Source organism: Myodes glareolus, chromosome X (genome assembly GCF_982192425.1).
Source record: "Myodes glareolus chromosome X, mMyoGla1.1, whole genome shotgun sequence".
NCBI classification, from domain to species: Eukaryota; Metazoa; Chordata; class Mammalia; order Rodentia; family Cricetidae; genus Myodes; species Myodes glareolus.
In genome coordinates this window covers 12,761,762-12,905,940 of record NC_142053.1, presented here as the reverse complement: position 1 = coordinate 12,905,940, position 144,179 = coordinate 12,761,762, and positions in this window count along the sequence as shown.

Below are 144,179 nucleotides of genomic sequence, written 5' to 3'. Positions count from 1 at the left end.
AAGGCCAAGTTATTCACTAAGAATATTTGGATGTCATATATTAAACTTAATACTAGAAATGAAAGCTAACAAAACCAATTTTTATAGCATTTGACATTTTAGAAATTGTTTTACATGTATTATTGGTAACCACAAGCTAATTTTCTTTCTGCTCTTACATTAGCTCTATCAAGACCACCATCATGGATTTGGAGCCACAGTAAGAATCCTTAAGGCTACTCATGATAATGTGGATGAGGATCCTTTCTATAAAACTCATGTGCTTAAAGCAAAGCAATTGTTTGAATGGTGGATAATCATGGTACCTCTTTCTAGATGAGGCCAAACATTAGATCAAACATTTAGCTGTTTCCCTACGTGTACATTTTCCCTTTTTGTCACAAGCTCTGACCTGGCTAGACCTATAGCTCTCTGTGACTTTTATGAATACATTTTCCTATATTATTTTCTATATTCAATAAGAATTCCTGAACAAAAAAGTTGTATCTGTACTGACTTATTGACTGATTATCACTTCAGTGATGTCAAGAGGTTAGAATGTTGCACATCCAAAGACAAATTATCTTTGGCCATTTTTAGTCCACGTCGTGTTTGTTGAATGTGTTTTTCTGTATGTGACCTAACATCTCTGGTGACCATTAAGTAAATTATTTGGAATGTAGAACTAGACCCCTAGTTATTCTTATCCAAAAACAAAGCATACTGTCATGTATAACCTAAGAGGTATAGTATAGTTTTCCTTGCTTTGTTGCTACCGCTCTACCTAATATACCCACCACTGTATAGGGAAAATGTGTTATTTTGTGACCTTTTATTGTTGTTATAAAACGTTTGTGGTGGGGCTGGGGACTTGGGATATTGTTTAAGAGTTAATAGAGGATCCAAGTTCAATTCCTAAAACCCACATTGAACAACTCATAAGCACCTATAACTCTAACTCCAGTAAAATCCTATATTTCCTGGGCAACAGCACTCATGTGTACATACCTATACAGAGGCACACATTTACCCTAACACATACATAATCAAAAACAGTAAATCATTCAAAAGAACTTTATGAAATGGCTACTTTCTTGGAACACAGTATTTAGGTAAAACTAAATTTGTGCTGTTGGGCCATGGTCACTCACATATGGCTCCAGAATAAAGTATCTCTTTTATTACTTTGAAATGAGAGCTGTTTCTTTCATAAACTACTGAAAATGCTATGTACTGTTGCCTTGGGATCTTATTTCACAATGACCTCTGCATAGAATTCTCCTTTCCCAGAATACTAATTTATTATTCCTTCATGTCTTTTCTGTCATTGATCAAGTTTGTAATGCTTAAAATGGTCCTAAAAATCATACATAAAATTATAGTTCATGTCTTACTGATCATACCTCCAACTTTTGAATTCCATTATCTTTTCTATAATTGATATTATAAATCCCCAAACTTTATCCATTATATTTAGTATTTGTCATTTTACATTGCATAGTGTAAGATTTTGATAATAATGTTTATTGCTGCATATATAGTATATTGAGCCATTCATACTCAACACACAGTAAGCAATCAATTATGTGTTAAACTAAGATAAATAACAGTGATATTTTTCAAGAAATAATACAATGAACAGATAATAATTAAAGACTTTTATATGGCACAAAATAATTTGTTTACAAATCCATCTCAAAAACAATTTAAGTACTTTTAAATTAATGACATTCTGTTGTCCTCTCTGAGGTCAAGAATAATTGTTCATGGTTACACTAAGAGCTGGCCAGTTTTCTTTTGAACATGAAAATATCTCCTTATGTATTATACACATTTCTTCTATTTTCAGTTTCCATAAATGTGTACTGTTACTTTAAGTGTCTTTCTTGTGATTATTATTATGGCAAAAAGTTCTAAGATGCAGCAATAAATTTACCAAAAAAATACTTGAAAGCTATTCTCTTCATATGACTACTAGTCAAACAGATTTAATCAAAAAGTTTTTACAGTCACTTTTTTTGTTCCACAAGTACACTTCTTTTGGTTTTTTGAGGCAGCTATTTCTTATAACAAGTTGTCATTTATTACGATTGACTTCAGTAGAAAACACACTGTGAAAGAGAAGAGCCTTGCAACTGTGGAGTTAATGGCATGAATACTCTTACTTTGTTTTCTCTATCTTGTAGAGAAAACTGATTATATTTGAAAAAAGGTAGTAAACAACTGCTGGAAGGAAAAAGGGAAAATCAATTCTGACTCTCTCTAAAGAGGAAAGTAAATCTGAAAAACAAATGTTCACTCTGGGTTCCTAACCCAAAGAGGACACATGAGAGGAGTCCCAGTCAGTTACTTCCAGAGATATCAAGCCCACATAGTGAGAAATTCAAGCAAACAAGATTGAAAAGTATCTATCGAGGTAAATTTTCACAGTGAACAATGAAAAGAACATTTGCTTTGAACTGCTCATTTGAAAGGAGACTTGTAAGTACTAATGCTTTAAATCCAAGAATCATCAACCGAAAGGTTAAAGGCTAAAAGGACAAGAAATTGTTTGCAACTCTGCAGTCTTATAGAGACTATAATGTATTTCCCCTTCCTACTTTCCAAAGCCTTAATCTGAAAATTATCAGATAATATTATGATGAGTATAGAATCATTCAATGTGATAAGCAAGAAATGAGACTTGGTTAGAAGAAGTCAAGCTACACAGAAAAATAGTTGTAATTTCACAATGGATATTAGCACTTTGCATGATTGTGAAAAGAATGTGGAGAACTATCTTTGGATTTTTTTTTGTTTGTTTGTTTTGCTTTGTTTTGCATTTTTTAAGGAGAAAATGATGTAAAGGGGACATAGAGGAGGTGAGAAGATAAGCAGTCTGTCTTTTATGTGTCAGTTTGCTCTCAAATATTCTGATTTAATGATTGTGTGTGTGATCTCTCTTCCTTAAAAGCAACTTGAGCCTTTTGAGGGGGAAATTGTAACAAAAATGAATGTGCCTCAGTCATTATAAGCACTCCTAGTGCATGATAAACAGTTGAAAGTTTTATTTTGGAATCTACTGTATGACTAAAAATATTTGACAGGGACAGATATTTTACCAATTGCTTTTAAAAGCAATTGTTTTTAAAAGCAACCTGTTTAACTGGATTATATTATTTATTTTATTTGACTAATATATTTAAAATATCTTTGAAGACAGAGCCACTGGTTTTAAATTTGGCTTAAAAATATCACATGTATTTTTTGTATTCATAATCATAAATAGTATTTAGATTGGATAAATTCAACTACCATCAACAGCTGACATTGGCAGTCTCCTTTAGTGGAAAAGATATCAGTCTTTCTAAATCGTGGTACGTATATTCAGTGTATTTGAAATTACTTTGTTTAACATGACATATTATGACTTATTGAACTATGTGCTTCATATGAGCTAAAGTGAGAAATAATTTTGTCTTACCCTTACCTGTCTTACAGATTCCATAATATATGACAAATACATTTAAAACCTCTACCTTAGACTTTAAATAAATATTAGTTTTGAATTGTTAAACTTAAAAAACAATAACAAAGAAATATATAAGCTAAAGATGATTTTATAACCCTTATTTAATAGTCAATAACTGCAATCCCATAACTTGGGGCTTGGTAGGAAGAAGCATGAGGATCAGAAATTCAAGGTCATCCTACCTTTCTATGAGAGAAAGGCCAGTATGGACTATATGAGACTCGGATTAAAAAGGAAAGACAATCTTTTAAGTAGATGTATTCTGTAATATATCTATTGAACATTGACTAATACAGACACTATTGAAATCAATGTGGAAATACCCCCCATTACCTCAAAGACATCTACATAATCCAACTACACCATTCTTTGCCATATACCCAAAGGACTCAATAATCTTCTATAAATATTTTTTCTCACATATTTTTAATGCCAAGAAAAGAAAATAGTCTAGTTATTCATCAGCTGATCAAGGGGCAATAAAAATATGGTGTGTTAATGCTGGATAATATTAAAGAGCTTTTAAGAAGTTTTAAAGTATGAAATGCACAATAATATAGGTGGAATTGTAAACAATTATTATGAGATAACCCGTACCCAGAAAGACATAGGTTGCATGTTTTTTCTCATTTGATATGCTATTTTTGAATATTTAGCTATATATGTTTCATTTGGAATGCCCATAGGTATTGGCAAATTAGTAAGAGACCATGGCCACGGCATGGGCTATTCAAGGGAAGGGAACTAGAAAGCAGTGGTATCAAAGCATAAAGGACATTATGGAACAGGAAGAATTAAATGTGCTCAGAAATGGAGGGTAAGGTAGAATAGAAGGAATATGAGGAGGAATAACTAACACTAAAAATATTAAAAGATATTATAAAGAAAACTGCTATTATAGGAACTTACTAAATAAAACTTTTATATATATATATATATATATATATATATATATATATATAGAGAGAGAGAGAGAGAGAGAGAGAGAGAGAGAGTTTAAATGGAGTCACCCTAAAATTGGTCAACAATGTCCCTGCTAGATACCACAGATTCATAAATAAAATGCTCAGTACAAGGATGAATTTATTATTTTGGAATTATTTTCCATTGAAGTCTCATTGACCCCCAAACATGACATGTTATTGGCAACACTACCGGTTGTCTTCCAAAACTTGATGATATGATCCTATTGATGAAGATAACACAGGTTTTAATCTTCAAACAAAGATATATTAAGTTTTTATGAACCAAAGACCATCTATTCTGGCTAGCATTTGTAGTTCTGGAAGTTACTATGCATGCTACTGGCTGCGGAAAGGATTAAGAAATTTTATCCAATTGGGAGTCAAGAAAATTATAATAATGTTTTGACTGGAAAGATATATCCATTGGGGTGATAGAGACACATACATTACAGGAACAACTAAGTACTTTCTTATTGGAGTTTTGCCCAGCTCCACAATATAAAATTCATATTTGACACCATTATGATACCAGGAACCTGTAAAGAAATAGGCCATCATTCCTAGGTGGGAACCTGTTAACTATTGTTCTGCTAAATATTCAAAGTATTAAACCAGATCTTAATAATTTACTGCTACACAAATATGTTAAGGCATCTCCCAGTTGTCATCAAATAAACTTTATTTTTTTAAATAATGAATAGAACATCACCTGGTGAAGGTGTAAAGAATAGGAGAATAGGGCATACTCATTCTTAAAATGGATATCTTTATCATACTCCTCCTAACAAGGAATCATTCTGTAAGGGAGAAAAAAAATGGTGTAAGAGCGGGAGGTGGTAGGTATTTACTACAATTAAACAGTTTTTTTTCCAGGCATATAAAGGCAATTTGCTCATACAATGAAACAATAATTGTGACACCATGCATATGACCTGTATAACAGAAAAAATCTCCACATGGATAAGGGAGGTAAGCATGGAGTCTAACCTCTGGCTGAAGAACTATTCACATCTGACAGTTGCTAGGAGAGGTTGAATGAGGTTTTTTTGAGTATGATCACTGATAATTTAATCATCCTTTAGTGGATGGTCATAAAACCAAAAGCATATATGAAGAACAATTTGGACAAAATAGATTACTTAAAAAGAGTTTAAAAAAACTGTATGTAAAAAAGGTGGAATAGAGCTGTCAGAAATGTGGGAGTGAATAAAAATATCAAAATTCACTATGAAATTCTCAAAGAACTAATAAAAAATGCAGATTTTTTAAAAATATCGAAAATACTATTCTCTCTGAAGATACAAAACTAATTATAAGTTTATTAAAAATAATTAAATTTCTGATGTTTGATCCAAAGGACTCAAAAATTAATAATAAAAAACAAGTAAAGGAAAATCAAAAAAAGACATGGGAATAGTTTTACTAAGTAAATGAATTCTTTTACAGTGACATTGTTGTTAGTGATGTTATTTTGTCTAGATTTTCCTTCTTTGGGATTTGTTGCTGTGAGATCATCAATTGCTTGTGTCAATATTAGTTTAGTCAATTTTGGGGGGATAGACCTTTTTTCTAGTACTTTGTGTACAACTGGGTTTATGACTATGTATTGGTTAAATCTGGTTTGTCATGGAATATCTTGTTTTGTCCTTCTATGGTAATTGAAAGATTTGCTGGGTATAGTAGTCTGGACTGGCATCTGTGGTCTATTAATGTCTGCTTAACGCTTGACCAGGACCTTAGTCTTTCATTGTCTCCACTGAGAAGTCAGGTGTAATTCTGATAGGTCTGCTTTTATATGTTACTTGGCATTTTTCCTTTGCATATCTTAATATTCTTTCTTTATTCTGTATGTTTAGTGTTTTGAATATTATGTTGGGAGGGGGAATTTTCTTTGATTACAGGTGTTCTGTAAGCTTCTTGTATCTTCATTGGCATACCTTTCTTTAAGTTGGGAAAGTTTTCTTTTATGATTGTATTAAATATATTTTCTGTGATTTTGAGTTAAACTTTTTTTCTTCTGTACTTATTATTCTTAGGTTTGGTCTTTTCATAGAATCTCACATTTCCTGGATATTTTGTGTTAAGCTTTTGTTAGATTTATTGTTTTCTTTTACTGATGAGTCTATTTCCTCTATTGTATCTTCAGCACGTGAGGTTCTCTCTTACATTTCTTATGTGTGCAATTCATTACTATTCAAATAAATAAAAATTTCAAAAATGGAGTAGATCTGTGACTGTGAAACTATAAATACATAATTGAATTTATTATACAATGTTCAACAGTTATCCAAAAGAATAAAAGTTCTATCACATATTGATGGTGAGTCATTGTTCAATTCAAGTAGGTTTCACTTTTTTATGAGAAATTGGATACTATATATCAAAAATATAAAAATATTTTATATAAATATAAAAATAAAATGTATAAATAAAAAACTTAATATATGAATAAAAATTAATGCTTTTACACTACAAATTATTAAACAAATATGCTTTACTTTAGAAAACATTCTGGAAGTTCCTCGGAAATGTTAAATATAGTCCTATCATATTATCAATCAATCCTATATATCGGCATAAACCCAATATGAAAGTACATAGGAAAGACACACAATCCTTTGTATGAAACTATTCGCAAAAACATTCTGCATGGTACTTGTAATTATTCAAATGTTCACCAAATGGTGCTCTGATGTGTAAAACACAGTGCATCTACATAAATATATTTTATTTGACAATGGATCATGTGAAATAGGAATATGAATGAATCTTGAAAACATTATGCTAAGAAAGAAGCCACTGTAGAACAACACACATTGTTGTTATGTTCATTTTATCTTTGACTGACTTGTCCATCAGCATTGTTTGTCATAGCCAGAACCTGGAAACAACCTAAATGCTCTTTGGCCAAAGAATGGATAAGGAAAATATGGTATATTTACACAATGGAGTACTACGCAGCAGAAAAAAATGACATCTTGAATTTTGCAGTAAAATTGATAGAGCTAGAAAATATTATTTTGAGTGAGGTAGCCCAGACCCAGAAAGACAATTATCACACGTACTCCCTCATAAGTGGTTTCTTAACATAAAGTAAAGAAAACCAACCCACATATCACTATCCCGGAGAACCTAGACAACAATGAGAACCCTTAGAGAGATATGCATAGATCAAATCTACATGGGTAGTAGAAAAAAGACAAGATCTCCTGAATAAATTGGGAGCATGGTGACCTTGGGAGAGGGAGGAAGAGGATGGGAGAGGCATGGAGGTGATCAGAGAAAAATGTAGAGCTCAACAAAAATTAATTTTAAAAATACAAAAATAACACTCAGTGTGTCATCTCACTCTTCATAAATGTCAAAAATATTTATCATATTATTGACGGGTTAAGGAACTTCAGTTTAAAACATTGTGAGATTTCTTTGGAAACTAATGAAATCAGGATAGTGATGGTGGTTTGTTAGTATTATAGCAACTTAGATGGAGGACAGACAAACTATCATTTATATCTTCAAGGAGTAAGATAAAGGACCTTCTGCAGTTATAAGACTCTGGAGATTCTCAAATTTGGGGACAAAAGGATGATATTTTATTAGCATTTAACACATATTTTGTCATAAACTCTAAATTATCTTGATTACTTTCAATATCTAACACAGTGTAAATGTTATATAGATAGTAATTATACCTTCTTTTATACATTGTGGCCAGAGAAAATCTGAATGTTCAGGAATAAAGCCATGTTTTCATTATTTTCCATTTCAAACCTATAAATATTGGTGAACAATAATAGAATAATTTTTTCTAGGCAGTGGTGGTGTACAACTTTAATAACAAGATTAAGGATCAGTGGAAGAATGATATTTGTGAGTTCAAGGTCTGCCTGGTCTACAGAGCAAGTTCCAGAACAGTTTTCAAATCTAATCTTTTAAATCTTGTATAAACCCATCCCCTCCAAAAGGATCTGAAATTTAAAAGTATATATATATATATATATGTGTGTGTGTGTGTGTGTGTGTGTGTGTGTGTGTGTGTGTGTGTGTGTGTAATAAGGTAAAAACTTAGGTGCAGGCATACTAATTTTTAACACATTATCAAAATTTATTCTTCTCTCATTTATTATGTCCTGAACATGGTTTCCCATTCCTTCTCTTTCCAAGTTCCCTACCATCGCCACCAGATAGACTTCTCCTTTTCTTTTGGAAAAGAGTAGAGATCCCAGGGATATAAACCAAATATGGTATATCAATTTATTTTAAAACTAGGCACATTCCTCACATTCCCTCATATTAAAACTGAAGGGAGATGAGGGTAAAAATGATTGAAATGAGCTTGAGAGAAAGATGTTAATGTGCTTAGGCTTCAAAGTATGAATTCATAAGACCTGAGCAGATGTATAATCACAATGTGATTTAGAATTTTACTTGGATCTGAAGTGCTAGGTACTGTCCAATATTTGTAAAGGGATATAAGGTTAAATTCTCAGTTAAAGTCAGATTATTAAGACTAAAAATGCCAAGATGAAGAAGCTTTCATTGTTTACCAAGGGCTCAAGAAACACTCAAGATCCTTTCGGAGCTATTTAGGCTATAGTGCCTGAAGTTCAAAAAGAAGAAAGTTGATGATAAAACTGCCCACAGTGATTATAGCAATTCAAGGAAAAAATGCAAGCACTCATAAAGAAAATATTCTGCCTTTTGGAGAAATGTGTCAATTATTCTCTATAATTATTCACATTTATCTTTTATTTTTAATATTTTAAGGCTGCAAAGAAAATATGGAAATGTCTTCTTTCCTTTTGTTACTTGTTCTAACATATATTTTGCTTTTTTATTATCACACACTTGACTGTTGACTGGGCAATACTCATCAGAATCTATAAAACTTATAAATATTGAATAGAGTATTAAGTTTTAAATTGTTCATACATATGGTTGTTCATATCTGTGCAGTTGGAATAGGTATATACCTCAAACTATAATATAATAGGTAAGTAAGATTGAAATAGAATTAATGATACTAATTAATGGTGTCTGTTGCATTGGATTATTATATTGTGTTAAGTGCACTCATGAACCTCAATAAAGGCAGAAGCAATAATAAAGGAGAATATTGAGAAAAATATGAATAAAAATATTTTATTTTTTTATTTTTTTATTATTAAATTATAAAAGTTTCCATTTCAGCCCCTCCTCCCACCACCCTCCCACTCCCCCCACTCCCTCTCCCCCTCCCTCTCCATCCCCCAGAGCAGTCAGGGTTTCCTGCCCTGTGGGAAGCCCGAGCTCCTCCCCCCTCCCTCCAGGTCCAGGGAAGGTGAGAGTCCAAACAGACTGGAGCGCCAAAATCCAGTACATGCAGAGGAAGCAAGTCCCAGTGCCATTGTCAACGGCTTTTCAAAAAGGCTCCGGGCCAGCCACATTCAGAGAATCTGGCTGGATCATGTCCTCGTTCAGTCCTAGTCCAACAGGCCTTGGTGAACTCCCATTATATCAGTCCCCTTGTGTCAGTGGGTGCTCGCATCCCTCGCAGTCCTGATTACTTATTTTATTTTCTTCATCATTCTGTTCCTCATTTGGACTGTGGAGTGCTCAGTTCGGTGTTCCAATATGGGTCTCCATCTGTATCGCCATCCAACGTCGGATGAAGGTTTCCTGTGCCCTTGCCTTCATTGCTCACGATCTCTTTCCTTCAGGTCATGCTCAACCTCCTTAGCGATGAGGGAAATGCAAATCAAAACCACTTTGAGATACCATCTTACACCTGTCAGAATAGCTAAAGTCAAAAACACCAATGATAGCCTATGCTGGAGAGGATTTGGTGTGAGGGGAACACTCATCCATTGTTGGTGGAAATGCAAACTTGTGCAGCCACTGTGGAAATCAGTGTGGCGGTTTCTCAGGAAACTGGGAGTCAACCTCCCTCAGGACCCAGCAATTCCAGTCTTGGGAATTTACCCTAGAGATTCCCTAGCATACAACAAAAGCATTTGTTCAACTATGTTCATAGCAGCACTATTTGTAATAGCCAGAACCTGGAAACAGCCGAGGTGCCCCTCAATAGAAGAATGGTTAAAAAAGGTGTGGAACATATACACGTTAGAGTTTTACTCAGCAGTAAAAAATAATGACATCTTGAATTTTGCATGCAAATGGATGGATATAGAAAACGCTTTACTGAGTGAGGTAAGCCAGACCCAAAAAGAGGAACACGGTATGTATTCACTCATAAGTGGATTCTAACCATAATTTTAAGGTATTTGAGCCTATTTTTCGTGATCCTAGAGAAGCTAAATAAGAAGACGAACCTGATGAAGATTATTTAGCTATCCGCCAGGAGGTAGGAAATAGTCAAGAGTCCCAGGTAACCTTGGGTGCATGGGGGGGGGTGGGAGGGTTGTTGGAAGGGGAGAGGGTTAGAGAGAAGGGAGTAGGGGAGGAATGGAGAAAGCTCGGTTGACCGGGATGGGGGGAAGGGAGGAAGGATGAATAAGGGATCAGGGAAGAATATATTTCAACTAAGGGAGTCATTTTAGGGTTTATAGGAAACTTGATTATATATGGGATCCCAGGTCCAAGGAGAGATCCCCAGATTGTTCTCTGGACAGAGGAGAGGGTGCCTGAACCGGCCTTGGCCCACAACCATACTGATGAATATTTTGCATGTCACCATAGAACCCTCATCTGGCGATGGATGAAGATGGAGGCGGAGAACCACGTTGGAACACTGGACCTAGCTCCCTAGGAATAAAAATATTTTCAAAGGGGAAATGTAATGTGGCTCTAAAACATGAGCATAAGAACTTTATTCATTGTGGCATTATTCATAATATGCAGAAAGTGGAAACAACTTAGAGGTCCCTCAACCAAAAGTGGATAAATCATGTGGAACAATTATGGAATGGAGTATTACTTAGCTGTTAAAAATGACATAATGAAATGTGCAGGCAAATAGATGGAATTAGAAAAAAAATCATCCTGAGTGAGGTAACCCAGTCTCAGAAAGATAAACATGGTATTTACTCAATTAAAAGTGTTCATTAGCTGTTAGGTAAAGAATAATCATGCTATAATCCACATATCCAGGGAGACTAAGTAACAAGGAGGGCTCAAGGAGAGGAAACATGATTCTCCATGAGAAGAAGCAATAGAATAGATTTTGTGAGTGGACTAGGAATGAGTTGGAATAGGAATTGGAGGGATCAGATAGAGGTAGAAAGAGAGAGTACTGTGACAGACAACTGGAATTAGGGGCATTTGAGGAGCAATGAGATAACCTAGTAGAAAGGAAACTCCCTGGAATATTCAAGAGTGACACTAGCAAAGAGTCCTACTAATGGGGATATGGAATCTGAATCAACCACTTTCTATAGCCAGGAAAATCTTTCCACAGGGGGACTGGGACATTAACCTAACCACAATATCTTTGACCAACAATCTCTCTTGTGGTGTGGGAGGTCCTTTTGTCTATGTGTTACTTTTATTGGTTGATGAATAAATAAACTGGCTTGGCCTGATAGGGTAGAAAAGAGTTAGGCAGGGATAACTAAATTGAATGCAGGGTAGAAGAAGGCAGAGTCAGAGAGAAGCCATGTAACCCTGCAAGAAACAGATACCAGAACTTTAGCTGGTAAGCCACAGCCACGTGTCAATACACAGATTAATAGAAATGGATTAAATTAATATGTACTAGTTAGCCAATGAGGAGCTAGAGCTAATGGAACAAGTGATGATTTAATTAATACAGTTTCTGTGTGATTATTTTGGGGTCTGGGTGGCCGGAAAACAAGCAAGCAGTCAAGAGACCTCCTTCAGTACTCGGGTCTCTAAGGTGTACTAGGGTCATGTGCTGTAGGAAGTCCTACAGCCAGTAGTTACCCACCTACAGGGGCATGGCCTCTTAAACTATTCATGCCAATGTAGAGCTTGTGTCAAGCTGTGGGATTTGGTTTCTGATCTTCGTTCCAGCCGAAGATTCTAATTTGTGAGTTTACCCCTAAATGAATAACCATATATTTATCAATTCTGAGCTAGTGTGGAATTTCTTTTAAGAATCCTTCTTTAGTCATGGGTATTCAGAACTTATGGGAGTGGACAGTCAATGATTGGCCAAACTTGAGGCCAATGTCATGAGAAACAGCCCATGCCTGACACTGTCTGAATGTGAGGAACCAGAAACTGGCTAGCCCAGAGACCTAGGGTAAAGCCAAATACAACTAGGAAAAAAGATCAATGGTAGCTAATGGTATTCTGCTATACTTATAGATTGGTAGCTATCCGAATTATCATTTGGGGCATCATCCAGCAGCTGATGGGAGAAGATGCGGAGAACATCTAAGTATTAGGTTGAGCTCAGGAAATTCTGCAAAAAAAAAGGGCAAGGAAAGATTGTAGGAGTCAGAAGGGTCAAGACCCCACATGAAAATGTCCCACATAATCAACTAATTTTATTTTGTTACTAAACTTCTAAAAAATATATCAGGATTTTGTGAGGTGCATAATTCATAAGCATAGTGGAAGCCCAAGCCCAAACAATTTATACAAATGAATGTATCTCAGTGTATGTGTAAATAATTTTAGAGTTTATGCAATACAACGAGTTAAATAAAAAATAAAAAAATGTTGATGGCTTTGGTTAGTGAAAATAATAAGTAAAGGGTACTAAGTTAAATGAGGAAAAGTTCAAAGGCACTTTCAGTTACTTTGAATGTTAGTCTGAGAGTTTATAAAATCTCTTATTTAGTAAAATGCGTATTAAAAACTTCTCAAAATATTTTAAGTCTCACAAAATGAGAGATACCATAAAAACAAGTTAAACATAGGAATGTAGCTCACTAGAAGTGCACTTGCCTAGGATGCTTATGCCCCTAAGTAAAACTTCCAAGACCAGAAATAAAACTATTGACTTCCTCATTTGTGAGATGAGGAAGTATTCAGGTGACAACCACACAGCAGAGTTTGACATCTTTATTCCTTATACATTGACATTTCCCTGCAGAGAAAATAAAATTTATGTATTTTCCCATATCACATAAGTTGTATGAATATAAGATTATGCAGTGGTATACAAATGGTACACAAATTTCTTCAGATATAAAAATATTTCAGTTTCCTATACATATCATTTAAACTATGATTTAAAGAGATACATGAGGTCACATTCCTACTTATCCACATCAGAGAAGATACGTTATCTGACAAACATAGAATAGGTTATGAAATGAAAACTTCCAAAAGTCTTTGCTGATATTATAGTCCAAATCACATTCCTTATTATCCAGAAAAGTATCATAGAATCAATCTAGAGATAAACACATAGCATTTAAATTTAGTTTGTTCCAGTTCCATGAGTTATACATAAAATGTCTCTAGGTATTTTTTTTTATCAATTTTTACTTTAAATGTCCTCAATGGGAATAGCAAGGAACTTCATTTGAAGTACCTTTTGAAGTAAGCATATGACAATAACTTGTATGAAACTTTAGCAAAGAACACATTCAGTGTGCCAGCAGACAAACATATATACAAATATAGAACTGGTAGAATAGTTATTCATTTGAAAAAAGGAAACTAATATGTATATTAAAATAAAACAGAAATATGTGTTTTGCCCAATTTGTGTACCTTTAATGGAATTATTTCTTTTTTCAAACAAGACTTTCAGATTCTCCTTTTATTTCTACAACATGAAATCCATAATCTTGGTCATTGTGAGCACAATATGAAGCAAGTGTTGCATAAATGTGCTAATTACATCTGCAGAATATCATTGATCTCTAAATACTTTGGATTGAGGCTAATTATTTAATTCAATGATGCTGCAGGATTATGTCATTTACTTGACTTCACTTGTAGCCTGTAATACATTACATTAAATAAGAACAAGTGGTCTTAATGATATTAGGTCAGCAAAGTTTAAGTATTACTCAAATAAATGGGGGAAGACAAATATTCGTGGTATATCTGAATGGGAAAATTTAAAAAGGAAGTAGGATGATTTGTATAAGAAAACATTGATAACTGTCACTCTAGGCTACTTAAAAAACTGGCACATATCCCAGGACAATCACAAGCTATTATGCATTGGAGACCACAGAAGCCCAGAGCATTACTAATAGTGGTCTTAGAGTCAATATATCTCAAAAGAAGAAAATTAATCCAAAGTAGTAGAAAACCGATCAGTTTCATGCACTTGGAAAGATGTGATCCATGTTGATTTCAGTTGTGCTTGGGATTTTTTGACACAACAGACTCATAATTAGAAATTATTTTAAGATAGGTTGAATTTAAAAATGAGAATATTAAAGGGACATGGTATCCATTTAAGAATTATGCAGTATAATGGCCCGTGGAATATACCTCAGATAGCATTAAATATTTTTCTTGTCCATAGTTATGATGAATTTTATATTGTGGCAAACATATTGTAAGACATATAAATCCTCAGTATTCTGAAGGTCATAACATCAATTTTAAATATTAAGAGTTATCTGAAAAAAATGTACTGAAGGAGGTTGAAGTTGTGTCAGCACATGTACAAAATTTTCTAAAATTAAGGCAGAAAATGTTTACTGAACACCCATTAACATTTCTACTCTGAATCATAAGTCAGGATGACCTTGAATTAAATGAGAAGCATATATAACAACTGAAGAAAAAGTCCTAGTTTACTCTGAGAAACACAAACACACTGGAATGATTATAGTCTTAACAGATGTATAGAACGTGGAAATTTTAGAACAGGTTCAGAAAACATCTTAAAATTTGCATGCCAATGGATGGAACTAGGAAAAATACATCTTGAGTGAGATAAACCATACCCATAAAGACAAAGACAGTATGTACTCACTCATAAGTGAATATTATATGTAAAACAAAGAATTAAGAGTCAATAGTCCAAGATCCCAGAGACTCTAGGTAACGAGAACCCTAAGAAAAACAAGCATGAATACCCCTGGGAAGGGGAAATAGACAAGATCTCCTGAAAACATTAGGAGCTTAGGGGTGGGAGCAGAAGGGGAGGAGAAGGGAAAAGGGTAGGGAGAAAGAGAACTTGAAGGAACTTGATCGTAGAGGTGGGGGAAGGACAGAGAGGGAGAGAATGGAAAGAGATATCTTGATTGAGGAAGAGCCATTATTAGACTAGGAATGCTGTAAAGGCAGATCAGGAAGGGGAATCCTCAGAGTCAGAGGATGTGTCTTAGGGAGACGGGCTTCAGCTCAAACTGTGTGCTTCGGAGTTTGCTTTTTAAGTCAAGTTATAGTGGTAAACTTGCTGCCACTTATTGCCACCTGCAACATTTGATGTGGGTGTAAAGGGTACAACAGAACACTGCCACCTTCCCAGCAGGTAGAACTACTTTTGTATCTGGATCATTTCTGAAAAATTACATTTTGTCTTAATGACCAAATGCTTGAAGGTGTTGCCTCTTACTTTGTATTTTTGCCTCTTACGTTGTATTTATTTTTGAAGTTGCACTTGTTCACCTAGAAATGTTTATGGAATCCTGAATATAAGATACTTTTTCTATAATAAAATATTTTCATTTGTGAAAATAAAAAGTCTGGCACTAGAAAAATTCCCAGGAATGCACAAGGATGACCCACTCTAAGATTCTAAGCATTTGTGGAAATTGTGCCTAAACTCAGTTGCCTTGTTGTCAGATGGATGACTATCTTAAATGTCATCATAGAAGCTTCATCCAGCAACTGATGGAAGCAGATGCAGATATCCACAGTAAATCACTTGGCTGAGCTCTCAAAATCCAGGTAAATGATGGGGAAGCTCAACCAATCACATCTGCTTAGGGTGTAGCTGTCTGGAGCCCAGGTAGAAAAACGGGGTAGTTAGGTGTAGGCTCTCTCTAAGCTGCGCTTACCTGACCATTTAGGATTTTGGACCTCCCACTGCGGTAGCGTGAGTTCCCCCCGTTTTCAATTATTAAAAATATAACTGTTGTTCTTGAGCTGGACTGGTTATTTATCGTACAGAATGAATACATCAACAGGTGAAATGTAGGAGCATTGGTAATAAGAGCAAAAGGGTCAAGACCATGTTAAGGATACCCACTGAAACAGTTTACTTGAGCTAATGGAAGCCTACCAACCTGACAGCAGGGAAAACCACATAAGACCAAACTAGGCCCTCTAAATATGGGTGACTGTTGAATGGCTGGGGCAGACTTTGGGGCCACTGGCAGTGAGCCCAGGATTTATCCCTACAGTTTGTACTGGCCTTTTGGAACCTACTCTCATTGGAGGGATACTTTTATCAGCCTAGATTTAGTGGGGGGTTAGTTCTGCCTCAAAGCAATGGATTAGACTTTGCTGACTTCCGATGGGGTGGTCGGGAAGATTGAGGGAGCAGGAGTAGGGGAGGGTGTGGGAAATTCTATTGGTATGTAAATTGAGAAAAGATGTCTTTTAACAAATAAATTTTAAAAAAGAATAATATTAATTTTAAATAATATTAATTTTAAAAGAAGAGAAAGATCTAATGATGAGAGGTAAATGATGTATGATTTTTTAAGATTGTTATAAAAGGATGAAGTTCATGCTTTTCAAAAAGACTCAAAACTTTTTCATAGAATTAATATGATTGCTTATATCTATGTTCTCTAATATAGCCAAAGCTTTTATGTACCACAGATTGACAATTAATGTTTAATAGTGATAAATATTCTACAGTTTCATTGTAAATAAGTCAGAAAAATATATCTTTTTATACAAAATAAGTTCCCCCAAGTTCTTCACTTTTCTATTTTGACCCCTTACCATATTTTGTCAATGCTATCTTAAAAATATCATTTTAAGACTTTATTTATGTATTTATTTGTGTGTATGTGTGTGTGTGTGTGTGTGTGTGTGTGTGAGAGAGAGAGAGAGAGAGAGAGAGAGAGAGAGAGAGAGAGAGAGAGAGAGAGAAGGGGGTGTCTGGACAAGTATGTGTAGATGGTGTCAGATGCACTGAAACTGAAGTTGAACTTAGAGGTGGGTGTCTTAGGAACTGAACTCAGTTTCTGTGCAACAGAAGTCAGAATGAGAGAGTGACCCCTTTCCTGTGTATCCTACCCCTCCCTGGATTTTGTCTCTTGTGAGCCTTCCTTAGGTCAATGGCATCCCAAATCTGCCATGCCCCTGCTGCTGCTGAGCTCAGCCCTCAACCCCAGCAGATTTCTGCCCCTGAGGTACAGACCACACCAGTTACAACCATGAGTGAACCTCATGTCCTGTGGCCTGTGACACCCTATCTCAGCACCAGCACACCCAGAGAGTTCTATATCCATTTCCAGGGGAATCCCATTGTTCTGCTTCAGCCCTCACCAATAGACATGCTGGTGAGCTTTAACCAGTTAGATAGACTATAGCCAACCCTGAATTCTGCTACCACAAGATCCACATAATTAAATACCCTCCACTTCACTATTCTCCCTTTGGCTAACCCATCCCCAAAACTCCAGGAGACTCTGTAAACCCAGAAACAGTTCATACTAATTGAAAGAACAGACAATATATGCCCATGTACAATCAATTCCATATGTCCACTTACAGTCCTCACCATTTGGAAGAACAGCCCCAGCAATTCTACTGGTACCCATGCTGGTCTTAAATACCCCAAAAGAAGACTCAGACTTTACTGGAGACCAGGTTGAATCTTATAACAAAAGAAAAACTTTGGCTTTACCAGAAACCATACTAGATGAAGGAATTCAAGGACCCTAAACTCCAGACTAGACACCCTACTGGATCTTAAGATTCACTATTCACCAGAACCCTTTGCCACGTAGTCCAGAAGACCATAGAGGAAGCAGAAATCATGGAACAAAACACCAATCCAACAAAGACAAACAAAGGAAAAAAAATCACCTGAACTATAATCGTATCAAATCCAGATGTTTAATTATTAATGTAAGAAATCAATCAAGCCTCCTTCGGACAGGGGCAGGGTCCCGGTGAGGAGGAGCTTGGGCGTTCCCCGACCCCATAGACGCCCAGGTCGCCCTACAGTGCTGGCTACCCCCTCCCGCCTGCCATCCCAGCTCCCATCCAGGTACGAATTCCTATATTTCTCCCTTCCCCCTGGGGCCATAAAATTTCCCCAGCTCAGCTGCCTTGCGCGCTGGGCCTGCATTGAAAGCACATCCCGGAAAGAGGGAGTGCCTGTGCTTCAATAGCCTGCCTGAGGAAAGGTGGGCATTCTGTCAGTGAAGTCCCTGCCCAAGAAGGGAACCTGATCCAGTAACAGAAGTTCCAATAGAGAACATTTGAAGTAAGAGATGGGCAGACGCCAAGGCAGGACCTCATCCAACAATCTGAAAAACAACATGAAAACACCAGATCCCAAGGACCCTACAATAGAAGGACTTGAACACCTTAACCCAGAAGAAGTGGAAAAAAGTGCCATTATGAAAGCAATAGAGTCCCTTAAACAGGATATGAAAAACTCCCTTAAAGAATTGGATGAGAAATATAATAAAAAGTTTGAAGAAATGAGTATAGAATTAGATGAGAAATATAACAAAAAGTTTGAAGAAATAAGTAAATCCATGAATGAGACCCTGAGAAACCAAGAAAAAACAATCAAACAAGTAAAGGAAACAGTCCAAGAATTGAAAACTGAAATGGAGGCAATGAAGAAAACACAAACAGAGAACCGGCTGGATATGGAAAACCTAGGTAAACGAACGGAGACTACAGAATCAAGCATAACCAATAGAATACAAGAGATAGAAGAACGAATCTCAGATTCTGAAGATACCATAGAGAAAATAAATGCTCTGGTCAAAGAAAACGGCAAATCCAACAAATTCTCTTCACAAAACATTCAGGAAATCTGGGACACAATAAAAAAAAACCAAATCTAAGAATAATAGGGATTGAAGAAGGAGAAGAACTGCAGATCAAAGGCCCAGAAAACATATTCAACAAAATTATAGAAGAAAACTTTCCCAACCTAAAGAACGATATTCCTATGAAGGTTCAAGAAGCATACAGAACACCGAATAGACTGGATCAGAAAAAAACATCCCCTCGCCATATAATAATCAAAACACAAAACATACATATTAAAGAAAAAATTTTAAGAGCTGCAAAGGAAAAAGGTCAAGTAACTTATAAAGGTAAACCTATCAGGCTTACACCGGATTTCTCTATGGAAACCATGAAAGCCAGAAGATCCTGGATAGAGGTACTGCAGAAACTAAGAGACCATGGATACAAATCCAGACTACTATACCCAGCCAAGCTATTGTTCACTATCAATGGAGAAAACAAAATATTCCAGGATAAAAACAAATTTAAACAATACGTAGCTACTAATCCAGCCTTACAGAGAATATTAGAAGGAAAATCACTACCGAAGGAATCCAACATTCCCAACACAGCCTACAATAACTCGAACATCTAGCGACCATTCACAAGCACAAATCAAAGAAGAAAAACACATACACTCTACTACCTAAAAAAAAAAAAATGACCGGAGTCAACAACCACTGGTCATTAATATCACTTAATATCAATGGACTCAATTCACCTATAAAGAGGCACAGACTTAGAGATTGGATACGAAAACAGGATCCAACATTCTGCTGTTTACAAGAAACACACCTCAACCACAAAGACAGACACCTACTCAGAGTAAAGGGGTGGGAAAAGGTTTTTGAAGCAAATGAACCTAAGAAACAAGCGGGTGTGGCCATTCTAATATCTAACAAAATCGATCTCAAACTAAAATCAATCAGAAGAAATGGAGATGGACATTTCATACTCATAACTGGAACAATTCATCAAGAGGAAGTCTCAATCCTGAATATCTATGCTCCTAATATAAAGGCACCCACATATGTAAAAGAAACTCTTCTAGAACTCAAGGCAGTCATCAAACCACACAAACTAATAGTAGGAGACTTCAACACTCCTCTCTCATCAATGGACAGGTCAATCAGACAGAAACCAAACAGAGAATTGAGAGATTTTTTGGAGGTATTGAATCAAATGGACTTAACAGACATCTATAGAACACTCCACCCAAATAGGAAACAATATACCTTTTCCTCTGCAGCTCATGGAACCTTCTCGAAAATTGACCACATACTTGGTAACAAAGCAAACTTCCATAGATACAAAAAAATATTAGTAACTACCTGTGTCTTGTCAGATCACCATGGACTAAAATTAGAATTCAACAACAATGCTTCGCCCAGGAAGCCAACAAACTCATGGAAGCTGAACAGTCAACTACTAAATCACCCCTGGGTCAAGGAAGAAATAAAGAAAGAAATTAAACTCTTCCTTGAATTTAATGAAAACAAAGACACAACATACTCAAACCTATGGGACACTATGAAAGCAGTGCTAAGAGGAAAGTTCATAGCACTAAGTGCTCAATTAAAGAAAGTGGAGAAAGCACACATTGGAGACTTAACAGCACACTTGAAAGATCTAGAAAAAAAAGAAGCTGATTCACCAAGGAGGTCTAGAAGACTGGAAATAATCAAACTGAGGGCTGAAATCAACAAAATAGAAACAGAGAAAACAATCCAAAGAATCAATGAATCAAAAAGCTGGTTCTTGGAGAAAATCAACAAGATTGACAAACCCCTATCCAAATTAATCAAACGGCAGAGAGAGAACATGCAAATTAATGAGATCAGAAATGAAAAGGGGGACATAACCACAGACACAGAGGAAATTCAGAGAATCATTAGATCTTACTATGAAAGTTTATATGCCACAAAGTTGGAAAATGTAAAAGAAATGGACATTTTTTTAGATAAGTACCATATACCAAAGTTGAACCAAGAACAGGTGAACAATCTAAATAGACCTATTAATCACAAAGAATTAGAAGTTGTTATCAAAAATCTCCCTACCAAAAAAAGCCCAGGACCAGATGGTTTCAATGCAGAATTCTACCAGAACTTCCAGGAAGAGCTAATACCTATACTCCTTAACGTATTCCACAATATAGAAACAGAAGAGTCATTGCCTAACTCCTTTTATGAAGCTACAGTTACCCTAATACCAAAACCACACAAAGACACGACCAAGAAAGAGAATTACAGGCCAATCTCACTCATGAACATCGACGCGAAAATTCTCAATAAAATACTGGCAAACAGAATCCAAGAACACAGAAAAATTATCCATTATGATCAAATCGGCTTCATTCCAGAGATGCAGGGCTGGTTCAACATACGCAAATCTATCAATGTAATCCATCATATAAATAAACTGAAAGAAAAAAGCCACATGATCATCTCACTAGATGCTGAAAAAGCATTTGACAAAATTCAACACCCATTTATGATAAAGGTGTTGGAGAGACTGGGAATACAAGGATCATACCTAAATATAATAAAAGCAATATACAGCAAGCCGACAAGTAACTTCAAACTGAATGGAGAGAAACTCAAAGCCATTCCACTAAAATCAGGAACACGACAAGGCTGTCCACTCTCTCCATACCTCTTCAATATAGTGCTTGAAGTTCTAGCAATAGCAATAAGACAACATAAGGAGATCAAGGGGATTTGTATTGGAAAGGATGAAGTTAAACTTTCGTTATTTGCTGACGATATGATAGTTTACATAAGTGACCCCAAAAACTCTACCAAAGAACTCCTACAGCTGATAAACACCTTTAGTAACGTGGCAGGATACAAGATCAACTAAAAAAAATCAGTGGCCCTCCTAAACACAAAGGATAAAGAAGCAGAGAGGGAAATCACAGAAACATCACCTTTCATGATAGCCACAAATAGCATAAAATGTCTTGGGGTTACTCTAACCAAGGAAGTGAAAGACCTATTTGACAAAAACTTTAAGTCTTTGAAGAAAGAAATTGAGGAGGATACCAGAAAATGGAAAGACCTCCCCTGCTCTTGGATTGGGAGAATCAACATAGTTAAAATGGCAATTCTACCAAAAGCAATCTATAGATTCAATGCAATCCCCATCAAAATCACATCAAACTTCTTCACAGACCTTGAGAGAACAATAACCAAGTTTATATAGCAAAACAAAAAACCCAGGATAGCCAAAACAATCTTATACAATAAAAGAACTTCTGGAGGCATTACCATCCCTGACTTCAAACTCTATTATAGAGCTACAGTATTGAAAACAGCTTGGTATTGGCATAAGAACAGAGAAGTCGACCTATGGAATCGAAAAGAAGATCCAGATATTAACCCACAAACTTATGAACACCTAATTTTCGACAAGGGAGCTAAAGGTCTACAATGGAAGAAGGAAAGCATCTTTAACAAATGGTGCTGGCATAACTGGATGCCAACCTGTAAAAAAGTGAAAGTAGATCCATATCTATCACCATTCACAAAAATCAAGTCCAAATGGATTAAAGACATCAACATTAATCTGTCCACTTTGAACCTGATAGAAGAGAAAGTGGGAAATAGTCTACAAGATATAGGCACAGGAGGCCTCTTCGTAAGTAGGACCCCAGTAGCACAGACAATAAGAGAAACAATGAAAAAATGGGATCTGCTGAAACTGAGAAGCTTCTGTAAAGCAAAGGACACTGTCAGTAGGACAAAATGGCTGCCTTCTGACTGGGAGAAGATCTTCACCAACTCCTCATCAGACAAAGGTCTGATCTCCAAAATATACAAAGAACTCAAGAAACTAGGCACTAAAACTCTAATTAACCCAATTAAAAAATGGGGTACTGAACTGAACAGAGAATTCACAACAGATGAACTTCGAATGGTCAGAAGACACTTAAGGTCATGCTCAACCTCTTTAGCGATCAGGGAAATGCAAATCAAAACCACTTTGAGATACCATCTTACACCTGTCAGAATAGCTAAAGTCAAAAACACCAATGATAGCCTATGCTAGAGAGGATGTGGGGTGAGGGGAACACTCATCCATTGTTGTTGGAAATGCAAACTTGTGCAGCCACTGTGGAAATCAGTGTGGCGGTTTCTCAGGAAACTGGGAGTCAACCTCCCTCAGGACCCAGCAATTCCACTCTTGGGAATTTACCCTAGAGATTCCCTAGCATACAACAAAAGCATTTGTTCAACTATCTTCATAGCAGCACTATTTGTAATAGCCAGAACCTGGAAACAGCCTAGGTGCCCCTCAATAGAAGAATGGTTAAAAAAGGTGTGGAACATATACACGTTAGAGTTTTACTCAGCAGTGAAAAATAATGACATCTTGAATTTTGCATGCAAATGGATGGACATAGAAAACGCTTTACTGAGTGAGGTAAGCCAGACCCAAAAATAGGAACACGGTATGTATTCACTCATAAGTGGATTCTAACCATAATTCAATGTCTTTGAGCCTATTATTCATGATCCTAGAGAAGCTAAATAAGAAGATGAACCTGATGAAGATTATTTAGCTATCCGCCAGGAGGTAGGAAATAGACAAGAGTCCCAGGTAACCTCGGGTGCATGGGGGGGGTGGGAGGGTTGATGGAAGGGGAGAGGGTTAGAGAGAAGGGAGTAGGGGAGGGATGGGGAAAGCTCGGTGGCCTGGGATGGGGGGGAAGGATGAATATGGGATCAGGGAAGAATATATTTCAACTAAGGGAGTCATTTTAGGGTTTACCGGAGACTTGATTATATATGGGATCCCAGGTCCAAGGAGAGATTCCCCCAGATTATTCTCTGGACAGAGGAGAGGGTGCCTGAACTGGCCATGGCCCATAACCATACTGATGTATATTTTGCTTATCACCATAGATCCTTTATCTTGCGAAGGATGGCAATACAGATGGAGACCCACATTGGAGCACCGGACTGAGCCCCCCAAGGTCCAAATGAGGAGCAGAAGGAGGAAGAACATGAAAAAGGAAATCAGGACCGCGAGGGATGCTATCACCCACTGATACAAGGGGATGGATTTAATGAGAGTTTACCAAGGCCAGTTGGACTGGCACTGAACGAGGACGTTATCTAACCAGATTCTCGGAATTTAGCCGAGTTCTCTGAATGTGCCTGGCCTGAAGTCTTTCTGAAAAGCTATTGACTATGATACTGGGACTTGTTTCCTCTGCATATACTGGATTTTGGGGATCCAGTCTGTTTGGATACTCACCTGCCTGGACCTGGAGGGAGGGGGGAGAAACTTGAACTTCCCACAGGGCAGGAAACCCTGACTGCCCTAAGGGAGGAAGAAGGAGGAGGAGAGGGAGTGAGGGGAGTGGGAGGGTGTTAGGAAGAGGGGCGGAAATGGAAACTTTTATAATTTAATAAAATTTACTTTAAAAAAAATAAAAATAAATAAAAAAGAAATCAATCAAGAAAATAAAGGTCAATATGTCACTACCAGAAACCAGCTATTCTACAGCAGCAAAAAATGAAAAAAATCAAACACAGCTGAGTCAAAAGAAAATGTCCTTTAAAATGCTTTATGAAGATTATTGTGATCCTTGAAGAGGAAATAAAGAACCCTAAAAGAAAAAAAGAAACAATAACCAAAATATGAGAAAATTAATAAATCTCATAAAGAATATCAAGAAAACCAGTTTACATAAACAAATAAAAATGTTCAAATTTGAAAATGGAATTACAAACTATAAAGAAAACACAAACTGAGGGAATTCTGTAAGGGGAAAACCTGGGTAAGCAAACAGGAACTAAGATGCAAGCATCTTCAACAGAATTCAAGAGATGGAAGAAAAAATAGCAGGTATTAAAGATATAATAGAGAAAATTGATTTACCAGTTAAACAAAAAGTTAAATTTAAAAAAATCCTTAATAAAAATCCAGAAAATTTGGGACACTTTGAAAATATCAAATCTAAGAATAATAGTAATAGAAGAAGAATACCTGCTCAAAGGTCCATGAATATATTTAACAAATCATAAAAGAAATTTTCCAAACTTAAAGAAGGGTGTAAAAGTACATTTGTACATTACAGAACACCAAATAGACTATACCATGTAAATAATAAACAACAAACACACCGAATAAATAAAAAATATTGAAAGCTGCAAAGGTAAAATATCAAGTAACATATAAGGGCAAATCTATCAGAATTACACCTGAATTATCAATGGATTCTCTCAAAATCAGAAGAGCCTGAGCAGACCTCTTTTAGACTCTAAGATACAATGGATGACAGCATACACTACTATATCCAGCAAAACTTTCAATCACTATGGATATAAAATGACAAGATATTTCATTACAAAATCAAATTTAATCAATATCTATCCACAAACCCTATATTGCAGAAGGTAGAAGAACAAAACTCTATCCTAAGGAAACCCACAAAAACACAGAAAATAATGAATCTCACATCAGAATAAAACAAAAAAAGGAATCACATGTGTGCACACGTGCAGACACAGCATCGTGACCATCACCACCAACAAATAATAAGAATTAATAATCACCAGTAATGAATAGCCATTAATATCAATGGAATCAATTTGCCAATAAAAAGACACATGCAAACATAATGGCTAAAAAAACAGAGCCATCATTCTGCTTCATACAAGAAGTATACCTCAACATCAAAGACAGACATTACCTCAAAGTAAAAGAGTGAGAAAGATTTTCCAATCAAATAGACCTAAGAAGAATGTTGGTTTGGCTGTCCTAATATCTAACAAAATGACTTCAAAGCAAAATTAATCAAAAGAGATAGAGAAATACAGTTCATATTCATCAAAGAACAAATGCACCAAGGTGAAATCTCAATGCTGAACATTTATACCCCTGAGGTACCTACATTTGTAAAAGAAACATTACTAAAGATTGAATCACATTTAGAACACAGAGGAGAGGGTGCCTGAATCGGCCGTGGCCCATGACCATACTGATGTATATTTTGCTTATCACCATAGATCCTTCGTCTGGCGAAGGACGGCTATGCAGTCGGAGGCCCACATTGTGTAAATAAACTGAAAGGGAAGAATATATCTCAACTATATATTGAAGTCAGTTTAGGGTTTACAAGAGACTTGATTATAAATGGGATCCCAGGTCCATGGAGACATCCCCAGATTGTTCTCTGGACAGAGGAGAGGGTGCCTGAACTGGCCTTGGCCTATAACCATACTGATGAATATTTTGCTTATCACCATAGATCCTTCATCTGGCGATGGATGACGATACAGACAGAGACCCACATTGGAGCACCGCACTGAGCCCCCCATGGTCCAAATGAGGAGCAGAAGGAGGAAGAACATGAAAAAAAAACTCAGGACTGCGAGGGTTGCGATCACCCACTGATACAAGGGGACTGATCTAATGAGAATTCACCAAGGCCAGTTGGACTGGGACTGAACGAGCATGTGATCCAAGCAGATTTTTTGAATGTGGCCCGATTCTCTGAATGTGGCTGGCCCAGAGCCTTTCTGAAAAGTCATTGACAATGACACTGGGACTTGTTTCCTCTGCATATACTGGATTTTTTGGATCCAGTCTGTTTGGATACTCACCTTCCTGGACCTGGAGGGAGGGGGGAGGAACTTGAACTTCCCACAGGGCTGGAAGCCCTGACCTGACTGCTCTTAGGGATGGAGAGGGAGGAGGAGGGGGAGGGGGGAGTGGGAGGGTGTTTGGAGGAGGGGCGGAAATGGAAACTTTCATAATTTAATAAACTTTGAAAAAAAAAAGATACCAGCCCACTTGGGCATGGTAAAAAGCCATGGGAACCATGTACCCACTCTCTTGCTTTCAGCTCCCATTCAGGCTGCTAGATTCTGTTCCTGTTTGCATTCAATGGACTGTTGTTTAGTACAGTGATCTGTAAATTTTCCCCTTAAATAAATAGCCTTTTTATTATCCTAATTCTGAACTGTTGTGGGATTGTTTTATGGCAATCTTGAAGAACTTGGAGAATTTCTTCAAGTGTCAAAATGCACATTTATTTCTATAAAATACCTTTTTGTACCCTACTCATTCCAACAATAATTTGTTGTAAATGCTGGAAACTTGTTACAGTAGATTTTAGTACAATGTTCTGATATTCTATGAGAAGTTGTTATTTTTCCAAACTAATTAAAATAAAATAAGTTTGTGTTTATCAATTATTATTACAACTAAAACAACTTCAATAGCTTTATGCAATTTATTTAGTGAAAATATATATTTATATTTTCTTCATATTTTAATTAGAGCAGAATAAATCCCCACTCACATTTACAACTGGAGAAAAAATGGTAGAAATTAATTCCAAGACACATATAACATTAAAAATAGATATAGTCTAATTAGAAGATTATCTATTCCAAGCTAAAATTCTCTGAAAAAAATGCATATTTTAAACATTTACATAGGAAGGACACTTCTAAGGTCACTTGTTGGAAAACAGATGTCACCCATACTCCTTTTTGTTCTTTAAGAATTTTGCCTCTGTCTTTAGATTTGATTCAGAGATGAGATTCAGAGATGAGTTGATATTTCTTTGAAGAAGAAATGAAAATTGGGGAAATCCTATAATTAAGCAAAGATAATTCCTAAAGAGAAGAAAATTTATTTCAAAATGAACACATAAAAATGATGTAAATCAAGTCAGAATGTAAATCTCAGAATATTTACAGAGAACCTGTATATTAAACCTGAATGTACAGCAGTTATATATTGTACAAATCTATAATTTTTTCCTTTCCCCTTTTAATCTTTTTTTTATTTTACATATCAATCCCAGTTCCCACTTCCTTCACTCCTCCTGTTCCCATACCCCCCCAATCTATAATTAAAACTGTTGGCAAATGTCTTGATTTATCGTTGTCTTATGCCATATTCCCTAAAATTACATGACATATACCTTGATATTCTTACATAGAGTAAATTATATTCCAAAAAACATTCATTTGTATACATGGAACTATACTGTATAAATATAGGTAATCTAAATTGCATTTAAAGTGTCAACAAAGCAGCTATAGAGTAAGTAGAGTTCTAACTTTTTCCGTAATATTAACCTTTCTGAGTTATTCAGTGATCATTTTTTTCTATACATGTGAACTTACAGCATAAACATCAGATGGTAAGGAAGTTTAGACACCCTGCATGTGCAGCATCCAAGAAATATGTAATACAAATATGCTGAATTGTCTTCAATTCCCACGTAATGTGTTACCTACCCCAAATAATATGAATAATCTTGGATGTGGTTTAGTCTGCTGAATATTAAACTAACAGTCTATTGTGGGCCACAAGTACAGTGCAATATGTAAAACAGATGGTCCAATAAATTCCTCTTGTAATAATGACAAACAGATTTAAAACATAATTTACTAGGATTGTTTTAAATCAACCCATTAGTAATATTTATCTTGTAAAATAAATTTAACTTGCTTTGTAAATTATTTTAAGATAATATTTCTGAATGAAACTGTGACATGTTATTATGCTTTCAAGAATTTCAAAGATTGTTGATGGGACTGTATCTGTAGTTGCTTCTGATGTTGGCATAGTTGTAAGAATGAGACACCTTACAAAATGATAAAATCAACATTTATCTTAATGTTGTTTTGATCTGTTTGGTATTATAAAGAATACCACATTCTATGTGGAGACCAGGAGTAGAGGTTTGCAGAGCTCCATTCTGTTATGGCATATTAAAGAAACTTAACTACTATCCCAGAAACCTTTTATTGTCTCTGATACTCCTATTTCTCCTCTCTTAGGGAATCTGTCACTCGCTTGCTCATGACTATGACTTTAAGTCAGACCATAGCAATGACTGGAGTTTAGTATTGATAGGTATCAATATAGCTGTTAATAACCAGCATAAAGTTTTACACAAAAGATAGTAGTATAGAATATATGCAAAAATATTGGCATCTATTTCAAATAATATATAAGCTTCTAAATAGCAGTTAGCTCATTTACTAATAAGCATACTTTTGATAGATTTATTCAAAACTCTTTTATGCTGTCTTGAAAAGGTTTCACAGTCATTTTTCTTGTATCCTGCTCTTCCAGTCACGTCACTATGCATTTTGCCAATGTTTGAGGCAAGGACAGTTCCTTGCCCAAAGACTGGTTTTGCCAAGAAGAAAAGAAGTTCCAAATGGAGTGTCCTTGGTGCTCAAAATTCTCTTTGCAATAGATTGGTTCTGCCAGGAGCAATAGTGTCTCATTTCAACAGAAACATAAGTTATTTAAATGTCATGATACAGTTCTTTGAAGTGGTGGAATATTACCTATCTATGCAAAATACAATCAGTATATAGCTAAAGAATCTAATTAGTCTAACTATAAGTATGACAAACATGAATGACTATTGACCTATAATACTTAATATCTGCATAAATTAAAGACTAAGACATCTTATTAGAATATTAAGCAAACTTTAAAAATCTGTGCAACAAATGAGGAAAATGACCTCAAACTATAAACAATGTACAAGTATCTTGATCAGAGGTAGAAGTGTATAATGCAATATGATAAATATATCCTAAAATTGTATCAATATACAAAATATCTTAGACAGAGGTAGAAACATGCATGTATACAATGTGACAAAATAATTTTACATAGGTGTACAAATATTAGAAACAGAAATAGGAACATATTTAATATAACAAATATAGTTTGAATTTATATCTATATAGAAGAATTCATATCAATGTAAATTGTCTATAAGTAATAGGTCACAAGATATATTTTATTACACACTATTATTATTATTAGTGTGAGTAAACTCACACTAATCTACCTATTATTTGATTCAATTTCTCCTTTTAATAAGAGATCTCTGAGCCTACATAATTTTTACCCTAACCCCCAACCCTATAACAGTAACAAGCAACCATTAAATGATGTCCTTAACCCGGAGGACAAACTTTATTGGTAGAGGGGTCATCGACTTCTAGAATTATTTCCATATATGATGGGGGTGAAGTTCTTTCTCTGGGATCCAGTAGAACTAAAATGATAGTTAAGTTTCAAGATTACTGTTTGTTAAAATTGAAAATAGTCTCTGCATAATGATAGGATTTTTCTGAGGTTCTTATTTGGAATTCTGACCAGAACATTGAAAGAAGATGCCCATTTCAGCTAACCAATTTGGAACCATCTTGAAAAACTGGTACCCAAAACTGATCTTAAAGTAGCAATATCCACATCATGACATCATATAAAAAGGGTGGAATTATTGTTCTGGGGCCCTAACTTTTTTCTGCAACCTTCAAATATTACTGGAGAAAAATCTACTGTTCATTGTGGAACACTTAAACATTATTCATCTAGACATATATTCAACAAAAGATACTATATAGATGAAATAGTTATGGAGAAATGAAAAGTTTTTTCTAAAGTGTTTATTTCTGTCCCATAGCAGATGGCTACTAACATGAGACAGAGAATTTGAATTTTTCTTTTAATAAAATGCTGGGATTTAGAGAAGAATACCCACTGTTCAACTACAAAGTCAGTTACACACACACACACACACACGTACATATATGCAAATATGTAATATGAATTTTAACCCTCAGATAACCTGCCATCACAAGTCATATTCCATTTTGCTTGGTGATTCTGCCTGGATAGTCATTTTTTCTCTTTAGTTATTCAAATGTCGAGGGTCTCTTGACTTTTTGAAGATGTGTTTTTTCCTGCAGAGACAACAACACACCCTTGCTCCAACCCTTATGAGGTTTCCTTACCACCTGTATCATTTTCACCTCTGTGGATGAGATGTCATTGCTCTGTCTCAAGAGGTTTTTCCTTTTCAAACCAATTATTTGTTAATTTTGATGTTATCCATAGATTGCCTTCTCCTGTGGAAACAAGAGCAAACCACCTTCTCCTGGTTTCAATTCGGTGGACAACATATCCTTGAAATACACTGACTGATTTAATTCAGAAGTCTTTTCTATTATTAAATGTCTCTCTTTTGCCATTCTTTTTTCTCATTAGCATTAAGACAATTCAAGGTTAATAAAGCATTAAGAAACCTATTTCTGGGGGTATTTTTCATCCCTTTTTTCTTGTTTAACATGTCCATCTTAGTTCAATTTGATTTTTCTATAACTGCCTAACCTGTAGGATTGTTTGGTATATCTGTAATATGTTTTTTATTGTAATTAGCAAAAGCTGTTATATTTTCTTAGACACATATACTGGACCATTGTCTGTCTCGATTTGTGCAGTTATACCCAAGATGAACATAATGTCTAATAAATGCATGATCTCTAAATAAGCCTTTTTTTTCCTCTGCACAGAAGAGAGGGTGCCTGAAACGGCCTAGGCCCATAACCATACTGATCAATATTTTGCTTATCACCATAGAACCTTCATCTGGCGATGGATGGAGATAGAGACAGAGACCCACATCGTAACACTGGACTTAACTCCCTAGGTCCAAACGAGAAGCAGAAGGAAAGAGAACGTGAGCAAAGACGGCAAGATCAGAGAGAACCTTCATCCCACGATGGATGGCGATACAGATGGAGACCCACATTGGAGCACCAGACTGAGCCCCCCAAGGTCCAAATGAGGAGCAGAAGGAGGAAGAACATGAAAAAGGAAATAAGGACTGTGAGGGATGTGAATAAGCCTTTTCTGAACTCAAGGCAGTTTTCCATTGAAAACATGCATAAGTGTCAGTGGTGTGGTATATTTATTATAATTTTCCAAATTCTGTAAAGTGAAACAATCCTCTGCCAGATTTTATTCCTTTGAATACCCTTTGGGTTACTTGCCACAGGTAATGGTATTTGGTTATACAAAAAGCCTGTAGGGCATCTCTTTATAATTGCCTTATCTTGTTGCCATGTAATAGAAAACTCTTTCTTTAAGCCTTTGTCTATAAAATTCAGAGGCATTCAGCAAATTTCCAATCAATAATGGGTCAATTTCTGCATCACCTTGTGCTAGAAGGCCTTGAAGAACTGTATGGGATGTATGCTATGTATGTGGTAAAAAAAAAGGCTATTACCAATTATATCTTGAACAGGAGTTAATAATAAAGTCAATTCTTCATGATCTGGTATAAATAAAGTGGTTTCAATATGCAAGATATCTCTTTCTGCATATTGTGGATCAGTAACTATATTGAGTCATTCTTTAAAATCTCTTGGTACCATGATAATAGCATATAGTTTGGCTATTTGAACAGAGTTATAAGGGCTTTGTTTCACATTACTTAAATTGTTTCACTTGCAATCTGCCTTTCCTGATTTAGTTGTATTACTATAAAGTGTACAAGCTCCACTTATTGGTGTGTCATGTATAATTTGAGGAAGAATCCAAGTTGTTCTCTTTATAAGATTAATTCTACTACTTTTGGGATATTTGCTATTAATCTCTCCTAAAGATAACTTAAGCTTCTTGCCATGGTTCATTGTTTACCCATATTTTTTTTAAATTTCATCAGTAGTAAATGACACTATGATCTCTGGAAGGTCTATTCCTGCTAATTGACAAAGTCTCAATTCTCCTTTTATAATTAATTCAGAGAACTTTTTCACAACGTTTTTAATTTTTCACTTGGTTTAGGTGGTGAAAAGTTCTGTTTTAAGATAATATCTTCCCTCTGCATGAAATTCCTATAGGGGAAATTATGAAAGGCATAATGACTATAATACAATTAAGATTTGAATATATCTTACCAATATGAACCTCCTGTAATTTCTCTTCAACAGCCATTAATTCTTGCTCAGATTCAGATGTTATTCCCCTGGAATTATTTAATTCTTTGTCACCATCTATGGTTTTGTTTAAGTGTTATCACAAGAGCTGGTTTTAGACTAGAAATGTCTCCTAATTAACAATCTTTGAAAGTCATCAAAAGTCCACAGTCTTTCTCTCTTAATTTGCTCTTTTTTGTGTCTTAATTTTCTGTAAGCCTATTTTATAACCTAAGTAATGAACTGAATCTCCTCTCTGTACTTTTTAGGAGCAATTTATAATCCTCATTTAGGCAAAACTTTCTTTACTTCTTCAAATATTCTTTCTAAAATATCTGCATTGAATCATATACCAAAATGTCATCCATGTAATGGCAAATAATAGACTTAGAAAATTGCTTATGTATTATTTCCAATTGCTGACATAAAATTTATTGGCACAGGGTAGTGCTTTTGACCTTTCCCTGTAGAAAGAAGGTCCGCTGGTATCTCCCAGTAGGCTGAGAATTGTTATAAATAGACACTGTGGCAGCAAAGTTTTCTCTGTCCTTTTCTTGTAAAGGTATAGTGAAGAAACAATCTTTCAAATCAATAACTATGAGAGGTCATTCTTTGGTAATAGAAAAGGCAGAGGAATTTCAGATTGTTGAGGGCCTTTAGTTTGAATTACCTTGTTGACAGCTCTTAGGTCTGTCACCATTCTGCATTTTCCATATTTCTTTTTAACAACAAAGACAGGAAAATTCCAAGTGCTGGTTGATTCTTCAATTTGGTGAGCATCTAGCTGCTCCTGTACCACCTGTTCGAAAGCCTAAAGTTGTCTTTTGTTAAAGGCCATGGTTTAATCCGTATTGTTTTCTCAATTAGCCACTTTAAAGGCAAAGTCATTAGTACCTCTGAAGGTTTGCTAGTTGCTTTGTCATCTTGTACAGCCTGAGTGGGTGGTGACCTTTGTTTATTATACCTTATAACATCCTTCCCAGAAATATGAGTTTCTTGAACAGCAGGAATTTTTATCTGGGTATGCCATTGCTGTAACAGGTCATGACCCTATAAGTTCACTACAGTATTAACTACGGATTGCCTCAGCCTTCCTTTATGTCCTTCTGGCTGTATGTATCCAACCTATTTTTTGTGTCCTTTTTATCACTTGAGATACGGTTCCAATTCCTAGGAATTGAACCTCTGCCTCTTGAAGAGGCCAATTGGAATGCCAAGATTCTGGAGTAATGTACTCACACCCACACCTTTGTCTAGTAATCTCTCAATTATAGTGCTATTTAATGATACCCTTACCTTTGGTCTTCGATCATTTATAGAAGTCTGCCAAATTATATGTTTGATATTTTCTACTGGAGTTTTTGATTCATCCTCTATGTATATTCCATTATCCAGAACAGTATTTTTTTTCATGAAGCACTGGATTTTTTAACTTTCCTGGTGCAACATGTTCTCCACAGTGACTGGGAATGACTGAACTACCTGTGACTTGTTGGCCTGGGAGAGGTATTCCAAGTTATTTTCCAATGTTATTGGGTTAAATTGTCTGTCTTTTGTCGATCTACATTCATTGGTTCAATGTCAGCCTTTGCCACACTGTTTACATATTCCAGAAGGCTGAGACTGCCAATTCTTGCCATTCCCAGAGGAGAAATTATTCATAGGAATTTTGTGTGTACAATCCCTTTTCATATGTCCTATTCTACCACAATTTAAGCATTTGGCATTTTAGTGTCTCCTCATACCATTGGAAATCATGTCTCCTACTTATGACTCAGTACTATAAATCAAATATCTCAACATTCATTGTATGCATGATTTATTCGTTCATTGGTGCTCATTTGACCTATAAAGGTCCAAGAATCTTTTTGTGTTATATTCTGGCATTTTCAAAAGCCAGAGATTCAATAAGTATACGTCTTATTCTGGGTCTGTTATTCCTATTTGTACAGCCTTTGTTAATCTTTATAGAGTCACTAAAGGGTTATATCTGGCCCTGTTTAACCATGATATATGATTCAATTCTATTTCTTAGTTCTTGAATCTTTTCCGAAACATTTATTGTCACAGTGCTACATTTGCACAAGGTGTATTTGTTGTAAAGAGCCTGGTACTGAGGATCTGAGTAATGGCCCCCGCCAATAATTTGATCTTGGCAAGCTTCAAATCATTTTGCTTTTCCCTGTTGTTCTAAATTTTTTGTCTTTTCTTGCCAATAGCATTTTCATAGCAGTTGGAATCAATTTTATAAGAGAGAAGAGATTTATTGAAGCCAATCGTGTAGGGTAGCATTATTTTTTGAAGCCCAAATTTTCACCATTTCCCTAAAAACTGGTGAATGCATGCCATAAGATATTATTGCTTACTTAGTTTCTTTTAGATTGCTCATACCTAGATGTTGCCATGTATATGCTTTGACTACCTTAGGGTATTTTGCACCAGATACCTTCTCACAGGATAGTACCAGTTAGGCAGTTAAACTCTGGGTAAGTCATCCCATACTCTGGCACATACTAGCAAGGCTAAATAATGTTTTTGTACCTTCTCTCCCTGATCATAAGTTTTGATAATTTCATCAATCTTTCCAATGTTTTTACTAGTGCCTTTTGTGAACTCTGAATCTCCTGTCCAGTGTTCCACTCTAATTTCCTCATTGATGATACAAAGGCATGAAATTTGCCCAGTAAAAGTAAAATCTCATCCTTGGACATAATTTTGATGGCATACATATTGCCATCCTAGTGAGATACCTTATCAATTCACCTATCATATCTTTTCAACAGATTCTGATTGTTAATTTTAACAGCACAAATTCTTTCAGATAATTTGTCAGCACCATTTGACATTGATTATATTTTGTCTCTCAAATTAATATCCTTTTCAATAATATCATTTTTTTCAACTAGCTGTTCATTATTAGTCTATAAAGACTGTCTCATTTCTCAATGTTCCTCATTCTTGACTCTGTTATTAAATCCTTTTCTTAACAAGATGCTATAAAAACAATTCTAATTCCAACAATCAATTAAATGGATGCATAAAGAAAATCACACAAGCCTTGCAGAATGCCATCCATAGTGTAAGCAAAATGGTTATTTAATTCCTGAATGGTAATATTGTCAGCAATCATGTAATTTTCAAGCCTTACCTTTCATAGACAATTACAGTCAATTGGCATAGGTGTAATAATCTTTATTGCCAAACAGGTGTCATAGTTGCAGCACTGTGGTGGAGGGACATGAAGGAGAAGCTCCACCAGCTTCTTTGAGATTTTTGGCTCTGGTTCTGTGTGCCATATCTTTCTTAGATGCTGATAAACATGTTTTGTTTAGCAAATTAAGAGGAGTTATTAAGAACAATCAAAGCAACTCCGAGAGTTGGTCGTCAGAATAAGAAGGAAGCTCAAAGCTTTCCATGAGTCACGAGCCATGAACTGTGTGCACCTCACAGGCAGAAAAAGTGCTTCAGCGATCACCAGCACAAGAAAAAGCCAATATAGATCTTCAGGTTCCAAAAGCAGTGGCAGATGGTCAGCGAGTGGGTGAGGAAACATGCCTGGGCTGGTAAACTGGGATGTTCCTGGTAATCCTGGACTCAGCCAAATACTTTGTGTCAGATGATGCAGAGCATGTCAAATGGGGGGGGGAACATGAGTCAAATAATCCCCAGCTAACTATGAATAGAGAATACGAAGTTGGTTTTTTTTTTTTTTTTTGAAACTCATGGAACAGGAATGAGGGTCCAAACCCAGGTGTGGAGCCTGGGAAGAGAGGGAAAAGCAGGTGGGACCATGGTTTGTGGTACCAAAACCCACACCTCAGTCTGATCCAGCCTCTTGAAGGCCATTGGCTGAATGAGGTTCCCCATCAGAAAAATACTGGATTAAAAAAAAAAGCAGCAACAATAAAACAGGAATGAGAGCTCTCCGAGCTAAGGGAATGTCACATGTAAGACAGGAATCTGAAATCATGTCATAGAAATAGTTAATAGTTTTTTTTTCCCACTATAGAATAGTATGTGGCAGGCCAATGTTATCACGGGGAAATTATGTGGAAGACACATAAGGGTCAGATTTTACTTTATTATTCAAACAAATCACATACTACTTACAAACAAGGACTCAGATGAGCATATAAGGATTTGGAAACACTATCTACCATGAGTTGAGAATATTGATAGACTATGAAAAAGAAGAAAGCTGCAGAACTGGTTATATATTTCAGTTTACCATCTGCAGATATCTTCATGTGTTCAAAGCTCAGATTGCTGTTGAGACCAAGACCCTCTGATCCTTAATCCTAAGAATGCTTACCACGATGTGAACCTGTATGTGTGCTCTGTGCCTGAAGCTAGCCTCAGGTAGGTGGAGTTTTTGTCACCTTGAGCTGGGAATAATTGGCTCCTATGGGGCCTTTGGGTCCGTCACTTGAGGGTAGTCATTGAAAGGTGGAAAGTTGGATGGACATAAAACTCAAGGGAATGTCTGAATGTTTTTATAAATACTTATTCTTCAGTAAAATATAAGCCCTTCTCAAAAAGTAACATAATAGACACTTTTTTCCTTCAGTGAAAATGTTCAAATTATCTATCAGAACTCATAAATGTTCATGATCTGGATAGTGAGTCACAAGTGATCTAACCCTCAGAATTAGACAATGTTTGTCTTTTACCAGCACAACTGAGTCAAGTGAAATTTTTCTCTCTGCATTCTTAAGAGATATTCTGGCAGTATGATCAATGAAAGTTTTTAGTCCAACTTTTGTTAGATTCTGCATTCAATCATTTGTAAATCTTTGCTTATTTACCTGAGAATAAGAATGCCCAGAATTCAATGCTATAATGATAGTTTAATTCCCCTCTAAACGGAGGCTGTTTCTTCATTTCCCGACTGCTTAGATGCAAATAATCAAACAAAATCATATTAATTACAACACTACTTGATTTATTAGCTCAGGCTTCTTATTTAATAACTCTAACCTCTTAAATTAACCCATTTTTTTTTGTCATGAGGCTGAGGCTTACTGGTAAGGGCCTGGAAAATGTCTTTCTCCTTGGGTGGCTAGATGGCATCTCCCTGACTCTGCCTATTCTCTCTACATATCTCTTCCAACCTGGCTAAATTCTGCCCTGATATAGATCAAGATCCATACCAATGTAAAATCTTTATCTCTAAATTCTATCTCTCTTATTTTTTGAAAAGAGATTGACTGTTATCTTTAACAATTTATACCAAACTCCCTTTAAATGAAAACAGACATTATAGACAATGATTTTGGAAATTTAGGGATAGATATTTTTTTTTCCAAACTGCTTCCTACTTTTTGTTGGGTGAAGTATTTTTAGGGTTTATGCAGTAGTTTCAGGTTGTCTTGTCCTATCAAACCACATTAGCCTGAAATGCTGATGTGAAGATCTCATCTTCTCTTGAAATAAAAACAGAACCTTTAGACGCAAATTTTAAAGTCAAGATACCTCTATGTTCACTTAACTTAGTCGACCCCAGAAACAAATAATTTTTTCCATCAAAAAATTCAAAGAAAAGACAATAATATGTATAATCCATACTCTCTATGTATTTTTATCTTTTGTGACTTATTTATGCTTCTTTGATTTGTGACTGTCTTTTTTATTATATAGCTTGTAATTTTTAATTAATTAATTTATTTATTTGTTAAAAATTTCCACATCCTCCCCACCTCCCATTCCCCCCTACTCCGCCTACTCCCCTTCTCCCTCCCTCTCCAGTCCTAAGAGCAGTCAGGGTTCCCTGCCCCATGGTAAGTCCAAGGTCCTCCCCACTCCATCCAGGTCTAGGAACATGAGCATCCAAACAGACTAGACTCCCATAAAGTCAGTACATGCAGTAGAATCTACAACCTGTGCCACTGTCCTTGACTTTTCAGTCAGCCCTCATTGTCAGCCACATTCACAGAGTCCAGTTTGATCACATGCTCCATCAGTCCCTGTCCAGCTGGTCTTGGTGAGCTCCCATTAGATCAGTCCCACCATCTCAGTGGGGGAACACACCCCTTGTGGTCCTGACTTCCTTGCTCATGTTCTCCTTCCTTCTGCTCCTCATTTGGACCTTGGTACTGTCTGTACACTTTTATATTACTTTTACTGTCTCTTTAAAGACTTTACTTTTTTTGGCTGTCTATATTCTTTTTGTTCTTTCTCCCAAGCCTGATGTGGGAGTACCCTCTGTGTGTTGCTTTTCTTGGTTAATGAATAAAGAAACTGCCTTGGCCTGTTGATAGGGCAGAACTTAGGTAGGAGGAGAAGACAGAACTGAATGCTGGGAGAAGGAAATAGTCAGAGAGAAACCATGGATCCGCTATAGACAGAAGCTGGGAATTTTACCTGGTAAGCCACAGCCATGTGGCAATATATAGATTAATAAAAATGGGTTAAATTAATATAAGAGTTAGCCAATAAGAAGCTAAAGCTAATGAACTAAGCAGTGTTTTAATTAATACAGTTTCTATGTCATTATTTTGGGGTGGCAGGGAGGAACAAGCGGGCCCTCCTTGCTACACAAGTCTACATATATTTTTAAACACACTGTGTCTTGTCGAGAGGTCTTTAATTTCTGAGTCTGTCCTGTTGTGTATCTACAATCCTTTTCTTATAAGCAGCATTTTAAAATCATAAGAAGTGTGGTCACAGCAGCCCTGGATACTGGCTCCACCCCACTCAGCCTTTTAAAATGGAAGTAGTACATTCACTGCCAGCTCTGGAACTGATGGGTGTGTACCATGCTTACCACCTCATCTCTGGGAAGCAGTTGGACCATGTTGCAACCCAGTAACTTGCAGTGTGCTGCCCACAGACCCCATTTAAATACAGGGCCTCCCAAAGAGGCTAGAGTTCATTTTTTCAGCATGAACAAGGAAGTCTTCCCTTAAAGAAGTTATGTTATTTTTGCCACTTTTGCTGAGTCAGGACATCTCTTAAGGAGCTGTACCTCTTCTTGGTTCCAGTAAACAGAGCCCACATGAGAAAATGCTGCTACTAAGAAGCCGTGCTTAACTCTGTTCTTTTGTGTGTATAATTTTGTTACAAGTTCTCTCAGATTTTATGTGGATGTGCCCACATTGGGCACGACTTATAAATGGAAGCTGTTTCTTCTTCTTCTTACTGTTTAGATTAGACCCAAATAATCACAAAAAAATCATATTAGTTATAACACTGTTTGAGCTGTTAGCTCGGGCTTCTAATTAACTAATGCTTAAATCTTAAATTAACCCATTTTTATTAATCTGTGTATTGACACAAGGCTGTGGCTTAATGGTGAGGGTCCTGCCCCTGTCTTCCTCCTTTGGCAGCTATGCTGTGTCTCCATGTTTTGTGCTACTCTCTCTCTATATATATATCTCTTCCAGCCTGACTCTATTCTGTGCTGCAATAAACCAAAGCACCTTTACTCCTAACCAATAAAATAACACTTATACAAAAGGATATCCCACATCATTCCACAATAATGATCAGATTTTAATAAGTGCTACAAATGATAATGTTGTTAAATAATGTAATCTTTAAAAAATAGCAATTACTATGAAGTGGTTACCTGTTTGTATAAATTGTGCTAGCCATTTTAAATATCAGTTAATATTTTTATTTTAAGGTAAATGACTGGTTTGGTTAAGTTAATATTTCTGAGAATCTAATTCCTGTTCATCTCTCATAGCTGAGGCTTTATTTGAGGACCATGAGCCACAAGACACTATCTTCTTAATTCCTTTATATTTTCAGAATAAAAGCAGAGTTAGGCTTTGTTGATGTCTGTTTTTTTGGTTTTATCATGTAACTAATGTGAATGCTGCACTTAAGTCGACAGAAATGTGGTCTTTTATGGTTATTATTTAGACTTTGCTGCATAGATTTATTTGTATGTATGTCACTTTAAAAATGAATTTCTAAATAATCTTCCAGATTGATTATCTTGAAAAAATGGATTATACTTGCAGTCTGTAACAGAAATGAGAAGTTGTAGGCTGTTTAATTTTCTGTTGCTTCCAGAAGCAGTTACTAAAACCTCATCATATTCCTTTATTACTGGAGCAGGAGAAAGATCATGTAACTTTGTTACAAGTTGGAAATAAGGAATTAGGATTCTAATAGCAAAGTTATTATGTTATAGAAATAAAGTGGTATGATTTTTATTCTTATGATCTGCTGCCAGTCTTCTATGACACTTTGATCAGTGCTGGCCTAACATATCACTTTTAGAAATTTAGAACAGGAAGAAACATTATTAGGTTCCTTTGGATATAGATTTTCAAGCATCCACTTTACTATGTTATCCCAATGTCATATGTTTCAGGTACTATCAGCTCAGCTAGTCAGCTAGGCTATGCATTTGCTTAGAGAAAATCTTTGTGTGGAGACATAACTTAAAGATTGAGAGTTATAATGAAAAATTGTTTCAGTTTTCTTTACTAAGCATAGGAATATAAATTCAAATACAAACGAGTTTATAATTCTGTAATATACTCTTACAACTAAGACAGGGGAACACATTTCTATTCTTGCTAAAATTCCTATATACAATAAATACGTATCATAGATTCTCCTACTCTTTTAACCATACTCATAATCTTGTGGATTGGAAATAGTTATGGTGTCAAGAAATAAACTTTTATTCAGGAGTAATGTTCAGGAAGGTATATTCATGTTTGTAAATTTTTCCAAGAAATTCTTATATATTCTCCAGTGGTTGTGTTATTTTCAGTATTATAGTTCATTGAGTAAATAAAAAAATTTAGTAGAATATCTAGTGAATGGTGTAGAGAGAAAAAGAAAAAAAATTTCAATTAAACAGATATGAGTCTTACAAACATGAAAAACAAGTTATATATAATGTGACAAAAATGGTGACCAGTCATGTTTTGGTCATTTATCACATGGCATTTTTGTTGGGCTCATTAGTAAGCCCTTGCATTTGTCTGTGTACAACATACATTTCTTTTCCTGTACAGTTCTGTCAGATGAATGGACAGGTGCATTAATGAAGGGTCAGAGAAAGATAAGCTGGAGCAATGTTACATAACTAGTAGGACTTGAAACTGGGATTAACAACAGAACTTTCGCTGCCTTTCCATGTCATCTTTTGAAAAAAACAATTAATGCCCTGTATTACTCAAGATTATAATCCAGAAACCATTCTCCATACTTCCCTTTAAGTTTATTCATGCCCTAAACATTTTTCAGGTGTTTATTTTCTTCCATTCAATTTTTAAGACTTTATGAATTTATGGAGAAATCTTATTTAGTCTCAGGTTCTGCTCTTTCTTTCTAACACCTTAAATCAGATCATTCACTCACTTGCCAAAAATACTGAAATGGATATATAGTTCCCCAGCCTCAAGCCAGTATCCCTGCTAGCTTGCTTTCATTTTTGCCATCTGCCTTTACAATTCATCAGCATTTTATACCCACAACAAAACTAACAAAGGTGATCTTCTGTTTCCATACTGCTTTGTCTGATATTTTCTTTGTGGGAATTCTTTTTATTTCCTTACTTTCCCTTCCTTTTGTCTTATTAACATCAATTCATTTTTGTTCTCTAAATATATTGCCTCCTTATGAAAACTTTAATGATGGCCCAAATCATGAAAGGGATATTTTTTCCTGTGTAATAGTACTTCTTGCTCATTCTTTCATCAGTTATAACAATGCTGTATAATTATCACTTTTTTCTGTCTTAATTTGTAGGTATATTCAGGCAAACAATATCGTAATAAAAGTTTTTGTCATATTTGTAAAACACATTCATGAAACTCTGCTGTTGGAGCAGATGGGAGAACCTGAGTTACTTCTCAAAGAGTAATTAATGCTGTAGAATATTTTCTAAGTTGAACTAGATTGTACTTGACATGTATCTATAAAATTTTAATAGTTTGAGTACCAATTGATAAATTCCAGATAGATTAACATTCATTGAATCTATTCTTCTTGTGTTTAACTCTAAATATGAAAAAAGAATAGTTATGTTATTTAATGAAAATGCTGTATTGTGCCTCAGATAAAGCCTTTGTAAAATACTGATATATACATAAGAAATGATGTTTACTTTAAGACAATCTAAAGTTAAAAAGGTTAAAATCCATTGTCATTGTAATAAAACATATATACAGTGCACATAAAAGCAATTGTATCAAGTAAGTTTACAGTGGACACTGTGTGATAATTGTGGATAGAAGCCATGATTTGTGCTTCTAATTTAATGACATTTCTTCTAAATTATTCTATGAAACCTGTACTTCCATGATTCCTTAGAAAAGAAAAGAAAGAAACACCAGGAATATCAGATGTTAAATGAGTGCTTGGATAGAGAAAATAGTGAACATTTTTTAAGTTAGTAAAAATTTATTTAATATATTTTAAATACTGGGAACTAGAAATAAAGTTGTATATAGTGCCTTTATTTCTTATAGAAATTAGATTATAGTAACAGAATGAAAAAGTATACTAAATATCAAGCAGAAATTTTGAAACGTATTTTGAAATAAAAGTAAAATAGATATGCTAGTTAATTTTACATTAATTTTATGCAAGCTAGAGTCATTTGGAAGAAGAATCTTCAGTTGAGAAAATACCTCCTAGATTGCTCTATAGACAAGCTTGAAGCACGATTAATAAAAACCCAGATACAGAAATTGGAGTTCACCTGAAGGTCAGAAAAACAAAACAGCCAGCTGCTGGCTCTTACCTCACTCTGCCACCATGAATCTCATAATGAGATTGTGTATGAGAGCTGTCTTCTCCTGTCTTATATTCCCTTCTGGTACTGGAATTAAAGATGTCCAACTCTACTGCCCAGATTCTATGGCAAACTAGTGTGGCTATTGGGATTAAAGGTGTGTGTCTCTACTGCCTGATCTTTATGACTGATCAGTGGGGCTGTTTAACTCTCTGAACTTCAGGAAAGTTTTATTTATTAAAATACAAATGATGCAGGTTATTTTCCTGTTTTTCTGAGAAACACAATACTGATATCCAAAGTGGATGTACCAGTTTGCACTCCCACCAGCCATGGAGGAGTGTTCCCTTTACCACACATCCTCTCTAGCATAAATTGTCATCAGTGCTATTGATCTTGACCATTCTTATATGGGTAGGATGGAATCTCAGAGTTGTTTTGATTTGCATTTCTTTGATTGCTAAGGATATTGAACATTTCATTAAGTGTCTTCCTGCCATTTCAGATTCTTCTGCTGAGAGTTCTCTGTTTAGATCTGTACCCCATTTTTAATTGGATTACTGGTTCTTTTCATGACCAATTTTTTGAGTTCTTTGTATATTTTGAGGTCAGACCTCTGTCTGATGTGAGGTTGGTGAAGATCTTTTCCCATTCTCTAGACTGCAGTTTTGTCTTGTTGACCATGTTCTTTGTTTTACAGAAGCTTCTCAGGATCAGGAGGTCCCATTTATTATTGTTTCCCTCAGTGTCTCTGCTACCTCAGCCTAGCTCAAGAACCAGCAATATCATTCTTTGCTATACACTCAAAAGATGCTCAATCATACCACAAGGACATGCGCTCAACTACATTCATAGCAGCAATATTTGCAATTACCAGAAGCTTGAAACAACCCAAATGCCCATCTATTGAATAATGTATAAGGAAAAGGTTGTACATTTGCATAATAGAGTACTATACATCAGAAAAAAATATTGAAATTTTGAAATTTGAGGGCAAGTGGATGGATCTAGAAAACACTGTATTGAGGTGAGGTAACCTAGACTGAGAAAGACAAAAATATGTACTCACTCATATGTGGCTTTTAGACATAAAACAAAAAAAATGCCTACAATTCCGAATCCCAGAAAACCCAGACAAAACAGAGAACCCTAAGAGAGACTTACATGGATTTAATCTACATGGGAAGTAGAAAAAAAACAAGATCTCCTGAGTAAATTAGGAGCATGGAGACCATGGGAGAGAGTAGAAGGGAAAGGGAGAGGAAGGGAGTGGAGTAGAGAAAAATATATAGCCAAATATAAATAATTAACAATGGAATACAAATGAAATATCAATATAGAAGCTTGTAGCATATATTTTTTTAATTCATGATTTCTGATGAGAGATTTCAATTCACAATGGAAGTGCCACCTTTATGCTTGTACTTTAAGAAAGCAAGCTTACCAAACCATGGGGAGCAAACCAGTATGCAATGTTCTTCCATGGTAGTAGCATGAGCTTCTGCCTCCAAGTTTATGTCTTGAATTCCTGCCCTGGCTTCCCCAAATGATAGATTGTGATATGTAAGTTCAGGCAGAAATAAACATTTTCTCTACAAGTTGCTTTTTGTGTTTTATCACAGCAGTAGAAGACTGAACTAAGTATAAGATTATATAATAGAGAATAAAATGATAAATGAAATATTTTCTACAGAATAACATGAAAACATATTAGGAAGGATGAAATTCAAAGGATAAAGGACAACCTTGATGAAAATAAAGGTGAAAAAGTGAGAAACAGGTTGACATGACTAAGGAAATTTCAGAAAAATACGGTTATTAAGCAAAACAAAATAGTATGTGCTTGGGAAGATTAATGTATTAGGGAAAGAAAATAGTTTTACAAAATTTATAATTTGCCTTTCTGTCCCCTGATGACAATAGCATGATTGTTCTATGTGCATTGGAGTATTATCCTCTTGTAGTTTTCATGAGTATGTATTGTTTCCAGGGTACACCATGTTTTAATGCAAAACTTTAATTGAGGAGTCTTCCATAAAGTGTTCACATTGTCCATGTCAGTAGCTGATGCCCCATTTCAGTAATAGTGTCTATTTTACTTTGTTCCTTTTCTCAAACATATGAAAAATGTTTTATTTTTAACTGAAAGTGACAACAAAGAAATAATTTCAATAAATGTATTTAATTTTAAATAAGGCTAGGACTGAAGCATTCTGCTGATTCATTACAAAATAAAATTTTTTATCAATAGAGCTAATCACTTAATCTAGAACACCAAAAATATAATGTCAAAGTAAGAAATACATTATTGCTAAAAAATGAAAAAAAAAACAAAGCAAAACAGGTAACTCAATTTTCCATAGGCTTCTTTTTAATTTGTGACAGCAAAACACATGTTACATTTCTGTTCCTGAAGTATTCAGTCTTTAAAGTAGGCTTAACTCCTATAGTACCTGCAATGTTCATTATACAGAAATCCAGTAAAATAAAACTGGTGTGGGACAATAGTCTGTATTCTGTCAATTATATTTTAAATAAATGCTGATTGACCAGTAGCCAGGCTGGAACTATAGGCAGGACAACCAGACAGGAAGTAGAGGTGGGTCAATGAGAATAGGAGAATTCTGGGAAGAAGGAAGCAGACTATGCAGTCCTGGCCCAGCCATAAAACAAGCAAGATGTGACTGCCTTAGTGAAAAAGGTACTGCGTCATGTGGCTAACACAGATAAGAATAATGAGCTAATGTAAATTGTAAGAGTTAATAAGAAGTCTGAGATACTGGGCCAATCAGTTTATAGTTAATGTAGACCTCTGTAATTTTTTGGGGGGGTGAGGGGGCCTTAACAATTGTGGAAACTGAGCAGGATAGAAAACCCCAACAACAAATGGTGCACTGACAACACAAAACAATCTTGGAATTAACCTTTTATGCTCTGGAGTTAAAGCAATTATGAAGCCCAGTAGTGCTCTTATCTCTTACTCAATTACTTTGCTTAGAAAATCACTATCTATGTATGAAATATCACAATGTAGTGAACTTTCAGTCAGTTCTCCTATGTGTCTCTTACTGGTTTATATCCATTAGCAATTTTAATTTATTATTCATGCTGATGAAATTACCTTAGGTAGTAAAAAATAGAAATATCATAGTATCATTTTAAGTGAAGCTTTGACAGTATTTGAAAGAAAATGTCCATATTTATCCTCCAATATTCTAGGAAAATCAAAAGATATAACTTTTGTCCAACATGTCTTCAGCTCCCTGTGTTTGAAATGTGAGTTTAGTTGGGAGAGCTACATACTGTTTTTTGATATTACTAGATAAGCCTGACATGATCCATGGTGAACCATTTTCTACTAAATATAACCTTCTCATACCAAAGCCTCATCTACCACTGCCCATTAGGTTGAAATGAAATAACATATGTACACATAACCAACTGCCATTTGAAAAAAATGAGCTGAGTAACATTCCCTTAGGCTTTCTTAAGAGTCAGGGTCTTTATCTACGACAAAGTCATAGTCATTTGAGAAATCAGCCAGTCTTAAAAAAGTTAATTCTTGCTAGGGGTAAGAAAAATAAAACCTGTTGGAATTGTTTGGCTTTCTGTCTGTTTATCTTAATTAAAATTATTTCTATGAAGTTGTTGAAAGTCTTGTTATAAATTATAATTTTGTGTACTGACAAGTATTTTTAAAAGGATAAAATTTTGTCATTATACTAAAAGAAAGAAATTAAATAAATGACAATATAGGATATAAGATGGGATGCCTTGTGTACATTAAATGACATAATTATTAAAATAGCTATGATATCTGAAGCTAACTAAATATTCATTGAAATAACTATCAAAATTCTAATGACATTCTTTTCAGAAATAGAAACACACATCAAAATTCATACAGAATCAATACCACTAAATAGCCACAGAAATCACAAGCAAACAGAGAAATGCTGACTATACCACAACAGATTACCTCAAACTACATCTGATTCTATTTATACTAAATAAAAATAGTAACAAAAAGTGTGTTACTGGAAGAAAAATATATGTATACCAGTAAAATAAAGTGAAAGACTGTAAATATATTCTCAAAATTACAGCCATCTGTTTCTTGACAAAAATGCCAAAGTACATGTTGGAGCATAGACAGCCTACTTAACAAATGGTCTGGTGAAAGTAGACATTCACATGTACTATATGTAAAGTGGATAATTATATAACATGCTTTACCAAATACAGTAAAAAATGATTCAAATATAAATGCTAGACCTAAATCTTTGAAACTGTTAGAAGAAAACATACATATTTAATAATATCGAAGCAGGATTCCAGTAGTTCATAAAATGGCAAGAATTGACAAATGGGATTTTATCACAGTAAAAGGTTCCTTCTCAGTGAGGACACAATTGTTCAAATAAATAATTACACTGAAACAGTAACAGAGGCACAAAGAGAAAAGACCACGAGTAGATGGATTTACTCTTGGCAGATATAGTGCTTTCATTTCCTGGCTGCCCATACAAAAATAATTACATCAAAACTATATTAATTACAACACTGCTTGGCCAATTCTTAGGCTTATTGCTATCTTGGTCTTATATCTTAATCCATTTCTATTATTTTATACTTTACTACAAGACTCATGGTTTGTTTCCTCTTACTTTATGTGCATCCACCTCTTTTGGCATGTGCATCCACCTCTTTTGGCAGCTACATGGTGTCTACTCTCTCTATCACTTTGAGCCTGGTTCTTTTCTTCCCTGTCATAGACTAAAACAATTTCTTTATAAACCAATGGTAATAAAACATATTCACTGCATAGAGAGAGGATTCTCACATCAATTTACTGCTGCTTTCCACCCGATATTAAGAGCTAAGTCTTACAGAATCTGGCTGCCCCATTTTATTGTTCTGCTTATGGCACCACATACTCTGTGACAGAAATAAAATAGACATAGGAAGCACACACACACACACACACACACACACACACACACACACACACACACACAAATCCCATGGAAAGTTTCTATGCCTGGAAACTAGGTATTCTCACCATATGTTCTGATGTTTACTCCTGAGATAGTTTTTCCCAACATCTTCAGGTGGTTGACCTAAGAAGTATTATACAGGTCAGACTCTTCATCTACATAAACTTCCAGAGAAAAAAGACAGAAGAGCCAGATCCAGGGGGTGGTTTCTGTCCGCTTCCCATGCAGTAGTAACCCAAAGGTTACAGCCACTTTGGACATTCATTGTTGGTTTCTGTGAAAGTATCCTCTGTCAGCAGTGAAAGGTCTCCTCTGTTCTTCATTTAATTCCTTGCTTTTCAATATTGTAGAGCCTTGACCTCTTTATTCTCTCACTACTAATATGGAGTCTGGTTCCTGAAGTCTTCCACAGTTTAACATGAAATTCATTCTTAAATAAATAATGATTTCCTAAAGTCACAAACAGCCGTGGCTCGGGATATCTCCTCTTGCAAAGTAAACCTTAACTTGCTGATGTATCTGAGTAGACATCTGTTTTTGGTACAAAGGCTATGTAGTCTCTACCTGTCTGGGCAGGGCTATGCATCACTTATTTTCCTATCCCCAGTATGTGCTTTATGGAAACTGTTTTTTTTCTACATGTATGTCTGAGTATTACTTGAGTGCCTTCTCTATAAAGAGCTATCAGTGCTCTTAACTGTTGAGCTATATCTCTAATTTGAATATTCATTTTCAAAGAATAATATTCATAGAAAAAAGATGTTGATGTATCGTTTGTTTCATTGTAGAAACTAAAATTGGACACTTTAAAATTAGATAATAAATAAAATGACCAACTACAGTTTCATAAAAAAGAAGAAAGAAGAGAAAGTAACTAAAATCAGTGGTTTACCAAAACAAACCATCTGATTAAATTGCTTTGCTTCTTTTTCTCTTATCTACAGTGGTGAACAACATTAAAAGGCATAGACTAGTTAAAATTAAACAATCATTTAACACAGTCTGTTTCTCTTAGCAGACGTTTTACAGCAAACCTTTCAATTCATATCAGTAAAAGAATATATTTTAAATGTGCTGTGCACTTTATATTGTATACAATAGAGTTTACAAATATTGATTATAAGATACATCAAACTATTAAGAGTAGATAAAAATATAATTATCTTATGAACCATCACTTCTTTTTTTAATGAGAAAATAATTTTATTAAATTATAAAAGTTTCCATTTCCGCCCCTCCTCCCAACACCCTCCCACTCTCCCCACTCCCTCTCCTCCTCCCTCTCCATCCCTAAGAGCAGTCAGGGTTTCCTAACCTGTGGGAAGTTCAAGTTCCTCCCCCCTCCCTCCAGGTCCAGGAAGGTGAGTATCCAAACAGACTGGATCCCCAAAATCCAGTATATGCAGAGGAAAAAAGTCCCAGTGTCATTGTCAATGGCTTTTCAGAAAGACTCCGGGCCAGCCACATTCAGAGAATCTGGCCACATTCATAGAATCTGGTTGGATCACGTCCTCATTCAGTCCCAGTCCAACTGGCCTTGGTGAACTCTCATTAGATCAGTCCCCTTGTATCAGTGGGTGATCACATCCCTCGCGGTCCTGATTTACTTTTTCATTTTCTTCCTCCTTCTGCTCCTCATTTGGATCATGGGGGGCTCAGTGCGGTGCTCCAATGTGGGTCTCCATCTGTATGGCCATCCATCGTGGGATGAAGGTTCACTCTGGTCTTGCTTTCTTTGCTCACGTTCTCTTTCCTTCTGCTTCTCGTTTGGACCTAGGGAGTTAAGTCCAGTGTTATAATGTGGGTCTCCGTCTCTATCTCCATCCATCGCCAGATGAAGGATCTATGGTGATAAGCAAAATATTCATCAGTATGGTTATAGGCCAAGGCCGGTTCAGGCACCCTCTCCTCTGTCCAGAGAACAATCTCGGGATCTCTCCTTGGACCTGGGATCCCATATATAATCAAGTCTCCTGTAAACCCTAAAATGACTCCCTTAGTTGAAATATATTTTTCCCTGATCCCATATCCATCCTTCCTCCCTCCCCCCCATCCCAGTCCACCGAGCTTTCCCCATCCCTCCCCTACTCCCATCTCTCTAACCCTCTCCCCTTTCAACAATCATGCCACCACCCCTCATGCACCCGAGGATAACTGGGGCTCTTGTCTATTTCCTATTTCCTGGCAGATAGCTAAATAACCTTCATCAGGTTCACCTTCTTATTTAGCTTCTCTAGGATCACGAATAATATGCTCAAAGACCTTTAATTATGATTAGAATCGACTTATGAGTGAATACATACCGTGTTCCTCGTTTTGGGTCTGGCTTACATCACTCAGTAAAGAGTTTTCTATTTCCATCCATTTGCATGCAAAAGTCAAGATGTCATTGCTTTTTACCACTGAGTAAAACTCTAATGTGTATATGTTCCACACCTTTTTTAACCATTCTTCTATTGAGGGGCACCTAGGCTGTTTCCAGGTTCTGGCTATTACAAATAGTGCTGCTATGAACATAGTTGAACAAATGCTTTTGTAGTATGTTAGGGAATCTCTTGGGTATATTCCCAAGAGTGGAATTGCTGGGTCCTGAGGGAGGTTGACTCCCAGTTTCCTGAGAAACCGCCACACTGATTTCCACAGTGGCTGCACAAGTTTGTATTCCCACCAACAGTGCATGAGTGTTCCCCTCATTCCACATCCTCTCCAGCATAGGCTATCATTGGTGTTTTTGAGTTTGGCTATTCTGACAGGTGTAAGATGATATCTCAAAGTTGTTTTGATTTGCATTTCCCTGATCGCTAAGGAGGTTGAGCATGACCTTAAGTGCCTTTTGGCAATTACAATTTCATCAGTTGTGAATTCTATGTTCAGATCAGTACCCCATTTTTTAATTGGGTTAATTAGAGTTTTAGTGTCTATTTTCTTGAGTTCTTTGTATAGTTTGGAGATCAGACCTTTTTCTGATGAGGGGTTGGTGAAGATCTTCTCCCAGTCGGAAGGTAGCCTTTCTGTCTTACTGACAGTGTCCTTTGTTTTACAGAAGCTTTTCAGTTTCAGTAGGTCCCATTTACTCATTGTTACTCATATTGTCTGCACTCCTGGGGTTCTGCTTAGGAAGTGGTCTCCTGTGCCTATATCTTGTAGACTACTTCCCACTCTCTCTTCTACCACGTTCAAAGTGGTCGGATTAAAGTTGATGTCTTTAATACATTTGGACTTGAGTTTTGTGCATGGTGATAGATATGGATCTATTTTCATTCTTCTACAGATTGACATCCAGTTATGCAAGCACAATTTGTTAAAGACGCTTTCCTTCTTCCATTGTATACCTTTAGCTCCCTTGTCAAAAATCAGGTGTTCATAAGTTTGTGGGCTAATACCCGGGTCTTCTATTTGATTCCATAGGTCGACTTCACTGTTCTTATGCCAATACCAAGCTGTTTTCAATACTGTTGCTCTTTAATAGAGCTTGAAGTCAGGGATGGTAATGCCTCCAGAAGTTCCTTTATTGTATAAGATTGTTCTGGCTATCCTGGGTTTTTTGTTTTTCCATATAAACTTGATTATTGTTCTCTCAAGGTCTGTGAAGAAGTTTGGTGGGATTTTGATGGGAATTGCATTGAATCTATAGATTGCTTTTGGTAGAATTGCCATTTTTACTGTGTTGATTCTCCCAATCCAAGAGCATGGGAGGTCTTTTCATTTTCTGGTATTCTCCTCAATTTCTTTCTTCAAGGACTTAAAGTTCTTGTCAAATAGGTCTTTCACTTCCTTGGTTAGAGTTACCCCAAGATATTTTATGCTATTTGTTGCTATCATGAAGGGTGATGTTTCTCTGATTTCCCTCTCTGTTTCATTATCCTTTGTGTATAGGAGGGCAACCGAGTTTTTGGAGTTGATCTTGTATCCTGCCACATTACTAAAGGTGTTTATCAACTGTAGGAGTTCTTTGGTAGAGTTTTTGGGGTCGCTTATGTATGCTATCATATCGTCTGCAAATAACGAAAGTTTAACTTCATCCTTTCCAATTTGAATCCTCTTGATCCGCTTATGTTGTCTTATTGCTATTGCTAGAACTTCAAGTACTATATTGAAGAGGTATGGAGAGAGTGGACAGCCTTGTCGTGTTCCTGATTTTAGTAGAATGACTTTGAGATTCTCTCCGTTCAATTTGATGTTGGCTGTCGGCTTGCTATATATTGCTTTTATTATTTTTAGGTATGATCCTTGTAAACCCAATCTCTATAACACCCTTAACATTAAGGGTTGTTGAATTTTATTAAATACTTTTTCAGCATCCAATGAAATGATCATATGTTTTTTTTTCTTTCAGTTTATTTATATGATGGATTACATTGATAGATTTGTGTATGTTGAAACTGCTCTGCATCTCTGGGATAAAGGTCACTTGATCATAATGGATAATTTTTCTAATGTATTCTTTTTTTTTCTTTTGAAAGTAATTTTATTAAATTATAAAAAGTTTCCATTTACGGCCCTCTTCCCAAGGCCCTTCCACTCCCCCCCTCCCTCTCCTCCTCCCTCTTTGTCCCTAAGGGCAGTCAGGGTTTCCTGCCCTGTGGGAAGTTCAAGTTCCTCCCCCCTCCCTCCAGGTCCAGGAAGGTGAGTATCCAAACAGACTGGATCCCAAAAATCCAGTATATGCAGAGGAAACTTGTCCCAGTGTCATTGTCAATGGCTTCTCAGAAAGACTCCAGGCCAGCCACATTCAGAGAATTCGGCCACATTCAGAGAATCTGGTTGGATCACGTGCTCTTTCAGTCGCAGTCCAACTGGCCTTGGTAAACTCTCATTAGATCCGACCCCTTGTATCAGTGGGTGATAGCATCCCTCACAGTCCTTCGTCATTTTCTTCCTCCTTCTGCTCCTCATTTGGATCTTGGGGGGCTCATTCTGGTGCTCCAATGTGGGTCTCCATCTGTATCGCCATTCAACGCCAGGTGAAGGATCTATGGTGATAAGCAAAATATTCATCAGTATGGTTATGGGCCAAGGCCGGTTCAGGAACCCTCTCCTCTGTCCAGAGAACAATCTGGGGATCTCTCCTTGGACGTGGGATCCCATATATAATCAAGTTTCCTGTAAACTCTAAAATGACTCCCTTAGTTGAAATAAATTCTTCCCTGATCCCATATTCATCCTTCCTCCCTTCCCCCCATCCCGGTCAACCGAGCTTTCTCCATTCCTCCCCTACTCCCTTCTCTCTAACCCTCTCCCCTTCCAACAACCCTCCCACCCCCCCATGCACCCAAGGTTACCTGGGACTCTTGACTATTTCCTACCTCCTGGCGGATAGCTAAATAATCTTCATCAGGTTCGTCTTCTTATTTAGCTTTTCTAGGATCACGAATGATAGGCTCAAAGACATTTAATTATGGTTAGAATCCACTTATGAGTGAATACATACCGTGTTCCTCTTTTTGGGTCTGGCTTACCTCACTCAGTAGAGCGTTTTCTATGTCCATCCATTTGCATGCAAAATTCAAGATGTCATTATTTTTTACTGCTGAGTAAAACTCTAACGTGTATATGTTCCACACCTTTTTTAACCATTCTTCTATTGAGGGGCACCTAGGCTGTTTCCAGGTTCTGGCTATTACAAATAGTGCTGCTATGAACATAGTTGAACAAATGCTTTTGTAGTATGTTCGGGAATCTCTAGGGTATATTCCCAAGAGAGGAATTGCTGGGTCCTGAGGGAGGTTGACTCTTAGTTTCCTGAGAAACCGCCACACTGATTTCCACAGTGGCTGCACAAGTTTACATTCCCACCAACAATGGATGAGTGTTCCCCTCATTCCACATCCTCTCCAGCATAGGCTATCATTGGTGTTTTTGAGTTTGGCTATTCTGACAGGTGTAAGATGGTATCTCAAAGTGGTTTTGATTTGCATTTCCCTGATCGCTAAGGAGGTTGAGCATGACCTTAAGTGTCTTCTGGCCTTTCGAAGTTCATCTGTTGTGAATTCTCTGTTCAGATCAGTACCCCATTTTTTAATTGGGTTAATTAGAGTTTTAGTGTCTAGTTTCTTGAGTTCTTTGTATATTCTGGAGATCAGACCTTTGTCTGATGAGGGGTTGGTGAAGATCTTCTCCCAGTCAGAAGGCAGCCTTTTTGTCTTACTGACAGTGTCCTTTGCTTTACAGAAGCTTCTCAGTTTCAGCAGGTCCCATTTATTCATTGTTTCTCTTATTGTCTGTGTTACTGGGGTCCTACTTAGGAAGTGGCCTCCTGTGCCTATATCTTGTAGACTACTTCCCACTTTCTCTTGTATCAGGTTCAAAGTGGACAGATTGATGTTGATGTCTTTAATCCATTTGGACTTGAGTTTTGTGCATGGTGATAGTTATGGATCTATCTTCATTCTTCTACAGGTTGACATCCAGTTATGCCAGCACCATTTGTTAAAGACGCTTTCCTTCTTCCATTGTATACCTTTAGCTCCCTTGTCAAAAATTAGGTGTTCATAGGTTTGAGGGTTAGTATCTGGGTCTTCTATTCGATTTCATAGGTCGACTTCTCTGCTCTTATGCCAATACCAAGCTGTTTTCAATACTGTAGCTCTTTAATAGAGCTTGAAGTCAGGGATGGTAATGCCTCCAGAAGTTCCTTTACTGTATAAGATTGTTTTGGCTATCCTGGGTTTTTTGTTTTTCCATATAAACTTGATTATTGTTCTCTCAAGGTCTGTGAAGAAGTTTGATGGGATTTTGATGGGGATTGCATTGAATCTGTAGATTGCTTTTGGTAGAATTGCCATTTTTACTATGTTGATTCTCCCAATCCAAGAGCATGGGAGGTCTTTCCATTTTCTGGTATCCTCCTCAATTTCTCTTTTCAAAGGCTTAAAGTTCTTGTCAAATAGGTCTTTCACATCCTTGGTTAGAGTAACCACAAGATATTTTATGGTGTTTGTGGCTATCGTGAAAGGTGATGTTTCTCTGATTTCCCTCTCCGTTTCTTTATCCTTTGTGTATAGGAGTGCCACTGATTTTTTTAGTTGATCTTGTATCCTGCCACGTTACTAAAGGTGTTTATCAGCTGTATGAGTTCTTTGGTAGAGTTTTTGGGGTCGCTTATGTACACTATCATATCGTCTGCAAATAACGAAAGTTTAACTTCATCCTTTCCAATTCGAATCCCCTTGATCCCCTTATGTTGTCTTATTGCTATTGCTAGAACTTCAAGTACTATATTGAAGAGGTATGGAGAGAGTGGACAGCCTTGTCGTGTTCCTGATTTTAGTGGAAAGGCTTTGAGTTTCTCTCCATTCAATTTGATGTTAGCTGTTGGCTTGCTGTATATTGCTTTTATTATATTTAGGTATGATCCTTGTATCCCCAGTCTCTCCAACACCTTTATCATAAATGTGTGTTGAATTTTGTCAAACGCATTTTCAGCATCCAATGAAATGATCATATGGTTTTTTCTTTCAGTTTATTTATATGATGGATTACATTGATAGATTTGCGTATATTGAACCATCCCTGCATCTCTGGGATGAAGCCTACTTGATCATAATGGATGATTTTTCTAATGTGTTCTTGGATTCGGTTTGCCAGTATTTTATTGAGAATTTTCGCATCGATGTTCATGAGTAAGATTGGCCTGTAATTCTCTTTCTTGGTTGTGTCTTTGTGTGGTTTTGGTATTAGGGTGACTGTAGCTTCCTAAAAGGAGTTTGGCACTGACTTTTCTTTTTCTATATTGTGGAATACATTAAGGAGTATAGGTATTAGCTCTTCCTGGAAGTTCTGGTAGAATTCTGCATTGAAGCCATCTTATCCTGGGCTTTTTTTGGTAGGGAGATTTTTGATAACAGCTTCTAGTTCTTCACGACTAACAGGTCTATTTAGATTGTTCACCTGGTCTTGGTTCAACTTTGGTATATGGTACTTATCTAAAAAATGTCCATTTCTTTTACATTTTCCAACTTTGTGCCATATAAACTTTCGTAATAAGATCTAATGATTCTCTGAAATTCCTCTGTGTCTGTGGTTATGTCCCCCTTTTCATTTCTGATCCTATTAATTTGCAAGTTCTCTCTCTGCCGTTTGATTAGTTTGGATAGGGGTTTGTCAATCTTGTTAATTTTCTCCAAGAACCAGCTTTTTGCTTCATTGATTCTTTGAATTGTTTTCTGTGTTTCTATTTTGTTGATTTCAGCCCTCAGTTTGATTATTTTCAGTCTTCTAATCCTCCTGGGTAAATCAGCTTCTTTTTTTTCTAGAGCTTTCAAGTATGCTGTTAAGTCTCCAATGTGTGCTTTCTCTGTTTTCTTTAGGTGGGCACTTAGTGCTATGAACTTTCCTCTTAGCAGTGCTTTCATTGTGTCCCATAGGTTTGAATACGTTGTGTCTTTGTTTTCATTATATTCAAGGAAGACTTTAATTTCTTTCTTTATTTCTTCCTTGACCTAGGGGTGATTTAGTAGTTGACTTTTCAACTTCCATGAGTTTGTTGGCTTCCTGGGGGTACCATTGTTGTTGAATTCTAATTTTAATCCATGGTGATCTGACAAGACACAGGTGGTTACTAATATTTTTTTGTATCTGTGGAAGTTTGCTTTGTTACCAAGTATGTGGTCAATTTTCGAGAATGTTCCATGAGCTGCAGAGAAGAAGTTATACTCTTTCCTCTTTGGGTGGAGTGTTCTATAGATGTCTTTTAAGTCCATTTGATTCAGTACCTCCAATAAATCTCTTATTTCTCTGTTAGGTTTCTGTCTGATTGACCTGTCCATTGGTGAGAGAGGAGTGTTGAAGTCTCCTACTATTAGTGTGTGTTGTTTGATGACTGCCTTGAGTTCTAGAAGAGTTTCTTTTACATATGTGGGTGCCTTTATATTAGGGGCATAGATATTCAAGATTGAGACTTCTTCCTGATGAATTGTTCCTGTTATGAGTATGAAATGTCCATCTCCATCTCTTCTGATTGATTTTAGTTTGAAGTCGATTTTGTTAGATATTAGAATGGCCACACCCGCTTGTTTCTTACGTCCATTTGCTTGGAAAACCTTTTCCCAACCCTTTACTCTGAGGAGGTGTCTGTCTTTGTGGTTGAGGTGTGTTTCTTGTAGACAGCAGAATGTTGGATCCTGTTTTCGTATCCAATCTCTAAGTCTGTGCCTCTTTATAGGTGAGTTGAGACCATTGATATTAAGTGATATTAATGACCAGTGATCGATGACTCCGGTCATTTTTTTGGGTAGTAGAGTGTATGTGTTTTCCTTCTTTGAGTTGTGCTTGTGAAGGGTCGCTAGATGTCTGAGTTAATGTAGGCAGTGTTGGGAATGTTGGATTCCTTGGGTTGCGATTTTCCTTCTAGTATTCTCTGTAAGGCTGGATTAGTAGCTACGTATTGTTTAAATTTGTTTTTATCCTGGAATATTTTGTTTTCTCCGTTGATAGTGAACAATAGCTTGGCTGGGTAAAGTAGTCTGGGCTTGCATCCATTGTCTCTTAGTTTCTGCAGTACCTCTATCCAGGACCTTCTGGCTTTCATGGTTTCCATAGAGAAGTCTGGTGTAAGTCTGATAGGTTTACCTTTATAAGTTACTTGTCCATTTTCCTTTGCAGCTCTCAATATCCTTTCTTTAGTCTGAATGCTTTGTGTTTTGATTATTATATGACGAGGGGATGTTTTTTTCTGATCCAGTCTATTCGGTGTTCTGTATGCTTCTTGAACCTTCATAGGAATATCGTTCTTTAGGATGGGAAAGTTTTCTTCTATAATTTTGTTGAGTATATTTTCTGGACCTTTGAAATGCAATTCTTCTCCTTCTTCTACTCCTATTATTCTTAGATTTGGTTTTTTTATTGTGTCCCACAGTTCCTGAATGTTTTGTGATGAGAATTTGTTGGATTTGCTGTTTTCTTTGGACAGAGTGTTTAATTTCTCTATGGTGTCCTCAGAGTCTGAGATTCTCTCTTCTATCTCTTGTATTCTATTGGTTAAGCTTGTTTCTGAAGTCTCTGTTCGTTTACCCAGATTTTCCATAGCCAGCCGGCCCTCGGTTTGTGATTTCTTCATTGACTCCATTTCAGTTTTCAAATCTTGAACTGTTTCTATTACCTGTTTGATTGTTTTTTCTTGGTTTCCCAGAATTTCATTTACGGATTTACTCATTTCTTCAAACTTTTTGGTATATTTCTCTTCCATTTCTTTACTCATTTCCTCAATTTTTTTGTTATACTTATCTTCCATTTCTTTACGGCAGATTTTCACCTCCTATTTAAGTTCCTCTATTATTTTCATAAAGAAGCGCTTAGAGTCGATTTCTTCTATTTCTTCTGGAGTAGGGTGTTCAATTCTTCTAGTTTTGAGCTCCCTGGATTCTGGCGATGTCATGTTGCCTTTCAGGTTGTTGGAGGAATTCTTGCATTGGCGCCTGCCCATCTCCCCCACTCTGGATGAAACTCCTCAGCACTTTCTGGATAGAACTCCTCAGCACTCTCTGGGTAGGACTTCACAGCACTCTCTGGCTAGAGCTCCTCAGCCCTCTCTGGGAAGAACTCCTCAGCAGGGCAACAGGGCTAGCTGGTCTTCCCAGGACCCAGGAGACAAAGGGCCCGCAGCAATGGGGGGAGGGGAGGGGTCCCTTGGAACACCGAAGACCCTGCCGCAGAAGCTGAGGGGGGAAGGGCTGTGCTCCCTTCCCGGAGAGGCAGGCCGGCTGCCCAGGCTAGCACCCACTCACCTCTCTGGGAAGAACTGCTCAGCAGGGCAACAGGGCTAGCTGGTCTTCCCAGGACTCAGGAGACAAAGGGCCAGCAGCAGTGGGGGGAGGGGAGGGGTCCTTTGGAACACCAAAGACCCTGCCGCAGAAGCTGGGGTGGGCTGTGCTCTCTTCCTGGGCAGGCAGGCTGCCCAGGTGAGCACCCACTCACCTCTCTGGGAAGAACTCCTCAGCAGGGCAACAGGGCTAGCTGGTCTTCCCAGCACCCAGGGGACAAAGGGCCCACAGAAGTGGGGGGAGGGGAGGGGTCCCTTGGAACACCGAAGACCCTGCCGCAGAAGCTGAGGGGGGAAGGGCTGTGCTCCCTTCCCAGACAGGCAGGCAGGCTGCCCAGGCTAGCACCCACTCAGCTCTCTGGGAAGAGCGCTTCAGCAGTGCAACAGGGCTAGCTGGTCTTCCCAGGACCCAGGAGACAAAGGCTCTAATGTATTCTTGAATTCGGTTTGCCAGTATTTTATTGAGTATTTTTGTGTCAATGTTCATGAGTGAGATTGGTCTGTAATTCTCTTTTTTGATTGTGTCTTTGTGTGGTTTTGGTATCAGAGTAACTGTAGCTTCATAAAAAGAGTTTGACAATGATTCTTCTGGTTCTATATTGTGAAATACATTAAGGAGTATAGGTATTAGCTTTTCCTGGAAGTTCTGGTAGAATTCTGCATTGAAACCATCTGGTCCTGGGCTTTTTTTGGTAGGGAGATTTTGATAACAACTTCTAATTCTTCACGACTGACATGTCTATTTAGATTGTTCACCTGTTCTTGGTTCAACTTTGGTATATGGTACTTATCTAAACAATTGTCCATTTCTTTTACATTTTCCAACTTTGTGGCATATAAATTTTCGTAGTAAGTTCTAATGATTCTCTGAATTTCCTCTGTGTCTGTGGTTATGTCCCCCTTTTCATTTCTGATTTTATTAATTTGCATGTTCTCTCTCTGCCGTTTGATTAGTTTGGATAGGGGTTTGTTAATCTTGTTGATTTTCTCCAAGAACCAGCTTTTTGTTTCATTGATTCTTTGGATTGTTTTCTGTGTTTCTATTTTGTTAATTTCAGCCCTCAGTTTGATTATTTCCAGTCTTCTAGACCTCCTGGGTGAATCAGCTTCTTTTTTTTCTAGAGCTTTCAAGTGTGCTGTTAAGTCTCCAATGTGTGCTTTCTCTGTTTTCTTTAATTGGGCACTTAGTGTTATGAACTTTTCTCTTAGCACTGCTTTCATAGTATCCCATAGGTTTGAGTATGTTGTGTCTTTATTTTCATTAAATTCAAGGAAGACTTTAATTTCTTTCTTTATTTCTTCTTGACCCGGGGTGATTCAGTAGTTGACTGTTCAACTTCCATGAATTTGTTGGCTTCCTGTGGGTAGCACTGTGGTTGAATTCTAACTTTAATCCATGGTGGTCTGACTAGACACAGGTGGTTACTAATAATTTTTTGTATCTGTGGAAGTTTGCTTTTTTACCCAGTATGTGGTCAATTTTCGAGAAGGTTCCCTGGGCAGCAGAGAAGAAGGTATATTCTTTCCAATTTGGGTGGAATGTTCTATAGATGTCTGTTAAGTCCATTTGATTCAATACCTCCAATAATTCTCTTATTTCTCTGTTAGGTTTCTGTCTGATTGACCTGTCCATTGGTGAGAGAGGAGTGTTGAAGTCTCCTACTATCAGTGTCTGTGGATTGATGACTGCCTTGAGTTCTAGAAGTGTTTCTTTTACATAAGTAGGAGGCTCTATATTAGGGGCATAGATATTCAGGATTGAGACTTCCTCCTGATGAATTGTTCCTGTTATGAGTATAAAATGTCCATCTCCATCTCTTCTGATTGATTTTAGTTTGAAGTCAATTTTGTTAGATATTAGAATGGCCACACCCGCTTGTTTCTTAGGTCCGTTTGCTTCGAAAACCTTTTCCTAGCTCTTTACTCTGAATAGATGTCTGTTTTTGTGGTTGAGGTGTGTTTCTTGTAAACAGCAGAATGTTGGATCCTGTTTTCGTATCCAATCTCTTAGTCTGTGCCTTTTTATAGGTGAATTGAGTCCATTAATATTAAGTGATATTAATGACCAGTGGTTGTTGACTCCAGTTATTATTATTTTTTGTTTGTTTGTTTAATAGCGTTTGTCTGTGTCCCTTCTTTGAGTTAAGCTCGTGAAGGATCGCTAGATGTCTTAGTTATTGTAGGCAGTGTTGGCAATGTTGGATTCCTTGGGTTGCGATTTTCCTTCTATTACTTTCTGTAAGGCTGGGTTTGTGGCTACGAATTTCTTAAATTTGTTCTTATCCTGGAATATTTTGTTTTCTTCATTGATAGTGAATGATAGCTTCGCTAGGTATAGTAGTCTGGGTTTCCATCCATGGTCTCTTAGTTTCTGCAGTACCTCTATCCAGGACTTTCTGTCTTTCATGGTTTCCAAAGAGATGTACGGTGTAAGTCTGATAGGTTTACCTTTATAAGTTACTTGACCTTTTTCCTTTGCAGCTCTTAATATTCTTTCTTTAATCTGTATGTTTTGTGTTTTCATTATTATATGGCGAGGGGATTTTTTTTTTTGATCAAGTCTATTTGGTGTTCTGTATGCTTCTTGAACCTTCATAGGAATATCATTCTTTAGGTTGGGAAAGTTTTCTTCTATAATTTTGTTGAATATATTTTCTGGACCTTTGATCTGCAATTCTTCTTCTTCAATCCCTATTATTCTTAGATTTGGTTTTTTTATTGTGTCCCAGATTTCTTGAATGTTTTGTGATGAGGATTTTGTGGATTTGCTGTTATCTTTGATCAGAGCATTTATTTTCTCTATGGTATCTTCAGACTCTGAGATTCATTCTTCCATCTCTTGTATCCTATTGGTTATGCTTGATTCTGTAATCTCTGTTCATTTACCTAGATTTTCCATATCCAGTCGACCCTCGTTTTGTGTTTTCTTCATTGCCTCCATTCAGTTTTCAATTCTTGGACTGTTTCCTTTACTTGTTTGATTGTTTTTTCTTGGTTTCTCAGGGTCTCTTTCACAGATTTACTCATTTCTTCGAACTTTTTGTTATACTTCTTATCCATTTCTATACTCATTTCTTCAAACTTTTTGTTATATTTCTCATCCAATTCTTTAAGGAAGTTATTCATATCCTGTTTAAGGGACTCTATTGCTTTCATAATGGCACTTTTTTCCATTTCTTCTGAATTAAGAGGTTCAAGTCCTTCTATTGTAGGGTCGTTGGGATCTGGTGATTTCATGTCATTTTTTAGATTGTTGGAGGAGTTCTTGCCTTGGTGTCTGCCCATTTCTTCCTTCAACTGCTCTATATTAGATCTTCTGGTACAAGATCAGGTTCCCTTGTTGGGCAGGGACTTCACTGACAGAAGGTCTACCTTTCCTCAGGTACTTCCTCCTGCTGGGTTGCACTCACAGCCCTGGCCCAGCATGCAAGGAAGCTGCTCTGGGGAGATCTTGTGGCCCCAGGGGAAAGGGGGGAAGAGAGGAAGGTGTCCCTGGATGAAGGCTGGGATTTGATTCTGGAGAGCTCAGCAGGGTGGAGTCACCACTGCAGCGTGTGCAGAAAGTCGAGGGGGGCGGGGAAAGTCTGAATTCCTCCTAGCCGAAGCCCTCGAGCCAGGAGCTATCTCACCCCTCCTCCAATGGATGTCTGCTAGAAGTTCACTGTCTCTTGCTGGCCAGGAATATGGCTGAGCTGATTCAGGGCATGCCTGTCCTCAGGCAGGCTCTCAAAGCACAGGAACTGCCCTGGCCTGGCTGAGCCCACAGCCCAGGCTCAACGTGCAAGGGAGCAGCTCTGGGGAGATCTTGTGGCCCCAGGGGGAAGGGGCCTGAACCATCACTTCTTGAAAAGAGAAGTAATTTAAAGTAGATGCAATCTGAAGTTCTGTGTTTACAGGGTGTGAAAATAAAGTGTCACTAGAGTGGTTATGCTTGTTGGAGCTTGCATAGATAAGAAATGTGACAGAACTTACCAAAAGTCAATGAGTTCTTTTTACATTCCTTATGGAATTGTTAATAGCAAACAGTGATAAACAGAAAAACTGTTTTTGAAGTGTCAATATATTCTTGTTATTTGTTATCTTTAAAAAAATTCCCAATACTTGTATTTTTTCTTTCTATAAATATTCATCTGCTTATAATTTCTTATTCATAAATTTGCTTCATACCTAATCATTACTAAAATTTCGGGCATCATAAAACTTATACCTATCCCTTCATGCACAAATTTATATTTTGATGTATTTTCAGTCAAATTATAACATGGGTAACTCCTTGTAAACACAGCAAACATTAAATATGTGAAGGATTGTTATCCATCTGTGCTAAACATTACTATATTATTAGATACGAGTTGTATTGAATAGTTTCATTATTAAAAGTAATATAACACTTATGACTACTTCTTATATACATATATTTGTTCCTGCATGTTTTTTTTAAGATAAAGAGAATTGCTGAATAAAGTTTAAAGTTTCCTGTGCCACTTTCTGCTCTATTTTCCTGCCTTGTCTTTCTTCTTTTATAGTGTTTCCTAATTTATGTTCAGAATGGGCTTGGAAATTTGCAGCATCACCAACACACTCTCTATACAATATTGCACAATATTGTTAAAAATTCCATCTATTAATTAGGAAAGTAAGCCATGTTATTTAATTTTTATTTTACATTTTGATTTATGTTGTAGATTTGTGTGTGTGTGTGTGTGTGTGTGTGTGTGTGTGTGTGTGTGTGTGTGTGTGTGTCCAAATGGTCATGTGCATACCTTGGAGATCAAATGCACCTTATAGAAGCTGATTCTCTTTTTCCACGCTGTGGGTCAAGGAATTGATCTTAGGTTATTAGTGCCTTTAACAGTTACAATTCAATATGTATATGATATAAGAATGTAGAGGAAACTGAAGCAATTGTGATTATTGACATTAAGAAACAACAGCAACTAAAAATTTTAAATGCCAAAATAAAATCTAATAATAATGACTAATATTTAATAACATAATAGTAATAATAATAAGTAGGATACACAGAATGATATCTATGTCATGTACCTATTACCTAAATATGAATATGTGTGTGTGTCTGATAATTCCTTGATTATAATATCCCTAAAGAAAAATAACTATTAATTAATTTATTTTCTCCCTTTGAAATAATTGTTTGCACATATAGTTGGTGATGAACAAAGTTTTTTAGACATCTATTTAATCCTACTAGAACAGATAGTACCTAATAATTTACAAACAAACTTCAAATTTTGTTTCATGATTTTTCTTTGTTAGATTTCTTTTTGTTTCTTCTTGGTTAGTAAAGTTCTTAGTAAATCATTTTACTGTTTTCTTTAAAAAAAATCTGTAATTTTTTCTGTTTTTCATTGAAACTACTTTCTGCTTTCATAAATATATACAGACCACAGTTTCCCTTAGTCCACTTCTCCTGGGTCCCCTCCCCTGCTAAACACACACACTCCTTTTCTGCCTCACATCTTTCCATATCTGTTTTCATTCAGGAAGAAGCAGAACAGGACTCCAAGAGACAATAGCCAAACAGGACAAAACAAGACATGGTAAAGCTCTCAAATTAAAGCTGGACTAAGAGGAAGTATCCCAAAGGCAGGCAAAGAATTCAGAGACACACCCATTCCTGCTATTAGAAGTCCCATGAAACAGCAAGATAGCAGCCATAGCATATATGTGGGGGACCTGATGCAGACCCATTCATGCTCTGTACTTGTCTCAAGAGTCTGTGGTTCCTTTGAACCCTGTTTAGTTGATTCAGTGGGCCATGATCTTCTGGTGTCCTCTAACCTCTCTGATTCCTATAATCTTTTCCCCCAATTGTCCTTGGGCACTGAGGGAAGGAACATTTATTTAAACTTTCTCCACATAATGTCTGGCTATGGTTCTCTGCTGTTTTCCCATCTGTTTCCAGTAGAATCTTCTCTTTTAACAAATGGACAAAGAACAGATCTACGAGTATAATAGTCTACCATTAGGAATAATTTCACAGATTTTTTTTGACTGTTTTATTCTAGTCTACGTTTTTGGACTACTCTGTCTATAGTTCCTGGCCATCTAGGCAGTTTAGTGCATGGAATCCCTTTCCTTATGTAGTCCTCAAGTTAAACCAGACAGTTTTTGGCAATTACCACAGGTTCTATATAACAAATTTTGTATCCCAGTGTATCATGAAAAAAAAAACAGATTGAAAATTGAGGGTTTGGGGTCTGGGTTAATCTCTCCATTTCTTTTTCCATAGCCTACAGAGTACCTTCCTGCTTTATAATAATTCATGTATATACTGTGGATAAAAAGCTGATTAACCAGTAGCAAGGCAGGAAGAATAGGCAAGAAAACCATGTTAAAGAGGATGGGATGAAGAAGAGCAGAGTCAGAGGAGTCTCAAATAAGATGGGAAAGTAGAAACATGAAGTTCATAGATGAGGTAAATAAGCCTCAGGCCAACACATACATTATAAAATGAAATAATTAGCAATGATTTAATTTAAGTTGTATGAGTAAGCTAGTAACAAGACTTCGCGATATGGCCAAGCATTTGTAATTAATATTAAGTCTCTGATCATTTATTGGGGAGTGATTACTGGAACACAGGAAAACTTCTGCAGTGAATGCACCATGCTGCCGGCAGGTTGAACTCTCTATGTTCAACAAGATGTTCTGTTAATGTTGCCCTTGGCAATGGGGCCACACTGTCAGAGAGTAAATCCCTGTCCTAGCATCAGCATGCATTGATTAGCGATCTTCATTGGACTCTTTCAGTGAACAGATCACACAAATGCAACCCAGACACACAACTGGAAGCCTTACTGGCTATAAAAGGTATCAAATTCAGACACTCATAAATTCTAGGAGGTTTCCATTACACTATGTTTCCACTCTACTCAAAAATTTCTCCTAATTCCAACTGTCTTTCCCCTCATTCTCTACCTCCATACCTTCCCCCACCCACCTGATCCTTCGCGTTCTTGTCCCCATCTATCCACAGTCCACCTACAAAATCTATTTTATTTTCCATTCCTTTGGAGATCTAAGCCCCCCATCCAGAGCTTTCCTTTGCTTTGATCTAAATTCTTTGGGACAGAATTGTAGCTTGATTATCATCTACTCAACAAATATTAAGAGAATACATACCATATTTCTCTCTCTGGGCTTGGGTTATCTCACCCAAGATGACTTTTTCTAGTTTCATCCATTTGTATACAATCTTCATGATGTCATTTTTAACAACTAACTCTCCATTGTGTGATTTACCACATTGTGTTTACTCATTCTTCAGTTGAGGGACATCTATGTTGTTTCAAATTTCTGATTTTTGTGAATAAAAGTCACTATGAACATAGTTGAGCAAGTGTCTTTGTGATAGAATGAAGTGTCCATTGGGTATATTCCTAAGACAGGTACAGCTGAGTCTCTAGGTAGACTATTTCCCAACTTTCTGAGGAAATGTCATATTCATTTTCATAGTATCTGTACAACTTTGCCTTACTACCAGCAATAGAGATGTCTTCCTCTTATTCCACATCCTTGCCAACATGAGCTATCATTTGTGTTTTTGTTTTAATCTATTTGGACAGATGTAAGACAGAGTCATTTTGATTTGCATTCCCCTGATCGCTAAGAATGTTGAACATTTCTTTAAATGTTTATCATTTGAGATTCTTCTGTTGAGGAATGTCCATTTATACCTGGACCTCATTTTAAAATTGAATTATTTGTTTTTTTTCCTTAATTATTTATTTATATAATTTCCACTTCCTCCCCTCCTCCCAATACCCTCCCGCTCCCTCCACTCCCTCTCCTCCTTACTCACCATTCACAAGAGTAGTCAGGGTTTCCTGCCCTGTGGGAAATCCAAGTTCCTCCCCCCTCCCTTCAGGTCCAGGAAGGTGAGCATCCAAACAGACCAGGATCCCAAAAAGCCAGTCCATGCAGACGAAACAAGACCCAGTGCCATTGTCAATGGCTTCTCAGTCAGCCCCCATGTCAGCCACATTCAGAGAATCCAGTTTGATCACATGCTTGTTCAGTCCCAGTCCAGCTGGCCTTGGTGAGTATTCATTCGATCAGTCCCCTTGTATCAGTGGGTGAACGCACCCTTTGCGGTCCTGACTTCCTTTTTCATGTTATTCTTCCTTCTGCTCTTCATTTGGACCTTGGGGGCTCAGTCCAGTGCTCTAATGTGCGTCTCCGTCTCTATCTCCATCCATCATCGGATGAAGGTTCCCTCTGGTTCTGCTTTCCTTGCTCATGATCTCCCTCCCTCTGCTTCTCATTTGGACCTAGGGAGTTAAGTCCAGTATTCCAATATGTGTCTCTGTCTCTATCTCCATCCATTGCCATATGAAGGTTCTATGGTGACATGCTAAATATTCATCAGTTTGGTTATGGGCCATGGACAATTCAGGCACCCTCTCCTCTGCTGCCCAGGAAATAATCTGGGGACCTCTCCTTGGGCCTGGGAACTGCTCCAGAATCAAGTCTCTTGCAAACCCTAAAATGGCTCCCTTAGTTGAGATATAAACTTCCCTGCTCCCATAACCATCCTTCCTCCCTCCCCCGCTTCCATTCCCCCAAGCCATCCACAATCTTCCCCTCTCCCCTCTCCCCTCTCCCTAACCACCTCCCCTTACTTCCACCCCCAACCCCCGTGCACCCAAGTTTGCCTGGCAATCTTGTCTACTTCTAATATCCAGGAGGATAACTATATGATTTTCTTCAGGTTCACCTTCTTATTTAGCTTCTCTAGGATCACGGATTATAGACTCAAAGACCTTTAACTATGGCTAGAATTCACTTATGAGTGAGTACATACCATATTCCTCTTTTTGAGTCTGGGTGACCTCACTCAGTAAAGCGTTTTCTATTTCCATCCATTTGCATGCAAAATTCAAGATATCATTGTTTTTTACCGCTGAGTAAAACTCTAATGTGTATATGTTCCACACCTTTTTTAACCAATATTCTATTGGGGGCACCTAGGTTGTTTCCATGTTCTGGATATTACAAATAGTGTTGCTATGAACATAGTTGAACAAATACTTTTGTAGTATGATAGGGCATCTCTTGGGTATATTCCCAAGAGTGGAATTGCTGAGTCCTGAGGGAGGTTGACTCCAAGTTTCCTGAGAAAAAGCCCCACAATCAGTGTGGAAATCATCCACAGTGGCTGCACAAGCTTGCATTCCCACCAACAGTGCATGAGTGTTCCCCTCACTCCACATCCTTTCCAGCATAGGTTATCATTGGTGTTTTTGAGTTTGGCTATTCTGACAGGCTACTTATTAGCTCTTATAACTTATGCTACCCCATTATTCTTATCTACGTTAGCACATGGCTCAGTACCTTTTCCAGCGGGGCAGCTTACATCTTTCCTCTCCGGTGATCTGGTCAGAACTGGCAGAGGAAACTTACTGCTTCCCAGAATTCTCCTGTTCTCATTGCTTCACCTCTACTTCCTGTCTGGTTTTCCTGCCTATACTTCCTGCCTGACCAATCAGCATTTTATTAAAATACATGATTGACAGAATACAGATAATTTTCCCGCACCATTTCCCTCTTTTTTTTTAAACAAAGGAAAATACCCATATACCATTTGTTGGGAATGTGGGCGTAGTATTTCAGGCTACTTCCTGCTGGTTAGGGACGCTGATAATCTTATGGGGAACTAAAGAAATTTAGAGTTATAATCAAATCCTGACTGGAGTATCCTGTGAGTCTTGATCATTTCAGGCAGGAGTCTTAATTCAGTTCTGGATGTAAAACTTTGTCATCTGGGCCATCTGTTACTAGTGGAGATTTCTCAGGTGGACTTTCTTTATCAAACCTGATTTTTCTTAACTCAGAATGAATCCACAGCCTCTCATTTTCTGTGGAAACAAAAGCAAAATCTCTTCTCCAAAGTAACATACCTTTTTGACTTCAGTTTTGAAGCCAAGGTATTTTCAAAATACCTATCTTGGGTTAGTTCAGCAGTATTTATAAACAACAGTCCTTTAGCAGCTGTTGCTCCTTCCTCAGCATTCAAACAATTCAAAGAGAGCATAATAGCATACAGTATCAAGATTCTCTGCATATTTTCCATCTTTATTTTAACCTCTATTTCTTTTATTTTTACTTTTACTTTTTGAGACAGGTTCTCTGTATATCTTTGTCCTGGAATAACTCTGTAGACCAGGCTTTCCTTGAACTGACAGAGATTCCTCTGTCTCTGTCTCCCCAGCACTGGACTCAAAGGTGTATTCTACCACACCTTGAACTCACAGAGATCTGTCTGTCTCTGGCTCCCAGGCATTGGGATTAAAGGCGTGTGCTACCACACCTTGAAGTCACAGAGGTCAATCTCTACCCCTGTCCCTTGAAGTCACAGAGGTCAATATGCCTCTGCCTCCCAGGCATTGGGATTAAAGGTGTGTACCACCACACTCTATATCTCCCTTTCTTTCTTTTTTTATTTTTAATGACTTTAACCTTTTAGCCTGCATATATTTTTAACACACTGTAAACCATTTAGAGGTTTTCTTCATCTTTGAATCTCTCTTACTGTATATCTCTCTTTTTCTGACCACATGAGTCTTTAAAGAGAGGACTAAAACTGTGGCTTTTACGGCTGGAATTAGCCCATTCCTTAGCTTTTCATCCTCAATGCTGAGGTACCGACTACAGCCATTTTTATTGCCACAACTCTATGGCGTTTCAAGGTCCCTGCCAGCAAGCAAGCTGCAGCATTCTGCTCACAGACCACACTCAGTTGGACTGCCTTCCTGAAAGAGTTAGAGTTTGCCCTGGCAGGATGGCCCAGAAAGCTGGCATTTTAAAATGGCACAACTTTTTTCCTGCTATGGCTGACAACCGAAAAGCATGCATTCAGCTTTTTGTCAACACCATTTAAGTGTTTCGTGGCCGGATCTCTTAATGAGCTCCAAAGTTTTGTAGCTAAAGCTGAGTCAGGAAGCCTCTTTTAGATGAGAGCATTTGCTTGCCTCTAGCAAGCAGAGCAGACCCAAGAAATTGCTGCTACCAAGAAAACATGCTTTACTCTATTCTTTCCCAAACTTTCTCAGGCTTTCTGTGGATGCAGTTATCCACATGGGTGCCATATGTAACATGAGGGGCCGGCTTGTTGGGGTTTCTGTTCTGCCCAGTACCCCACAGCCAGCAAGTCCCAGAGAAAATCAATCACACAGAGATCTCTATAAGTTATAAAGCTGATTGGCCCATTAGGTCAGGCTACTTATTAGCTCTTATAACTTATGTTACCCCATTATCCTTATTGATGTTAGCCACATGACTCAGTAACTTTCTCAGCTGGGCAAGTTACATGCTGCCTCTTCAGTGGTCTGTGCAGGAGTGGCAGAGGGAGCTTCCTGCTTTCCAGAATACTCCTGTTCTCATTGCCCTGCTTCTACTTCCTGTCTGGTTGACCCACCTATACTTCCTGCCTGGCCAATCAGCGTTTTATTAAAATACATGATTGACAGAATACAGATTATTCTCTCACACCACAGTTTCATCAAGGTATTTTATTTTGTTCATGGCTATTGTGAAGAGTGTTGTTTCCCTGATTTCTTTCTCAGTTCTTTAATATTATGTATATAAGAGGTCTGTTGAATTTTTGGAGTCAAACTTGTATACAACCAGGGTCCCTGGAGCATGATTGCTCCTCATAGCACAAATCTATTCCTGAGAGAATATTCCACTCTCTGATTTTGTTTTCTTGGCACAATTGACCTTTGTGTAAGGAATTGCCCATGCTTTAACCACTGACAAAGTACATGGTATCTGGAAATAAATGCATAGGACACACACACACACACACACACACACACACACACACACACACACACACACACAAACTGTTAAATCTTCCCAACACAGGGTAAGACAGTTCTAAAAATTTCATGCCTCTGAAAATGGTCTGTCAGTTATGTTAGGCTTTAGCTAAAGTTGGTTGTTTCAACGTTTCAAATGAGATTTGGGTTGACTGCTCAGGTAGCTAACTGTGTCATATTCTGCTAGCTTTGGAAGCTGCTTGATTGCACTTTCTGTCCACTCCAGTAATATTATTTTCCTTCTCAGGCCTTCGATGAGGTTGAAGATTAAATAGTCATCGTTACCTTCCTCTTATGATTTAGCCAAGCTTATTTCTGATACAAGATGTAGACTCCTTAAAATAGAATGTTTATTAAAACATTTGTCATGTGTTCCTTGTTTAATATTGCTTATGTTGTTTGCAATATTATACTTGATATCCGTTTCTATTGTATATAGTTTTGTATTGGGTTTGGATTGCTCTTGTTTAGACAAAAGCAGGAGATGATGAGGAACCTTGTTAGCCAATCATCTTTAAGAAGTGAGTCTTAGTTAAGGCATGGCTTTGCTGGGACTTCAGGTGTGTGCTTTCTGTTCCTTTTCCAGTGGGACATTGCGGTGCTTGGTTTTCTCATTTCCTGTTTTCTGAGTTTCCCCTTATAATAAATAAAATATAATTGTTTTATCCTCAGCTAGCCTGGCTATTTCAACAGTTATGCAAATGGCAGAATACAATCTCTATGTATCCAACGAACCTTATTAATCTGACTGTATGTATAACAAGCATGAGCAACTATAGACGTATAATATTTAATAACTGTATACCTTAAAGACTAAGGCTTCATGTCAGGATATTAAATAATCTGTAAACAAATGTACAGCAAATGAGGACAATGACCTCAATATGTAAATGATGGAGGAGGGTTATCTGTCTATTGTGTTATTTTCATTGGTCAATAAAGAGACTGCCTTGGCCCTTTGATAGGACAGAAAATTAGGTAGGCGGAGTAAACAGAATAGAATGCTGGGAAGAGGGCAATGGGGCAGACGCCATGGAGCCAGCCACCAGGTCAGACATGCTGAATCCTTCCTGGTAAGCCACCACCTCGTGGTGCTACAAAGATTATTAGAAATGGGTTAATCAAGATGTGAGAGTTAGCCAGTAACTAACTCACTAGAGATAATGGGCCAGGCAGTGTTTAAATGAATACAATTTGTGTGTTGTTATTTCCGGGGCTAAGCTAGCCATGCGGGAGCCAGGCGGGATGAAAAGCAGCCCTGCCTGCAGCCCCTCACTACATGTAAACAATGTATAATTAATTTTCCAGAGATAAGAATAATATATAACACAAAATGAAAATTTATCCTAAATGTTGTATCAGTATACAAAATGTCCTAAAGAGAGGTAAAAACATGCATGTGTACAATCTGGCAGTAACTTTGTCTGTGTGCACAAATACTAGAAACAGAAATAACAAATATAATTTGAACTTCTATCAATATACAAAAATATATCAATGTAAATTATCCATAAATAATAGATCACAAGTATTTTTTCTGTTACCCACTATTACTATTAATTTTCCTGTTGTGACATGTATTCACAGTAACTGGGAATGACTGGATCACGTTTGTCATGGGGGCCTGTAAGAGACCCCATGGTATTTTCCAATGATATTAGGTTGTCTTAACTGTCTTTTGTTGATCTACATTTATTGATTCAATGTTGGCATTTGCCACACCTTCAACATATATATGAAGGCTGAGTCCTCCTATTCTTGCCATTCCCAGAGGTGGCATTAATTCTAGGAATTTCTTGTTTGCAGTCCCTTCTCAGATGTCCCAGTTTACCACAATTAAAACATTTGTTATTTTGATGCCTCTTCTTACCATTGGAAATTGTTTCTCCTACCTAAGCTTTAGTACCATAGGCAAGTGTCTCATCATTTATTATATGCAAGACCCAGTTATCCATGGGTGCTGATCTGACCTTTAAAGGCTCAGGGATCCTTTTACATTCTAATGTGGCAGTCTCATAAACCAAAGATTTAATAATTATACAGATTTTGAGACAGTTATCCCTATTTGTACAGCCTTAGTTAACCTTTGTAAAAACATCACTAAGTTTCACTCTGACCCTGTTTAACCTTAAGATATGATTCAACTCTCTTTCCTGATTTCTGAATCCTGTCTCAAGTATTTAAAGCCACTGTGCTACATAGGTACAAGCTGTGTTTGTTATAAAGAGCTTTATCCTGAGGGTCAGAGTAAAGTCCCTTGCCCAGAATTTGCTCTAGAGAAATCTCAAGTTCTTTTTTTTTAGTTGATGTTGCTCTAAAATTTTAGCCTCTTTCCTAAAATAGCAGCACCAAAGCAACTGTGGTCCACTTTTTAGTACTGCTGGGATTAGTTGATCCCAGTCTTGTGATATTGCTTTGTTACTAGACGCCCACATTTTGACCATTTCCCTAACAAAAATGAATGCATTTATAAGATACAATTACTTGTTTAATTTTTTTGATCAGTCATATGTATGGGCTCCAATGTATATTTCTTAACTACCTTAGGGTATTTTGTTTTGGAAGCTCTTTCTGATGATATCACCGAAAAGGCAGGTAGAACTCTGGGTAAGCTATCCCAGAGTATGGTATGTACTGATGAGGCTAAATTTTGTCTTTGTACCTTTTGTCTCTGGTCATGGTCATCAAATTTGATAAATTTCTCTATCTTTTTTAAATCTATTTACCACGGCCTTTTGTAGAGACCAGATCTCCTGTCCAGTGTTATGTTTTAATGTCCTCATTTGGAATTGCAAAGTGTGAAGTGTGTTCAGTAGAGATAATGTCTCATTCTTGGACATAATCATCACAGCATGTATATTATCTTTATGGAGAGACATTCTATCACTCTATCATAACCTTTCAACAGAGTCTCATTAGTACATTTAACAGTACAAATTTTCTTAGACAATATCTCAGCATTCTCTTGTAATGGACTGAGTTTTGTTTGACAAATTGGCTGTATCCCTTTTAAGAGTGTGAAATTTTTCTTTTAATAAATTACTATCAGATTGCACCATTTTAAAAAGTACCTCATTTTACTGGGTCTTGTTAGTCAAATCATTTGTATTCTTCTCCAGAGTGTTAAATTTTTCTTTGAATTCAGCAGTGTCAATCTGTAAAGACTGAATTATTTCTAAAAGTGTCTCATTTGTGGTCCTATTATTAAATTATGGTTTTAAGGAGAAAATATGGAGGACTAAACTGTTTAGCAAACTGAAATATAATGAATTACGAGGGAAATTATATAAATCTTGAATGACTTCCTATATGGTGTAAGTAAAAAAGCTACTGGAACCCTGGACAGTAAAGTTGTCTAAAATAGTGCCCTCTTAAATTATAAATTTATAATTAATATTTTCAATATTAATTCTTATCTTTGGTTTAGTTAGCTGGAATAGGTGCAATGACTGTTACCTGCAAGTAGGTATCTCGGTGCAGTTGGAGTCACATGAATGGACTGAATCTTATTTTAGAGTTAAACGCTAAAAGATATGCTCAGATTAAAAACAGTTATTTAGTATAAATCACAGGCTGTGTGTTCCACAGTGGTCCCTGATTGGTCAAGCAGTCACCTGAGCAGTAGAATAGCAAATGCAGACAAATTGTTAGAAGCCTCAGAATAGCTGGCTCAGACTGGGGAAGCCTGTATCTTGCTTGAGTTTCCATGGCACAGCATGGAAAATCTGGACCCAGAGCAGCTCCAAGTCCTCAGGCACCCTGGCCCCTTATGACTGTATGGCTCTGAGTCATTTAGTGAGGAAATATAAAGAACCACCATTTCTTAGGGCTGCTGTGCAAGAAATCTATGCCCAAATAAATTACTGGCTGTGCGTATAAGCCATGGCTAAGGTGAGATGAGAGTGGCAGAGTGGGCTGAAAGTGCGCCATGCACTGTGGAAGACCTGTGGGCACTAAGGGCCAGGGATTCTATATCCAATAGTTGGGCGCCAAGTGTTGAAATAACCAGGCTCGCTAAGGATAAAACAATTATATTTTATTTATTATAATGGAAAAACTCACAAAACAGGAAATGAAAAATCCAAGTACACCAATGTCCTAAGAGAAAAGGTAGAGAGAGTGTGCACCTAGAGGTGCACACATTTTACCCTGAGTCCCAGTGAAGCCATGCCTTAACTAAGACTCACCTTTTAGATATGATTGCTTCCCCATCACATAGCTATTTTTGTTTATGAGCACTGTTAAATAATTTGCTAACTTTTCTCCTAGAAAATTTCAAGCAAGTTAGGCAGTATTCATAATTAGGTTTATCTGATGTTGTAAAACTGATTACTTATAACTGAACATCTGTATCGTTTAAAAAATTCTTCCCATTTTCTTCACTATTCTACCAACCTCCCTTCTACTCCTTGATCCCATGTAATCAACATATTTTGTTTCACATGTAAGTGTGGTTCAGAGTATTTTATTTTCTATGTCTAGCTTAAAACACTTAGTATAACTTCTTCAGACTCATTGGTATTATCACAACTGAATAATATAACATTCTGTGGCTGCATGCATATAAGCGTGTATATAATACATAATTCATCAATCACTAGACACTTAGTATATGTCCCTATTTTACTATGATAATTAAAAAAAACTCTCCCAATAGAAAAAGAATTAATAAATAGGCTCTTGTATTTGAATGCTTTGTCATCATGGAGTGGCACTTGAGAAGGATTAGGAGGTATGACATTGTTGAACTAGGTGTGGCTTTGTTGAAGGAAGTTACTGAGGGTGTGCTTTGAAGTATGAAAAATTAAAGTCAGAATTATTGTTTCTCTTTTTGTTCCTGATGCCTGAGGATGCAAATGTAGAACTCTCATCTGGTTCTTCAGCACCATATCTTCTTTTGTGTGCTCATGCTCACAAATATAATAATATACAAAACCTCTGAAACTTTAAGAAAGACCCATTTTAATGCTTTCTTTAATAACACTTACCATGAACATAGTGTCTCTTCAAATCAGCAGAAACCTGACTAAGATACTCAACTAGCTTTTTTTCTTATTTTTGAAACAATATTATTTTTCATGTTGATCCCAGTTCCCTCTTCTTCCTGTTCTCCCATTCCTCCAAACTTCTCTACACCCTACCCAATAATACCCTACACTACTCCTTAGTGAAAGTGAGGCCTCTCATGGGTATTCAACAAAGTCTGTCACAGCTCTTGAGATAGGACCAAGGCCTTGTCCCCTGTATCTAAACTGAGCAAGATAGCCCTCCTTAGGAAATGGACTCCAAAGAACCAATTCATGCCCTAGGGATAAATACTGGTTCCACTGCTAGTGATCCACCAACTACTCATGCCACAAAATATCACTCTTATTCAGAAGTCCCAGTTTAGACTTCTGCTGTTTCATCAACTGTCAGTCTGAGGTCAGTGAGCTCCCACAAGCTCAATTCAGCTGTTTCTGTTGGTATCCACATCATGGTCTTGAACCCTTTGCTGTTAATGTCACTTCTCCCTCTCTATGGCTGGAGTCCGGGAGATTGGCACAGCACTTAGTCGTGAATCTCTGCATCTGCTTCCATTAGTTATTGGATTAAGGTTCTATGTTGATAATTAATGAAGTCATTAATCTGATTACAGGAAGAAGGGTAGTTACACATAGCTTTTGCAGATATTACTTCAATGGTTATAAGAATATGAGTATCTCAAAAATATTAATTAAATTTATTACATCTCCAACTAAATAATGTGACTCTTAGATAAAATGGTACTTATTTTACTTTTTAAAAATTAAGTTCCATAATATTCACATATTATAATTATTAATTTTCAGACTTTTAAAGCCATGAACTCTCTCTTTATTTGTTAGACTTCATCTGGATTCTCTGTTCATTTATCTGCCCATGTGTCCTATTGTTCTTGATTTAGTCTTGGTAGAATGTGTATTTCAATAATTTATTTTTTTCTTGTTTAGAGATTTAGGTGGCTGAAAGCTAATCATATATGTGGTCATAATTGAACCTCAATCCTCTGAAAGTGTAGTCAGTGCTCTTTCTCACTGAGGAATCTTCCTATCCCCAATCACAGGGAAAATGTAATATACTATTAATAAGAAGAATGTATTCTGCTGTTGTTGAGTGTAGTGTTCTATATTTATCTCTTCTGAATGTCTTTTAGATCCATTGGTTCCATAATACTATTGAATTTCTTTGATCCTTCTTTGTCTATTTATGTTTAGAGGATTTGTCAATAATATATTGTGATTTATTTCCCATTTAATTTGCATTAATAAAAGATTTAGATATTTGGATACTGTGATGTGGCTATACAAACATAATGCTACAATATTTTGATTAATTAAAATTTATTTATTTATTGCAAATATTAGTTACCATTTATATGAAGTACATTTTCCTCCAAGCCTATGTTGCATTGGGTAAAACATAGAATAGAATCTTGTAGTTTTAAACATCCATTAAACAATTTTCTGTTTATTCATAACAGGGTTTTGTCATACTTTTCATTGACTCTTTCTTTGGTTATTTATTGTTTTTGTTCTCCATAGGATATTGTCAAATATTCTCATTGTCCATACTGCATGTTATTTTCTACTTGATTGAATATACAATGCATCCCATTATTTAATTTTTGTTATTTTATAATTTCATACATGAATAAACTGTTGTTTTGTAAAGACAAAATTTTATTCTTTAAACAAATTATTTTTTTATATTATAACGTAGTTCAAACATTTCTCTCTCTACCTTTGTCCTTCTAAGCCCTCATCTATGTCTTTTATTGATATCTTTCAAATTTATGATCTTTTTTCACTAATTGTTGTTGTATGCTTATATGACTATATATAAACATACATGTTCCTAAATATAATTTGCTCACTCTATGTAATATTTCTTGTATACAACATTAACCCTTTGGAATGGGATGGCTATTTATTGACATTTTCTCAGAGGAAACCATTTCTCCTTCTCTCAGCATATATTAGTTGCCTGTAGAATTTTGTGCAGGTTTGAGAAACCATGAGCTTTTCCCTGTGCACTTTGTGATGTACATTGAAATTTTCTTTGTTCAGCTCATATTTAGGATGTGATGATGATGAGACTTTATGGATAGAGTTTCTGACATTTCTAGAAGATGTAATCTCACTGCAAGCTCCCTGATGTTTTGGCTCTTACAAACTTTCTACCTTTTCTTCCTCATTGTTCCTTGAATGGGCTTTCCATTTGTATGTTGTGAATATATTTTATTACTGTTGACTAATAGAGAAACTGCTTTGGCCTATGGCAGTGCAGAATAGAGGTAAGCAGAAAAAGTAGACTGAATGCAGGAAGAAAGAAGGTGGGGTTAGGGAGATGTCATGTAGCTGCTGAAGGAGAAAGACAACAGAAACTTACCAGTAAACCACAGCTTTGTGGTAATACATAGATCAGTAAGAATGGGTTAATTTAATATGTAAGAGCTATCTAGGAATGAACCTGTGCCATTGACCTAACACTTTAGTAATTAATGTAGTTTCTTTGTATTTGGATCTGAGGTCTGGGAATCAATGACACAGCTTCCATTTACAGTTCCCTGAGTGTAGGTGTTGGAGTGTTTTATAGATATATTTAATAGGACTGAACGGCAAAACCAAATGTTGAATGATTATGGGTTTTTTTTTTGTATTTGTCTTAGTCTGTTGCACAGAAAATTTTACATGTTGAGCGTGAAGACTACACTCATTTCTGAGTATAACAATAAATACAGAGATTGTAGTTAGGGTTTATTCTGGTTTAGTAAAGTAGAAGATATAGGTTCTCATCTGGTATCCATTACTTCGTTAGCACTGAGTAGTTGGGTTTCTAATATCAATCATGGTTTCAGTCTTGGTTTTTTTTTTTTTTGCTGGCTGGATTTATATTTTCTTTTCTTTTTTCTCAAAGTTTATTAAAATACAAAAGTCTCCATTTCCACCCCTCCTTCCAACTCCCTCCCACACCCCCCACTCCCTCCCCTCCTCCCTCTCCATCCTCCAAGAGCAGTCAGGGTCTCCCGCCCTGTGAGTAGTTCAAGCTCTTCCCCCCTCCATCCAGGTCCAGGAAGGTGAGCATCCAAACAGACTGGATCCCAGAAATCCAGTATATGCAGACACAACAAGTCCCAGTATCATTGTCAAAGGCTTTTCAGAAAGACTCCAGGCCAGCCACATTCAGAGAATCCGGCCTCATTCAGAGAATCTGGCTGGATCATGTGCTCGCTCAGTCCCAGTCAACTGGCCTTGGTTAACTCTCATTAGATCAGTACCCTTGTATCAGTGGGTGATCGCACCCCTCGCAGTCCTGATTTCCTTTTTCATGTTCTTCCTCCTTCTGCTCCTCATTTGAACCTTGGGGGACTCCGTCCGGTGCTCCAATGTGGGTCTCCTTCTGTATCGTCATCCATCGTCGGATGAGGGCTCCCTCTGATCTTGCCTACCTTGTTCACGTTCTCTTTCCTTCTGCTTCTTGTTTGGACCTAGGGAGTTAAGTCCAGTGTTCCAATGTGGGTCTCCGTCTCCATTTCCATCTCCATCCATCGCCAGATGAAGGATCTATGGTGATAAGCAAAATATTCATCAGTATGGTTATAGGCCAAGGCCAGTTCAGGCACCCTCTCCTCTGTCCAGAGAACAATCTGGGGATCTCTCCTTGGACCTGGGATCCCATTTATAATCAAGTCTCTAGTAAACCGTAAACTGACTCCCTTAGTTGAGATATATTCTTCCCTGATCCCATATCTATTCTTCCTCCCTCCCCCCACAGTCCCCCAGCATTCCCCCTTCCTCCCCTGCTCCCTTCTCTCTAACCCTCTCCCTTTCCAACAACCCTCCTACCTCCCCCCACCATGCTCCGAGGTTACCTGGGACTCTTGTCTATTTCCAATCTCCAGGAGGAAAACTACCTGAATTATCTTCAGGTTCACCATCCTATCCAGCTTCTCTAGGATCACGAATAATAGGCTCAAAGACCTTTAATTATGGCTAGAATCCATTTATGAGTGAATACATACCATATTCCTCTTTTTGGGTCTGGCTTACCTGACTCAGTAAAGCGTTTTCTTTTCTTTTCTTTTCTTTTCTTTTCTTTTCTTTTCTTTTCTTTTTTATTATTTTTTTAAATTTTTTTAAATTTTTTTTTATTTTTCTTATTTTTTATTTAATTTTTACTGGGAACCCCTCCAGAATCAAGTCTCTTGCAAACCCTAAAATGGCTCCCTTAGATGAGATATAAACCTCCCTGCTCCCCCAACCATCCTTCCTCCCTCCCCCCATCCCATTCCCCCAAGCCTTCCCCAGTCCTTCCCCTCTCCCCTCTCCCTGACTATCTTCCCTTACTTCCACCCCCCCACCCCCCCATGTACCCGAGTTTGCCTGGCAATCTTGCCTAGTTCCACTATCCGGGAGGATAACTATATGATTTTCTTCAGGTTCACCTTCTTATTTAGCTTCTTGAGGATCACAAATTATAGACTCAAGTACCTTTAACTATGACTAGAATCCACTTATGAGTGAGTACATACCATATTCCTCTTTTTGGGTTTGGGTTACCTCACTCAGTAAAGCGTTTTCTATTTCCATCCATTTGCATGCAAATGTCAAGATGTCATGGTTTTTTTTACCGCTGAGTAAAACTCTAATATATATATATATATATATATATATATATATATATATATATATATGTTCCACACCTTCTTTAACCATTCTTCTATTGAGGGGCACCTAGGTTGTTTCCAGGTTCTGGCTATGAACATAGTTGAACAAATACTTTTGTAGTATGATAGGGCATCTCTTGGGTATATTACCAAGAGTGGAATTGCTGGGTCCTGAGGGAGGTTGACTCCCAATTTCCTGAGAAACTGCCACACTGATTTCCACAGTGGCTGCACAAGTTTACATTCCCACCAACAGTGCATGAGTGTTCCTATCACTCCACATCCTCTCCAGCATAGGATCTCATTGATGTTTTTGACTTTAGCTATTCTGACAGGTATAAGATGGTATCTCAAAGTGGTTTTGATTTGCATTTCCCTGATCGCTAAGGAGATTGAACATGACCTTAAGTGTCTTCAGGCCATTCGAAGTTCATCTGTTGTGAATTCTCTGTTCAATTCAGTACCCCATTTTTTAATTGGGTTAATTAGAGTTTTAGTGTCTAGTTTCTTGAGTTCTTTGTATATTTTGGAGATCAGACCCTTGTCTGATGAGGGTTTGGTGAAGATCTTCTCCCAGTCAGAAGGCAGACTTTTTGTCTTACTGACGGTGTCCTTTGCTTTACAGAAGCTTCTCAGTTTCAGTAGGTCCCATTTATTCATTGTTTCTCTTATTGTCTGTGCTACTGGGGTCCTACTTAGGAAGTGGTCTCCTGTGCCTATATCTTGTAGACTACTTCCCACTTTCTCTTCTATCAGGTTCAAAGAGGATAGATTAATGTCAATGTCTTTAATCCATTTGGACTTGAGTTTTGTGCATGGTGATACATATGGATCTACTTTCAAAGATTGTTTTGGCTATCCGGGGTTTTTTGTTTTGCCGTATAAACTTGATTATTGTTCTCTCAAGTTCTTTGAAGAATTTTGATGGGATTTTGATGGGGATTGCATTGAATCTATAGATTGCTTTTGGTAGAATTGCCATTTTAACTATGTTGATTCTCCCAATCCAAGAGCAGGGGAGGTCTTTCCATTTTCTGGTATCCTTCTCAATTTCTTTCTTCAAAGACTTAAAGTTCTTGTCAAATAGGTCTTTCACTTCCTTGGTTAGAGTAACCCCAAGATATTTTATGCTATTTGTGGCTATTGTGAAAGGTGATGTTTCTCTGATTTCTCTCTCTGCTTTTTTATCCTTTGTGTATAGGAGGGCAACTGAATTTTTGGAGTTGATCTTGTATCCTGCCACATTACTAAAGGTGTTTTTCAGCTGTAGGAGTTCTTTGGTAGAGTTTTTGTGGTCGCTTATGTACACTGTCATATCGTCAGCAAATAACGAAAGTTTAACTTCATCCTTTCCAATTTGAATCCTCTTGATCCCCTTATGTTGTCTTATTGCTATTGCTAGAACTTCAAGCACTATATTGAAGAGGTATGGAGAGATTGGACAGTCTTGTCTTGTTCCTGATTTTAGTGGAAAGGCTTTGAGTTTCTCTCCGTTCAATTTGATGTTAGCTGTTGGCTTGCTGTATATTACTTTTATTATATTTAGGTATGATTCTTGTATCCCCTGTCTCTCCAACACCTTTATCATAAATGGGTGTTGAATTTTGTCAAATGCTTTTTCAGCATCCAATGAAATGATCATATAGTTTTTTTCTTTCAGTTTATTTATATGATGGATTACATTGATAGATTTGCGTATTTTGAACCAGCTTTTTCTAATGTGTTCTTGGATTCGGTTTGCCAGTACTTTATTGAGAATTTTCGCGTCGATGTTCATGAGTGAGATTGGCCTGTAATTCTCTTTCTTGGTTGTGTCTTTGTGTGGTTTTGGTATCATGGTAACTGTGGCTTTATAGAAGGAGTTTGGCAATGATTCTTCTGTTTCTATATTGTGGAATACATTAAGGAGTATAGGTATTAGCTCTTCCCGGAAGTTCTGGTAGAATTCTGCATTGATACCATCTGGTCCTGGGCTTTTTTTGGTAGGGAGATTTTTGATAACAGCTTCTAATTCTTCATGACTAACAGGTCTATTTAGATTGTTCACCTGTTCTTGGTTCAACTTTGGTATTTGGTACTTATCTAAAAACATGTCCATTTCTTTTACATTTTCCATCTTTGTGGCATATTAGCTTTGGTAGTAAGATCTGATGATTCTCTGAATTTCCTCTGTGTCTGTGGTTATGTCCCCCTTTTCATTTCTGATCTTATTAATTTGCATGTTCTCTCTGTGCCGTTTGATTTGTTTGGATAGGGGTTTGTCGGTCTTGTTGATTTTCTCCAAGAACCAGCTTTTTGTTTCATTGATTCTTTGGATTGTTTTCTGTGTTTCTATTTTGTTGATTTCAGCCCTCAGTTGGATTATTTCCTGGCTTCTTCTCCTCCTGGATGAATCAGCTTCTTTTTTTTCTAGTGCTTTCAAGTGTGCTGTTAAGTTTCCAATGTGTGCTTTCTCTGTTTTCTTTAATTGGGCACTTATTGCTATGAACTTTCCTCTTAGCACTGCTTTCATAGTGTCCCATAGGTTTGAGTATGTTGTGTCTTTATTTTCATTAAATTCAAGGAAGACTTTAATTTCTTTCTTTTTTTCTTCCTTGACCCAGTAGTAATTTAATATTTGACAGTTCAACTTCCATGAGTTTGTTGGCTTCCTGGGTGTAGCATTTTTGTTGAATTCTAACTTTAATCCATGGTGATCTGACAAGACACAGGTGGTTACTCATATTTTTTGTATCTGTGGAAGCTTGCTTTGTTACCAAGTATGTGGTCAGTTTTCGAGAAGGTTCCCTGGGCAGCAGAGAAGAAGGTATATTCTTTCCTATTTGGGTGGAATGTTCTATAGATATCTGTTAAGTCCATTTGATTCAATACCTCCATTATTTCTCTTATTTCTCTGTTGGGTTTCTGCCCAACAAGGGAACCTGACCTGGTACCAGAAGATCCAATATAGAGCAGTTGAAGGAAGAGATGGGCAGATGCCAAGGCAAGAACTCCTCCAACAGTCTAAAAAACAACATGAAATCACCAGATCCCAACGATCCTACAATAAAAGGACTTGAACCTCTTACTTCAGAAGAAATGGAAAAAAGTGCCATTATGAAAGCAATATAGTCCCTTAAACAGGATATGAATAATTCCCTTAAAGAACTGGATGAGAAGTACAACAAAAAGATTGAAGAAATGAGTAAAGAAATGGATGAGAAGTATAACAAAAAGTTCAAAGAAATGAGTAAATCCGTGAATGATACACTGGCGGTGGGTTTTGATTCTGCTGCATGGACTGGCCTTGTGGGACCCTAGTCTGTTTGAAAGCTCACCTTCCTAGACCTGGAGGGAGGGGGAGAACCTTGGACTTTCCACAGGCCAGGAAACCCTGACTACTCTTAGGACTGTAGAGGGAGGGGGAGAGGGTGTGGGAGGAGTGGGAGGGAATTGAGAGGAGGGTAGGAGGTGGAAATTTTTAATAAATAAATAAATAAATAAAGCAGTTCCTTTATTAAAAATGGTATTCACAGCATACAGAGGAGAATCCCAGATCACTCTTTTAGAAGACTCAGATTCAATTGCTAGAACACACATGGCAGTTTACAATCATCTGCAACTCCAGCTCTAGGAAATGCAATGCCTTTGCCTGGTGTCTGAAAACACTAGGCACACATGCGGAGTACAGAAATAAATGGTTGTAAAATGCATAAAGCAAAAATAAATAAACAATGAGACTAGAGTTTGCTTTTGGTGACAAGGAGAATATCACAAAATTAAAAGGAATGGCAACAGTGAATAGTAAATAATCAGAGCTCTCCTTAAGGTATACAGTGATAATACTGGTAGAAAGTTGGAACATTTGGAGACCTGAGGCCTAAATTCTCCTTGAGCCTTCTGAAATAATTTATTTTATTTATGAATATTTATGAATATTAATTTATTGATCTATGTCCATTTAGTAAGTTTTATGTTATAATTAAATTTCAAGTTTCCTCTTATTACTGGCAAGTTTTAGTAATAATTTATTGTAATTGTTTCAATAGTGCTATTTATAATTTTGCTTATTTGTGACTTTCTGGGTTCTGGAAATCACATTGATGATTATTTTAATTTATCATTTTCTCTTATCTCTGCAGCCACATTCATTAGGTTTTAGTATATTTCTGATTTTCAGCAGAGAAAATTGAGGCAGTTACTTAACTTACCTGGATACCATGGAGGAGACATATGTGGTAAAAGAAATTATCCTTAAAACACATGCACGCGTGCGCACACACACACAGATAGATAGATTGATAGATAGATAGATAGATAGATAGATAGATAGATAGATAGATAGATAGATAGATAGATGGAGAGAAAGAGAGAGAGAGAGAGAGAGAGAGAGAGAGAGAGAGAGAGAGAGGGACAGAGGGACAGAGCAGGTATTCATTCCATAAGTTCTACAACTCTAGAAAACATTGACTAATGCAGAAGTCAAAATAAAAGAAACTCTACACATATGTGTGTCTATGTCTGGAAATCAGATGGTTCGACAAGATGAGTAGAGATTTAGAAGCATGATGGAATCTTGATAAATATTAAAAATGAGTCATTTTTTCAAGGGACAAGGAGAAAGTATCCTAAACAGAAGCTACTTTGTGACAATATTGGCTTCTGTGGTTTGGCTATAGTGAAGTACAGGTTTTTTAAAAAAAAGATACATTCTGGTAGTGTGAGCATAGGGTTAGATATATTTGCTTTGATGAATGTATCATGTCCTAGTCTTAGATTACTCTAGTTGCTTTGGCTATTCAAGAATGAAAGGAAAACTTGAAGGGTATTTTAATGACACTCTTCTTGGAGTTTATATAGTAGGATCTGAGATAGCAGATGGTTAAAACAAAATCAATTTTAAGATAAAGATCTACCTATACTGTGGTACTATACTAATCAAACCTTGGTCATGGGTGAGAAAGGTGCTTCAAAAGTCGTAACTATGACTGTTGTTGAAGTTTATTCCCGAGCATCTGGGCTTCTTGTCAGTGATCATAATAATCCAACCTCAAGTTTTTAGCCTGTCCAGAAATGTGCAAATAAATAGGTGCACACGTCCATGATAAGGTACCAAACAACAGAATACACTTTCTAAAGGAATCAGATACTGTTTTTCATTCCAGATTTATGAAGGAATTCTATGCAGATCATTTGGATGGCTGCCTTCCTTACACAGTAGAAAATGCTTTTGCCATCGATGCTAAAGTTTCAAATAGCTATTTGTATAAAACGAAGCAAAGCAATCCATTATGTAATTGGTGTTCATAAATTATGGTAGATGGGAGAGTCAATGTAAATGTTCATAATGCTGAACTGTCCTTTGGATGATTCTCAATTCTAGATTTGGATTCTACTCTGTAAAAGAGTGAAAAATAGAGTGCCCAGATTCTTTTTCTATAATAAGCATTTACATCCCCTCCTTTGAATGACTTGCATATATACAGTCTCTCAAAGCAAAACTGTGGACCTTCTACCAAGTTCCCTTTTAATATATTCTTTTCTTTATAGTCTACTTTAAATAAATGAGATACACCATAACATTTTAAAATAAATTGGAGATCTCTGGGGAGTAGCGTCCCATGCTTTTAATTGCAGTGCTCACTTGGGAGGGCTGAAACAGGTGGATTTATGTGTGTTCAGAAACAGCCTGGTCTACAAAATGAGTTCTCTGACATCCAAGGATATACAAGAAACTCTGTTTCTAAAAGCAAAACAATAGTAATAGTAATAACAATCATAATAATAGTGAGTAAATGATAGATGATTGATACATAAATTACAGATGACACATAATCATATAAGTTTTCTGTACATGTTTCTTAGCACAAACTTTCTCCCTAGTAAGAGATCTTTTTGTTTCCTTGGGTTTAATTAGTCTAGAAAAATGAATAGTCAGTCTTATCTCAGGTTCCTTGTGCCTCCGTAATCTTGAATACTTTTGATTGATATGCAAAAATGATTTAATGTATCCTTGGTATACCATTAAGATGAGTAGACTTGAGGATGGAGACATTTGTAAAAAGAATATGGATTTTGAAAGTATCATTGTTTCTTTTTTAAATATATTGGTGGTTGTTTTCTGGATGCCTGTTCCTTTCTGAAAGGAAACAGAGGGAAAGTTTATCTGGGAGAGAGGGGATGTGCTGGGAGGAGTGGAGGAAAGGAAACTATGGCTTATTGCATAGAATATATTGTATGAGAGGAGAGTCTATTTTCAACAGCAACAATGAAAAGAAATTAAAATCAGGTTCATTAGGCAGTAAAGAAATGCAATGTAAGCAAATAAGTCTCACACAGTTTTCTCTATACAGAATGCCCAGATTAGTTTACAAATAACACTCTCCATATTCAGGGTTACCATCCAATGAAAGGTGTCTTAACACCTAAGCAAAACATTTGGCACTTAGCCCACTAATTACACTAATCATTTTGTCACAATTATATTACATTTTACTAAGTAATATCTATTAAGTAAAATTGAAAAACTGCTGTGTTTTGTCAGGAAGGATCACTCCTAAAGGCTTGTGTGTCCAAAGCTTGGTTTTCCTTATGGGGTTTTTGGGAAGTGTATGAGATCATGAGTTCTCTGATTTTATCAATGGATAAGGGCAATCATGGATTTATAATTTGCTTATATTACTAAAAGGTCATAGAAATGTTAGGAGGTGAGACCAAATTGGTGTGTCATTGAAGATTATACTTCCACTTGTCCTCTTCATTTCTGTGCCTCCTTGGTGCTTCCTATCTGCCTTGAAGTGAACTGCTCTGAGCTAGTCTCTCCCACTGCCTGTCCATAAATATAAAAGCATTAAATTCACTGGTATGTGGAACTTATGAGACATGAACCAGGATAAATTTCTATTTCTTTTACTTTTCTATTTTTATTTCTTAGAATGTATATGTGGTATATGTATGTGTGGATGTGTTAGTGCAAGTGTTTGCTTGTACAAGTTTCTATGTTCAAGTGGTGCATGTGCATGTGTATAGTGTATATTTATGCCTAAACACTTACTTGTTAATATATCTGTGAAGAACACAGAACTTCAAAAAGTAAGTAGTAATAAAAACAAATCATATTATTAATATTACTAAATTTTTCTAGTTTTAGATGCATTTAAAAGATGTTTTAAACAGATTCCCTATTAAATGTCAAGTGTTATTTTAAGTGCCATTCATGTTTATACACTTACTTGTACATACACCTATGGAAACAATAGAATTTTATTAAATAAGTAGACATAAAAACAAATTATTTTATCAAATCTTGAGCTAAAATTTTCTTAGTTTTATATTCATATAAGAGTAGATTTTCAAGCCAATCATTACCTATTAAATGTTAGGTATTATTTGTAGTGTCATATTGATTATATTTCAATTGGTTATTAAAGGTATCTAAAAGATGAGAGTAACAGAGAAGCTACAAACTCATGTAGGTGGTATAACATTTAAAAATGCACATTTCTGTTTATCTTTTTTATAAGCATGTAAAATGAATCTGACTTTATCTCTTTGTTTTTAAAAGCCTTAGTTAAATCTAATTCACATAAATACCATTTATGGGGTACAGCCAGCCAGATCGATTTTAATACTTGTGTAGTTATCATCACTATCTAATGCTAAAATATTATCATCAACTTCAAGCTCAGTCATTCTTTAACCCAATTAATATTTCTCTATCCTGTGAAAAATTGAAGTGATGCTTTATTTTTATAACAGCTTTTGTGATATTAAATTGATGGATCATATTTTTTTAATTATTACTAGAATTGTACAACTATGACTGATACCTAACTTCAAAACTGAGAGGATCACAGAAGTGAAGGCAGAATAAAAGACAAAAATATCTCCAATTTAACAAAATTCAAGGATTGGCATGATTAAAAGTTCCTCAGATTTCTGTCTAACCTTGGTTCATTTCCAGAAATCAGAAAACTATTTGAAAAACTTTCTCATAGATTTGTGGAAGCATGGAGGGTATTTTGAGATTCACATATTCCATTATTTGGTAACATGTTGTACAATTAAAACTTTAACTGTTCTCTGATGTTCCAGGTTCAATTTTAAACTACAGGCTATATGATTTTCAAGGTAATAGCCTTCCCTAGATCAATTCCTGAGTTCAAAACCAAATATACCATACTATTTTACACTATACAGTATACTAGGAATTTTTTTCTTTGACACATTGCTCTTATCACATAAATATATATTAAACATTGACTACGGATTAAGATTATATTTATATTAGTGTGAAAAATTCCTATAGAATAAAACTTTTTATTCTCTTGGATTTTAAAATATTTGGGACAGTGAATGAAATCATGCAAAAATCCTGTGTTAACAGCAACAAAGAAACAAAAATGAATAATACATAATATACATATGTTAAAATGTGAAAGCTTGAGATCTATAGAAGGTGAGAGTGTTATAAATCATGATACTGAAAAAACCCAAGAATGAGGAGGACAAACATATAAGAGAATAAATCAAGTTGTAGTAATTGGAAGGAGTAAGCAAATGAAAAATCAATGATGATTGACTCAGCAAGCAAGAGAACAAGTGAGAGAGGTAGGGAAAGAGTGGGAAAGAGAGAAGGGGAGGAGAAGAGAGAGGAGAAAGTGTGGATAAGCCAAGAGGAAATCAAATGATGGGAGAAGAGAATCTTTCTTTTCATCCCTTGGTCTCCTACCATCAACAAATTGGATGGGTTTAAATCACTTTGATAAAAGATAATTTTGTTTACCACTTTAAATATTGATATGTAAAATATTCAAACACATGCACCTAGGTTTATTTGATTTACCATATTTCTAGGGACCTCATACATAATGTATATATGCATAGAATTACTGGGTAGTAAGATAAAGAAACTGATACTTTTCATTTAAGCACCGATGGCATTGTAAGTCTGTACTCATTCATTGTACAGTATATTGTATGTGTTCTACTACACTGAATTCTTAAAAGGCATCAATAAATAAATCTGCCATGGTCTTTGAATTAATGAACTATATAGGTAAAGAACAATTCACAGAAATACACAAAACGTCTGACATTAGGTACTATATTAATTTATCACAGTTATGAAAATTTGGCAGTAGATTTTAAGAAGAAATATTACAAATATAAAATATTGGGATATGTGAAAGTCATATAAGAAGCCTTGTTTTAGGATGTAAACTGTGATTATCAAGAAGGGACTGGTCATTCCAGCTTGCCTAAACCTTCTTAGTAACACTTATTTTTGAGAAAACACTTAATATATTCTAGGTTGGCCTCCAATTCGCTGTGTTGTTGAGAGTTACCTTGAATTTCTGATCATCCTGCTTGTACCTCCTTGTATGCTGAGATTTCAGGCATGTGTCACATCATACATGAATTATGTTGTGGATCAAATGTATAACCTTCTTTATATATGCTTGGCAAACATTTTACCACAATATCCTCCATTATAGATTCATTGTATAAATTATTATTTTCAGTGTGATATTTTTATTCATTTGCAAAAATTACTTGGCCATATTAGCCCTCCTCTCCTCTTGACACTCCTACAACTCCTCTTTCCTTCCATCTATTCCTCCTCCATTTCCCTTTAGAAAAGGTCCACCACCCAGGAATATCAATATCAAGCTTCAGTAAGAATAGGCACCTCTCCAAACATTAAGGTTGGACAAGGCAACTGTGTAGGAGTTAGCAGAGTCAGAGATAACCATGCTCCCACTGTTAGGAGTCGACAAGAACACCAAGTTAAACAGTTATTGCATATATATATATATATATATATATATATATATATATATATGAACAGCATTAATAAAAATTCAGAATTTCCTTTCTTTAATCTGTAGCTGCTATTTAAAAAAGGCCTCTGTAGTACTGAACATATAAATAGCAACAAAGCGCTCCTAGAGGTAAAGTACGATAAAAGCAAAGGGACAGAAATTAACTTCAGATATTAAACAGCCACATTTAGCACAACAATTAGAAAATTTTCAAGAGAACCCTAAAAGGGAGTTATAGAGCTTTTGGAACATTGTATAACTGAAAGCAAAATAAATGTTGACATTAAGGGTAATGATTAATATCTAAAGCTACAAAAAAGGAGTTAGATGAAGGCTATGTGGGTCACCCATCTGATGTAGGATTACCATCTTGATGCGGGAGAATTGTCTGTATTCTGTCAATCATATTTTAATAAAACGCTGATTGGCCAGGCAGGCAGTATAGGCAGGAAAACCAGACAGGAAGTAGAGGTGATGCAATGAGAACAGGAGAATTCTGGGAAGCAGGGAGGTTCCTCTGCCATTTCAGCGCAGACTACCGAAGAGGCAACATGTAAGCTGTCACACTGAGAAAGGTACTGAGCCCATGTGGCTAACATAGATAAGGATAATGGGGTAATATATGTTATAAGAGTTAACAAGAAGCCTGACCTAATGGGCCAATCAGTTTATAACCTTATGGAGTCCTGGGTGTAATTTTCCTTGGGACTTGCCGGTTGTGGGGTACTGGGCAGTAACAGATACCCCAACAAGCTGGCCCGTCATGTTACACCATCTCTATATTATGAATATATTTTATTACCATTGGTTGAAAGAAGCTGGTTCTGCCAATGGTTTGGTGGAGTAAAGCCAGGCAGAAAATCCAAACAGAGATATAGAGAGAAAGTAGACAAGAGTCAGAGAAACATCATGTAGCTGCCAGAGGAGTATGACACCAACAGCCACCCAGAAACTTACTGATAGGTCACAGCCTCATGGCAATAGACAGATTATAGAAAGGGGTCAATTAAGATATACAAGTTAGTTAATAAGAAGCCTGAGATAATAGGACAAACAGAGTTGTAATTAATATAGTTTCTGTGTTGTTATTCGGGTCAGAGCAGCTGGAAAACAAATGAGCAGTCTCCATCTTCACCCACCTTAGCTAGCTAGTAACTAGGCTGTACACAATGTAACTGCAGACAATTAAATTTCCTGGTACACATTGGGAAGCTGCCCACCATGCTTGTTAATTAATATTTGTAATATAGATAGACTATAGACAGACTCAAGAGTGTGGTGTTTGGTTCCTAAACATGTCAACATATTTATAATTGCATAAAATTATTGAAGAATAACAAAATATCTGCATGATTGAATTACAAATTCAGCTTTGTGAGTTCAAGTCCCTTGTACTAAAAACATATAAAAATACAATCATCAAAATTGTTCTGGTGTATCCCTTCAACTCTGTTACATTTGAAATCATACTACCTAGAATTATTCCTTCTGTTAAAGACTCTATTGCCTAAAACTGAACCATGTTCACTGAGATGTAAAAATGTAGTATTTGCTATTATATTCTGAAGGATTTAAATATTCAGATGTGGCAAGGAAAGGAATGCAATTCTGATCAATCTATCTTATACCTGTGATTTTCATTCCACTCCTTTTCTGATAACCAAATTTTCTGGACAAGAAGCAAAAGAGGCTGACCACAGGAGATTTTCTTGGAATATTGAACTGTTAGGAACAAAGGGTAAACAGTTTCCATAAATTTCAGTATTGGATACTTTTACCAGGTAAATCTAGATTTCTTAAGAAACTCTTTTCTTCTATGTTCTACAAATTAATGACTTAATTCTGATCTTTTGAGTCCCCATTCCAGGTATACAAATTCACTCAATCTTTATCCAAGGTTACATATCATCTATTTCTTATAATGAAATAATTCTCTAAATCAAAAAAATGGGTAGTATGAATTCCAGATCTGAAAGCTCATTCTTGTGAAAAAGGACTTTTCTGCTTTATTTATTTTTAAATTGTTATGCTTTTTGATTCACATATAAGTTTGGAATTGTTCAATGTAATTATTATATCTGTCACCTTAAACTTCTGTAATTTATTGTGAGTACAATTAAATTTGTGTCTTCTAACTTGTTTAAGATGAATAATGATCCATTTTTCACTATATTCACACTATTCTGTCAGAGAGCACTAATAATTGTTTCATTGCTGCTCACTCTTTCCAGGTACCTTAATATCTGTCACTCTGGAACCTCTGAGGTACACTTTGTTACTAATTAAACCTGCTCTAAACTTTCCTTTTATTAATAGTGTTATGCATCTTCATTTTACCTTGCCTTCCCTCAACACCACTATCAGCTAAATCATAAGCCTAGTTCCAGACAATGATTCAAACCATTTTTTTTGCCTGTGTCACTTTTGCTAGGTAAGATGACTCTTCCATTTTCTGTCCCCTCATTACCATCCAACTGTGGTCACCTGTACACCCACAGACCTAATTCCATATACGTGTTCTGCTTTGTTCAAGAGCTACCTTTATTGATGAGATGTTCTTTGATTCTTTCTAACCTCCCTTTGATTGCTGCCATCTCTGCACGCAGAGGCCTAGATCGAGACCTTTCATTTAGGTATTATCATTATTGCTGAGATATTTTTTGCACTCTTAGTGTTTTGGGGGGGGGTAGACAATCCAGCTCCCAAATAAATATGTGGACTTATTCCTACTTAAAAACGCACGACCTTAGCTTAGCTTGTTTCTAGCCAGCTTTTCTTAACGTAAATTTTCCTGTTGCCTTTTGTCTCTCAGATTTTACCTTTCTCTATTGCATATATCTTTCCTTACTTCTTACTCTGTTGCTGGCTTTGTGACTTGGTGGCTAGCCTCTGGTGTCCTTCTCTTTTCTTCTTCTTTCACTCCTCCATCTTCTCATTCTTCTTGCTATTTATTCTCTCTGCCTGACATACCTACCTATCACCCTCCTATCCAGCTATTGGTTGTTCAACTCTTTGATAGACCAATCAGGTATTTTAGACAGGCAAGGTAACACAACTTTTCAGAGTTAAACAAACGCAACATAAAAGAATGCAACACGTGCTGGTGATGGTGGTGCACAATTTTAGTCTCAGTACTTGGGAGACAGATACAAGCAAATCTCTGTGAGTTTCAAGGATAGCCTGGTGTGGAAAGTGAGTTCAATGAGGGTCAGAACTGTTTCACAGAAAAAAAAAAACAGACTCAAAAAAGAACAAAAAAAATTAATGCAACACATCTTTGCATCGTTAAATAAATATTACACAGAATAAACAAATACTATACATCTTAAACTAATATTCCACATTGTTATATGATTCTATTAAAAATCTCAAATGAAAGCTTTCTCTGGCTTAGATAAGGTCACAATGTGATTAAAACTAAGGAAGGTCAAACTGATGTGATAATCTAATATCATCACATTAGGCATATAATCTAAGAAAAACGTCTGGGTAAAATCATAAAAACATAAACAACATTGATGATTAAGACAACATGTTTTCCCTCAAACATACTAGTTCTATGAGAGTTCTCTCTAATGAGAACTAGCTAGATGGATCTCAGGACACAGAATTTAAAAGGATTTTTTAATACACTTTATCAAATAATTCAAGAAATTTAAAGAAAACATGAACAAACACTTCACTGAACTATAAGAGACTAACAAAACAATCTAAATGATGCCCAAGAAAATATAAACACAAGGCTGATAGAAATGATAAAGACAATCCAGGACATGAGATCAGAATTTGATAAAGAGATAAGAGGACTCAAACTGAAAAGAAGATGAAATTGAAAAACAAACCAATAAATCAACTAGAAACATCAAAGAAAAACTTTACAATTAGCACAAATCAAGCAAAACATAGAATATTGTGACCCAAACATTAAAGAGAAAATCTAGATAAAATAAGTAAGTAATATGAAAAAAACTAAAGGCACAAGAAAGGAAAAGGTAGGAAATGTGGGACACCAAAAAAGAACAAATCCTTCACTTGTTAGCATGTATTAGAAAAAAGAATCACAAATCAATATCAGAAATCAAGCCTATATGAAGATATTAGAAAAGAAATACTCCAAACTAAGGCAAGTCACAATCATACAAGTTCAAGTAATATATAAACCCTAACTATAATAAAGAGAGGGATAAGGTTTGCAAAAAACTTTAGAAAGAAAGCAAATGAAGTTATAATGTAAATAAATGTAAAGCACAAATAAGAGCACAAACCAGGACAAAATAATTGCTGTTTATATTGATTTGAAATTTATCCTTTTCCCAACCATTCAACATCTTCATCATTTCTTCATGCCTTCCTGTTTTGGGCAACCATCATTCTACTTTATAGATTAATTTATCAATAATTGAACATTTGACATAGGAATAGGCTTGGGTGTCATTTATTGTATTGTGCTTAGCTAATTTCAGTTGGTATATTTCTTGAATTTACATGTTGATATACATGATAATATTTCTTATATTTTATGGAAAATGATACAATTTTATGTGCACATGTTTTCCTTACCAAATTCTCTATGAAGTCACCTTTAGATTGATTCTATATGCTGGGTATTATTAACTGAACTACAGTATTCTTATTTCATTTTTTTGTATAAGTCTCTAGTAGAGACATTGCTAAGCAATATAATAGTTTTACTTTTTTATTTTGAGGGAAACATGTTTACCATGATTATTTTTTTAGCTTAAATATTTATTCCAACACTGTTTAAACAATTTCCTTTTATATGTGCATCGGTATGCTACTTTTGATATTTAAAGATATAACACATAGAGATTTTTATTTACATTTCATAATAATTATTAATACTGGGGATGTTGAATGATTGTGGAAATAATCTGATAATCTTTCCCTCAATTCATATAAACTAACAAAACTGAATCATGAATTTGAAAACTTGAGCATATCAGGAAGGACGAAACCAATGAAACAAGTTTTTGTCAGAGAGAAACCAAATTTTGATTTGTTTACTACTGTGTTCTGTGAAATATTTTAAGAACTTATAATAATTTAATGAGATTTTGATTAGATCCTGTATCTTCACTGCTTTTCAATCATTAAATATCAGGTCTGGATTTTATGTTTTACATTAGGATGTTGTTTATTCAACCTCTGACATATGTAGCAATACTCTGCACTTTCATTTCATTCATCTTTTTGACTAATAGTCTTAAACACCATTATTAGAATTATAACATTAATTAATTAATCACACATTAGCTACTAGAAAGGCTAATAAGCACTTTACATGTATAATTTCTAAATTCTTCCTAATAGACTGATTATGTAGGTGTATTGATAATTTTTTTAAAGTGTTAATTTAAATAGTCTAAGATTTTAGACAATTGGCTCAAAGTTATCTAACTAATCAGTTCTCGGACAAAAATTAGAACTGATAGATTTAGCATAATCAAAACATTCATTGTAAACTATGCACATATTTGCAGACTGCTGTTTCTCTCACCAATAGAAGCTTGTTGTGCATTCGAACACGTTGTGGCTACAAAACATTTCTTTCTGGCTTTTATATGACCATTTAATACTTGACAGCCCTCTGTTTCAAGTAGTTCTGACACTCCTAAGAACTGTCATTCTTAAACTTAGAATCTATCATTCACTATCACTTCATCTACATTCTGCCTATGAACTTTGGCAAACAACCACACTTTACTTCATAATCATCAGCTGCTCAATGAGAGAAAACAGGGACTGAGCTAAAGAGTTTAAGTTTCTTTTTAATAAGAAAATATAATGAAAAGACAGCTAAGACAACTACCGCTCTGGCTATTTGTTATATAGTGGCATGAATATGATTGTTGTTTCTTGGCAAATGCTATTTTGGTAGATTTTTGGAATTATTTTGTATGCACCAGATTAACATTTTCTCACATTTCCTCGTCTTATTTTTAGTGGTCTCAACACTGCTTTAGATAACTCCTCATTTGGCAGAATAACCTATATATTTAAGCTCATCTTAATCTTGAATACTTTGTTTTTGTGTTGTACAACACCAAATTTCTGAAGAATTATGAAAATATCAAACTAGAGGAGGCTCAACCTTAAAAGAAGATTTCAGTCCAGTGGCTATTGTGAAAATAATCAGAACAATCACTTTGTCATTCCATCATCAGCTAAGTAGAGTTGGTTTTTCATTTCAAAGTATGAATAACCTAGTGCTATAGCCACCTGTTATGATTCATATCAAGATGGGAATATTAGTAATAAACAGTTAATGTTGCTCAGTCTAGCAGAGTATTATTTTTGTCTTGGCTAGGAATTTTCAGAGACTGACATGTTGGTCAAAGATAATTACTAAATATATTATTTTCTCCATCACCATATTGTTGTTATTGACACTTGATAACCCCTAGAGTCCCAGAGACTTTATAGTAAGTACTTCCTTGCTCAGGAAATGCTTTAGCTTAGACTGATTTTCATACCTTATATGTGACTATGAATTCCTTGGTATGACTCAGGATTCATTAAATTTGATTTTTATTAAACATAGATATATCAACCACTACTAATTAATTTGTGACAGAGTTAACATTATATATGTAATTCACCATGATCTCATCTTTTGCTTTATATAATGTGATTAAGTATCTACTGTGAGAGAAAAAAAGAATTCAAAGCACAAATTAAATTAAATTGGCATTTGACTCTAAAGTATCATAGAAAAAAATGTATCATACTGGTCAGATGTTAGTTAATAAACTTATCTGGAAAATAGAGACAACCCCTGGATAAGTGTTTACTTTAGCACTTTTAATGTCACAATACTAAGAAATTGGTACACATTTAATAAAATACATAATTTGAATTTTTGCGATTCCCCCAGATATATCTTTATCTATATATCAATTTTTCATTGCTGGGCAGTTACAGTGAGTTACAACCCCAGTCAGCCACACAACCATGATGAATGTGCATATAGCTTGCTAAATTGTTTTCGGTGAGTTAGGTATATTAAATATATTTTAATTTCTAATATTTTAAACATAAATTGTGGTAATCAAAGCAATTCAGTCATAAATTGAAGAACATCAGTGTATAAGACTTCAAAGAGATGAATTAAGGAATATGGAACCATTAAAGTTGTCCAGTCTGGGACTGTAAAATAGCTTGTGGATAAATGCACAGTTGCTTTCTTACTTAGAAGTTTTATGTAATGAAAAAAATAACGAGGTCAGTGGCAATATGTCACTTTCTTATTTACTCTTGTGAAGTGAGAAAAAAAAAGAATAGCAAGGTTGAATCACTGATAGAAGCCTTAAAATATAGCTCACTCCCATCTTGATTCCCACAGAGGGGTCATGCTAGTTGGCAGGTGTAGTTTGTAAAGCAACAGTATAAGAAGACATTTGTATGAAAGTCCAATAGAACTTTAACTCTTCTTTTCAATTCCTTGTGAACCCAGGGGTGGGTGAAATATTTTTGGAATGTGCCACAGGCATCCATGCAGGTTGGTGATTTTATTCCAGTCCATATCTGTTCTCAAATAATGAAAGAAGCAATAAGAAACTGTAGCTGTCAAATCTGTCAGAGAGTAAAAGTAAGAGGATATTATTTTGACAGTTTTCAGCATTCATTCTGCTGATCATCCATGTTACTATGGCATTATGTTCCTATGGAAGTGATGGGTGAGCAGAGAATTGTGTGTTTCAAAATTAACTCAAAAGGATTTTTCAAATGCATTTGTTATATTTTGACAAGTGTTAGAGGACTGAATTTGTATCTTTGAAATGTTTGTATTTGAAAAAGAGAAATAAAGTGAAAGACAATTAATATATGTTGGGTATTTAAAGAGCAAACAATGTGATTGTATTCTTTCTAGTCTCCCAGTTAATGTTTTCTTCTTGAGAGTTTTACTTATAAAAGGAGATTATAACAAAAATATGGAGTTGGAACACACTCAATTCCTTTCATATTTTAGTGTAGGAAAAACAAAGTGAAACAAATAATAATGGACAAATGGAAAACAAGTGTTTCTCCTTCATATAAAATAAAATTATGGATATGCAAAGATTTCTTAAGAGGGGTATTTGCTGCTCTCCATATTAAATTTATCTATTTATTAGTTAAAAATTTGTCTTAGTATTATGCAACCCAGATCTTTCTCTTCCAGTGAGATTAGGACCAAAAGTTGTTATCAGATCACGTTGCCAATTTTTGGAAAATTAACTAGTATCTTATAATTAGTATTCTGTGCAGACAATTATATAAAACTACATTTACACTCATAATCTTCAATGAGTAATATAAATATTTCAAAGGGGAAAGTTTTAAAATAGAAAAATATCAGTTCCTTAGAATATTCTTTTCAGTGCGTATTTTCTACCTTATCATTGTGTCACTTAAGCTCTGTTTACAAGATTGGTTAAACTGGGTAGGAAATATATCTCTTAATTATATACTCTCTAACTGGGTCATGAAGACTTCAACTTAAAAAAGTCATACAACTTGAGAATAAGGCATGTTAATTAATTTTATATTTTTAAATGTAGTCCTATTATTTTAATCAAATATTTTTATTGATTGATGATTAAAAATGTAAACTGTGAATTAATCATTAAAGATCTTTACTAAATATGTCCAAGACTCCATATTCTAGACACAGGTTAGGACAAATTTTATGCCTCAAAAAATGAGACTTTTTGAGGTCTGACCAAGAAATTATAAATGGAAATAAGTCATCATAACTCCTGCCTCCAGGAATCCTTGTAACTGAGGTGAGATCTATGCCAAAAAATACAGAACGTATTTAATGTATACATTTTATTAATTCTTCTAACTGAGGTTAGATTTATGCAGAAAAAATACAGAACATATTTAATGTATACAATCCAGTAGGCTTGAGACATGCATATATCATCACATTCCCATCTATAGGTATGTTCATTGGCTTCAAAAATCCCATCCTGATAAGAGTCGGTCATTAAAATAATTTAATTTATTTTATAGTTATAAAGTCTAAGAAGTATTTATAAATAAAAATGCAACCAAAATTATGTTATGTTATACAGAAAATAGATATAGTGAGCTATTATTAAAATGTCTGAAAGCTAATTTCTCTAGGTCCTAAAGGACATAAATTATAGTAATACTAGAAATGTATGTTTTGGTAAAGATCTTTTAAATATTTATATTAGTGATATGTGATACCACTAAAGGTAATCAAGTAGAAACAGCATTTGAGAATTGTTTTATTAACACAATCAGAGAATAATAGAACCTATGCAGATAATTAGAATGTTTTTGTCTATCAAGACTTTGACCTTTTCATAAAAGCTATACATATACATGTATGAAGTTTAATTTTTAATTATGAATTTTATTATTTTTCAGATCAGTGATATGTTATACAATGTTCTTTTGAAAGTCTGGGCAACAGTAGTCAATCATATACTTGCAAGTGGTAACAGCCAATACTCCACACTGCACTATTTTGCTAAGCTCAAATGTTTGGTAATTAAGGAAGATTAAATGCATTTTTCACTTATGATTTTATCAACTGTCACCGAGTATTTTAGAAATGTACTAATCAAAAGTCATTGAGCACATTCAAAACAGATCTCCAAATGTCCTTAAAATATTAATACAGCCACTATTGAAATCATCGTGGAGATTCCTCAATATACTGAAAACAGATCTACCATATAACTCAACTATACCATTACTTGGTATTTATATGAAGTGTCTAGTCAGTGTACCAACCACAGCAATGCTTACACAATTTCAAAGTTATGAAATCAGCCTTAATATTCAAAAAAAGATCAATAAAGAAAATGTGGCATGTATATACAATGAAATTATTGCCACTCACAAAGAACTAAATTACGTTGTTCACATACTTGTGAAAACAACTGGAGATAATGATTATATCTATTAAGTCAGCTTAAGAGAGACAGTGTCTTATGTAGTATCTCAAATGTATAACCTAAAATATATATTATCATATTTATATCAACAATATTAATAAAAGAGCAAAACTAAAGAAATAATGGGGACTAATAAGAGAAGATAGGGAAAGAAGAGGATAAGAGGATATGATGTTGAAGATAGTGAATGTATATTATATACATGCATGAAAATGTCTGTTTGAAACTCATAATTCAAAATTAATATATACAAGTAAAATTGTAAATATTTTTATAACCCAGTAGAATAACAGAGAGAAGTGCATGTTGATCATAAATACATGAAGATATAATATCAACTCTCTTTATTCATAATACATTGAAAATATAATTGCTTTATTGTTTATGGTTTCTATTTCTGTGTTTAAACCACATTACCAAAAGCAACCTTGGGAGACAATGCTTCATTTGGCTTACAGTCACAGTCCATTGAAGGAATCCAAGGCAGGTACTCAAGGCAGTAATCTGTAAGCAGCAGCTGATGCAGAGGCCATAGGTGATTTTTTTTTCTTACTGACTTGCTTCCTGTTCCAGGAATGTTATTACTGAGAAGACACTACATGACAATGCAACTCTTATAAGGAAAATATTTAATTGAGGATGACTCACTTATAGTTTTAGAGGGTCAGTCCATTAACATCATTGCTTGGAGCATGGCAGCAAGCAGACAGTCATGGTGCTAGAATAATAGCTGAGAATTCTATATCTAGCAGTCAACAATAAGTCAACTGACAAACGTGGCAATATCTTGAGCATAACAAACCACAAAACCTGACCCTTCAGTTATACACTTCCTACAACAAGGCCATATCCACTCCAACAAAACCACACCTCCTAGTAGAGTCACTCTATATGAGATTATATGGGTCAATTACATTCAGACTACCATAATCCCTGGTAGCCATAAGCTTGTAAAAATATCATAATGTGAAATGCATTTAGTCCAACTTCTAAAATGCCCATAGTGTATACTAGTCTAAAAAATATTTAAGAGTTCAAAGTATCTTCTGAGATTCATGTAATCTCTTAACTGTATTCCCCTGTAAATTAAAAATTTAAAAAAAAAGCAGGTTCATACTTCCAACATATAATGACACAGGATATATATTGCCATTCCAAAATTTAGTGAAGGGAACATAATGAGAAAACATTGTACCAAATCAAGACTTAAAATCAACTAGGTAAACTCCAGACTTTGCATGTATGTGTCTGATGTCAAAATGCTCATCAGATCTCCAACTTCATTCAAGTTTGATTGCAACATACTTCTTTTTCTTGAGCTGCTTCCACTCCCTGTTAGTAGCTTTCCTTGGCAGGTATACCATGACACTGGCATTTCTAACAATTTGAGTTCTCCAAGGCAATTCAGGCCACAAATTCACAGTTTCACATGATGACCTCTCTACTAGGTCTCCATTCAGGGACACCTGTGCAAAAGCCTATTCACCAGTTTTATTCCATAAACTATTTCTTCTCTTCTTACTCTAAACACAGACCCACATGGTGAAGCAACCAAGTTCTGTTGGTTGCTGGAGCAAAAAAATGCCTCCCTTGTTTAGTTACATCTTCACAAGCTTCCTGTATTTCACTACCTAAACTTGGCTGTCCTGAACCTTGCAGTGTAGACCAGGCTGGTTTCAAACTCAGATTTCTTCTAGTCTCTACCCTTCCAATGCTGAGATTAAAGGTGTATACCACCACACCACGTGCTAAGATTGCCCTTAATGCCTTTTCACAAGTTGGAAATTTATATGGGTGGGATCTTGCCTGGAGATTTCTTCTCCATTTATTCCATTTTGTAATCTGTTTACATACTTGAACAAAAAATTTAGCTTCCTGCCACTTCCTGGTACTTTTTCTCCTCAAAATTTTCATTTTGTATGTAATTTGCCCTGCTCAGCTTGTTCCTTTTCAATATAAATCTTGATTAAAAATGTCACTAAAAAAAGCACAAGAACGTGAATAAATTTAGATTTTCTCTGTCAATGGAATTAATCCAAAATTTTTCACTTTAGCCTCAGGCAGACTCTTCATATAAAAGAGCAAAAGGCAGACAATTTCTTCACTAAATCATCATAAGAACAATCTCTAAACAGCATACTAAAATTCTTCTCCTCTAAAATCTTGTGACTGAGCTACTCATTGTTCAAATAACTCCTAATGCCTCTGTCTTCCATGATCCTACTAGTATGGTCCCAAGGAGTGTTTAAATCATTCCACCCCTTTCCAAACCTAAAGTGTCAAAGACCAAATTCCTGCAAATAAATGCATGGTCAAGTCTATCACAAATGATGACGTAAATCTCAAAACAATCCCACACCAGTTCAGAATTATGAATTATAAAAGGATTATTTATTTAAGGGGAAAACTTACAGATCACTGTCCTATATAACAGTCCCCTGTGTGAACAGGAACAAAGCGTAGCACCTACAAGCAGGGATCAGAAGCAAGAGAGCAGGTGCACATCTACAGCTTCTTTTATCATATAAGAGACCATGCCCAAGTGGACTGGTATCTTAAAGGCTATTGGCTGAAGGAGCAGAATGTACCCCCACAGCATCACCTACTTTTGTTTAAATAAGAGAATTCTAAACCCAATACAAAACTATATACACAAGGAACAGATGTCAAGAATAATTAGAATTACAACTAGCATAAGCAGTATTAAGCAAGGAACATATGCTAAATGTTTTAATAAACATTCTATCATATGGAGTTTAAGTCTTGTATAGGCAATGGTTTAGCTAGATCATAAGAGTACAATAACTATGACTATCTCATCTTCAACCCCATTGAAGGAATGAGAAGGAAGATATTATTACTTGAGCAGGCAGAAAATACAATCAAGTAGATTCCAAAGTGAGCAATATATGATGGAGACAATTAGCTACCTAAGCAATCACCCAAAATCTCATTTTGCAGTGTTGAAACAACCAACTTTGGCTAAGGCCTAGTGTAACTGACAGACCAGTGTACAAATAATGTAAACAAAAATAACAAATGTTTTTGGGATAAGGGGCATTGTCTTCTAGAAATGCTTCCTGCTGTCATGGGGGTGATGTTCTCTTCTTAATGGGATACTGCAAAAATAAAGTAATGGTTAAGTTTCAAAATTACTGTGTAGTATAGATGCAAACAATTTCTGAGCAGATGATAAGATTTTTGTTATTTGTTTTCTGTGGGGCTTTTTTGTTTGTTTTAAGTTCTTATTTGGAGTTCTGGCCAGATCATCATGAGAATGTACACCATTTCAGCAGTTGGTACCCAAAAAGAGGTCTTATAGTAGCTTTGTCAGCATCATGATGTCATCTCAAATAGGTGGAGTTGTTGCTGTGGGTGTCCATCTTCTTCCTTCAAAGATTACTGCAGAAAAAGTATCTGTAAGAAAAATCTACTGTTCATTGTAGAAAACTTAAACATCATTCATATGAACATACATTTAATGAAGGATACAATATAGACAAAAAAGGCATGGAGAAAGGAAATTATTTTTCTAAAGTCTTTCTTCTGTCCCATACCAGATGGCTCCTGGTATGAGACAGAATCTCTGAATGTTATTTTCAACAACAAGCTTGGATTTAGATAAGTACAGAGCCATTGCCCAACTCCAAAACCAGCTAAATATATCAATATATCAATATATATATATATATAGCGTATATATTAATATAATATGTGTGTGTCTGTGTGTGTCTGTGTGTGTGTGTAAATGTAAATGTAACCAGTACCTGGATTTATAATCCATATTCTGTTTTCTAGATGATCCCTAGGGAATAGCTATTTTTCCTTCATTCAACATTCAAACATCCAGGGTCTTTTGAATTTTTGATGACATGTATTTTTCTGCAAAGATAAAAGCAGAATCCTGTCCCAACCCTTATGAGGTTGTCTCACTACCTGAATGATTATCACCACTGTTGATAAGCTGCTATTTGTGTTTTTCAAGTGGTTTCTCCTTTTCAAAGTGAATCTTTATTTTGATGGTATCCATAATTTTTCTTCTCCTGTGGAAAAGTTGGGGTACCAGAAGATGATGGAAGTCACAAACAAATTCCACAGCAGTTCCGAATTATAAATAATAAAAGGATTATTTATATAAGGGGAAAACATACAGGTCACTGTCTTAGGTAACAGTCCTCTGCACAAGCAGGAACAGAGTCTAGCAACTGGAATTGGGTTTGGAAGCAAGAGAGCAGGCACACATTTACAGCTGCTTTTACAGCATAAGAGACCACACCCAAGTGGCCTGGTATTTTAAAGGCTATTGACTGATGGAGCAGAATATGCTTCCACAGCACACAACAATATCCTAATCCTTGGTAACAGCTTCTGTCTTTTCAGTGCTGGGGAGACAATGTTTCATTTTGCTTACATATCTTGATTCATGTTCCACTGAAGGAATTCAAGGCAAGTACTCAAATTAGGTAGGAAACAGTAAACAGGAACTGATGCAGAGACCAAAGATTTTGTTTTTTTACTGACTTGCTCTCTAAGGCTTGCTAAGCCTACTTTCTTGTAGAACCCAGGACCACTATCCTAAGGATGATTCTACCCAAAATGGGCTGGAAATACAGATATCAATTACTAATTAAAAATTGTTATACAGGCTTGCCTACAGCCAGATTGTATGGAGGAATTTTCTAAATCGATGTTTCCTCTTCTCAGATAGCTCTAGCTTATCTCAAGTTGGCATAAAACTAGCCTTCACATTTGGCCTTTTAAACTATAAAATGAACATCTCAGATTCTCAGCATTTTCTATCCATCTTCAAGTGTTGTGAAATAATCTTTCTGTAGACTTTAAATATTTGAATATGCCAAGAAATTTTCTGACTGGCTTAATAAAGAGATTAATGGCCAATAGCTATGCAAGAGAGGATAGGCTGGACTCCCAGAAAGAGACAGGAATTCGGGGAAGAAGACAGATGTAATTTTCGAGACAGACATGGAGAAATTAGAATGCATAATAATAAGCATAAGTAATAAGCCATGGCAGGATGCATGTTAATATAAAAGAGTTAATTTAAGTTTTAAGACCTAATTGGGAAGAAGCCTAAAATAAGCTCAAGCTTTCCTAAATAAAAAGTCTCTGTGCCATCAATTGGGAGGCTGCAGTGCAAAGAAACCTACAAATACATATACATATATGGATATGTATATCCATATAGATCCTGAGATGATTGACAAAAGTTCCCGACACAGAACCTGTCAAGACTTTTGAGTAGCTGCAGTCTCCCAAGCAGTCCATGTGCTTGTGGTATACAGAGACACAGTTCCTTTAAGATGTCTTGCAATACAGCCTAGCACTTAAGCACTGTGTTACTGGCACTAGGTTAAAACTCCTGCTGTAGCACAGGCCCACCAAATTCACAGTGCCAGTGCAGATAAATGTGGCTCCTGGTAGGCATGAGTTTAGGCTCATTCAAAAAAAGGAAAATAGCAGCTGAAATACAGAAACAGTAGGGTAGCCTATTTGGACCATGACAGGGGTGGAACTAACTGTCAGCACACTTGGCTAAATGGACCCACACAAATGGGTAGCATAGTCCTTTAAGGCTTGGATCAAGCTGTCAGAGAAGACTGCAGACAATGAGAAACCAGGACAAGACTGATAAAACATCTGAACAGGTACAGCATTCTTGAAAATGTGTTTAAGTGTGGTAGAAAGAAAAGAAAATAGGATGGTATCTCAAAGTTGTTTTGATTTGTATTTCCCTAATCGCTAAGGAGGTTAAACATGACTTTAAGTGTCTACTGCTCATTTGAACTTCTTCTGTTGAGAATTTTCTGTTCAGTTCAGTACTCCATTTTTAATTGGGTTAATTAGAGTTTTAATGTCTAGTTTCTTGAGTTCTTTATATATTTTGGAGATCAGACCTTTGTCTGATGTGGGGTTGGTGAAGATCTCCCATTCATTAGTTTGCCTTTTTGTCTTAATGACAGTGTCCTTTGCTTTACAGAAACTCCTCAGTTTCAGGAGGTCCCATTTATTCATTGTTGCTCTTATTGTCTGTGCTACTGGGGTTATACACAGGAAATGGTCTTCTGTGCCCATGTGTTGCAGACTACTTCCCACTTTTTCTTCTATCAGGTTCAATGTGGTCAGATTTATATTGAGGTTTTTAAACCATTTGGATTTGAGTTTTGTGCATGGTGTTAGATATTGATGTATTTTCATTCTTCTACAGGATGACATCCAGTTATGCCAGCACCATTTGTTAAAGATGTTCTCTTTCTTCCTTTGTATAATTTTTAGCTCCTTTTATTGAAAATCAGGTTTCATAGGTTTGTGGATTAATAGGAGGGTCTTAGATTTGATTCCATTGGTCAACATCTCTGTTTCATGCCAATAGCAAGCTATTTTCATAATCTGTCAGAATTGTTAAAATCAAAAACACCAATGGGAGCCTATTTTGGAAAGGATATGGAGTAAGGGGAACACTCATCCATTGTTAGTGGGAAATCAAACATGTGAAACCACTTCGGAAATCAGTGTGGCGGTTTCTCAGGAAACTGGGAGTCAATCTACCTCAGGATCCAGCAATTCCACTCTTAGGAATATACAAAAGAGATGCTCAATCATCCTACAAAAGCATTTGTTAAACTATGTTTATAGCAGCACTATTTGTAAAGGCCAGAACCTGGAAACAACCTAGGTGTCCCTCACTAGAAAAATAGATAAAGAAGGTGTGACACATATACACATTAGAGTTTTACTCAGCAGTAAAAAAAAATGACAGTTTGAATTTTGCATGCAAATGGATGGAAATAGAAAACACTTTACTAAGTGAGATAACCCAGACCCAAAAGAGGAATATGGTATGTACTCACTCATAAGTGGATAAGCTAGAATATTCTAGCCAAAAGGCACTTAAGGTCATGCTCAACCTCCTTAGCAATCAGGGAAATGCAAATCAAAACCACTTTGAGATACCATCTTACACCTGTCAGAATAGCTAAAGTTAAAAACACCAATGATAACTACTCTAATTTTTAAAATACTAATGAACAAAAACAACAGCTAGTGAAAGGCATTCTATTGTGGAAGAATTACTAATTTACATCATTCTATATATTTTAAGAATTTCTTAACTTCAGAATGGGAGTCGGAAAATGTGTTGCACTTGGGAGAGGTTATACTTCATTTGTATGTGAAAAACAGCTATAGAGTCTTACAAAATTAGTAAAGATCAATATTAGACTGGGTGAGACCTCATGAAAATCTTATCTGCAGATATGAAGAAAGAAACTTAGAAAAGTACAATAGAGTTATTGTATACGCTAATCCCATTACATGGAAACAACTAAAAAAACTGATTAAGACTTGATAAATCATGTTTGCTACAGAGTCCTCATTACTTTTTTCCATGTTATCAGTTCATATGGCATGGATTTGGATTTAGATTTGTATTAAAGATGGCTATGCAGTCCTAATGGAAATATAAAGTAGTCAGATATCTTCTACTTGCTCAAACATTGGTGTGGGACCATAGTCTGTATTCTGTCAATTATATTTTAAATAAATTCTGATTTGCCAGTAGCGAGGCAGGAAGTATAAGCAGGACAACCAGATAGGAAGTATAGTGGGTCAAGGAATTCTAGGAAAAAGGGAGCCCATTCCTCAGCAGTTGTGAACTTGCCACAGAAGAAGCAAGATGTGAATGCCTCACTGAAAAAGCTAGCGAACTATGTGGCTAAAATAGATAAGAATAATGGGCTAATATAAGTTATAAGAGTTAATGAGAAGCCTTAGCTAATGGGCCAATCAGTTTATAGTTAATGTAGACCTCTGTGTGATTTCTTTGGTACATAATGTCTGTGGGACCTGGGCAGGAGAGAAAACCACAGTCAAAAAACTGTGCCCAATGTGTGGACAACTGCATCCACATAAAGCCTGACAATGTTTGGAAAGTAATTCTAGAGAGAAAAGAATAGAGTTAAGGATGGCTTTTTGATAGCAGCATTTTCTCAGGTGGGCTCTGCTTAGTAGAGGCAAGCACTTTCATTTAAGAGAGACTTCCTGACTCAGCTTTAGCTGTAAAGTCTTGCAACTCTTTAAAGAGGTCCTGCCACAAAAAACTTAAATGATGTTGATGAAAATCTGACAACATGCTTTCTGTTGGTGGCAGGGACCTTGAAATGCCATAGAGTTGTGGAAATAAACATGGCTTTGGCTGGTACCTCTGCTATTAGACTGGGATCTCAGAAAGCTAAGGAATGGGCTGGATCCAGATATCAAAGCCATGGCTTTAATCCTCTCCATAGTGCTTAGCAAATTAAAGACTCATATGGTCATAAAAAGAGAGATATACAGTAAAGAGAGATTCAAAGATGAAGAAAACCTCTAAATGGATTACAGTGTGTTGAAAATAAGTGCAGGCTTGGGAGAGAAATGTAAAAGGATAAAGTCCTTATAAGAAAAAGGACAATAGTATTTGGGAGTGGTGGCACACACATTTAATTCCAACACTTGGGAGGCAGAAATAGACAGACCTCTGTGAGTTCAAGTTGTGGTGGTACACATCTATAATTCCAGCACGTGAGAGGCATAGACAGGTGGATCTCTGTGAGTTCAAGGACAGACTCTTCAGAGGAAGTTCCAGGACAGTCAAAGATACACAATGAACCTGTCTCAAAAACCCAAAATTAAAAGTAAAAATAAAAGAAATAGAGGTTATGTGACTTTAAAATCAAGTCACATAAAGATGAAAAATACACAGAGAATCTGGATACTGTATGTTATTATGCTTTCTTTGAATTGTTTGAATGCTGAGGAAGTTGCAACAGCTGCTAAAAGATATTTGTTTATAAATGCTGATGAATTAATCCAAGATAGGTATTTTGAAAATTCCTTGAGTTCAAAATTGAAGTGAAATGTATATTACTTTGGAAAAGAGGATTTGCTTTTGTTTCCACAGAAAATGAGAGGCTGATTATTTCATGAAAGAATAATAAAGTCAATTCAATATATCTGGCATAAATTCAGCAGTTTCAATATGCAAGACAACTCTTTCTACATATTGTAAATCAGTAAATGTATTGAGAGGTTATTTAAAATCCCTCAGTAGCATAAAAGTAGCATATAACTCGGCTTTTTGAAAAGAATAATAAGGACTTTGTTCCACGTTACTTAAGTCTTCTGATTTGTAACCTGCCTTTCCTGATTTATTTATCAATATAAAATATACAGGTACCAGTTTGGTGCAGGAGAATTGTCTGTATTCTGTCAATCATGTTTGAAATAAAACACTGATTGGCCAGGCAGGAGGTGTAGGCAGGAAAACCAGACAGGAAGTGGAAATGATGCAAGGAGAGCGGGAGAATTCTGGGGAGGAGGAAGTTGATTCTCCCACTCCTGCCCAGATCACCGATGCTGCAGGATATGAGCTGCCCCACTGAAAAAGGTACTGAGCCACATGGCTAAAATAGATCAGAAAAATGGATTAATCAAGATGTGAGAGTTAGCCAGTAAGAAGCCTGACCTAATGGGCCAATCAGCATTATAACTTATAGAGATCTCTTGTGTGGTTGATTTTCTCTGGGACCTGTCAGTTGTGGGGTACCAGGTGGGGACAGAAAACACAAACAAGCAGACCCAACATGTCAGAGAATGGTGCCTGTACAATTCAGGTGAAAAAAAAAAAACAAGTAGTTCACTTTATGAGATCGATTCTACAACTTTTTGGATGCTAGCTATTAATATCTCCTAAAATACTAGCATAAGCTCTTTGCCAGGTTTCATTGTCTTTCCATAATTTTTAAATTTATCAGTAGTAAAAGTCACTATAATCTCTGCTGAGGTTATTCCTGCTAGTTGACAAAAATCTCAATTTTTTTATAATTAATTCAGAGACCTTTTCCATATAAGTTTTTTAATTTCTTATTTGGATTTTGTGATAAAAAAGATCCATTATAAGATAATATCTTCTCTCCATTAAAATTCTGGTAGAGGAAATTCTAGAGGGCAAAATGACTAAGATGTGTTAACAAAAGTTTCTGTCCTTCCCAATTCCTGCAGTCATTTTGTCCCAAAGAAATAACACAGAGGTTTACATTACTCATAAACTGATTGGTGCACTACCTTAGGCTTCTTATTAACCAATTCTTATAACTTACATTATCCCATAATTCCTGTCTGAGTCAGTCACCTGGCTTGTAACCTTTTTCAATGAGGCAGTCACATGTTGCTTCCTCTGAGGTTGGATCATGTCTGCAGACTGTAGAATCTTCTTCCCAGAAATCTCCTGTTCTCGTTGTCCTGACTCTACTTGCTGCCTGGTTGCCCTACTTATACTTCCTGCCTGTTTACTGACCAATCAGTGTTTTATTAAACAAGCACACACACACACACACACACACACACACAAATGTGCACATGGTAAAGCAATTGCCCCATAGTACTCTCCCCTCTTTTTTTTTTTAAAGAACAAGAACTCTGCATCTAATATCCTTTGTTTAGCCATTCTCCTGACCATTATCCATAACAACTTGTAACCAACATTCTAAACAAAGGATAATATCCATAAGGATGCAGTTATGGTTTGGATCCAACTGATCCAAATGTGTCTTCTGTAAATTATCTTCAACTAAAGTTAATTCATTCTCAGTTTGAACTGTTAATTCCTGGGAATATTTAAGTCTTTGTCACCATCTAAGATTTTGTTTAAATGAAGTTTTAAATCAGGTGTTATTCCAACATTGGGTCATAGATTGGAAATGTCTTCTAGCAAACTTTGAAAGTCATTAAGAGTCCAAAATGGTCTCTTCTAATTAGTACTTTTTGTTTTTTAATTTTCTGCAAACCTATTTTATAAACTCAGTAACTGATATAATCTCCTCTTTGTATTTTTAGGAGCATTTTTTAATCCCTGTTTAGTCAAAACTTTCTTTACTTCTTCATACATTTTTCCCGTGTATCTGTATTTGAATCATATAGCAAAATGTCATTCTTGTAATAGCAAATTATAGGTTTATACAATTATTTATGTATTACTTCCAATAACTGACTTACAGAATTGGTACAAGTTGGGGCTATTAAGCATCCCTGTGAGAGGGTAGTCCATTGATATCTTCTGGTAGACTGATAATTATTATAAGTATGCCCTGTGAAGGCAAACTTTTCTCTGTCTTTTCCTTTAATTGTATAGTGAAGAAACAATCTTTAAATCAATAAATGTAAGTGGCCATTCTTTAGGTAATAGAAAAGGCAAAAGAATTCCAGATTTTAGAGGACTCACGGGTTGAATTATCTTGTTGACAGCTCTTAGATATGTCATGATTCTTCATTATCCAGACATTTTTTTTAACAACAAATACTGGAGAATTCCAAGAGCTGATTGATTCTTCAATATAATGAGCATCTAGTTGCTCCTATATCAGCTGTTTTAAAGTTGACAGTTTCTCTTCTGTTAAAGGTCATTGTTTATCCCATATAGATTTCTGTGTTAACCATTTTAAATTTAGGACTGTTAGGACCTCTGAAGGTTTACTAGTTATTTTGTGTTCTTGCACAGCCTGAATGGCTGGTGAGCATTGTTCATAGTAACATGTAATATCTTATCCAGAAACATAAGTTTGGGGGGCTGCAAGCATGTTAATCTGGGTATTCCATTGTTGGAGCAGGTGACAATCCCAAAAATTCACCGTGATATTAGCTACATATGACCTCAGTCTTCTAATCTGTCAGTCTGTCCCTTTGCTTTCAACCCATCTCTCCTGCTTTGTTTCACTTGAAATAGTGTTCCAATTCCTAGTAACTGAACATCTACCACTTGAAGAGGCCCTTTTCATTGTTAAGATACTTAAAGAATGGTAGTTACATCTATATCTGTATTTAGTAATCCTTCAATTATAATTTAATTAAGCTTTGGTCTTTGATCATTTATAGAAGACTGCCAAAATACAAATTTCTTATTTTCTACCATAGATTTTGATTAATCCTCCATATCTATTCCATCATCCAGAACAGTATGTGTTTTATAGTAGGCACTGATTCTTATAATTTTCTTGTTGACACATATTCTCCACAGTGACTGAGAATGACTGGACCATGTTTGACATGTGGGCTCTCCCAGGGTGTTTCCCAATGGTATCAGGTTGCCTTGTCTGACTTTTGCTGACCTGCATTCATTGGTCCAGTCTTGTCCTTTGCCACATCTTCAACATAGTCCAGAAGATTGAGACCTTATAAGTTCCAGAGCAGATATTATTTCTATGAATTCCTTGCCTACGGTCCCTTCTCAGATGTCCTATACTACCACAATTAATACATTTGTCATATTGACATCCCCTCATACCACTGGAAATTTCTTCTCACAAGCCTCAGTACTATCGTCAAATATCCCAACATTCATTGTAAGCATGATTCATGCTTCCATTTATGCTGATCTGACCTTTAAAGACTGAAGTGTATTTGCATTCTAAATTGGCATTTTCAAAATCACCTCATGATTGAACATTATATGGATGGCATGCATATTGCCTGCCTGGAGAGATACCCTATCTATTAACTGATCAGAACATTTAAACATATTTTGATGGTGAAATTTAACAGTATGAATTCTTTCATATAATTTCTCAGCAACATATGACATGGATTAAATTTTGTCTGTCAAATTAATGTTATCCTTTTCAATCATAATAACATTTTCATCTAGCTGTTTATTATTTGTCTGTAAAGTCTGTTTAATTTGTAAAAGTTCCTTATTATTTGCTCTATTATCAAACCACATTTTAAGGATACAATATGAAAAGCAAAGGTAATCCCCAAAATTAAATAAATGGAAGTATAAGAAAAATCATAATTTCCGAATAATAATATTGTTTGTCATCATATATTTTTCAAATTTATTGATTTACTTGCCTCTTTTATAAAAATTTAATGAACTGTTGTAGGTATAATAATCTTTTAGGCCCTCGGGTGTCACAGCAGAAGTCAAGTGGCAGAGAGACAGCTGAAGATCATGACCAGAGCATGCATTGTCCTGCATATGTACTGGCAAATATGATTTGTTTGACAAATTTACGAGCAATTAAAGCAATTCCAGAACTAGGGAGGTAAAGATGGAAAGTAATATGGGTAGACAGAGAGAAGTATAAGGCTGGAGGAAACAAAAACTCAATTTTCAATCTGAAGTTTCACAGATATGGCATTTATTTTGAGGGTTTCTAGAGACAGTATTGTTTATTTGATTTGAGAATTCCATAGAGAGAAGAACTAGTGCCTGGCTGCTATTCTCTGTTCTTTTGGCATTCACCCCTATATCTGACTTGGGGTTTTTATTTCAACACAAATTAGAATTCATGCTGCAAATACCTAATACTACAGACACTAAGATTAGCAGTTAATAACTGGGATCACATAATTCTGAAAAGCTACTATAGACTGAAGATTTAATAATTTAGACAAAAGAGTGGACTACAGAATGGGAAGAGGTCTTTCCTAATTATACATCTGAAAGAGTATTGATACGAAAACATATGAAGAACTAAATAATGAACATTAAGAAAGCAACTAATCAAATTTTAAATAGAGGATTCAGAATTGTTCAGATGCTTTACAAAAGATGAAACACAAAAGCCTGAGAAACCCTTAAAGAAATGTTTGACTTCCATAATCATTGGGAAAAATACAAATTGAAACTAGTTATATTTTATCTTACATAATTATACTGGCCAAGATCAAACAATCAAATAACAACACATGCTTGTGAAGATTTAGGGGAAACAGGGCACCTATTCCTTGATGATGGGAGAACAAACTTGTATAGCCATTATTTAAATCAGACAGAACAGACCTGATATCCACATGAATTCAGAGATAGTGGTAGCCTGCAAAGGAATTTCAGAGGTTCAAGCCAGACAAAGTCCCAGTGTGGAGATGTGGTAGTGAACATTGGTTTCTACCCCAAACAAAAGAGCTGTATTCAATTGTTACCTGCTTATAAGGAAGATTTTTCTTCTCCAATGGAATCTTACTTGGTACAATAACTACAGATTGTGGGATGTCTTATGCTCAAAAGTTGATGGGCAAAATAACCCAAATCCTATAGTTATTTTTATCTCGTGTAGCTTTTTATGGGTATTTTTTATTGGTATTATCCTTATATTCAAGTTTCTGATTGTGTTTGTGTGTTTTAAATTTTTTGAAGAGAGAAAGAAAGGGCATACTGTTGGATAATTAGGGAGTATCTGGGAGGAGCTGGAAGATGGAAAAAGCATAATTATTGTATGTACTGCATGAAAACATATTGTATCAAAATAATTTTTTCTTTAAAAAATTTATACTAAAAGATGAAACACAAAGAAATTTTTAGATAATCATTAGATCTTACTGCAAAAGCTTATATGCCACAAAGTTGGAAAATGTATAAGAAATGTACTTGTTTTTAGATAAGTACCATTTACCAAAGTTAAATCAAGACCAGGTGAACAATCTAAATAGACTTGTTAGTCGCAAAGAATAAGAAGCTGTTATCAAACACACACACAAGACATAAGTAAAAATAATAAAAAAGAAAACAAAGGAGAGAGTTTCAGTGAATACTGAACTCTGTTTGCATTTAATTTTCCATACACTTTTATGCCCCAATACAACAAAAAGAAGACAAAAGATTGTTTTAATATGATAAAAAGGACAACTGTAACAGTTACTTGCTTCACAATACTTTGAGCCATCAATCCATAAGTATTCTGTTATTTAGGCAGTGAACCTACCCTAGACCAAGTATCCTAAAGGCAGCCACTCCCAAGGTCAAACCTACTATTTCAAAAGAAGGAGCAAAAGTGAGCTTGAATATCCTGATCGTTGGTCAGGGTAGAATGAACTTACCTGTTATGGACTATCTTAATGTCAAAAGGACCAAGTAACTACACCCTAGGTCTGGATGTGTAGCCACACTTTTTGTCAACAACTTTTAGTAATCTAAAACTCTCTGACCTTCAGACAAGGTGAAAAATGGGTTCACATTTTTGGACCTCCACAGTATAATGGTAAATGAGGTTACACAGAGAAACCTGGTTTCAGGAAATATAACAGAGCACTTGCTAACATTTCACATTTATTTTAATATATGCACATATAATCTATATAACATTAGAATTGTTTCTCAGTGTGATATTTTCCTATATATAAAACATGCATTTGTTTATATTAGTGCTTCTGTGTTCTTTTTTCAGTTTCCTTTTTGTAAGCTTATTTTCACCCTATATTTCCTCTTATATTCATATCTTATGATGTATAGTTTTCTAGATTATCTTATTTTATAGAATCTATCAATGAAGGAAAACAAATTCATCTCTCAGAGTATTTTAATTTATTCAATCTAATATTTCTATATATACCTATTTTTCCAGTAAAATATATAATTTTATTTTTCTCCTTGATTAGGTAAAACTGAAATATGTATGTGTGTGTGTGTGTGTGTGTGTGTGTGTGAGAGAGAGAGAGAGAGAGAGAGAGAGAGAAAGACAGACAGACAGACAGACAGAGTATGTATGTATGCATACAGAAAAATACACATATTTATATTTCTGTATATTTTATTTTCCTTATTTATTCATCTTTTTATAAGACTATTTATTTTATAAGACTATATATTCCTTAGAGTTCTTGCTAGGTTTCATGCATTGAAAAATGTAATTAAATCAGTATTGTGGCTGTGGTTCAGTTGGTGGAAAGCTTACCTAACATATATAAGGAAGGCAATGAATTTGACACCTGGCACTAAATAATCCAAGTGTGGTGTCATATGTTTGCAATCTCAACATACAGATAGATTGATGTGCAATAATCAGAAATTAAAGGTCAGCCTCAGCAACATGATCAATTTTAGGTCAGCCTAGGATACATGAGACCCTGTCTCCAAATTTATTGTAAACCAAACAAAACAATGTTAATCCAACCAAGTAGCCTTAAAACACAAACCTGAAGAATGTCCCTGCTTCCAAATGCCATATCACATATAATTACTATAATTTTATCTACACAACATTTAATTTTCTTACCTATATCACTTTTTTCCCACACTCATACTATGCGGGACTTAATTACAGTTATATTTTATAGCCAAGATAATAATGAGTGGCATGGACTAAAGATGATTCTTCTGTACTTTGGGACAAAGGATTTTATAACTTCGAGAGTAACAGGAGACAGTCAACTCATTACATTACATGGTGTTTCATCTACCTTGACCCTAGTATATTTATTTATCTGTGGTGTTTGAGAATACTGTAGGGGAAGTATCCTCATGAGAGCCACCTAGATACAGTCTTTCAATTTTTTGGGCTACTAAGCTTCCAGGGTCATGACTTCCTTATAGAATAGCTTTGTTGGAGTCTATTGGGTTCTATAACTCTCACTCTGACTTCTTTAGCCTGCTGTTTGATTTGTCTGGCCTTTTGTTATAGGTAATTAGGGTCTTTTTATATTCTACTATTGACACCCTCTAGCTTATTCACTAAGCTATTAGCTGTTGATAAGTCCAACTCTCATTATCCATACGTACTGTGTCAAAACAACCTAACAGGAAGCAACAAACTTCTCTGTATTTTCATATATCCTTTCTTATATATTTTCTAAATAACTGCCTTCTTGTGTGTGTTATAGAATTCTATTACAAATAAATTTTCCAAGGATGCCAAAGATAAAATATTTAATGATATATTGTGTGCTACTTTCTGTCCAGGATACCACATGATTGTGTCAATTTCATTTTAAGATTGAAATAGTAGAGATGGAAGAGTGAGTAGATTCATTTGAAATAATATTTTCAACAATTTTGAGGAACATTTTTGAATACTTGTTCTTTTAGCTACAGTTCCTGCAATAAGCAGAGATTAGAGTAAGATTTAATGTGTCAGTTAATGTAAATACATTTATACAATCTGATATAGCCCAGAGAGATGAAAAAGTTAGGTGTAAACAATTTGCAATCTGGCAAAAGCTAATAGAAAATGATGGGGCAAAAAGAGATGTCGGGAAGCAAACAACTAACAGAGGAGTTAGGCATGTGTTCCATTAGCATCCTTCTGTTATTAGTAAAGAACAAGGTGAGAATTTTGAAACTAAATGGATTTCATTCTAAGGCTAGAAATTGTGCATTATGAGTTGTCTTTGCTACAACATGAAGAAAACTAAGGAATAGAATAACAACCTTATCATTACCATCTCCAAATATATAATTGTGCCTCACATGACCCCAATTATAGATGAAAAGTTAATGGTAAGTTTTGAGCTCATAGGGAGGGAGAAGTGTTCTGTTCCATGAATGTGCTCCCTAAGACATTATTCAGTAATAGATTGTCATCCCCCAAATCAGCACATAAGCAATATTAAATGGACTCTATATGTTGTATTTCTATATTTATGCATTTATATTTGCATATACCTGTACCAAGAATAATTAAAGAATAAAAAGTAATGGCTTTGAAATAGGTTAGGGGACACATGAAGAGTTGAGGTGAGAGAAGAAATTATATAAATATAGTACCAATATATGACATTCACAATAAATAAAGTATAAATTCCAAAGTGATAAGTATTTAAATGACACTTCTCTTGAGAGCATTTTTGTAGCCATTTGCATCACATACACTGTCTAATAATACTATACTTTGTATTCAAAACATTTTTCTACTTTAAGCACTCTAATTTTCTTATATTCACCTCTACTTTTTATTCTTTCCAGATACCTCTCAGTATGTATTAATTCATCAATCAATATGCATTTAACTTAAAATCAAAATTATACCTGATTGTCTGTCTTTTAAAAGTGTTTTCTCTTTCTTTTAGCCGTTGAAGTCCTTTGTCCTCTTTGCCTTTTATTCATAATTATACCCAAACATGTCATCTCTGATTCCACTAAACTATTAAAATTTAACGTTCATAACTTTATATTGAATAATGCTGGTGAAGGCTATGCTTCAATGCACATCTTCATCACTATAAATTCATAACCTCTAAAATCATCTCTAACATCAGTATAGTTCCTGTTTCACTAAGAAAAGAAGCTAGTGAGAGTGTCTCATAATATCTCAGATGCTTTCAACATGTCACTTGTAACTAACCACAATTTCTTTCCTTTAACTTCAAAGGACATTTTCCTTTCTTCTGTACAGTTGCAAATGCCATTTTAGCACATTTTTTTCTCCTTCCCTTTTTTCCACTGTTATGTCCCACAAAACATTATTTTTTAGAAACATATATGCATTCAGTTTCTCTTGCTTTGTCTTCATATTACTTTCTAATTCAATAGAAGATAATCCCCCACTCCATCAGTCCACTAATATTATTTCAATAATTTCAAAGCACATCTTTAGTTTCTAACATCAAAAGAAATTGTTTACTCTCAAATCTTTAATTTGTGCTAATGTGGTATATAGATTGTTCTTACTAACAAACTAGCAAAAATTATTTTTTCTAAATTTAATTTTCAAGAGTCATTGGCATTCCTGTTATGGTCTTTTTTGTACATTGTAGCAGTTTGAATGAACTTGAACTAACTTCCTCAAAAAGTCGTGAAGAAAAGACAGAAGCTAGACAATTCAGATCAGGGTGCTTGAATGCCCACTAGGTGTTAAAGGGAAGTAGCTGAGAGCATGTCTGCTGCTCAGCACCTATGCCCGGGAAAGAAGCTGGATTGGGTCTCATAGGTGTGCAAAGGCAGGAAAGCATGACTGATTCCTGCTGCCATATACTGAAACATTAACAGGCCACACAACTGCATGGCAGATTTAGCTTTTATTCAGACAAAAAGGATTTATGTACTTTATCGTAATTCCCAGATTTGAGGTGGTGAGCACAACTCCCACCCAACAGTACCAGCACTGAGGGTAAATGTACATCTGCAAAGAGAGGTGGAGCCATTATCCAGGGCTGCTGCATCACTATTCTAACCATTTTAAAATGCTTCTTGTCAGAAGGGGTTTCAGATACACAATTGGGCATATTTACACCTAAAAGACCTCTAAAGGAGACTCAGTGTGTTTATAAAATGTATGCAGTCTTGGGAGAGAGATGAAAAAGAGTATAGACAGCTATAAAAAGGAGTAAATGTTTTAAAAACAAAGCAAAGTCTTTAAAGAGAGAGTAACAGTAATATAAAAGAATACAGTCATAGATTAAAGGAGTAAAGAAAAATAAGCCACTTAAAATGGAAAAAACACAGAGTGTTGATTATGCATATTATTTTGTTTTCTTTGAATTTTTTGAATAAAGAAAGACATTTTTTTTCCCTCGGGGCTGCCAAGCTAAACAAACATAAAGGTATCTTCACTTCAAAATTTCAGTCTAAGGATATGTTATTTTGGAAAAAAGATTCTGCTTTTGTTTAGACAGGAAATGAGAGTCTGTGGATTCCTTCTAGGCTAATGTGTTTTGATGGACCAGGACACTTGAAAGGTTTCAGTGAACTCTAAAAATAATTTTTACTCAACAAACAGAAGGAAATCTTTTGGAGAAAATGATGCCCAAATTCTCAAAATAATATTTTATAATTTTTTTTTAAATTTAAAGTAGGCTATGATATAGAAATGAATACTTTGCATTGGTATGGACATTGTTTATTGATACAAATTTAAGGACAATTTTGTTATATGTATATTTCTATTCTTGTTTAAGGTATTATATGTTTGTTCAGCTCATTTAAAAATGTAATGTATAATTCAAAATTGTGTATTAATAGTTTCTGTCTTCTTTGAGTCTCAAGTTGCCACGCTTCTCAAGTGTCCATATTTCCCTAGTCATTACTAGGCTTCCTTATTCTCCAGGGAAAGGAGAGTGTGATATCTGCCCATTCCACAACCCCATGATGCAGGAAAATGAGAAGGAATAGGGAGTTGATTCAAGTAGGAACTCAGTTTATGACTGTGAGTGTCAGCTTGTATAGCTTAAGTGACATGTTGTGTTGCAGGGGTACCTTCATCCAATGAGAGTCAACCAAACCCACCTTCTGGCTGGTGGGACATCTACCTAATTTTTGCTGTCTCATCCTTCCTCAAATTCAAGCCAGACTTTTTTTCTGTCCTATAGGCATCGAAGTACTCAAGCCAGGCTTTTTTTCTTTCCTATAGGCCTTGAGGTACAGGCTCTGACATAATTTGGCCCAACAAATAGTCATTTATTAAAGTCAAACTGTAGTCATGTTAGTTAAGTTTTCTAGATGTGTAGAAATATATTTCAGACTGATATGCATTTTCAGCCCTTTCAAAGACCTACAAAATATGGTATTTTGAATTTTTAATAACTTATACTTTTATGGACAATGAGACATGTCTGCTTCTGGCAGAACCAATTACTTCAAGAGGATGATGAGTATCAAAGATGTTTTTTTATGGAGTTTGTTAGCTATTTGAGCAAGAAACTGCTCTTACCTGGACTGCTTGGTGATATGTTATATGAACTGGATATGCAAGACACACAAAAAAGTAGCTGCTAAACATTCAAAAAGATAGAATTGTCCTTCAGTGTTCATGTTTCACAGTAGAAACTGCCAGATCTTTGGCAGGGCACAGAAATAATCAACTGATGAACTTTGACAGTACAAGGCAGAACAGATCTTCAAGTTTCCTGCTTGATGGAAAAGTCTGCCAGATACTATAGGCTGAAGATGGATGCCCTGACATTACAGAAGAACTTTGGGTGACTGTCCAGGCAGCGAGATATCTCTGTCATTTCTAGAACTTTGAAAGTTGTTTTATAATGCACTTCCTGTTTAAGTAATGCTATATCCTTCTGGATCTTTGGAGAGTAAAAGGCATATAGTTAAAATTTTCCATAGAGATGATAAAACTTTAGACTAACAAAGATAGGATAGATAATGGAGTATTTTTCTTAATTTTCCAAATGTAAATGGACTAAATATTGTAACTATAATTCTTGCATAATAAATAACTACTTTGTATATGTAATTTTATTATATTAAAGTTAAAACATTCCTTTTTAATTAGGCAGAAAACGAAAGACTACATGGGATGGCTTAGCAGAGTAAAGCCTGATGGGAAATGGGAACAGTGATATATAGAGAGAGTAGGCAGAGTCAAGGAGATGCTATGTAGCTGCCAAAAGAGACAGACTCCGGCTTCTTATCCATAAACCACAGTCTCGTAACAATACACAGATTAATAAAAATGTGTTAAGTGACAATATAAGAGGTAGCTAGAAGAACACCTAAGCTATTGGTCAAACAATGTTGTAATTAATATAGTTTCTGTGTGATTATTTAGATCTGAGTGGCCAGGAAACAAACTAGCAGTTTCTGTTTACAAGAATTCATGAATCCTCACAAACAAGCACTGAACACTTGACTAAAGTGAAAAACACAAGTAAAATCAGGAGAATGATCATACATATAAGCCATCTCAAGGTGCTTATTCCCAACATTTCTTTAATGGTTTTATTTTAAGCGATTAACTTTTAGAATGGTTCATTTCACAGCTAAATTCAATTGAAATACGCACTAATGTTATATCTTGAAACATATTAAACATAATATTTTACTGAAACATTAGAATAATTGTGAACTATTGTACTATTTTCTCTGCTCTTAGAGATAATTTAATGAAGCATAAAGTGGTGATATAAGTTGAATAATGCAGCACAGTTATCATGGAGGAACCAGGATCTTTCATGAAGTTTCACATGTAACCTCACTAAATTTTTATTCACTAATGTGAATAAAAATAATTCACATTATTTTTATTTAAAGATATTACTATTGTGATAAATTTATTCTAGTCTCTTCAAACTGATATTGCTGTATACCACACAGATAATTCAACCTTTTTCTTTGCCTTCTACAAAGCACATGGGAAACTATAGTTATCTAAAATCCAATTGAATGGCCAAACAACTACCCCAGTTTCTACTATGTCTTACCAATATTGACCAAGTTTGAGTTAAAGTAAATTTATAATGGGTTTTTGAGAAATAAAGAGAATTATACTGTATTCAACTGTATGTTTTTGAGTACCAAGTCAATGTTAAATAAACTTGATTGATGCATCTTTTTACACAAAAGAATGTTAGTCTAGAGTGGTAATAAACAGCTTGAAATACCTTAATAACTGGCTAAGCTTTGTTTTTTGTTTTTTAGATAAGCTAGCAATCAGAAATTGTAGACACTTGGAAAACAGAGAAGGTAATTGTACAAATAGATTTTACTGTTTTATAACATTTTGTCATGCCTGATTGAAAATTTGCATCTAAAATATGGAATCTTTGCTACATTTTCTTAAAGACAAAAGAGTTCAAAACAATTGAGTGTTCTATAGTAGTATAATCAGTTATAAAAAATTTTAACTACCTATACTTGCTTTTAATGTTTGTATTTATTCAGTTTTTAATCTTAGTTTAGTGGAAAATGCCATGGGAGAAGTAAAGAATAAGTTATTTGAACTTATAGTCTTGAGTATACACTTTAGAAAGCTTTTTTTATTCTCTACTTTGAAAGGACTAATTTAGTAGAAATCATGGCTCAGACACTTGCTCCCTCTGCTTCCTGCAATTCTTCTTCCCCCTCTTAAATGATGATTCCTGAACATTAACTACAAGACAATGCATGAGTAAGATGTTCCATTTAGAGCTGAGAATTATACAGTCTCTAATTTTACTCATGTTTACTGGTTATAGGTGTTAATAGCTATCTACTCCAAAAATTTATGAAGATTGAAAGATTCAATAATCTATGTGCACAAAGACAAGAACTTCCTAAATTCATTGAAGAGAATAATGAAACAGGGATCTCACACAGTACTTGTGATCTAATAAGCCATGAGTTTTTGGTCCAGTTACCATTTCCATTCTTGGATTCTATCTTGTGAAATGGACTTTAAACAAGTGAAAAAAAAGTGGTTGGTAACTCCCATAACATTTATGCCAGCATCACAACAGTGAGCATATTCTGGTATGCCAATCATTATCATATCTCACAGGGTTTATGGAATCTTAAGACTTGATGACTCTTCTCTCCTGGTAGCATGAATCAAAACTTTGAACACTATGAAAGCTATCAGGGATGAAACTTTCATATTTCTATCAGCTTAATGTTCTCATGTCCTATTATTCACATACATAGTATTTTCAGCAATAGTTTATCATCAACAGATCTCTGAGAGTTCCATGAGCAAAGAAAATATAATATTTGTGTCTCTATGTCATCCCAAGATTTAAAATCTGAAAAGAAATAACTCATACCTGGGCTTTTTATTCGATATTCTGTGTTATTTAAGGTAAGAATTTTTCCTGTGTAACAGGGTAACTCAATTCAAACATTTTTTCTACACATGTATATTTTAAGAAATTTCATAGAAATTTCATATGTCATTTTCAAAAGTCTTCAGTGTACCATGAGTACTTCAACTTATATACATATATCTAAAAGTTTATACCTAGCATCAACATATGAGAAAGAATAAGGGACATTTGTTTTTCTGGGTCTGGTTTTCTCACATGATGTAATTATTTAGTCCCACCCATTAACCTGTCAATTTCCTAATTTAATTTTTATTTGCAGCTGAAATCTATTACACACACACATCTGCACACACACACACACACACACACACACACACACACACACACACACACGGACATTAAAAACCAAATTTTCAGTTCTTTGGTTTTATTCTTTGAGAAATTTCTATGTAACTAAATCCTTTAATTATTAACTATTTTGGGTGTGGGTGGGTGAGCGTTAATTTTTAAATGTTTTCATATGATCTAGAAACCAACTATTTGTCAGATGTTTAGATAGTGTCCTTTAAGTTTTTAATGTTTTTCCTATTCTGTAGACTTTCATTTTGCCAGATTGATAGTTTTATTTGGTGCCCAAAGCATTTTAGTTTCATGAAGCTTTATCCTCATTTTTTTTTTGTTCTTAATGTCCAAGCTATCAGAGGCCCTGTTCATCATATCGTTTTCTCTGCCAGTGTATTGAAGTACTTCCTATATTCTCTTCCAAAGAGTCAGGGTATTAATTCCTAGGTTGAGGCCCTTGATTTATTTGGAGTTAAGCTTCATTCAGAATAGCATGAAGTTATTGGTTTAATTTTTCCACATGTAGGCATTCAGTTTAGTCACCACCATTTGTTGAAGATGCCGTGTTTTCTAAATAGTGTATTGTTGGCTTCTTTGACAAAAATAAGGTTGCAGTATGAGCATGATTTTATATCTGGGTCCTCAGGTCTAGTTTATTGATTAATACATTTGTTTTTATGCTAACACGATAATGTTTTTATTACTATCACTGCATAGAATACCTTGAAATCAAATTTGGTGATACCTTCGGCCCTGTTTTTACTCTTAGAAATGGCTTTGGCTGTTCTGGATCATTTGAATTTACATATGAATTTGGAGATTTTTTTTTCTCAGTTGCCATAAAGTGAGTTGGGCATTTCATGGGATTGCACTGAATTTCTTAATTGATTTTGGAGGATGGCCATTTTCACAATATCAACACTACCAATAGAGGAGCAAGGAAAGTGTTTTCATCTTTGGGTATTTTCTTCAATTACTTTATTCAATGTTTTAGTTTTTCACTGCAGAAGTTTTTTATTTTCTTGCTCAAATTTATAATATGATATTTCAGTTTGAAGGTATTGTGAATACAATTATTTCTGTGACTTCTTTCTCAGTATTCTTTTTGATAGTATATGATAAAGCTAATGACTTTTATGTGTAAATTGTACCATTATGCTACTAAGCTGAATTTGTTCGTCAGTTTAGGAGAACTTTGGTGGTGACTTTAGAATATTTTATATATAGATTCACATATATTTCTAAGGGTATTTTTATTTATCCCATTCTTATTTGTATTTTATTTATTTCCTGATGATATAGCCAAGAGTTCAAGAACTATGTTCAAAATGATGGAGAGAGTAGACATCCTCAATTTATTTCAAAATATAGTAAGAAATGCTTCATGCTTCCTTCTATTTAGTATAATGCTGACTCTCAGCTTACTGTTCATTGCTTTTATCACATGGAGATTTGTCTAGTCTACTGTCTTTCTAGGTTCTCTAAAACGTTTTACATGGAGGGATATTTAATTTTATGAAAATACTCAGTTTTATCAAAAACCTGTTTTATTTGCATATAATGAGGTTATATGGTTTCTGTCCTTGAGTCTATTTATGTGGTGGATAATGTTTATTTATCTATGTATGTTGAACAATTCCTATATCTCTGAGACAATGTCAACTTGTTTATCGTGACCTTGTGAAATTTTTTTTTTGTTCTTATTAGTCAGGGAGATTGGGCTATAACTCTTCTTCATTGGTTCTGGATTTTTATAACATGATAACACTGGCTTTGAATGAGGCTTCATCAATTTGTGAATGCCAAGCCTATTGTTCTTTTTTCAGGTTCTTGGTATCCTGGCTACTAGAATTTCAATATAAGGCCAAAAGAAAACAAGAGGACAGTTTTATTGCAGTTTTAACAGTAACAACAACAAACAAAACAGAGAAGCTGAATATCTCAGCAGTTGACTTCCAGAGCTAAAATGAATGGTGGAAAACAAAGGTGTGCTTTCTGAGTTAGAGGTCAGGAAAAGCAGACAGGGTCAGCAATGATATCTGTGAGCAGTTGTGTGTGGCTATATCATCAGAGAGAAAGAGTAGGAGTATCAAGATTTTCAGAAGCTGTTCAAGGTAAGTAGGTTTAGGGTTTGGGATAGTCTCCAAAAGGGGGAACTTGAAAGAGAGTAAAATAAATCTTATACTTTTTGAGTCATACATAGTAGGTTTTGTATAGAAGGTCTGTAATTCTCATCATTTTATAATGTTTTCAGAGGGAGCATGTTTTTTTTTCTCTTCTTTTTATGTATTTGTCTTCTGTTTTTCAAGGCTGGCTTATTGATTTTAAAGGTTGTCAAGAATTTTCTTTATTCAGAAACTTTGTCTTGCATGAGGAAGGCAAGCTCAGCATTCCAGAGAAAAATGTATTATCAACCATTGACCAAATCATTTTAAGGTGGTTAGTAATGATTAACCATGGTATTTGTACCAGAGGATGCCATGAAATTTGTATTCATAAGTCACAAAGGGTTACACAGACATGGGAGGGACCTACTGCTGGAGTTAGAAAGGATCTTATCATCCATGGATAATGCCTCTTTTAGTATAGGAAACTAGCATAAACTGTGCATTATGTCCCAAATAGTTCCTCAGGAAAAACTGACTGAAATTAGTCTTTTTTTTTTATTTTGTTTCTTTCTGCCTATTACTCTCTACCACTATCACAAAGAGAAAAAAAAGATCCTAAATTAGGAACTGGAAGCATTTCAAAATCATGTATAAAATGGTTTTCCTTATAGTGATTAAAATATAACAGGAAAATCTAGGGGAGATGAAGCTGAATGTATGATGGAAGTAGAGAGCAAGGAACATGTTTCTTCGTTGTTGGCATACTGCACTGAGAGGGTGTTCCTCTCTATTTCTTCTTTTGTTTATTCTCATTGCTTGCCAGCCCCACCTATCCCTCTCCTGCCTAGGTATTAGACATTCAGCTTATTTTGTTTCATTTATTAAAATAATCTTTTTCTTTTTTTATATTGCATACCAATCCCAGTTCCCTCTCTCTTCCCTCCTTCCACTCCCACCACCTTCCTCCCACTGCACTCCCCATCCACTCATTAGAAACAGTGAGGCCTCCCATTACACCTAGACCCTACCTATATCTGTATCTAGGCTGAGCAAGGTATCACATCATAGGGAATGGGCTCCAAAAAGTCAGTTCACACATTAGGAAAAAATGCTGGTCCCACTGCCAGTGGCCCAGCAGACTGCTTGAATCATACAATTGTCACTCAAATTCAGAGGGTCTAGTTCATTCCTATTTAGGTTCCCCAGCTGTCAATCAATAGTCAATGTGGCTGAGCTCCAGGAGTCCAGTCTTAAGAGTTAGATAAACGATAATAAGAGAAAAGGAGACAAGAAAATGATAGTGAAACCTACAGAAACAACTCACCTGAGCCAGTTCACTGACTCTGGACTGACCAATCAGGTTTCTTAGCAAGGAAAGGTCAAAAAAATGCAACACAGTTTTACATAATTAAGCACACATCCTTACATCATTAAACAAATGCAGCATAAACAATTGTAGCACACCATTACACAGTTAAAGTAAATAAAACACCTCTTTGCCTACTTAAACAGCTTGGCATTAGCATAAAAACAGAGACATTGCAGAATGGAATCGAATCAAAGACCCGGATATTAACCCACAAACCTATGAACACCTGATTTTTGACAAGAGAGCTAAAAGTATAAAATGGTAGAAAGAAAGCATCTTCAACAAATGGTGCTGGCATAACTCGATGTCCACCTGTAGAAGAATGAAAAGAGATCCTTATCTAACACCATACACAAAACTCAAGTCAAATGGATTAAAGACCTCAATATAAATCTGACCACACTGAACCTGATAGAAGAGAAAGTGGGAAGTAGACTGCAACACATGAGCACAGGAGACCTCTTCCTATGTAGAACCCCAGTAGCACAGACATCAAGAGCAACAGCGAATAAACGGAACCTCTTGAAACTGAGAAGCTTCTGTAAAGTAAAGGACACTGTCATTAGGACAAAATGGCAACCTAATATATGGGAGAAGATCTTCTCCAACCCCACATCAGACAACGGTATGATCTCCAAAATATATAAAGAAATCAAGAAAATGGACATGAAAATTCTAATTAACCCAATTAAAAAAATGGGGAACTGAACTGAAAAGATAATTCTCAGCAAAGTTCAAATGGCCAAAAGACACTTAAGGTTACGTTCAACCTCCTTAGCAATCAGGGAATGCAAATCAAAACAACTTTGAGATGATACCATCTTATACCTGTCAAAATGGCTAAAATCAAAAACACCAATGATAACCTATGCTGGAGAGGATGTGGAGCAACGGGAATTCTCATCCATTGCTGGTGGGAAGGCAAACTTGTGCAAACACTTTGGAAATCAGTGTGGCGGTTTCTCAGGAAAATGGGAATCAATATACCTCAGGATCTAGCAATACCACTCTTGGGAATATACCCAAGAGATGACCAATCATACTACAAAAGCATTTATTCAACTATGTTTATAACAGCATTATTTGTAATTGCCAGATCCTGGAAACAACCTAGACACCCCTCAATGGAAGAATGGATAAAGAAAGTGTGGTATATATACACATTAGAGTACTACTCAGCGGTAAAAAAAATTTGAATGTTGCATGCAAATGGACAGAAATAGAAAACACTATCCTGAGTGAGATAACCCAGACCCAAAAAGATTAATATGGTATGTACTCACTCATTAGTGGACTCTAGCCATAAACAAAGGAAATTAAGCTTAGAGAAGCCAAATAACAAGGTGAACCCAAAGAAAAACATATAAAGTTCCTCTTGGAAATTGGAAGCAAACAAAATTGCCATGCAAAAGTTGGGAGCATGGGGGTGAGGGTGGGGGTAGGGGAGAGGGGTAGAGAGAAGGGAAAAGAAAAAGGCTGGAGAGTGCTTGAGGGAGTGGGAGGGTGAAGATGGAGGAAGGACAGATATAGGAGCAGGGAAGAAGATATCTACATTAAGGGAGCCATTTTAGGGTTGGCAAGAGACTTGGCTCTAGAGGGGATCCCAGGTGTCCACGGGGATGTCCCCAGCTAGGTCCTTGGGCAGCAGAGGAGAAGGTGCCTGAACTGGCCTTACCCCACTATCACACTGATGATTATCTCGAATATCACCATAGATTCTTCCTCTGGCGATGGATGGAGACGGAGATAAAGTCCTTCATCAAAGCAACGGACTGAGCTCCGAAGGTCCAGCTGAAGAGCAGAATGTGGGGTAAGATGAGCAAGGAACCCCGAGGGGTTGGTCCACCCACTGAGACAGTGTGCCTGTTCTAATGGGTGCTCACCAAATCCAGCTGGACCTGGACTGAATGAGCATGCAATCAAACCTGACTCTCTGAATGTGGCTGAAAATGGGGGCTGACTGAGAAGCCATTGATAAAGGCACTGGGACTTGTTTCTACAGCATGTATTGGTTTTGGGGGCCCCTAGTCTATTTGCATGCAAAGCTTCCTAGGCCCGGATGGGGGCGGGGCTTGGACTTCCCAAAGGGCAGGATTTCCTTTCCTCTCTTATGGAGGGAGGAAGAGGGAGGAGGGTGAGTGGGGGAGTGGGAGGGGAATTGGAGAAGGAGAGGTTAGTAAATTTTTGAATGGAAAAATAAATAAAAAAAAAACAATTTGGTAGACACCATTAAGGACCCACTTGAGATTCATAGAGATGGATGGGAAATGAAAACAGCACAGTTGTGGGGGCTTTATCCAGGTAACTTGTACTATATCTATATAAGTGAAAACTATGAGACAATTCATTATAATTACATTGAATCTCTTCAGGAGAATGAAAATGAATTGAACAAAAAATTAAGAATATATGGGAAAGGGGTGGTACATGATAAAAAGACATGAAACTTTTACTTAAAGGCATGAATGGATTCAGAAATTTTGAATTTAAAGAAAGAACATTTATCAACATAATAAATTTTTAACAGCTAGAGCTAAATAGATGTTTACAGTCTGCTTAAAAAATGAATGCATGGAATTTGGCTATGTGAGTCCACCTAATGTATAATTTTATTGTGCTGCATACTGACAAATACTAATAATATATGTCTAGGAATTGAGCATGATATGCTGATATATTTGTTTCAAATGGGATGATTGAGTTCTCTTACTAAAAAAGTTGTAAATAACTTTATTTAAAGATAATTTCACAATCTATATAAGTGAATGTTATTTACTAAATGTGTAAGTAGTGTTTTGTTAAATTTATCAACTAAAATGGGATTACATTATTTATAATGCTTTATTAAGATAATTGTTGGCTAAATGAATATTTTATCCATTTAAAAATTACAAAAATTGTATTTGCAATGCAACTACCATCAAATTATGAATATAATTATTCATGTACTAATGTAAAAAAACTATAAAAATTAATGATAATAATAAGACAACTAATTATATATTGAGGTGTCTTTGTGAATCAAATATTTACATTTATTTCACATTGGAAAATTCTAGGGCAATGATTCTTCTGCTAGGCCAAGTATAGAGAGTTAGACCTAGAGACAAAGCATTTATGGTTGCCCATGCCATTGTGCACAGAGATTAAAAGCAACTTTTTGGAGTCTGTTCTTTTCTTCCACCTTTATATTTACAGGCATTGAAATGAGGTACTAATAATTTCCCATCAACTGTCTTTACCAACTAAGTTATCACATCAACAGTATATTGGTGATTTTAATGTTATTATATACTATATTTGTTCGTATTTCTTCTTGGTTAATATTATTGAGAAATATAAGTGATTTCTGAGTTTTATGAACTGCCAATTTACATTTAGGTATTGTGATTAAAAATAAAGTTTTCAGTTTTCCATGATTAGTGAATGATATTAGCCATCTAATAATGATTATATAAATTATGATCTGTATAATACTTTTATAATTAAAGTTATATATTGTATAATAATAAATTATGTATTTACAATATATTATTATATAAATGGTATACATTATATTGAAGTACTTTCCTAAATAATATTTCTTCACTTTTTTAATACCTAAAGGATATTGAATGTTTTCAAATGTACTTTTTGCTCTCATTAAGACAATAAAGTGACTTTTCCTTATACTACTCCTTTGATCCATCATAATAATTCACGCTTTATGTTATATAATCTTAGATTCCATGGATAAATTTTCTTATATCATGTCATATATTTCCTTTATTGAACTGTTGAATTCATTTTTAAATTGCTTTGTTTACTCTTGCTTCTAAATTCTCATGATTATTTTATGTTGTTTCATCTAAGTGTTTTTGCTACCAGGGTAAATTTGTTTTCAAAATATACATTTATTGAATTTTTTAAAGAGTTTTAGAATAAATTAAATTAATTATTCTTAAATATTTGGTAGAAGTCACCAGCAGAGCCTTCTAATTGTTTTGATCTGTGAGCTTGTAAAAAGTTGATGACTTTTCAAATTTCATGTTTTCTCACAATTATACTCAATAAGCTATATATTTCTAAGAATTTATGCATCTTCTGGATTATACAGTTTGGTGGCATTTAAACTTTTATACTAATCTTTTGATCTGTGTAGGATAACTTGTCTCTGGTTAATTATTTTATTTGTCTTTTATTTTTTTCTTATTTTCTTTATTCAGATGCATTCTTATCAGTATTATTTTATTGTTTATCCTTCAAACAAATCTTAATTTTGTTGATTTTTCCATACTTTCTGTTTTGGCTTTCAAAATGTCAATAAGAAAATGAAAGGAAACTAAATATCACTCATTAATAGGAAAATGTCTTTCGGTGCACAATAAGATATTACTTCTTTCCTATTAAGATGGTTGTTGCAAGTCATTATGGAGACTCAGTGGAGTATTTGACAACTTTGCACATTTCTAATAGAAGTTAATGCAAAAATATACTTCATTAAAACTTAAAAAAGAACCCTTCTTTGCCTTAACAAAATCAAATTTTATGTTTATCTTAAGGAATATAAATAATATTTTTGATAATTATCAGATAAAATTAGTGAACATAAAATAAATGTAAATTGATAAAGGAGTAAAGATAAAGTGATATGTACCTAGGTGGTCATTTACTTGGTAGTAACACAATCTGGTTATCTAATACAGTGAATGAATCTTTATGACCATATGTAAGTCAGGCACAAAAGAACAGTATTACATAATTCTACTTATATAAGTAGAAAGAGACAAAAATACTTTCTGTGTATTTCATGTGAGGCACAGATATCTAATTTATAAACAATGGGTATTTAACTTCAATTAATCAAGAGGAAAAAGAAATAAAGATCAGTCACAAAACATTGAACCTACTGTTAACAATCAGTTAGTACTGCACTTCAAATTTTCTTAAGAGGGTAGATCTCATATTAACTGTTATTATTATAGTAATAATGTTATACTTTAATTCATTCAGTTTTCAGTATATATATGGTGAATTATTTTTTTACTTGAGAATAGATATATATACTCCACACTTTTCTAATCTTATTTTTAAGATTTCTGATAAAAATAGGCAATAATTTTGGTTAATTCTTTTTCTCATTTACCAGTTAAACAAATGACAAGTACATCCTTTCTCATTCATATGACAGAAATTTAAGTAATATAATGCTATTATATTTAATATTATTTTTTACATCTGTCTAATTTATGTTGCCTCCATATGCTCTAGGCTTTTACTATGTGATTTTATTTTTTATGCAAATATGTGGTTTTCATTTTTATTTTACTATTGTATTTTTCCTTTTTGTCTAAAATTAAAAAGTTTATAATTAACATAAGAAAAGTACAATGACTATATACAATATATAGAGATAATAAATTCATCAACAATGTATATTCCATTTTCATTTGACAAATTTGAAAAATAAAGTTCATATTTATCCTATCTTGGTCTGCCAAAGTCTTGTAACTAATCTACTTTCTATTATAGCTTGCTTTTTGCATCAAGTAAACATGGAGAATTATTGCTATAACTGTCTTATCTTCAAATCCCTCAGAGGCCCAAGAAGGAAATAATATTAACTTAGTAAACAGAACATACATCAAGTGATTTATAAAAATGTGAGAAATGACATAAACAGCTGACTTCCTGAACAGTTACCCTCTGTAATGTTGGGGCATCCATATTCAGGATACAGGCTTAGCATAGCCAACAAACTTCTCTGTGAAGCAGGATGTTATGAAGAGCTATCCCTGCCTGTCTTGGCAGTGTTTTGCAGTCACTTTCTTCTGTGTTCTGCTTATCCAATTAAGACAGCATTGTGGTAATAAGCCACTTGTTGGTTCCTGGCTGCTCAGCCCCAAAATAATCACACAGAAACTATATTGTTTAAAACACTGCTTTGCCAATTAGCTCTAGCTTCTTATTGGCTAGCACTTGCATATTAATTTCACCTATCTCCATTAATATGTGTATTGCCATGAGGCTGTGAATTTTCAGATAAAGTTCTGTCATCTGTTTCTGGCAAGGCTACATGGCTTCTCTCTGAAACTGTCCTTCTTTCTCAGAGAATTCAGTTTAATTTTTTCCACCTAGCTAAGATCTGCCCTGCTATAGGTACAAAGCAGTTTCTTTATTCATTAATGGTAATCACAGCATACAGAGGGGAATCCTATATCACCTCACCTTTTCTGTTTAAATAAAAGGAAGGTTTTAACTTTAAAATAGTAAAATTACACATAACAAAACAAAAATTATAGTTACAATATTTATATTGACTTTATTTTTTATCATAACTAAGGAAAACTATATTATTGCTATCTATTCTTCAACCCTATCAAAGACTCCAAAAGGATATAATATTACCTAAATTAACAGGGAGTGCATTGTCAGCAATGTCCAAAACTCTAGAATTGACAAAGACACCTCACTACCTGGACAGTTACCCAAAGTTTTTCTGTAACATTTGGGCATCCATCTTCAGCCTGCAAGCCCATAATATCCAGCAAATTGTTGGTAGAGGTTTCTTTCCCACCAGGTCCTGAAGTCATTCAGTGCCAAAGAAATAGACAGAGACCTACATTAGTTATTAACTGTTTGGCCTAGTAGCTCAGGCTTCTTATTAATTAATTCTTACATCTTACATTAACCCATTATTCTTGTCTGTGTTAGCCAAGTGGGTTGGTACCTTTTTTGGCAAGGCTGTCACAACTTGCTTTCTCTGCATCTGGCTTTCTTTGTGTCAGGGTGACAACTGCAGACACACTTCCTAGAATTGCACAGTTCTTTATAATATGACCCTCTTTAAATGTAAACAAACATTTATAGACAATATTTGAAAATATGAGTGAAATTCCCTCCAAAATTATTCCCGCTGTTTAATGGGCAAAGTAAATTTTAAAAAATTTAAAGAAAATTTAAAGAAAAATTAAATTAAATTAAATTTTTATTTAAATTAAAAAATATAAAGGAATTTAAAGAAAATTCCTTCTTCCCAGAATTTTCATTGTTCCAACTTTACATTCTGCCTAGTTGCCCTGCCTGTGCTTCCTGACTGGCTACTAGCCAATCAGCGTTTATTTAAAATACAAGTGTTAGGGTATAAACCATTGTCCCACAGCAGCAGACTTTTCCATGAGACAGGACATTTCAAAGACTGTTCTGTCTATTTTGGCTTTTTGTCAGTCACTTTCTTCTGTGTCCTGCAGAATGTCTTGGAGACACTTTTTTTTCCTTTCATGAAGCAGCAACCCCAAAGGGCATTAGTCTCACCTTTAGGCAAGTTCAGCAGTCATGTCTCTGTGGAACCTGCATGTCATTTTCATCAAGCAATCCAGGAAAGAGCAGTTTCTTGTACAAATGTTTAAATGACTCCTTAAGAAGCATCTTCAATGTCCATCTTCCTCTTGATGTAATTGGTGATGCCAGGAGCAGATGTGTCTCATTGTCATGAAAAGGCTTAAGTTATTAAAACATTTCAAATGCCATATTCTGTAATCTTTGAAAGGTTTGAAGAATACCTATCTAATTAAAATAAATATTTATAAATCTAGAAAAACTAACTAACATGACTATAAGCTTGAATATGATGATTATCTATAACCTAAATTTTTAAATTATACTTTATATTTTGAAATGAGCTGCATACACACAATACCTTAGTTAAGAGCAGAAAAAATATATATGGTATAACAAAAATTGTTTGTATCAATATACTAAGATCCATACCAATGCAAATCTCTACAATATGTCCCTCTTTAAATGTAAACAAACATTTATAAACAATATTTGAAAATATGAGTGAACTTCTCTCCCAAAATATTCCCACTGTTTAATGGGCAAAGTAATTTTTTAGGGGTGTTCAGGGTGACCTTTCATGAGGTCTTGGTCCATCAAACCACAATAGTCTGGAAAAATTCCACAAGTTCTCATCTTCTGTGGAAAAAAAAAAAAGCAGAACCACTTTTCCAAATCAACATAGCTTGAGATCCATATTTTGAAATCAAGATACCTTTAAAGTATATCTCTTGGTTTAACTTAACAATTCCCAAAATCAAATGCCTCTCTGTAGTGAAAAAATTCAAAGAAAACACAGTAATATACATAATCCAGGTTCTCTGTAAATTCTCCATCGGTAGTGACTTATTTTTCTTTATCCATTTAATCTACGACTGTACTCGGGTCTATAACGACTTTGTTTTATTTTTTAAACCCATTTAGTTTTATAAGTCTCTAGGCTCCTTTCTTTTTCTCTCCCAAACCTATGTATATTTTTAGTATCTTTATTGAGCTCAACATTTTTCACTAATCCCCTCCCTACTTCTCCTCTGCTTCAACCTTCCAATAAGGTCCCTGTACTCCCAATTTACTCAGGATATCTTGTCTTTTTCTACTTCCCATGTAGATTAGATCTATGTATGTCTCTTTTAGGGTCCTCATTGTTGTTTAGGTTCTTTATGATTGTAATTTTTGAAAATGTTTTTTTTTTTTTTTGCTTTATGTTTAAAAACCACTTATGAGTGAGCACATGTGATAATTGTCTTTCTGGATCTGGGTAACCTCACTCAAATTGTTGTTTTCTAGATCCATCCATTTTCCTCAAAGTTTAAGGTGTCATTTTTTTTCTGCTGTGTAGTACTTCATTGTGTAATTGTGCCATATTTTCCTTATACTTTCTTTGGTCTAAGGGCATTTAGGTTGTGTCCAGTGTCTGGCTATGAAAAACAATGCTTCTATGAACATAGTTGAGCACATGTCTTTGTGGCACGATTGAGCATCTTTTGGATATATACCCAAAAGTGACATTACTGAGTCTTGAGAAAAGTTGTTTCCTATTTTTTTGAGAAATTGCCACACTGATATCCAAAGGGGTTGCACCAAGTTGCATTCCCACTAGCAATGCAAGAGTGTTCCCTTTGCCCCACAATCAAAAATCTCCCAACCATAAAAGCCCTTTTCAAAGAAGAGCTAATATCAATACCCCTCAAATTATTCCACAAAATAGAAACAGAAGGAATATTGCCAAACCATTTTTATGAGGCTACAATTACTCTGATACCCAAACCATAGAAAGACATTAGTAAGAAAGAGAATTATAGACCAATCTCACTCATAAACATTGATGAAAACATACTAAATTAAATACTAGCAAATCAAATCCAAGAACATATCAGAACCATCATGCTCAGCCTCCTGAAAGATCCAGTTCATGCTGAGATCTTGGCCCAGAAAACCACTATTACAAAATAGTGCAGTTTCAAAAGAGTGTGGCTTTTTTTCTGCTACTGTAGAATCTAGAAAACATCCTTTAAAAGACCTGCAGCATTCCATCAGCAAGCAAAGCCCAATCAGCAAAATAAATAATGTGGCTAAACTTTGTTTTATAGTGTCTAGAATTTCTTTGCAAGTCCTCTCAGGTTGGTGGTCGATGTTAGTTGACTATGTGTGTGTCAATTTGTTGTAATAAGTTGATGGTTGAAACTCAGCTGCTCAGCCCCAAAATAATCAAACAGAAACTATATTATTTAAAACACTGCTTGGCAAATTACCTCTAATTTCTTATTGGCTAGCTCTTACCTATTAATTTAACCCATTTCCATTATTCATTGTATTGCCACAAGGCTGTGGCTTACCAGGTAAAGTTTCAGCATCTGTCTCTGGTGGGGCTGCATGGCTTCTTTCTGTTTCTGACTTTCATTCACACAAATTCAATTTAGTTTTCCCTGCCTAGCTAAGTTCTGTCCTGCTATAGGTCCAAAGCAATTTCTTTATTCATTAATGATAATCACAGCATACAGAGGAGAATCCCACAATACAGCATACTGTCAGCAGTCAAGGTAAAAATATTTTCTTGCCCAGTGACTTAGTTTTGCTAAAACGAAAGTGAACTCATGTGGAGTTTTTTCAATGCCCATTATCTTCTTTGAAGTATTGGTGCTGCTAGCAGGAGACATGCCTCATTGTTATTAAACGAGCCAATTTTATTAAAACATCTTAAGTACATGTAGTTGCTTTATAAAATTAGATTCAATAATCTACCTTTATATCTTATCATATCTGTATTTTCCCTTCATTTGTTTTCAGAGTAGATACAATAATTTACCCTTTTATCTTACCATATCTATATTCCTCCTTTTACTTTTCAAAAGAAGAACCTTGAATCTAATTTTCTTTGTTTAGCATTTTTCCAGAACATTATCAATAATAACTTAAAAACAACTCTTATAAACAATGACAAATAATAATATTCCAGCGAATGACCAAAAATTCACGCATCTCATTTCTTGGGAATGTGGGCATTATGTTCTTAAATTTATTTCTTGCTGTCTGAGGGCAATGGTGTCTTTAGGGCACCCTGAAAAGAAAAATAATACCTTAATTTTCAAGTCCTGGGAGAGGAAACTATATGATATTTTTGTCCAGTCAATGAACATTGGGAAAGTGCAGATTGTCTGAAGTCCCAACTAGAATAATATTTTAGACTGTATTATCTCAGCAAGCCAACTCAAAATTATTCTGAACCGTTTGTAGTTCAAAACAAATCTTTAAGTTGTTCTGTCAGTTGAATGGCATCATATGAAACAGGTGAAATTGTTGTGGTGTTCCATCTTCTTCCTTGAGACATCAGAGATTACTATGGGAAAATTTATTGTTCACTGTGGAAAAATTAGACATTATACATATCAAAACAGAAAGTTTCAATTTTGATAGACATATATTCAAAGAAATGTACCATAGTGTCAAAAATATGATTGGGGAGAAGTAGAATTTTTGAAAGCAGATTATTGATAACCTTAGTTTCTAGATTTTTATTTTCTTTCTCTCCCACACTAAGTGGCTCTCCTGATATGAGTCAGAATTTCTGAGTTTTTCTTTTAACAATATCTTTGAATTTAGAGAACGAGAGAGCAACAGACCAATTCCAATGACAGCTTTGATGTTGAAGTGAGATGGCACAACCATTATATTGAGAAGTATGGAAATATTTATCTTTAGATAGTGAGATTTCACCCTGCAGAAAATATTGGTATCATAAGTCAGATTTTTCTTTGCTTGTTAATTATTTCTTAATAGCTAGTTTTTCTCCTTTAGACATCTCAAGTCATAAGGTCTCATGACTTCTCAAAGACGGGTATATTTTTTATTTTCTTTAAAGGATAATAACAGAATCCTGTCCCAAACCTTGTGAGGTTTTCTTACAACTTGTAGAATTGTTTTTTTCCCATGGATAAGCTGTCATTTCCTTTTATCAAGAGGTTTCTCCTTTTCAAATTGAATATTAATTAATTTTGATGGTTTCCATAAATTTATTCTCCTGTGGAAACAAGTGTATAACCCGTTCTTCAATGTAGCACATTTCCTGGTTTCCATTCTGAGGTCAAAACATACTTAAAGTACACTGACTGCCTTAATTTAGGAGTTTTATTTTTGTCCAACGTTTCTGTTCAGCTGTTGTTCATTTATAATTAACAATAAGAAAATTCAAGGTTAATAAAGCACTATGCAATCTATTTTAGGAGTATTTATCTTCCTTTTCTATTTAAAACATCCTATATAGTTTGATTTGATATTTCTATAACTATCTACACTATAGGATTGTATTGTATAACTTCAATATACTTTGCAATATAATAAGCAAAAATGGTTTCATTTTCTTAGAAACATGATGAAGCATTGTCTATTTTTTATTTGTGTAGAAATACCAATGATGACTATAATATCTATTAAATGTATGATTACTGAATCAGCTTTTTCTGAACTCAAATCAGTTTCCATTGAAACCTGAATAGGTACGAATTGTGTAGTGTACATTTTTTAATTTTATGAATTTTACAAAATGACGCACATCCATCTGCCAGATTTTATTTTTTTGAGTAACATTTGGGTTACTTCCTGCAGGTAGTGTTGTTTGGCTATGTAAAGAACAAGTAGGACATTTCATTATAATCTCCTTGGCTTGTTTCCAGGTAATGAAAAAGTTCCTTTTTTAAACCTCTGTTATCTACATAATATTTTATATGAAATTCAGAGGTCTTCTGCAAATTTCCAATCATTAGTTGGCTGATTTCTGCATTATCTTTTTCTAGAGGACCTGACAGACCTCTATGGAATCAGATTTGTGTTATGTATATAGGACGAAGCCTATTCTTGATTATATCTCGAACCTGAAAATAATAAAGTCAATTCTGGATCATTTGTATAAATTCAGCAGCAATTTCAAGTATGCAAAACAATTCTTTTGGAATATTGCAAATCAGTAATTATGTTGAGAAGTTTACCCTTAGTATAAGAAAACATATAATTTGACTTTTGGACAGAATCATTAGGGCTTTGTTCCACTTTACTTAAATTTTGTCATTTGTAACCTGCTTTTCCTAATTCATTTGCATCAGTATAGAATGTAGGTGCTCCAGTTAATGGTGTGTTCCTTACAATGCATTGAAGGATCCCATGAATTTTTGTTATAAGTCAAATTCTCTTACTTATTGAGGAGTTGTTAATCTTTTCAAAACAATTACTGCAAGCTCGTTGCCAGCATTTAGTGTCTTTCTTTGATTTGTCAATTTCAACATTTTAAAAAGGTATTATAATTTCTGCTAGGTGTATTCTGATGCAGTATCAGTTTTCCATTTAGAGTAAATGCAGTGACTTTTCCACATAAGCTTTTAAATTTTTACTAAGTTAAAGTGGTAAAAAATATCCACTCTAAGAAAGTATCTTCCCCCTGCATTAAAATTCCTGTTGGGAAATGTTTGGAGGATAGTATGAATAGAATGCACTTAATATTTGGATCCACATGATACACATTTGTCTCCTGTAATTTTTCTTCAATCAAAATCATTTCTGTCTCAGGTTCTGCGAATAATTCCCTTTGGCTTTTTAAGTACTTGTCACCATCTAAGGTTATGGTTAAATTAATCAGGTCATCAATATCTATCCAAATTTTGGGTCACAGATGGGAAATGTCTCCTAGCAATCTTTAGAAGTTATTAAAAGTCTGTAATATATTTCTCCTAATTTTCACCTTTTGTGATCTAATTATCTGTAAACCTATTTTATAACTTAAATAATTAATATAATCTTGTCTTGCTATTTTTTCAGGAACAATTTGTAATCCCCAACAAGATAAAAATTCTTTACTTCTTTAAACATTCTTTCTAAAATATCTACATTTGAATCATACAGCAAAACGTCATTCATGTAATGGTAAGCTATAGATTCAGAAATTTTCTTACATATTACTTCCAATGACTGACTTACAAAATAGTGGGAAACAGTGGGGTTATTTAACATTCCCTTTGGGAGAATCTCCTATTTATATCTTTTAGTAGGCTGAGAAATATGAGTAGTCACTGTGAAGACAATTTTTTCTCTGTATTTTTGTCATAAAGTTAAAGTGAAGAAACAATCTTTTAAGTCAATAACCATAAGAGGCCACCCTTTATGCAAAAGATAACACAATGAAATTTCATATTGTAGATTGCCTATTGACTGATTCACCCTATTAATAGCTCTTAGATATGTTACCATTCTCCATTTACCAGATTTCTTTCAAATGATAAATGTGGGAGAATTTCAAGGGCTGATTGATTATTCAATATGCAGAGCATCTAGTTGGTCCTGTACCAACTGTTCTAAAGCCTGCAGTTTCTCTTTTGTTAAAGGCCATTATTTAATCCATATAGGTTTCTTAGTTAACCATTTTAAACATAGGGTCATTGGTAGCTCTGAGAGTTTGCCAGTCATTGTTCTGTGTTTTTGAACATCTAGAGTTGTCCTTGACTGTTTTTTTTATAGTACCTTATAATAGCCTTCTGAGAAACATGAGTGGTTTATGGTCCATTTCTGTGTCTACAAGAATATTAATCTGGGTATTCTATTGTTGCAACAGATCGTGATTCCATGGATTCACTGCTATATAGGCCAAATATGGCCTCATCTTTCCTCTCTGTCATTCTGTCCCTATGCATTCAACCCATCTCTTGCTTCATTTTACCTGAGAAAGGGTTTCAATTCCTAGGAATTGAACATCTGACTCCTGAAGAGGCCAATTTGAATGACAAGATTCTTGAGTAGTAATAGTAACATCTGTGCTGGTGTCTAATACTTCTTCAAAAGTAATGTTATTTATTGGTACTTTCATGTTTAGTATTTGATCATTTATAGAGAACTGCCAACATAAATATTTTTGATTTTCTATTAGAATTTTTGATTCATGCTCCATTGTTATTCTATCATTCAGAGCAGTATGGTTCTTTTTTAATTTATTAGATTTTTTTTAAAAAATACCAATACAAATTCCCACTCTCTCCCCTCCTCATATTCACTCCACACACCCTTCTAACCCTCCCCTATCTAATAATAAGAGAGGGTAAGGTACATTGTTTTGTGGATTTTCCAAGGCCCTCCCTAGTATATCTAGGCTGAGCAAGGCATACATCCAAAGAGAATACGATCTCAAAAAGCCAGTACATGCAGTAGAGATAAATCCCAGTGACACTGCCAGTGACCCCTCAGTCTGCCACAGCAATATGACTGTCAAACACATTCAGCGGGACTAGTTTGGTCCCATGCTTGTTCCTACAAAGTCCAGCTGAAGATGGTGAATTCCCATTAGCTCAGGTAAACTGTTTCAGTGGATGAACCCTTCATGGTCTTGACCTCTTTGTTCATATTCTCATACCTTCCACTCTTCAACTGGATGTTGGGAGCTCTGTCCAGCACTCCCATGTGAGTCTGTGCCTCTGTTTCCATCTGTTGTTGGACAAAGATTTCATGGTGATATTTAAGATAATCATGAGACTGACTACAGGGCAAGTCAAGATTGGGATCCCTCTCCTCTATTGCATAGGGTCTTAGACAGGGTCATCTTTGTAGATTCTTGGGAATTTATCTAGAGCCACCTTTCTACTAATCGTATAAAAGCTCCCTCAATTAAGATGTCTCTTTCCTTGCTCTCATATCTGTTCTTCCTTCATCTTAACTATCCCATTCCCTCAAGTTCTCCTCAACCCACCATTTCTTCTCTCCACTTCCCCTTCTTTCCCTCCTTTCCCCTTGCCCCCATGCTCCAAATTTTGTCAGGCAATCTTGGCTGTTTCTAATTTCCAGGTGGGTCTATATATTTTTTTGGGGGGGTTCAAGTTATTTCTTAGCTCCTAAAGGATCATAAACTATAGGTTCAATATCCTTTGTTTATAGCTATTATTTACTTATGAGTGAGTACATACCATATTCATCTCTTTTTGGTGTGGGTTACCTCATTCAGAATAGTGTTTACAAGTTCCAACCATTTGCATGCAAAATTTATGATGTCAATTTTTTTTTTCTGCTGAGTAGTACCCTAATGTGTAAATGTGTCACATTTTCTTGGCTTGTTCTTCTGTTGAGGGAAATCTAGGTTGTTACCAGGTTCTGGCTATTACAAATAATGGTGCTATGAACATTGTTGAACAAATGCTTTGTAGTATGATTGAGAATATTTTGAGTATATGTCCAAGATTGATATTGTTGGATCCTGAGGTAGGTTGAGTCCCAACTTTCTGAGAAATTCTCAAACTGATTTCCAAAGTGGTTGGACAAGGTTGTGTTCCCACCAGCAATGGATGAAAATCCCCCTTATTCCACATCCTCTCCAGCATAAGCTTTTATTACTGGCTTTGATCTTAGATATTCTGACAGGTATAAAATGATATCTCAGAGTTGTTTTGATTTGAATTTCCCTGATGGATAAGAATGTTAAACATTTCCTTAAGTATCTTTTGGCCATTTGAGATTCTTCTCTTGAGAATTTTCTGTTTAGTTCAGTACCCCATTTTTAATTGGGTTACTTAAATTTTAATGTCTAAGTTCTTGATTTTTTTGTATATTTTGGTGATCAGTCCTTTGTCTGATGTGGGGTTGTTGAAGATCTTTTCTCATACAGTAGGCTGCCTTTTTGCCTTGTTGATGATGTCCTTTACTTTACAGAGAATTCTCAGTTTCAGGAGGTCCCATTTATTTATTGTTTCTCTTAGTGTTTGTGGTGCTAGGGTTATACTTAGGAAGTGTTCTCCTGTGCCCATGCATTGAAGACTTCTTTCCACTTTCTCTTCTATTAGGTTCAGTGTGGTTGGATTTATATTGACGTCTTTAATCCACATGGACTTGAGTGTTGTGCATGGGGATAGATATGGATCTATTTTCATTCTTCTACAGGTTGACATCCAATTATGACAGAACCATTTGTTGAAGATGTTTTTTTCCATTGTATAATTTTAGCTTCTTTGTCAAAAATAAGGTGTTCATAGATGTGTGAATTTATATCTGTGTTTTCAATTTGATTCCATCAGTGAATATCTCTGTTTTT